This window comes from Pleurodeles waltl, chromosome 6, assembly GCF_031143425.1.
Source record: "Pleurodeles waltl isolate 20211129_DDA chromosome 6, aPleWal1.hap1.20221129, whole genome shotgun sequence".
Taxonomy (NCBI): Eukaryota; Metazoa; Chordata; class Amphibia; order Caudata; family Salamandridae; genus Pleurodeles; species Pleurodeles waltl.
This window is the reverse complement of record NC_090445.1, coordinates 823,560,624-823,704,802: the sequence shown is the minus strand read 5'-3', so window position 1 is coordinate 823,704,802 and position 144,179 is coordinate 823,560,624. Positions and strand designations below refer to the sequence as shown.

The 144,179-nt window shown below is 45.7% G+C and overlaps 1 protein-coding gene across 1 annotated transcript; it reads right to left on the bottom strand.

Moving 5' to 3' along the window:
* Positions 1 to 70,996: 70,996 nt before the first annotated feature.
* On the bottom strand, positions 70,997 to 126,589 carry LOC138300289 (calcium homeostasis modulator protein 2-like). Its single transcript, XM_069239477.1, has 3 exons — positions 126,300 to 126,589; positions 125,166 to 125,740; positions 70,997 to 72,111 (listed from the first exon to the last, which is right to left on the bottom strand). Exons 2-3 carry the CDS (start codon positions 125,706 to 125,708, stop codon positions 71,695 to 71,697), a joined length of 960 nt encoding a protein of 319 aa, XP_069095578.1. The 5' UTR covers positions 125,709 to 125,740; positions 126,300 to 126,589; the 3' UTR covers positions 70,997 to 71,694.
* Positions 126,590 to 144,179: the final 17,590 nt, after the last annotated feature.

The following is a 144,179-nucleotide window of genomic DNA, read 5'->3' as shown; positions in this document are numbered from 1 at the left end:
CATTCACCTGGCGACTCCCACCAGGGGCATTTCGTGACATGGCATTTGAGGAGGGAATCAGATCTGCTATAACTACATTTTTCTAACATTACCAGGGCTCTGTCCAATCACCCTTCAGACCCTGGGACCTGTTCAAGGTAGTAATATGTGGGGCATGTATTGCCCAGCAGTCAGGGGTCCTTAAAGCCATACTTGGTGCGCTCATCAGACTCAAAAATGTTATTTGTGTGTTGGAAACGGAATACTTCCAATCAGGGGATCCTTCCATTTTAGTCAGTATTCGAGAGAAACTGTCTGAATATCAAGAAGAGGCGACTTGGGAGACACAATATCTATCTAAAGAGGTTCAGGCTCATAGGTTCGGAAGGGCCTGCGCACTTGAGGAAGCCTAGCCGGGATGCTTTGCAAACCACAGGCCTCCACATATGTAACAGAACTCCTCGACTCAAAATCCCAACCAATGTCCTCCTCTGCGGAGCTACTGGACTTGGTGGTGGTGTTCTAGACTCAACTCTACAGACAGACTCCGAGCCTGCCTGAACTAACTGCTTATTATGACACTATACAATTTCTCTGGCTGGACCCGGCGCATCGCAAATACCTTTATGCTCCCATAACAGAAGAGATCATACAAGTGATAAGGGGCCTCCCAGGCAACAAGGTGCCAGGGCTGGATAGCTTGACCACAGCCTTTTACAAGAAGTATGATACTTTACTGGCCTCACACCTGTTAGCAATGTATCAAGACTCCTTGTCCTCAGGCTCACTACCTCCCACCTTAGGGGAAGCAGTAATTCTAACCCTCCTAAAGCGGGACAAGCCCGCTGAGCAATGAGACGCCTACAGACCCCTTTAACTCATCAACATTGACGATAAAATTGACGCCAAAATCCTTGCTAATCATTTGTTGTCTCTAGTAACATTAATTGTAAGACCAGATCAATCGGGCTTCATCCCCGGGCGTTCCTTTATCACATAATATCCACACTCTGCTGTTTCACATCATCTCACCCGAAACTTCCCTGCACTGGCCAGTCTGGTAAACACCACTAAGGCTTTGATTGCTAGCGCGACTCGGGACTAGCCCACAATTCATCAAACAAATTTGCTTTCTCTATACACTCCCCTCTGCTCCGTCCCCCTAAACGGGCTCCTGTCAGACCATTTCCCCAACGCTCGAGCCACACGTCAGAGTTGCCCATTATCACCTATATTTGCCATCACCATGGAGTCTCTGGCCGCAAGACTTCGACAACACCATACGAACAAAGGCTGTTGTCTCGATGTATGCAGATATTACACTGTATTTATGCAAGCCGCAGGAGAATCCGACCCTGCTCACACGCGAGATGGTGCGTTTTGGGGGGCTACGCCGGTAATCATAGTAACCTGTCTAAATCCATCCTATTCCGATTCACAGAACCCGCCCTACCTTTTATTAGTGAACTTCCTTTAAAATGGGCGATGGCCCCAATCATATATTTGGGAATCTGGTTTAGTAGAGACCCGGACGAGCACTGGACAGCTAATTACAGCCACATCATTCACTCGCTAGATGACAGAATACCTATATGGTCTAGACTGCTGTTGTCCCTTGCGGGCCGCATTGCAATTGCAAAAGTGATTATACTCCCTAAACTGCTCTACTTATTCATAAATGTTCTGCTTCCACTAACCACCCAATTTTTTAAGAGGTTATAATCCAACCTGATATAATTGACTTGGGCCAGGAAACAACCACAAGCTTCCTAACAAATTCTCTCCTTACCACAATCACAAAGGGGTCTCGGCCCCTAGATCTGATGTCACATACATATTGTACTCAAGCCCACTTTCTTCATTACTGGATCCACCCAACCCCATATCAGCCGCATCTGGCCATTTAGAAGGACCGGACCTTGCCCTGGCCACAGTTGACTGCAATCTTCCATCTGTATAGGGCGCCCAGGGGGGAAATAAACACAGTTGAATGTGTGTGCTGGACCTGGAAGGGTTTACAAAGCAAGCAGGGTTGTCGCTCCTATATGCTCCTACCATCCCTCTAGCCAATGACCCAGCATTCCCACCACTACAGGATAAAGGAGCTATTTCACGCACCAGGCGATGCAACATTAATGTGTATTGGAACCTCTACCCAGAGGGCCAATTCCTCCCTCCATTAGTAGCCCACTATCTACACAGCCTGTGTTCTCGGATACCCTACTATATTATTAGTTATGCACCATTTTGTGGGCTGTACACAATATATTCCCAGGCCCCACAACCCTGCACTGGAACATATGTTTAGATCCCTCTTTCTGCATAAACTGACTGCCCGGATTTATAACAATATGCAACTTGCATCACCGATCACCACTCCAAAAGCACAGGAGGCACGGCGTGCAGACCTCAATGCTCCTCTAATGGAGGCGCAGTGGTCTTACTGCTGCAATGAACTGACATTGTTATCACCAAACTATAGGCTGCGCCTTATACACTTCAAATTCCTACACCGGCTATATCGGAACCCGATGCAACTTTTTAAGATCCCAACTCTAGATGCCTATGATGCAATGCGCCACAGGCCACCTTTATCCACCTAGTATGGCACTGCCCCCAAGTGGCACACTATTGGGAAGTAGTATTTAAAATTATACATGAAATTACAGGTTCAATGCCCAAAAACATACCCACAGTTGGGCTTCTTGGTTATGTGAAAGAGACACCCATTCCATCCCATAGACGTAGCGCCATGCTACTTTTACAAGCCAAACAAAGAATTGCTAAGCATTGGGGCAGGAAGCCGGCACCCACCTCCACAACGTGGCTCAAAGACGTGGCCGACTGTCAGGAGTAGCTTGCATAGTACTGGGAGCTAACGTAACACACTCTTGCCCCACAGACACATGGGAACAATTTGCCTCCTACCTCTGCAAGTGCGACAACACTTTGCCCGCTGGAGATTACGTGCCCGTTGTGGAGGCCCATGTGGCCCAACACCCACGTCTGGATGATCCTACATGTACTGGGGCTGGGGCGCTGGAGGAGGGTCCTTGACTCCTAGTCTTTATTTATAACTAAGCTCAATAGTCTTTCTGCTACTAGGGTAAACACCTTCAATATTGCACACTGGCAGATGTTCCCATGATACCCTGAGTCCATTACTATGTAATTTCCTTATATAGCGGCATCAGAGACTATTTCTCACACAAATGCCTATTTACCTGTAATGTATATTGTGGCTGGCTACTCATTCAACTTGGTTACTGCTTGTGCTTTGATCCGGGTGTTACTGAAAATCCTAATAAAAATATTAATAAAAAAAAAAACACATTGCCTCTGAGATAAGCCTGACTGCTCGTGCCAAGCTACCAAGAGGGTGAGCTCGGGTTATCTTAGCTGTGTGGCTGCCTTACCCTGACTAGAGTGAGTGTCCCTACTTGGACAGGGTACAAACCACTGCCAACTAGAGGCCCCATTCCTAACAATACATAAGTTAAGATGGTGCTCTTCTGTACCGCTTTCCACTTCTTTACTCCAGAGAAGCCCACACTGTGCTCGCTTGTAAAATTATTGTACAAGCTTATGGCCCTCTTGGGGACAAACACGATGAAGTAATTCCTCCTCTTCGGAATGGTGAGGAGGGGCAAAGAAAAACAGTATGGTGATAGATTAACCGATGTGGAAGAGTTTGACAGCTTATAGAATAAAAGCAACATTTATCTGACAAAAAGTTAGTATACAGCTGCTGGGCAGACAAACCCTGAGATTTGCTCACACAACGAGCAAAAGTAATTGCAATAAGGAATGTTGTTTTTAGTGGCAATAATCATAGGAAACCGCTGCATTGGTTTAAATTGGCACACATAAGGAATGTGAAAACCAAGATCCCACTGTACCATTACAATAGGTGTTGGTGGGAACATGTGAATCAGTCCTTTAAAAAAATGCACCCCAACGGGTGTTCTGGAAAGAGCTGGATGTTTGGGTAGATGCAAAAAGGCTGAAAGCGCCAAAAAATAACCGTTAGCTTTTGCCACACCAGGGATTTGCTAGGCTAAAAACAAACAAAACAACAATATATCCTCTGGCTGTGCTTGGAAAGGCTTAATGTTGTGGGAAGAACACTGTACAATAAACTTTCCCAGCAGCCTGTATAGACGGTTTTACTAGAGTGATGCCTGCCAGTAAAACACTAACTATTTTGAGGGTAAGATTGAAAGCCATCAACTGTCACTGCCCAGTCTCCTAGCATGGTGGTGTAGGTTGTGCGGGCTTAGATGTAGTACCCTGCCATGCACCTGTGACAGGAGATACTCCCGAAGAGTCAGACAAATCAGACGACAGGCGCTCATGGTCCAAAGCTCGTAGTACCAGATTCCTCACACCCAGTCTTGAGCCAATCCCTCCACCACCCTCACTCTCCACCCTTGAAGATGCATGGATGCATTGGGCCCGTTTATCCCTAATCTTCAGAATTCTGGGCAGAAGAAGGAGAGGCTGGAAGGGATACAGGAGACCCGATCACCACTGCAGGCGAAAGGCATTTCTGAGCAAGAATTGCCTTTGGAATTTCAAAACACAAAAACCTGGACACTGCATGTTCTCTGTGGGGGCAAAAAGATCAAGCAAAGTTTCCCATCATTGCTGGAAGGCTCCCTGTGCCATCACCTCTTAGTGTAGTCACCATTCATGATCCACTAGACAAGGTCTTCTGCCCTGGAGTTTAAAAATCCTGCCACGTGTTGTGCGATCAAGCAGATGCTCTGGGCAAGGAATCCTGGTACCAAACTCACAACCCTACTAGTTCCTGTTTGTTGAACAACCACATGATGTTGGTGTTATCTTTGAGAACTTGTACCTGGTCCCCTTTGATAGTCAGAAACAATGCTTTCAGTGCCAAGCGAATCACCAGTAGCTTCAACAAGTTGAAGCAGGCTTCCCCCGGAAACCAAAGTACTCCGATGTCATCTCTCCCAGCTGACCTCAGAAACGCAGCGACAAGATCACCACCATCTAGAAGAACTTTGAACCCAAGCCCTCAGACTTCCTTCACTTTAACGCATTCACCGAAATCAACACGGACCACCAACTGACACCACCATCATCATCATGAACTCCATTCTGTATGGAGCCCCCTTGGACCCCTGCCTGCACCACATTTTCAACCCCTAAGTCGCAGGATCAGTAGCAAGCTCACTACCCCCTTCAACTCCTCACGTGCCGTGTCCTCATTTCCCAAAGACTGAAAAATGCAGAAGTCAAACCACTCCTCAAGAAACCTTTTGCTGACCTGAGTGAACTCAAACTACCACTTCATTTCCCTTCTCCCTTTCCCAGCCAAAGACCTCGAAAAAGCCATCAACCGGCACCTCACAAAATATCTGCAGTAGAACCTTGTCCTAGACACCTTCCAACCTGGATTCCGCGCCAACCACAGTATCAAGACTGCCTTCATCAGAGCCACTGGTGAAATCAGGGCCATCCTCAGCAGGAGCAGCTCTGATCCTTATTAACAGATCAGCAGCTTTTGACTCTGTATCTCATCACACCGTGATCAGAAGACTGCATCACATTAGTATCCAAGGAAACGCCCTCACGCAGATCACCTCCTTTCCCACCGGAAGAACGCGGATCTGCTTACCTCCATTCACCTCTGAATCCAAGGACATCATCTGTACTGTCCCTCAAGGATACCCCCTCATCCCCAACCTCTTCAAAACCTAAATGACCCATTTGGGCAACATCGTCAGATACCACTGACTAAACATCATATCCTACGCAGATGACACCAAGCTCATCCTCTCACTCTCTGAAGATCCCTCCCAACACAAGAACCAGCTTCCACAGGTGAATTATGAGCATCGCCAATTGCCTGAAGCTCAACACGTACAAAACAAAAGTGCTGATCTTCAGCAACACCGCCACCACTTGGAACGACTCCTGTTGGCCCTTGGTACTAGGACCATCATCCAAACTGACCACCATGCCAGATGCCTCAGCGTAATCCTGTACAACAAACCAAAAATGAAGTCCCAGATCAGTGCAGTCACCTCTGACTGCTTTCGCACACTCCACATGTTATGAAGTGTTCAAATGATACCATCATTCAGACCAAAACTACCAGCCGATTAAACAACACACTATGCTGGGGTCAACACACATCTTCTGCAGAGACTCCAGACCAGACAGAACTCTACTGCCAGACTCATCTTTACCCTCCTCAGATGGACAACATCATCCCCCACCTCAGTAAACTCCACTGGCTCCCCCTACAGAAGAAATGTAAATTTAAGCTGATGAACCACACCTACAAAGCAATGCCCAAGCTAGGGCCAGCCTACATCAACCATTGCCTGACATTTCACCGACCTACCAGACAACTATGTTCAACCTCCCTCTTACTAGAACCCCCCCATCCACTAAAGCAACAGCTGAGGATGCTTTATCCTATCTCATGGCAAAATCCTGGACGACCTCCCTCCTCAGCTACAGACCTCCACCTCTACTGGATTTCCGGAGAGCACTAGAGACCTGGCTGTTTACTGAGTCACCTGAACAACTATGACCCTCAAGCACCTGGATACCCTCTTGGGTGATGAGTGTGCTAGATTGATTGCATCCGTCACAACCGTTTGCTCAGGATGGGGTAGGGAGATGGATCTGCAGTCCAACTGCGGTGCAGCAACCACCGCTGCATGTCTTTCGTAATCTCTTCCAACACCTAAATGGAATCCAAAGGGTCCTCTTTGTGACTTCAGATCCCACCATAAGCTCGCATTTTGCCACTTGGCGTAGTCCACAAGTGGAATGAAGGCGGTCAAAAGGCCAAGAAGCCTCAAAGTTCATCTCCCCGAGACCCAAGTCAAGGGTTGCAACTTTGCGATTAGAGGTCAAATGTCCTGCACTCGTTGAGGCAGAGCAAAGGCTCGGAAGAGCAGTGTCAAGGATGGCTCCAATATAGGGTAGCCGTTGTGAAGGAGTCATGTGTGACTTTGGCACATCATGGGAAAAGTTCATATGTCAACAGGTTGGCTGTCGTCCAGGTATGGAAACACTGGTATTCCCAACCTCTGCAGATGGACAACAACCATCACCTTTGTGAAACCCGAGGTGCACTTGTAAGGCTGAAAGGGAGCTTGGAGAACTAATAGTGCTAGTAGCCCACCTGACACGCAGGTAGAAAAAGTCTTCATCCATTTTTTGCACACAAATAGGGTGGCAATAGGCCCGGTCTGTTGCTGGCACCCTTTCTATGGCTCCCTTGGCCAAGAAAGCTTTAACTTCTTCTCAGAGAATGGATAAGTGGCCCTCCTGATCTTAGCGTGGCGTGGGAGGCATGATGGGGGCTTGCTGCAGGAAAAGGGAGTAACCATTCTGTATCATCTAGAGCACCCTCAGGTCGGATGTGATGTTCCCCCAGCTGGGAAGGTAAAAAGTTATGCAGCCTCCCATTGGATGATTGTGTGCTGCCGAGTATGACCTAAGCGGGTTGGTGGCAGCTGAGAGGTGAGCAGTGGGGGGTTTAGTTAGATAGTAGACCCCTGGGGGCCTGGACGCTGGTGGCTGGAAACCCTGCCTCAGTCTCGAAAGGTTCACCAGGCCTGTTGCTGTTGAGGCACGTTATGATGTGGTGTCTGCTGGTAGAGGCCTCGAAAAGGGAGGAACTGCTGGGGGAAATGATGCACAGATGGCACCAGCTCAAGAGAGTGAATAGTTGTCTTGCTGTCCATCACCAGCCCTATGTCCATTAAAGCTAGGTGGTTAGCAAAAGGTTGTCATACTGAAAAGTGGGTCATGGTTCTAAAAGGTTTGTGAAGCACTGCCCTACACCCTTTCATTCTCCTTCCAGTTATCTAACCACAAACCGATCTTTCGTCCTTCCATTTCTTTATTTCGGTCTATTAATTCCACCATCTGACCATCCTTTCAGTTTTCCTTCCTCAATCCTTTCACCCATCTGCACATTTGTCCATCCATTCAATCACTATGTCAGCCTTTCATCCTTCCATTTTTTTACCTTCCATCTATCCACTCTTTGACTTTGAATCTTTGAATCAATTCATTCTTACACTGTTCATCCCCTTCACTTGTCACTAAGAGTTTTGACCTTTTCTTCTTGCCTTTCATGTTTCTTTCCTTCCACCTTTCCACTCTCCTGAAATTCTTTTCTCTCTACTTTCGAGTTACCCATGTTTTTTCCGTCATTCATACTTTTTCCTTTCTTACTTTCCTCTCTCATGCTTACATTTTCATCATTAAAATGTCTTTGCTTCTTTTTCATATCAGCCTACACCCTATTAAAGCCCTCAAAAAATCATAAAAATGTTACCAGACCCGCAGGTCTAATGAAGAGAGTAATCTATTTGACCTAACAATAATTCTCTTGATCCATGAACTGTCCTCAAATTATGTGATCCTGGGCAAATATTTTATTTCATAAAGACGATTTTTCCTTCATCATCACATATGCCTCCTGTACAAAAAAAATTGTTTGATTTAATAGACTAAACTTTTGCTCAATGTATAATACACATTTAGCCCACATATAAGGAACACATGGCCCCTGACCTTCCTCTTAATTCACTAACGGCATTGTCGTTAGGGAGGTGGGGGGAGGGACAAATGTTTCTCAGTTCAGGTTTAAAAACTCTCAATTTCAATAAATGTATTACGAAAGCATGATTTGGTAGCACACTGTAATTTACAGTCAGAACATTTTCCATTTAAATGGCCAAAAAATGTCCCACTGACATACAGTGTTACCAACAAAGCTATAGAGCATACATACACTAATGTTTGGAAGTCAAGTTTCTGCAAATACTTATGATTTGCACATCACCAATTAAAGTGTTCTGATTTGTTTTCATCTGATTAAAATCGGTTTCCATCACACTTCTGAATTACAAAAAAGTGCTTTCCTAATCGTGGACATATTTTGAAACATTTGTACTGTTGGTTTACAAGCTAAGTATTGTGTGTTAGGAAAAAAACTGTCATTCTACAGCCTTTCGTTTCACAATGATTGGCAGACAGGTCACTTTACAAAATCCTCTAACTTTGCAGTCAGAGAAAGAAGAGTAAACACCAATCTACAGAATACAATAAGCAGAAACTTGTAAAAAGATCGGAGCTGACAAGTGACCGGTCATTGCACACACAGGAAATGTGACAAGGTAAAAACATTACATATTGGCTTCTTTATTTCTTGTTCTCTTTCTGAATGTACAGAACACCTATGCCAGCTCGCACTCTCTCACCAGAATAGGAAAGTAGGCCCTAAAAATAGTTTGTCCTAATAAAATCTGACTCCATAGCAAGAGGCCCGGTAGATTTTTTTAGGCCTGCCATTGCCATCACCTTCCCCAACAGTGATATTTATGTGCATTTTGTCTCCTGACAGTAGAGGCCCAAAACAACTCCTTAACCTCTTAGTGATGTTATGTTCACTAGCCTATTGGACCCAGAGGCAGCCAGTGCTTAAGCTGCAAAAGTGACGGGTTCACTACACCACTGGGCATTGAGTCTGAAGCTGGGGCTGACCTCAGATTAAGGGCAAGTTGTACAGTCAGCATCAGGGATGGATCTCCCAGGGGTACATCGAGTGGATGCCATGTCAGCACATGTGGGTCTGAAGGCACACCAAAGGGATTCAGTCAGGTACCGAAGAATTGGTCCATAGCCTTCTTAAAATCCATTATTTGTTACATTGTCCCGCAGGGCCAGGAAGTGAGATCAAACAGGGAAGTGGGACAGAATATGTTCTGGGAGTGGGAGGCAGAGTTCACAGCCAGGAGGTTCCTGGGTGTTGCACCACTACAAATGGTGGATTGGAAGGACGTAAGGGATCTCGATTTCGATGACGAGTTCACAATATTAGTCCCTGGGGCAAGAGCCTATCCATGCCCTCGACCAAGACTTTCAGAGATTTTCTATGATGTACAACTTGGCCTCGTGGTTGACCTTTGGGTTCATCTGCCACACAATGCTCAATGGTGCTTGGAAGCCAAATACCAGAAACAGACATTATTGGGTTCCGTCACCAACATCTGTTTGTGGTGATCTTAGACAGTCTGAACTCTGTTGGTTCAGGAGGGGACATGTCCCTTGCACACTGGAATTTTTTTTTGAAAACGACAGATTTGAAGGAGCCAACTCCGGATCTATGCAGGGAGGTGTGAAAAAAAAGGAACTGACATCATTGCGCAGAGGTGACAATGATATAGAGTCCCCAATGCCACATCTGGGGTAGGATGGACCAGCCACAAGGCCACGTGCCACACATGATATGCAAGTTAGTTGCCATGAAAACTTCCTGGATCTAATCTGGCACATGAGGAAATTCACAAGATGAGGAATCTACAATTAGAAGTACCCATCAGAAAGTGCATACTTTTCAACAAACCTGTATTGGGCTGGTGTCACCCGTTGTTTACTACTATTCATGCGCCTGACAAAATGTCTCCATAGGGTAATAATGGAGTTACTCACGTTTCAAATCTGTCACCCTCCAAAAAGTTATTTAATTTCCAGTGTCTTTCACCCACTCAAGTGCCTTATTTTACCCACTTTTTTGAGGTAAGAGTTTATCAGGTATGTAATATCTAGCAAATCACTCTTATACTAAGGGGGTGAGGAAGCAACTAAATTAAGATTTGGCATAGCAGAGGTATGAAGGCTTTAGTTGACATGCGCCGAGAAGGCTACAATGTCCTTGAATGCAGATCTGCCATCCTACAAGCGGAGAAAACGGAGATGTGGTGCTAGTTTGGGTCCTGCATACTGTGGCGGCATTTATCTAATATTATATCTCACTGGGGGAGCCAAAAAAAGACACTAAGGTGGGGACAGGAGGGCTTCCACCATACACATGTTGCCACCAGCAGCAGTAGAGGCCCCATGAAGACAGTGACTAAGAACTTAAAAGAAATGGAGTCCTCAGTGAAGGAAGCAGGTTCTTGATGTCATCATATAAAAAGAGGATGCTGGGCCCTTTGGGAGGAAGATCAGTGGGCTCAGATTAACTTCTGAGGGAGAGTGAGGGGGTGAAAGGGCATTTATGGTGATTAGTAGCTAAACTGAATCTCTGGAAAGTCAAAGGTGCATGGCACATCTGGGTATTGGCTTTTTTGTGACCGAGCGATGGAAACTTTTTTTTGTCTCCCACCCCAAGTCCTGTGGAGCTTTGTTATGAAAATAAGTATCACTCACAGCAGCTTTTTCATGAAGACCAGGATGGGAAGGAGGCCAGGCAGACAATATTTGCTTGGTGTTATTCCACTTATTTTCTGGACAATGTGATCTGCTGTGGCTCCTGTTCCGTTCAGCTGTCGCACCGGCACCACCAGTGCTAACGTTGCCCTCGGTTGCAAAACTAGTGCAGCCAGTAAACATGCATTTAATGTTTATCATCGTTTTACGCTGCGACTACATCACACCACCTGACCCCCATTCCCGAGGGAATCTCCTGTGACTCCGCACCCCCGCCCACACCATTGGATGAAGTACAACCGGCTCAGCTCCAGCAGGCCAGCACCCATGGGCGTAGGAAGTGTGAGGAACGCGGGGATATGTCCCCCCCCCAGATTTTGGAGTGGGGGGGACATGGGGGACAAGGTTGTGGGGGACGAGGGGACACAAGAATTTTCCCTTCTCTTCTGTAATTCGCAGAGCCATTAGCGCATGAAATCGCTACCTATACTGGCCCTGCACTTGACCTCTAACCTGCCTCCAGGACACTTGCCCTCTGCCCTCTGGCCTTTTGTTCTGCTGCAGCACGCAAGGGATTCCTTCTCTGGGAGTCCTTCTCATCTTGCCGCCACAGCTGCCTGCAGTCTGCACTTCTGAGAACAAAGGGAGACGAGAGGCCCTTTGTTGATTGGTGTCTGCATCCCGTCCCTTCTGAGCCCTACCCTTCCCTTCCCTTGAAAATCGAACCCTGAAGACAACAGCAAGATTTGAGAAGGTAAGGAGGTTTGGGTAATTAAATAAACTATTGCAGAGCAACTCCCTTTCTTTTTAAATACAGTGCTGTGTTGCAGAGTATCTCCCTTTCTAAAAACAATATTGTTGAGTTACTGTGAGATATGAGCAGGGCAGGCTTTAGCGCACTACTGGCACCCTGTGCGACAAGGTTTGTTAGGGCCCCCGTTTCTGTTGCTTCTCTCTCACTCTCTTATCTCCTCTGTCTCCAGCTTGCCTGCCCCAGTGCTAATTATTATCCCCTAAGTTGACATCCTGCCCCACCCAACATTTCGGTCCCCTGTTTCTCCCTCAGCCTTCCTGGTATTTGTGAAAGCCCGCTCTGAAGGCCAAGGGCTGTCTGTAAATCTCATTTCCTGCCAACGGCCTGTGGATGTGAAGCCAGCACTGTGGCAGCTCACACGCTTTACAGGACTTCACAGGCTGTGATGGAACAGAGCCTGACACTGCTGGATAGACAGTGGAGAGACTAGCACACAGCATGGGTCCCAGGAAGAATCAGATGGCCTGAGAGATAGACAGGGCTAGGTAAGGCAGCAGGGCCTGCTCTAGTACGATGCAACCGGTGCCGCTGCACTGGGTGCTGACTTAGGATGGGGGTGCTGTGTTTGCAAGTATATTGTGGCTTTAAAAGCACTTGCTGGGTGTTCCTTGCCACCAACAGTTTTCAGGCAACAATAACAATCTCAAGATAATTCTGGTGATTAATGGTCTTCCTGGAGGGAGATTGAAGTTTTGTCTAGTGGAAATTTTGACTCATCATGACATACAGGGTTACTATGCCTGTTGCAAGAATCTCTACATGCAGATCACAAAGTGCATATAATGTGAATAGGTCAGTGGGTTACTGCTTTTGTCAGATGCAGGAAAGTACCCTCTGTTTGGCATGGTTACCCCCCTTTTTGCCTGTTGTCAGTATGTTTTGACTGTGTTCACTGGGACCCTGCTAACCAGGACCATGGTGCTCTCTCCCATTAAATTTGGTTGCTTAGACCACACACACCCCACATTTGGCATCCTGGTGCCCCTTATAAGTCCCTAGTATATGGTACCCAGGTATCCAGGGCATTGGGGGATCAGGGGTTCCCCATGGGCTGCAGCATGTATTGTGCCACCCATGGTAGCCCATGTAAAATGTGTCTGCATGCCTGCCATTGCAGTCTGCGTGAACCGGGTGCATGCACCCTTTCACTGCTGGTCACTGCACCAGGTCACTGTAAGTCACCCCTATGGCGGGCCCTCATAGCCCAAAGGGTAGGGTGCAAGTACCTGTGTCAAGTACCAGGAGCAGAGGTGCCCCCACGAACTCCAGCTCCATTTTCCTGGACTTTGTGAGTGCGGGGACGCCATTTTACACGTGTACTGGACATAGGTCACTACCTATGTCCAGCTACATAATGGTAACTCCGAACCTGGGCATGTTTGGTATCAAACATGTCCGAATCATACCCCAATACTATTGTCAGTATTGATTGTATGATTCCATGCACTTTGGGGGCTTCTTAGAGGATCGCAGCATTGCTCCTACCAGCTTTCTGGGGTTTTCTGGGCAGCCCACACTGCTGCCTCCCCTCAGACAGATTTCTGCCCTCCTTCTACTGCTTGAGCAGCTCATGCCCAGGAAGGCAGAACAAAGGATTTCCTTTGGAAGAGGAAGGCAACACCCTCTCCCTTTGGAAATAGGTGTTACAAGGCTTGGGAGGGGTAGCCTCCCCAAGCTACTGGTATGCTCTGGGCGTAACCACTCCCCTGTCCATCACCACCCCAGGGGTGGTGCCAGGATCTCCTCGAGGTGGCTACTTGATTCTGCCATCTTGAATCCAAGGTGGGCAGAGGCCTCTGTGAGCATCTGAGTGGCCAGGTCAGGCAAGTGACATCACAGCCCCCTCCTAGGTGGTCACCCTGCTAGGTGACCAATCCCCCTTTCTGGGCTACTTAGGGTTTCCCTCTTGGGTGGGTTCTCAGATTCGACATCAAAGATTCCAGCAGGACTCCTATGCAATGTTTACTTTGACTTCTGGCCACTGGAACCGCAACTGGACTTCATATGAACCTACAATCTGCAGCTCCAGGGACGACTTCGCCCTGCAACATTGTTTCTCCGTCTCCTTCCAACAACTGCAACATTTACCCGGCTGTGCTTCCTCTGAGGGCAGCAAGTCTTCAGTCTGCATGGAGTGAAGGAGTCACTTACCTGCATTTGCAGGCACCAACTGCAACAACGTCCGGCTGTGTGGATCTCCTCTCCTCCTGAGCTGTGTGGATCCTGCATCAGGGCTGGTAGTCTGGAGTGGTCTCCTTGGTCCTCTCTACCAGCTGTCCAACTTTGAAGTAGGTAGGTCCTTGCCTTCCCATTCAGGACAGTACCCCCATGACTGCGTCTCTTGCAGCTAACAAGGCTTGTTGTTATCTCCTCCAAGGGATCTTCAGGCTCCGTGTAGCCCCACCCCCCAGCACTCTTCTCTGTGAAGCACAGCCCTCAATGTGCTTCACCTGCGACGTGGGCCTCTCTGCAGCTCCTGGGCTCCTTGCCTGTAGGTCTTCTGTGGGGGCTGTCTCTCCTTCTCCAGACTCTCTGCCTTACTGAGGGTCACTTGGGACTCCCCTCCATGGGTTGAGTCCCCCTGGACCTTGCTGGTCTCCGGCAGCTCCACTTTTCTCCTGCTGTGACATTTGCCTTTGCCAAGGCTTGTTGGTGGGTTTTCCACACCACAGACTGACTGCAATTCTTCATCCGGCGTGGGACCTCGACTGCATCACCTAGGAACTCTTCATCTGCTCCAGTGCTGCATTGCTGACCATCTTCGTCTCTCTGTCGACCAACTCCTGCATCCACAGATGGGTGGGTAGTGGCTCCTGCCACGATCGGACACTCCAACGTAAACTGGACCTGGTCCCCTTCTTTTCCAGGTCTTCCTCTTCCAGGATCCACCTCTAGTTTCTTGCAGTCTTGTCTGCATTTTGCAATATCCTTCTCTGAGTCCTTTTGGTGGGTTGGGGAAAAAACAGTAACTTACCTCTTTTCTCCTGGTCGCTGGGGGGCACTCTGGTACTTACCTTTGAGGTTTCCTAGTTCCTCCAGCTCCCCTCTACCGATTCCACTTCCTTGGGTGGGGAGCCGGCTTTCGCATTCCACTTTTTTAGTATATGGTCTGGTCCCCTCTAGGCCTTCAGTATTGCCTATTGCTTTTCACTGTTTTCTATTTCTTTTTATGCTAATTTCTGAACATATAATAGTGTGTTACTTACATCCTAATGGAGTATTGCCTATCTAGTGTTTTAGTGTTTGTGTTACTGTAATAAGGAACCTTTATTTTCGTAACACGTGTTTCTTTCATGTGTGTAAGTGCTGTGTGACTACAGTGGTATTGCATGATCTCTGCATGTGTCCTAGATAAGTCTTGGTTGCTCATCCACAGCTATCTCTAGAGAGCCTGGCTTCTAGACACTGCCTACACTTCACTAATAAGGGGATACCCGGACCTGGTATAAGGTGATAATACCATAGGTACCCACCACACACCAGGCCAGCTTCCTACATCAGAGAGCTCCTTTTTAGTCCCCTGCAATTTATAAATTAAAAATGAATATAGAACAGTGAGCAATTAACTCATCAAAGAGCTGCATGCAAACATCAAGGTATAGATTAGAGCATTATGATTTCCCCCCTCTTTTTCATTAACCACTTCGCTGCCAGGCCTTTTCCCCCTCCTGTGCCAGGCCTTTTTTTGCCTATTTGGGGCAGTTCGCGCTTAGGCCCGCATAACTTTTTGTCCACATAAGCTAACCAAGCCAAATTTGCGTCCTTTTTTTCCAACATCCTAGGGATTCTGGAGGTACCCAGACTTTGTGGGTTCCCCTGAAAGAGGCCAAGAAATTGGCCAAAATACAGGGAAAATTTTGTTTTTTTCAAAAAAATTGGAAAAAGTGGCTGCAGAAGAAGGCTTGTGGTTTTTCCCCTAAAAATGGCATCAACAAAGGGTTTGCGGTGCTAAACTCAGCAGCTTCCCAGCTTTCAGGAACAGGCAGACTTGAATCCGAAAACCCAATTTTTCAACACAATTTTGGCATTTTACTGGGGCATACCCCATTTGTGCAATTTTTTGTGCTTTCAGCCTCCTTCCAGTCAGTGACAGGAATGGTCATGAAACCAATGCTGGATCCCAGAAACCTAAACATTTCTGAAAAGTAGACAAAATTCTGAATTCAGCAAGGGGTCATTTGTGTAGATCCTACAAGGGTTTCCTACAGAAAATAACAGCTGAAAAAGAAAAATATTGAAATTGAGGTGAAAAAAACATCAATTTTTCTCTACTTTTTACTCTGTAACTTTTCCCTGCAATGTCAGATTATCGAAAGCAATATACCGTTACGTCTGCTGGACTCCTCTGGTTGCGGGGATATATAGGGTTTGTAGGTTCATCAAGAACCCGAGGAACCCAGAGCCAATAAATGAGCTGCACCCTGCAGTGCGTTTTCATTCTATACCGGGTATACAGTAATTCATTTGCTGAAATATAAGGAGTAAAAAATAGCTATCAAGAAAACCTTTGCATTTCCAAAAAGGGCACAAGATAAGGTGTTGAGGAGCAGTGGTTATTTGCACATCTCTGAATTCCGGGGTGACCATAGTAGCACGTGAATTACATGGAATTTCTCAAATAGATGTCTTTTTTACACACACCCCTATATTTGGAAGGAATAAATGTAGAGAAAGACAAGGGGCAATAACACTTGTTTTGCCATTCTATGTTCCCCCAAGTCTCCCGATAAAAATGATACCTCACTTGTTTGGGTAGGCCTAGCGCCCGCGACAGGATATGCCCCAAAACACAACGTGGACACATCACAGAAAACAGAGCTGTTTTTAGCAAAGTGACTACCTGTAGATTTTGGCCTCTAGCTCAGCCGCCACCTAGGGAAACCTACCAATCCTGTGCATTTCTGAAAACTAGAGACCTAGGGGAATCCAAGGAGGGGTGACTTGTGTGGCTCGGACCAGGTTCTGTTACCCAGAATCCTTTGCAAACCTCAAAATTTGGCTAAAAAAACACATGTTCCTCACATTTCTGTGGCAGAAAGTTCTGGAATCTGAGAGGAGCCACAAATTTCCTTCCACCCAGCATTCCCCCACGTCTCCCGATAAAAATGATACCTCACTTGTGTGGGTAGGCCTAGCGCCCGCGACAGGATATGCCCCAAAACACAACCTGGACACATCACAGAAAACAGAGCTGTTTTTAGCAAAGTGACTACCTGTAGATTTTGGCCTCTAGCTCAGCCGCCACCTAGGGAAACCTACCAAACCTGTGCATTTCTGAAAACTAGAGACCTAGGGGAATCCAAGGAGGGGTGACTTGTGTGGCTCGGACCAGGTTCGGTTACCCAGAATCCTTTGCAAACCTCAAAATTTGGCTAAAAAAACACATGTTCCTCACATTTCTGTGGCAGAAAGTTCTGGAATCTGAGAGGAGCCACAAATTTCCTTCCACCTAGCGTTCCCCCACGTCTCCCGATAAAAATGATACCTCACTTGTGTGGGTAGGCCTAGCGCCCGCGACAGGATATGCCCCAAAACACAACGTGGACATATCACAGAAAACAGAGCTGTTTTTAGCAAAGTGACTACCTGTAGATTTTGGCCTCTAGCTCAGCCGCCACCTAGGGAAACCTACCAAACCTGTGCATTTCTGAAAACTAGAGACCTAGGGGGATCCAAGGAGGGGTGACTTGCGGGGCTCGGACCAGGTTCTGTTACCCAGAATCCTTTGCAAACCTCAAAATTTGGCTAAAAAAACACATGTTCCTCAAATTTCTCTGGCAGAAAGTTCTGGAATCTGAGAGGAGCCACAAATTTCCTTCCACCCAGCGTTCCCCCACGTCTCCCGATAAAAATGATACCTCACTTGTGTGGGTAGGCCTAGCGCCCGCGACAGGATATGCCCCAAAACACAACGTGGACATATCACAGAAAACAGAGCTGTTTTTAGCAAAGTGACTACCTGTAGATTTTGGCCTCTAGCTCAGCCGCCACCTAGGGAAACCTACCAAACCTATGCATTTCTGAAAACTAGAGACCTAGGGGAATCCAAGGAGGGGTGACTTGTGTGGCTCGGACCAGGTTCTGTTACCCAGAATCCTTTGCAAACCTCAAAATTTGGCTAAAAATACACATGTTACTCACATTTCTGTGGCAGAAAGTTCTGGAATCTGAGAGGAGCTACAAATTTCCTTCCACCCAGCGTTCCCCCAAGTCTCCCGATAAAAATGATACCTCACTTGCGTGGGTAGGCCTAGCGCCGGCGACAGGAAACACCCCAAAGCGCAACGTGGACACATCCTAAATTTTGGAAAAAAACAGAGGTGTTTTTTGCGAAGTGCCTACCTGTAGATTTTGGCCTCTAGCTCAGCCGGCACCTAGGGAAACCTACCAAACCTGTGCATTTCTGAAAACTAGAGACCTAGGGGAATCCAAGGAGGGGTGACTTGCGGGGCTCGGACCAGGTTCTGTTACCCAGAATCCTTTGCAAACCTCAAAATTTGGCTAAAAATACACATGTTACTCACATTTCTGTGGCAGAAAGTTCTGGAATCTGAGAGGAGCCACAAATTTCCTTCTACCCAGCGTTCCCCCAAGTCTCCCGATAAAAATGATACATCACTTGTGTGGGTAGGACTAGCGCCCACGAAAGGAAAGGGCCCAAAACACAACGTGGACACATCACATTTTTTTATAAAAAGCAGTGCCTACCTGTGGATTTTGGCCTGTAGCTCAGCCGACACCTGAGGAAACCTAGCAAACCAGTGCATTTTTGAAAACTAGAAACCCAGGGGAATCCAAGATGGGGTGACTTGCGGGGCTCAGACCAGGTTATGTTACCCAGAATCCTTTGCAAACATCAAAATTTGGCCCAAAAAACACTTTTTCCTCTCATTTCGGTGACAGAAAGTTCTGGAATCTGAGAGGAGCCACAAATTTCCTTCCACCCAGCGTTCCCCTAAGTCTCTCGATAAAAATGGTACATCACTTCTGTGGGTAGGCCTAGCGCCCACAAAAGGAAATGGCCTAAAACACAACGTGGACACAACATATTTTTTCACAGAAAACAGAGGTGTTTTTTGCAAGGTGCCTACCTGTGGTGTTTGGCCTGTAGCTCAGCCGGCCCCAGGGGGGGGGGGCAGAAATGGCCTAAAATAAATTTGCCCCCCCAACCCCCACCCTCCCCCGCCGGGAGCGACCCTTGCCTACGGGGTCGCTCCCCCTGCGTGACATTGGCGCCAAAAAACAAATCCCCGGTGCCTAGTGGTTTCTGCCCCCTTGGGGGCAGATTGACCTAAAATTGGCCAATCTGCCCCCAGGGGGGCAGAAATGGTCTAAATACAATTTGCCCCCCCAGGGGAGCGACCCTTGCCTGATGGGTCACTCCCCATCTCTAAAAAAAGAAACAACAAAAAAAAAAACACACAAAAAAAAATTTGCCCTGGCACCTAGAGTGTTCTGCCCCGCCCCCGGGGGCAGTTCGGCCTAATAATAGGCCGATCTGTCCCCCGGGGGGGCAGAAATTGCCTAAAATAAATTTGCCCCCCCAACCCCCACCCCCCCCCGGGAGCGACCCTTGCCTACGGGGTCGCTCCCCCTGCGTGACATTGGCGCCAAAAAACAAATCCCCGGTGCCTAGTGGTTTCTGCCCCCTTGGGGGCAGATTGACCTAAAATTGGCCAATCTGCCCCCAGGGGGGCAGAAATGGTCTAAATACAATTTGCCCCCCCAGGGGAGCGACCCTTGCCTGATGGGTCACTCCCCATCTCTAAAAAAAGAAACAACAAAAAAAAAAACACACAAAAAAAAATTTGCCCTGGCACCTAGAGTGTTCTGCCCCGCCCCCGGGGGCAGTTCGGCCTAATAATAGGCCGATCTGTCCCCCGGGGGGGCAGAAATTGCCTAAAATAAATTTGCCCCCCCAACCCCCACCCCCCCCCGGGAGCGACCCTTGCCTACGGGGTCGCTCCCCCTGCGTGACATTGGCGCCAAAAAACAAATCCCCGGTGCCTAGTGGTTTCTGCCCCCTTGGGGGCAGATTGACCTAAAATTGGCCAATCTGCCCCCAGGGGGGCAGAAATGGTCTAAATACAATTTGCCCCCCCAGGGGAGCGACCCTTGCCTGATGGGTCACTCCCCATCTCTAAAAAAAGAAACAACAAAAAAAAAACCACACAAAAAAAAAATTGCCCTGGCGCCTAGAGTGTTCTGCCCCCCCCCCCCCCCGGGGGCAGTTCAGCCTAATAATAGGCCGATCTGTCCCCCGGGGGGGGCAGAAATGGCCTAAAATAAATTTGCCCCCCCAACCCCCACCCCCCCCCCCCGGGAGCGACCCTTGCCTACGGGGTCGCTCCCCCTGCGTGACATTGGCGCCAAAAAACAAATCCCCGGTGCCTAGTGGTTTCTGCCCCCTTGGGGGCAGATTGACCTAAAATTGGCCAATCTGCCCCCAGGGGGGCAGAAATGGTCTAAATACAATTTGCCCCCCCCAGGGGAGCGACCCTTGCCTGATGGGTCACTCCCCATCTCTAAAAAAAGAAACAACAAAAAAAAAAACACACAAAAAAAAAATTGCCCTGGCGCCTAGAGTGTTCTGCCCCCCCCCCCGGGGGCAGTTCAGCCTAATAATAGGCCGATCTGTCCCCCGGGGGGGGCAGAAATGGCCTAAAATAAATTTGCCCCCCCAACCCCCCCCCCCCCCCCGGGAGCGACCCTTGCCTACGGGGTCGCTCCCCCTGCGTGACATTGGCGCCAAAAAACAAATCCCCGGTGCCTAGTGGTTTCTGCCCCCTTGGGGGCAGATTGACCTAAAATCGGCCAATCTGCCCCCAGGGGGGCAGAAATGGTCTAAATACAATTTGCCCCCCAGGGGAGCGACCCTTGCCTGATGGGTCGCTCCCCATCTCTAAAAAAAAGAAAGAACAAAAAAAAAAAACACAAAAAAAAAAATTGCCCTGGCGCCTAGAGGTTTCTTCCCCCCCTGGGGGCAGATCGGCCTAATAATAGGCCGATCTGCCCCCAGGGGGGGCAGAAATGGCCTAAAATAAATTGCCCTCCCCCCCAGGGAGCGACCCTTGCCTAAGGGGTCACTCCCTTTGCGTGAAATTCACGCAAAGAAAAAACTCCCTGGTGTCTAGTGGTTTCTACCCCCCTTGGGGGCAGATTGGCCTCATCAAAATAGGCCAATCTGCCCCCAAGGGAGGCAGAAATGGCCAAAATATAATTTTCCCCCAAGGGGAGCGACCCTTGCCTAAGGGGTCGCTCCCCACCAAAAAAAAAAAAAATGAAAAAAAAAAAAAAAAATGGTCCCTGGTGCCTAGAGGTTTCTGCCCCCCCTGGGGGCAGATCGGCCTAGTAAGGCCGATCTGCCCCCAGGGGGGGCAGAAAAGGCCTTTTCAAAAAAATGCCCCCCCTGGGAGCGACCCTTGCCCAAGTCAATTTCAATGAAAAAAAAAAAAATCCCTGGTGTCTAGTGGGGTTTCAAAAGCCGGATTGCAAGCAATCCGGCTTTTGAAACCCTCGGAGGGACTTCAAAGGGAAGGAAATACTTTTCCTTCCCTTTGAAGCCCCTCCGGGCCTCCCAAGTGATTGAAAAAGAAATGCTTTTGCATTTCTTTTTCAATCGCGCTGGAAGCAGAGCTTCCAGCGCGACTAGGGAGGCCCCTGTGACAAATCAGCGCGCGCTTGCGCGCTGACGTCACAGGGGGGGGTGGGGGGGGTCGGGGGTGGAAGGGGAAGGGATTCCCCGGTCAGCCCTGACCTGGGGGGGCGTCCCTCGGGAGGAGCGCTAGCGCTTCTCCCGAGGGAAGCATTCAGGACGTAATGGTTACGTCCATGGCGCCACACGGGCGCTGCCATGGACGTAACCATTACGTCCGTGGCGGGGAAGGGGTTAAATGTTGCAAAACAAGTTAATTTGAGCGCAAATCAATTCTTATTATTAAAGAGAGCCCCTCAACCACGGTGTTATGTTTTAAATTCTGAGTTTGTGCCTCTCCAGATAAAGCACTCTCAAACCATAACTGCTACCAGTATGGATGACCTGTGACACCTACACCTTGTAGTCCTCTGTCATTTGTAACATTTCATATACACTGATTTACACACATATGATGATTGTCTCTGTGTAATGTCTGTGTGATGTAAAGTGCTTTGACACCCTAGACTGGTATGAGGGATGAATGATGGAACAACACATGCATATATCGTGCATGCCTTAACATCGCGGTCTCAACAACGCCTGTGTCTTTACTACACCTGCCTTTAAAATGAATTTCGTTGTAAAAGCATGTTTGGTAAAGGAACATGCGTGGTAAATTCTCCCCGTCCTGCCCCCTTACACCTGATACCATACTCCACCCCGTCCATGCACTTAAAACTGCCCCTGCTCTGAGCCCTAAACCCCCCTCTCTGAGCCCTAAAAGTAACCCTGCCCTGTCCTAAAAACTACCCCGACCCAGACTCTGAACCCTAAAACCTACCCTGAACTTCTCTAAATAGTACCTTACGCCCCTGCCCCCACCCTGTACCCTAAAACCTACCCCACACTGTCCTAAAAGCTACTTGACCCCACACCCTCGTCCTGAACCCTAAAACCTACCCCATCCTGTCCTAAATACGACACCCACCCTACCCTGTCCTAAACATGACCCCAACCTCCCACCCTAAACCTGGCCACAGCCCTACTTACCTCTCTCTCCTCTGCTTCTTCCTGTTCAACCCAGACAGCTAGACCGCTCTCTATGCTGTAACCACGCATATGCGTGGTAAAGAAATGTGTGGTAAAGGCATGCGTGCTAGGCCCATATGTGTGGTAATGGCAGCGTGGTCAATGCATTGCATTGTATTGATTGCGTTGTAAGGGATATTACCCGGTATGAGTGGTGGTATAAAACTAATGAAATGCATCTGAGTGGTGATGGATAGTAGTGAGGAAATCCGCGGCGGAGATGGTGACTGGGGGGGGCGCCAACAAACAATGTTGCACAGGGCGCCACCAGTACTAAGGCCGGCCCTGTCAGACAGCACAGCAGTTCACAGGAAGGCGGCAGCACAGAGTCTGCCACTTGACAGTCAGACAAGGACCTAGCAGCAATCGTAGCCCTTACTGGCCTTCATAGGCAGGCGGGGCCCAGAGACTGACGCAGCCTGACTAGAAAGAAAGCTCCCAACAAGCAACAGAGTGCATGGCAGGCAGCACAGGAATTGACAGGAAGCACTGCGCCCAGCAGGCAGTACAGGCCTCTTAGAACTTCACACAGGCGAACAGCATCACAGAGCCTGTCGCTGCCTAACAGGCAGCAAAGGGCCCAGCAGACAGGGAAATGCAGGATGCACAGGACTCGACTGGAAGCGACCGCCTCCCCCCATCTATCCCCCCTCCCACAGCAACCCTTCTGGGTGCAAACTTTGTGCAACCTCAAGGTTGTCCCTGTCCCCCCCAGAACTTTAGTGTCTCCTACGCCCCTGCCAGCACCTACACTTATGCTGCGGCTGTGCCCTGTTCAGCGCCACAGACCCGGTCGGCTCAAATGCCCCACGGGAAACCATGGGGAGTAGATAGATGCACTGTACATGGTCCAGTGCAACAGATTTGGCTCAGCACCTGCTCCCGGGTACTCAGTGAGTTGAACAGCTGATGCAGTTGTTTTCGGGTGAGGGGCTCAAATCCCAGCTAGGAGAATCATTCTTCCCGAGTACAGTCTTCAATGGATACTCACTGCCTATACTAGGATGTGAAAATGTTACATTTCATCCCTCACGTATTGCAAAGTTGAAAAGCTTTGGACTTTGGGAAGTTTCTGAAGTTTGCCAAGTTGACCAAATTCCGGCTTCAGGTGGATGATAAATGGGTCAAAAGGAAGTTTTTGCAAGAGAATTTTCCTATTAAATGCAAGATTTGCATGAACGTTACCTGGAGAATAAAATTCAACCATCAAAAACGTAACGAACATTTAGCATCTGCCTAGATGGTGTGATTTACCGTTGGATGTCATACCTGCCATACACCTTGGCCTGCGAAGCCGATCAGCTGGGACTCGACGTGTTAATGCGGACGTGCACACGTGAACTTCTTTCCACCATTAAGGGAGAAGAGAACGGACCTTGGATGGGAGAAGCCTGAAGAGGGGGCCTTTCTCCCGATCAGTGCCGAAGGAGCCACGCAGAGGCAAGGAAGGGACCGGGGCCTTGCTGCCAGTGTTGCATCTCTCGAGGCTCACATCCGGTCAACGTCCCACCGTCGCCGGTGCGCACCTCGCATCCAGGTTTCAGAGGAATGAATGGATTTATTGTTCAGTTAATTAAAACCATAACATTTGTACTTTAAGAAAGAAAAAAGTTGAAGAAATAAATACAAATAATGAGTGGCTAGACCGGTTCGCTCCGACTTATGAGTAAAACAATTAAAATGATTAGACAAGTGTTAGTGCCCCCCAGGGGTGTGAAAGAAATCTGAACTCATCAAATGTAATCCTTACAAGGGGGTTTAAATGGAATTGAACACAGGAGATGACAAAGAAAACCACTTCGCCTGCTAGCATATCGAGCTTAACCGGGGGCATCCTTGGCAGCCTGGACCTAGTCCTGGCGTTGTCCCTGAACTAGTCCGGTATTAGTTTTTTGAGAAAAAGTATTGATTGGAAGGAGGCTTTGATCTGTGGGCAGAAATCGATCTTCAAGCAATCTAACGTATTTGCTCCATCTCGATACAAATCTCATTTCTGTGCAGAAAAACAAAGCGAGGAAGCCTCCCGGCAAGAACGAATTCCTATTAGTAGATATATCGGTTTCAGGAGGGATCTCCTGGGGATGTCAAACTCAGGACAGCAGCACAGAAGGTGTAGCCAGGATTTATTCTTATAGTTGCAAACTTTGCAGGCCTTCTCCTCGTCTAGTCGAACCCCTACATTAAAATCTGCCACTTGAAGGCTCAAAAGTCGCATGAATAGGATGTTTCTACAAGCTCATCTATTCATGGCTTCTAGAAGATATGGTTGTGACTTCCCCTTAAGATAAGAATTGTTCAAGGGGGGGATACAGGTTTGAAGACTTTAAAATGAAAAGGTCCAGAAGAAGATTGAGATCAGCTACCTGTTTATAGCCCTTTTCGAGAGTAAGTAGGGAATAGCTTCAGAGTTCATTGTAAGGCATTCTATTTGGAGAGATGCTAACGCCCTTTGCACTTGCCGGTACCAGGGGTTCCCTGGTGTCTCAAATGTCCTTTTAGACAGGCTTTTAGCATGTTTGGGAGAGCATTAAGGACCCTTATGTAAAATTTTAAGGTATCATCCTCACATGCAAGAGATTGTCTTGGGAGGGCAAATTCCAAGCATAGCCTGATCATCCTTATATATCTGGGCAGTTCGAATTCCCTCTTATAAGCCGCGCACTGGATATTTTCTAAAGTTGTGGCACAAAGCTCCAGGAAAGCCAGTTGATAGTAGTGTACTCCAGGGAGATGAGTGGCCATCATGACCTTCAACAGAGGTGTAGAAGAGGCACTGTGTAAGGTCTTATTGAAGCGAGTCAGGCTGTATTTGATATCTCCAGCTTCATTTTTCAAGGTGGCTAGATGGGCCTTTGTGCTGGAGGACTCTAGGAACCCAACCCCCAAATAGCTGAAATTTAGTGGTACTTTTGATGGTCGCCAGATAAGCCAGATTTGAGGATTCTTTTTTGTAGTGGCCAAAAATAAGGATTTTGGTTTTGTCCGGATTGATGGTAAGGAAATTCACATCGTTGTATTCCTGGCGTTTCTTTAGGGCACGGTGAAGACCTGCTTTGAGTGGTCCATGATGACAATATCGTCAGCATATTGTAAGTTATGAAGTTTTGAGTGGCCAAGCAATGGTGATATCAGGCAGCTGCACTCCAGAAATTTGTGAGGTCGGCGGTGTATAGGTTTAAGAGTAGATGGGTAATGACACACCCCTGCTTCAGGCTGTCCCCAGTTGTTATTTTCGAGGTTACTGTGTTAGGACCTGTTCTCACGCAAACCGAGGTATTAGATTACAGAGAAATAATGGCACCAAGCAGTTGCCGGGGTAACCCCTGTGTGCTTAGTTTCCTCCATAACACATTCTGATCCACCTTGTCGAATACAGCGCTGTAGTCGATAAAACAGCTGAACAGAGCCGGTCGACTTTTTTGGGCTGCTCGGTGGCTCAGAATAGTAAGAGTTGTAATATTGTCAGTTGTGGCTGCAGCACGAAACCTGGTTTGGAGGAAAGGCAGGATGTGATTTGCGGCAGCACACCCCTCTAGCTGTTTACGAGGAATGCAAGGATAGGCCGTGGCCTCTAGGTCCAAGAGGCCTTTAAACAATAGTTGGACGGCATTGTCAGGTCTCCTTTTTGAAAATCGGTCATAAATGGAACCCCTCCAGGAATCCAGTGTTTGAGGCGCTGTAGGCTTGCTTGAAGAGGGGAGTTAATGCCTTTGCCCAGTCCCCCGGAGCCATTTGAATATGCTGGCTGGAAGGCCAGTGGGGCCTGGGGCTCCTTTGTTTTTCATAGCTTTTATCATTTTGCAGACATAAGGATCCGTGGCCAGGGCTTGACGGTCTACAGGCATTTGATCTTCGGTCCCACAAACCTGCACATAACTTGGGCCTTTTGCCTAGCTGTTATATAATGCTTTAACATGTTGTTACCTAGAGAACTTCTGAAACTGCATTATGCACGTTACACAAAAGGGATCTAAGGTTGCTAACGTATTTCCAAAAGTGAACAAGGCCTTTTCCTTGTAACATCTGATGAATTTCTAGCCATTTGTTTTGCTCAGAGATTTTCTTTTCAAATTCTTTCTTTCCAAATTGTTTTTTTTGTATGTTTTACATGTGTTAACGATGAACTTCGCCGAATTTACGGTCTGGTTTAGCTTATGCGCATGGGGTGCCCTTCTTAGAACTCTTCAGGCAGAAGTAATGGCTCTGTTATAAAGTTGGAAGGTGCTATATCACAACAGCTGGGCCCTTAGCTTGTTAATTTGTCCATCCCATCTGTGATAAAGGTTTCCCTGAATGTAGGAAAGTACCATCTTGCCTGGCATGTTACCCCCATATTTCACAGTATCTATGTTGTTTTAGTCTATGTGTCACTGCGACCCTGCCAGGCAGGGCCCCAGTGCTCATAAGTATGTTCCCTGTATGTGTTCCCTTTGTGATGCCTAACTGTCTCACTGAGGCTCTGCTAACCAGAACCTCAGTGGTTATGCTCTCTCTGCTTTCCAAATTTGTCACTATCAGGCTAGTGACTAAATTTACCAATTCACATTGGCATACTGGTACACCCATATAATTCCCTTGTATATGGTACTGAGGTACCCAGGGTGTTGGGGTTCCAGGACATCCCTATGGGCTGCAGCATTTCTTTTGCCACCCATAGGGAGCTCTGACAATTCTTACACAGGCCTGCCACTGCAGCCTGCGTGAAATAACATCCACGTTATTTCACAGCTATTTACCACTGCACATAAGTAACTTATAAGTCACCTATATATCTAACCTTCACCTGGTGAAGGTTGGGTGCAAAGTTACTTAGTGTGTGGGCACCCTGGTACTAGCCAAGGTGCCCCCCACATCGTTCAGGGCAAATTCCCCGGACTTTGTGAGTGCGGGGACACCATTACATGCTTGCCCTATACATAGGTCACTACCTATGTATAGCGTCACAATGGTAACTCCGAACATGGCCATGTAACATGTCTAAGATCATGGAATTGTCACCCCCAATACCATTCTGGTATTGGGGGTGACAATTTCATGATCCCCCGGGTCTCTAGCACAGAACCCGGGTACTGCCAAACTGCCTTTCCGGGGTCTCCACTGCAGCTGCTGCCAACCCCTCAGACAGGTTTCTGCCCTCCTGGGGTCCAGGCAGCCCTGGCCCAGGAAGGCAGAACAAACTATTTCCTCTGAGACAGGGTGTTACACCCTCTCCCTTTGGAAATAGGTGTTAAGGGCTGGGGAGGAGTAGCCTCCCCCAGCCTCTGGAAATGCTTTGATGGGCACAGATGGTGCCCATCTCTGCATAAGCCAGTCTACACCGGTTCAGGGATCCCCCAGCCCTGCTCTGGCGCAAAACTGGACAAATGAAAGAGGAGTGACCACTCCCCTGACCAGTACCTCTCAGGGGAGGTGCTCAGAGCTCCTCCAGTGTGTCCCAGACCTCTGCCATCTGGGAAACAGAGGTGTTGGGGGCACACTGGACTGGTCTGAGTGGCCAGTGCCAGCAGGTGACATCAGAGGCTCCTTCTGATAGGCTCTTACCTCTCTTGGTAGCCAATCCTCCTTCCTTGGTAGCCAAACCTCCTTTTCTGGCTATTTAGGGTCTCTGCTTTGGGGAATTCTTTAGATAACGAATGCAAGAGCTCACCAGAGTTTCTCTGCATCTCCCTCTTCACCTTCTACCAAAGGATCGACCGCTGACTGCTCCAGGAAGCCTGCAAAACCGCAACAAAGTAGCAAGACGACTACCAGCAACATTGTAGCGCCTAATCCTGCCGGCTTTCTCTACTGTTTCCAGGTGGTGCATGCTCTGGGGGTAGCCTGCCTTCACCCTGCACCAGAAGCTCAGAAGAAATCTCCAGTGGGTCTACGGAATCTTCCCCCTGCTAACGCAGGCACCAAAAGACTGCAACACTGGTCCTCTGGGTCCCCTCTCATCCTGACGAGCGTGGTCCCTGGAACACAGCAACTCTGTCCAAGTGACTCCCACAGTCCAGTGACTCTTCAGTCCAAGTTTGGTGGAGGTCAGTCCTTGCCTCCCCACGCTAGACTGCAAAGCTGTGTACTGCGTGATTTGCAGCTGCTCTGGCTTCTGTGCACTCTTCCAGGATTTCCTTCGTGCACAGCCTAGCCTGGGTCCGCAGCACTCCGTCCTGCAGTGCACAACCTTCTGAGTTGTCCTCTGGCGTCGTGGGACTCCCTTTTGTGACTTCGCATGAACTCCGTTTCACTTTTCTTCTAAGTGCCTGTTGGGGTACTTCTGTGGGGGCTGCCTGCTTCTGTGAGGGCTCTCTAGAGTTGCTGAGCACCCCCTCTGTCTCCTCCTCCAAAAGGTGACATCCGGGTCCTTCCTGGTCCTCAGCAGCACCCAAAAACCTCTACCGCGACCCTTGCAGCTAGCAAGGCTTGTTTCCGGTCTTTCTGCGTGGAAACACCTCTGCAAGCTTCATTGCGACATGGGACATCCGTCTTCCAAAGGAGAAGTACCTAGTCCTCTTCTTTCTTGCAGAACTCCAAGCTTCTTCCAACCGGTGGCAGGTTCCCTGCATCTTCAGCTGGGGTTTCAGGGGCCCCGGACACTGTTGCGACTATTGGACTTGGTCCCCTTGTCTTACAGGTACTCAGGTCCAGAAATCCGTTGTCAGTGCACTGCTGGTGTTTGTTTTCCTGCAGAATTCCCCTATCATGACCATTCTGCTCTCTGGGGGTAGTAGGTGTACTTTACTCCTACTTTTCAGTGTCTTGGGGTGGGGTATTCTTCTAATCCTCACTGTTTTCTTACAGTCCCAGCGACCCTCTACAAGCTCACATAGGTCTGGGGTCCATTCGTGGTTCGCATTCCACTTTTGGAGTACATGGTTTGTGTTGCCCCTATACCTATGTGTTCCTATTGCAACCTATTGTAATACTACACTGTTTGCATTACTTTTCTTGCTATTTCTTACCTAATTTTGGTTTGTGTACATATAACTTGTGTATAGTACTTACCTTCTTACTGAGGGTACTCAGTGAGATACTTTTGGCATATTGTCATAAAAATAAAGTACCTTTATTTTTAGTAACTCTGTGTATTGTGTTTTCTTATGATATTGTGCATATGAAATAAGTGGTATAGGTGGTGCTTTACATGTCTCCTAGTTCAGCCTAAGCTGCTTTGCCATAGCTACCTTCTGTCAGCCTAAGCTGCTAGAAACACCTCTTCTACACTAATAAGGGATAACTGGACCTGGCACAAGGTGTAAGTACCTCTGGTTCCCACTACAAGCCAGGCCAGCCTCCTACACTGAAGGTTGGGGTTGAGTCATGAGGTTACCTTTTTTTTTTTTTAGCAACTTGCCCACCTTGGTAGTGTCCGATGGTCACCATTTTATTATCCTAACTAACTTAACTGTTTCTGCCTGCCTGGATCGACCCACTTCTTGAAGGTTGGCAGCCTTGTTTAGATGAAGCATTACGTCCACAGGATTATAGTCGCTTTCTGGATAGTCAAAAATCTCCGGATGTCCTGGTGGGAGGCTAAAGTGGCTGAAAGGAAGATGGAGTCGATAGCTGAAATCCCTCTAGATGTAGCAGGGAAATGCACATGGGGGCCTTGTACATGAGAAACGTGTTCAGCGAAAAGTAGATTATAGTTGGACAAAAGCTTGTTCATTGTATTCTGTTCTTTGGTTTTCCATAAGGAGGTGATAGCACTCCAGAGTGACCTAATATTGAAGTCTCCAACTAACAGAATCTCATATGAGGCAAACTCCAGAAAAAGATACTCTAGGCTGTTGTGTAGAGCTTTAATGGCAAGCAGTTTAGAGGTTTTGAATGCATTGTGGTAATAGTTTATTAAAAGAACGGTGTCTTTATTGCTGCATGATGTGCCAAAGATTAGCACTGCCTGCCAAGCTGGAAAGTTTCGATTTAGGGGCACGGCCTTGATCTTGAAGGAGTGTTTAACAAACATTAAAAGTCCCCCAGAGAGGCGGCCAAAGAAACTAGTCTGTTTTGCAGGTTTAAAGACTTCGTAGTAGCCATATAAAACTGATGGAGTGAGAGCCCATGTCTCCTGCAGGCAGAGGATGTCACTTCTATCCAGATAAGACAGTGCAGATTTGCTTGTCAAAACTGACCTAAGGCATGCCACATTCCAGGTTGTAATTGTAAATGTAGACATTGACTGTATGTTCCTTCCTTTTGAGCAGCTAAGGCGGTAAAAGCTAGGAGTAGGACCCTGCTACTCCGCTTTGGAGAGGGCCCAGATGGCACCCCCCAGCGTAGTAATTATTGGTGCTGAACATACATCTTACATTTCTGTGGTGCTTGGTACATGAGACTTAACTTCTATTTTCAGTTTTTGATGTGCCTCTAAGCCAATTGTGGGTAGCACCCCATTCGCCTATCAGCACGTTCTTACGGGGGTGCAGGATGTCTGTTGTAGCAGCGCTTGAGGATATTTTAATGGTTGTGACTTCAGGAGCTCAATACCCTTGTCCTCAAAAGTACTTGCTTCACCCACGATGAGGTCACTTGGGCTTCCACCGGACCATGTAGTAATGGTGGCCTCGAAGTTCCTTTGTTGGGAATTCAAGTGAACTTTACTGATGTTAAGTCAGCAGAGGTCAACGCACTGAAGCCTGGAATGTGCTTAAATAGGCGTAGCAGGTTGCCCTGTTAAGTACGTCATGTGAGCCCTTAAAGGAGTAGTGTGGAATGAAAACCAACTTGTGCAGTTCCAGGGAGCTTTGGGGCTTGTCAGGACCCAGGAGTAGAAACTGTAAAGGATTTAAGGGATTGGGGGCCTTTGTTCTCCAGAGAGATAAGTCATCAGGTCAGATGAGGGTATACAAGAAACCCCAGACAAACTTGAAACGTTGGCTGTCTGCACAAAGTTGTGGCTCGAGGAGGGTGGTTGAAACTCTTCCGGCTTTTCAGATCAGAGTGAGATCCTCCCTGAATCCATTTGGCAGACAGTGAAGGGTGATGGCAAGAAGGTACTTGTTCGTAACTGCCATGGTTGGTGTGGTTTTTGTCTAACAATGAGTTGATCAAATCTGTGTGAAAAGGTTCTGTGTTAGTGCTTATATCAATTTTATTGTCTTTTGTGGGCCGCTCTAAGGGAAATCTCTGGGCACAAGCCCACCTGGGTGACACCTAAGGAGAAAGGATCAGGCTCTGCCCCCTGCTTCCCACCTGATGTAATTAACCAGGCCTGACATTCCTTGTAAGCTATGCATGTTGCCGAGACAGATCATGGGGACTTAGTGACCTCTGATTCCAGGGTGATCAGCTTAGGCGACACTTGTGCTGCAACAGTTGAATCATTTGGTGCAAGGATTGTGCTGCTGTGGTCTTCCTCGTGGTCGAAAGTCTCTGTTCTTGGTTTCAGGATTAGGTGAAATACGGTAAAGGGTTTTCTGGGGCCTTGTTCTGGGTCTGCCTTGTTGGTGGCTCCAAGGATCTCCTTTTATTGAGGCTTTGTGCCCTTCTAGAAGAGGTAAGGTTGCATGAAATAGGAACTGGAGTTAGAGGTTTCCTTTGTGTCGCTAACGTGTCTTCTTTGATCATACGCGATAAGGAGGGGGCCTCGGTACAGCAGTTGTGAGCGAGAGCCCACTCTTCTGTCAACCTGGGTGATGGGGCTTCTATAATAAGACCCAGGTCACATACTGACTGGTTTGTTACGGGGTAGTGTTCGCTTTTAAGGGAAGGCAAAGGTTCCAGTTTTCGTGTTGCTGTACCACTTTGGTTGTCAAAGGTTTAAGATGAGGCTGTTTCTCCCAGGTGTAGGTTTTATGTAATTTTGTTAATTTCGTTTACACTGCAGACTTTGCTCTTGACAGTCTTTACTAGTAAGCATAATCTTTCCGGAAGTAAATGTAGTTTCTTTATCAGAGGAGCGCAGAAGCTGGTTTTCTCCCCTTCTGGTAGACCCATAAACTTCTCCAAAGAGGATAATCTTGAGCCCAGATCTGCTATGGTTGAGACAAGTGATTGAATCTCATCTGCAGTTCCATCTTCTGGGATTGCCAGAGGAGAGCACTGGCGATTGGATCCTGCTTGATGTGTAAAAACGCCAGGGAGACTGAGGAAGAACATGAAAGGACAAAGTGGGGGAAGAGGGTGCGGAGGGGGGGGGGGGGGGGGGGAATAGAGCTTCAGCCCCTGCCTGTAGAGAACTACTAAGGCTATTTCGAGGCTCCCTACTTAGAGCCAGAGTTAGTGCCAATGAGGCTTCAAACTGAGCTTCCAGTGTAGCTAGGAAGCGATCATATAAGTTGCCTAGCTCTTGGTGTGATATGCTTTCCTTTCTTGACCTTTTCGTAGGCGTCTGCGGCAGATCTACCTCATTTTTGTTGCTGACCGGCTGTAGGCCCGGTGTGGATCCCCAGGAGCTTGACAGGGAGGAAAGCTCAATCATGGTCGTATGCACCTCAGCAGTTGTAATTAATGCCGTGTGTGGGAGGACTATAGGCCTCCGATGGCACTGGAGATTCCCGCTCAAGGGGGTTGGATAACTTCCTCCGTTTCCAATATTTCTAAGGCACATCCCTTGGATGGTGTGGCTCTATCAGAGGAACGAGAAGCCCTGGGTTATCTCCGTCAACTCATACTTGTTTTAGACAGAAATGAAAACTACCCAGATTTGACTCGACTGTTGACCCTACTGGTAGGAAGTTGCTGTTTGTGATACGTTTGCTACTCGCAGTGTTTGATTCCAGAGAGTTCAATGGGGACTGTTGGAACAGTGTTTGACTTTCCTGTACTGGGCTTCGCTGAAGTATTCACTGATCAACCCCTGTGAGGATTGCGGCATGTGATCTCCTGGCTTGTCAGAGAGAGGAACTGTGGACACATGGATCGGGCACATGGATAGTTCCGGTGAAAGGGAGTCGACAGGGAGTATTGTCCTTTTAGACATGAGGGCGCACTCAGCTGCTCTGACTCCCTCCGGCAGGGTGCTTCTGTGCGCTCTGCCTCTTGGTCCCCCCTCACCTCAAGACCCTCACTGGGTAGATACTAAATGGATTGCGCAGTGCCCTTTAGTCTGCCTCTACAGAGGCTACTTTCACATGGGAGCACAAGAGCACTACAATGTTGCTGCTCCACAACACAGGAGGAACTGAGCAGGGCACAGCAGCCTACCCCGCAATCTGTGGGGCTGACTGTAGCCTCACTCTCAGTTAAAAAAAAAAAACCTCTAGCTGTGCTGGAGCAGAGCTAGAGCAGCAGGGGCGGAGCCAAGCGCCGCGGAAGATGGCGGCTTACTTCTAAAGCCAGACAGAACGATAACAAAGAAGGGGACCAAACATGCTTTTTTCCCCGTCAAATAACAAAGCAAAAAATATTTAGTCGGAACCCCACTGGAAGCTATTGAAGCTGGAAACTTTGAATAAGACTCGCCTTATCGTCTACTTCGATCGAAGTCGGGATGCACAGCTTTTACTGCTGCGGAGTTTATTGACACTACCTTGAAAACAAAGTTAACAAAGTCGGAGCACCAAGACAAAACGGTATTTCTTTCTCTAAATTCTTCACTAACAAATACTGTTTGCCATCTGGATATCATCGGTTATACATTCCACGTTTACCCCATAATGCAAATAATCTTAAAATATAATGTGCACAGTTTACAATAGGGGGAAATGTGGATTTGAACGACGCTCCCTTCAAATCGAAAGTTACGAAAGGAAACTCAGATATGCAATGTAACTTTCCGATTCATGGCTTTTGGATAATGCGACCACGATGCACCAGAAATCGTCAGCTAATTAAGAAACACACACTCTGAACTTTGATTGTTTGGCAACACTACTTCCTGTTTTTTAAAGGGGATAGAAACGGAGGAACAAGGGGAAAAGATATAATTCAAAGCTTATAAAAACGAAACAAATAACTTGGACTTATGGGTTTAAGATTGTACTGCAGACTTTCTCTCTCACCCTGGAAGATTGCAAAAATACTCGGACATTGAATACAAGTGCTCTTCTTAATATTAACTTCTGCAGACGACATCTACATGGGTGATTATGTAAAGACTTCAGTTTTTAGATTTTTTTCCCCCATTTTTCTTTTCTTTTTCTTCATTGGTTTCTCCTCCTGAGAAAAGGTGCACTGAGACTCCATTAATAATCAACAAAGTTGCTTGTTCAGTTTCTACAACTTAAATAATACTACTGTAATGTAGTAAATCATAAAACCTACACGACGATTAAACTTTGCCAAATAAAATCCACTCCAGACTCGTTATCAACAAATGATATGTCAGCTCTTTATTCACACGTGACACAAGGCGTTGCTCAAGCAACTTCGTATTTTACTTCACAGTAGTAATGCTCCATCACATGCGTGGGTCTACACATCAAAAGTACAACTCATATTGAATTTACAAACTAAATCTGGAAAAATCTTGCTCTCTTTTCACATTGTAGGCACTGGGCTTTACCTTATCAAGGCAACTTTGATACCAATCATAAATAAGTTTCTGGAACGTAATAGATACCATACATGTCAGATCCAAAAGTTGTGCGTCAACTATCGTATAGTGCAGCCTTACAATCCGTACCAGAAATTGCAAACTTACAACATATAATGGCTAAATCTGTTGCATCATCTACAACGAAGATGGATACTATCTTGAAAGAACTTCTAGCCATAAAATCATCCGTTTCCTCTTTAGAACACACAGTGTCCACTAATACCACGGAAGTCCAAGGACTGAGGAATGAAGTTGTAAAATTCCAGATTAGTATGCAATCAACGGATACTCGTCTCTCGGCTGTTGAAAACCTCATCGACAAGATACCTGATAATAGTCAAGATATTGGATACCTGCAACAAAAAGTGATCAAGTTAGAAGACCGAAGCAGAAGGAATAATCTACGTATCATTGGCCTTCCGGAACAAATAGAAAAGGACAATATTTTTGACTTTTTGACCACTTTTCTTCCGACCTTAACGAAAATTACCTTTTCACAGCCACTGGATTTTCAAAGAGTCCACCGTGTACGTTCACGTGGAATCACATCATCTGCGAGACCTAGACATGTTTTGGCATGCTGTTTACATCATCAACAGCCCCGTCAAATAATGGCTGCCAAAAAACATGGACCTTGTGAATATGACTCATCTCAGATAATAATCACAGCAGATTTTTCTGCACCTACAAATTCCAAAAGGAAACAATTTCTAAATTTACGCACTAGGTTAAAAAAAAAAGAGGGATCAAATATGGCCTTTTAGAACCTGCCACCATGACTGTGACTTTACAAGGGAAAACCAAAGAATATTTTGATCCCCACGATCTAGAATCCTTTTTGAATGACCTTGATGACAAAGACACTGAAAAAGAACATAAATCTACCTCAAATACAGACATTATAGAATCCACATCTTCTATCTCTCCAGAGGATACAGACCAAGGTGAATGGATATCTGTGCAGCGACAATGGACACATTGTGGTAAATTTAAGGCATGGAAAAAAAATAAAAAATCACCAAAGAGACAAATCCAGACCTCCCATCAAACCATGAGTAAAGTTCAGTATATTAATCCTGTAGGGGTGGTTTGTTCTATTTATGACGTAGGAAACTATATTCTATGTCCTAACAATGGTGTTCCCTCTCTTTTCCTCTTCTCTATCTTCCTTTCACAGCTTTCAGGCTTCTATCCCCGGATTAAAGTTTAATTGCTCAGTGTACATACTGTCTTATCTATTAAGTTGGACAGTCCAGTAATAATCAATTCTTCTGATAAGTGATACTTTCCTGTCACTATACTTTCAATGAGTCCATACTGATTTAAATATTCAAATCTCATATAGTTACATAATTATAATCTTGATATTCTAATTTCCTTTTTCTTCTCTCCTCATTCTTTTCTCTCAACTCTTCTATTTCTTTTATCTATTTTCAAAGATTGGTATTATATACTTCTATTTTTTGATATAATTATAATATGTCTTATAACAAGTTAAAACCTCTGAATGTTGTATCTTTAAATGTTAATGTTCTGATGGATACAACTACCTGTGGATTCCTCACCTCATGATTCCTCACCTCATGAATACTCCCATGGCGCCAGCATTCGACGGAAATCTTCTTACTAGTCTCTGCACGTCGACGAGGACGTCACTGTCTCGCACGCGACGCCGTCTGACGTCATACAGGCAATAAGAGGTCCTCGACGACGTGCGGACGTCAGTTCCCTTTTTTCCGTGCATTCGAAACGGTTATCTTCGAGGGAGCAACTGTTACTCTTGCGGTTACAGTGTATATCTTGCTGCGTACTCTTTCTCTGTGGAAATAATGTCGCAGAGAAAGTCTGGATTTAAGCCTTGTCTTGAGTGTGGAGGCAAGATGTCGGTGACGGATCCTCATTCCGATTGCCTTTGGTGTTTGAGCTCCGACCACGACGTCTCGACTTGTGATTCATGTCAGCACATGAATCCGAAGGCCCTTAAAGAACGTGAGGCGAAGCTGTTTATGGCCAAGTCAAAGGAGAAGCATCACAAGAAGTCTTCTCCAAGACATCGGCGTCATCGAGACTCCCGGCGCCGTAGAGAATCTCGGCGTCATTCAAGGGAGGCTCGTTCCAGGTCTCCGGATCGGCGCCGAAAGACATGGGAGGTCAGCCCCACGGTGACGCCGCATCCTTCGACGCCGATGCCCTCTCCGGCGTCACCAACTTCGCCTGGACAGGCGTCTGTGATTGAGGTATTGGAGCCTCAAGTGTTTTCTCCGGCGCAGACGCCGAGGCCGGCGTCGGGGTCGCCTCCGAGACAGGCACCCCAGTATCCGGCTTTTCCCACCCCTGGAGCCGATAGTTCCGCATTCTTGAATGCGATGTATGCCATCTTCCAACAGATGGCTCCAGGGGGTGCTCCGGCTGGGCCTTTGGCCTTTTCTTTGGGTGATCCTGCGCCTCTTCGGCCGGCACCCTTTATGCCCTTTCTCCCGTTTGGGAACGTGGGCTCGGCGCCAGTGTCGGCGCCGGTGGCCGCTCCGGTGGCTTCGGAGGGATTGGCCCCAGGGATTTCCATCCCGTCGACGTCGAGATTTCGGCCTGTGACTCCGGTGGGTCCATCTGTTTCAGCTGCTCTTCAGTCGGCGCCGAAGTTACCCGTGGCGCCGGATGCGGCGTCGGTGGCTTCGGAAGATCGGCGCCGATCTCCGACTTCGGCGGAGGCATTGTCGACTCCGCGGATTGAGCAACGACTGCATTCAAGGAGGCGTGCTCTCCGGGTACTAGAAGAGCAGGAGTACCAACGAGCCCTAGAGGAAGGAGAGCTAGAGGACTCGGGTGATGGGCTGCGTGGACTGGAGTCGGCCAGTGGGCTGGACACTTCCCCTGAGTGGGACCTTTCTTCCCCGGGGGAATATAATGGGGAAGCTGCTTCCTTTCATACAGTGGTACGGAAGGCAGCTAGTTTTTTGGACCTGCCTTTGCCGGTGGTGGAGGCAAAACAAAACCTTTTGACGGAGGTGTTGCATCCGGCCTCAGCCGCGGCGGAGCCTCTGTTACCTTTTAATGACGCTCTGCTGGATCCGGTTTTAGAGGTGTGGAAGAGGCCGGCATCTTCCCCAGCAGTTCACAGAGCCGTGGCCAGGAGGTATGGGACGGCTCCAACTGATCCTGGTTTCCTATCTAGGCACCCTATGCCGGAGAGCTTGGTAGTGCAGGCCTCCTGTTCGTCCAAGTCAGCGCCTGGTTCTTTCCCGACGTCCCGACGGTGCCTGGGGACAGAGACTCAAAAAAGCTAGAGGCGCAGTCGAAGAAGATTTTTTCGTCCTGCAGTCTGGCGTTAAAAGCCACTAATGCGACCTGTATCCTGGGGAGGTATATTCATGCTCTGATGGATGACATCTCCTCTTCGTTTACAGAGCTTCCCCAGGGTCTTTTGGATCTTGTCTCTGATGCCCAGGCTGCTGCGACCCAAATTATCCAGACGGGACTGGATACCACCGACTCGGTAGCCAGAGCAATGGGCACAACTGTGGTGGAAAGGAGACAGGCCTGGCTCCGTAACTCGGGCTTTTCGGCAGATGTACAGTCCACATTGTTGGATCTCCCGTTTGATGGGGACAAACTGTTTGGGGCTAAGGGTGATTCGGCCTTGGAACGTTTTAAGGAGAGCAGGGCCACGGCTAAGTCGTTGGGACTCCAAGCTCCTTCTTCCACGGCCTCTTCCAGATTCTTCAGGAGGTTTCGTGGATTTGGGCGTGGCTCTTCCTCCTCTTCCTTTCGGGGAAGATATCAGCAACCTGCCTCTTCCCATCCCTATAGATCTTTTAGGGGGAGGGGTAGGGTCCGCACCAGGGGAGCCTCTCAGCAGCACTCTGCCTCTTCCTCATCCTCTGGCGGGGTGCAGCAGGGGAAGCAGCCTTAGGCTTCCACCATTTCCCACTCACTCCTCTCCTGTAGGGGGAAGATTACAGCATTTTCTCACCAAATGGGAGACTGTTACGTCGGACACTTGGGTTCTCAGTGTTGTGGGAAAAGGCTACACCCTTCCCTTTCGGGAGTTTCCGCCCCTCATCCCGCCCCGCCCTTCGTATTGTTCACAAGAACACCTCCTGTTGCTAGAACAGGAGGTAGAAGTCCTCCTTTTAAAGGGCGCGGTGGAGTTGGTCCCGGAGCAGGAAAGGGGTCAAGGAGTTTACTCAAGGTATTTCCTGATTCCCAAGAAGGATGGTCGTTTGAGACCAATTCTGGACCTGAGGATCTTGAATTGGTTCCTCAAGCAGGAAAAGTTCAAGATGCTGACCCTAGCACAGGTGCTTTTGGCGTTGAACATGGAAGACTGGATGGTGTCTGTCGACTTGCAGGATGCTTACTTTCATATCCCGATACTCAAGTCACACAGGAAGTATCTCCGGTTTGTGGTGGGATCGCAACACTACCAGTTTGCGGTCCTTCCGTTTGGTCTTACTTCAGCACCTCGAGTCTTCACGAAGGTGATGTCGGTGGTTGCGGCAGAGCTCAGAAGGAAGGGGATAGCAGTATTCCCTTACTTGGACGATTGGTTGATCAAAGCCAAGTCCCCGGAGCTTGTGTTGCGTCATCTGCAGTCAACAACCCAGTTGTTGTTCGACCTGGGCTTTTCGGTGAACGAGCCCAAATCTCACCTGGAGCCCTCTCAGCGCCTCCTGTTCATAGGGGCAGTACTGGATACGACATTGGGTCGGGCCTTTCCTCCGCCTCAGCGGATTCAAGATATTCAGGATTTGGTTCCAATGTTTCGAAATGGAGCGGTAGTTCCAGTCCTCAAGGTCCTTCGTCTGCTCGGTCTTTTTGCCTCCTGCATTCTGTTGGTCACGCATGCTCGCTGGCACATGAGGGCTCTTCAGTGGTGCCTCCGAAGGCAGTGGTCTCAACACAGAGGGGATCTAGAGGGTACTGTCAAGATCTCCAGAGATGCTGCTGTGGATTTGAAGTGGTGGATTGCAAGCAACAATCTTTCACAAGGAAAGCCGTTCCAGCAGTCGCCACCAGTGGCCACAGTCATAACGGATACTTCCACTCTAGGGTGGGGAGCTCATCTGGGGGATCTGGAGATCAAAGGTCTTTGGTCTCCAGAGGAACAGATTTTTCACATCAATCTGTTAGAGTTACGGGCTGTACGTCTGGCTCTCAAGGCCTTCCTCCCTTCCCTTCGTGGTCAGTCGGTACAGGTCCTAACGGACAATACTACCACGATGTGGTACATAAACAAGCAGGGAGGAGTGGGGTCGTACCTTCTCTGCAGAGAAGCTCTTCGACTATGGTCCTGGGCAAAGGACCATCGGATTTGCTTGATAGCAAACCATCTGGCCGGAGTCTTGAATGTGCGTGCGGACAGTCTCAGTCGCCACTTCTCGGCAGACCACGAGTGGCGTCTCCATCCAGATCAAGTCCGTTTAATCTTCCAGAAGTGGGGGTTTCCTCGGGTAGATCTGTTCGCCACTCGAGAGAACGCGCATTGTCCGTTGTTCTGCAGCCTTCAGTATCCGATGCAGGAAGCGTTGGGGGACGCGTTTCAAATGACCTGGTGCGGCCAGTTGCTTTACGCGTTTCCTCCCATACCCTTGATTCCTCGAGTATTGAGGAAGATTCGCCAAGACCGGGCTCTAGTAATCTTAATAGCTCCGGATTGGCCAAGGAGGGTGTGGTACTCCGACCTTCTCCAACTCTCAACGTGCCCGCCGCTCCGTCTCCCTTTCAGGGCAGACCTCCTCTCACAGTCGCAGGGGCAGGTTCTACACCCCAACCTCCAGAGTCTGCACCTACATGCCTGGAGATTGAACGGGGCAACCTGAGTTCCTTCTCTCTCCCGCCTGAGGTAGTGGATGTTATATTAGCGGCCAGGCGACACTCCACTAAATCTATCTACGCTAATAGGTGGTCTAAATTTGTTGCGTGGTGTGGAGAGAGGCAGATTGATCCTTTACATGCTCATCTATCGGACGTTTTGTCTTTTGCTCTATCTCTGGCGCAGAAAGGTTGTGCAGTGGCTACCATTAAAGGTTATTTATCGGCCTTGTCAGCCTTCATATGTCTTCCAGACCAACCATCTTTATTTAAATCCCCTATTGTTATCAGATTCTTGAAAGGTCTTCTAAATCAATATCCTCCAAAGCCATTCGTTATGCCGCAATGGGATTTGTCCTTAGTCCTGACTTTCCTTATGGGGTCCCCTTTTGAACCTATGCATTCTTGCCCCTTGAGGTATTTGGTTTTAAAAACAGTCTTCCTGATAGCTATAACATCAGCAAGGAGAGTGAGTGAGTTGCAGGCCTTATCAGTAAAACCCCCTTATACAACTGGGATAAGGTGGTGTTGAGGACCAAGGCTGCTTTCCTCCCGAAGGTTGTTTCACCCTTCCATTTGGCTCAGGCAATTACTTTGTCCACGTTCTATCCTCCGTCTCATCCTTCCAAAGAGGAAGAAAGACTGCACCGTCTGGACCCAAAGAGAGCGTTGAGCTTCTTTATCGATAGAACAAAGGATTTCAGGCTGGAGGATCAGCTGTTTATTGGATACGTGGGCAAGAGGAGAGGAAAGGCAGTCCACAAGAGAACACTATCCAGGTGGGTTGTTCTTTGCATTAAAATATGTTACTCTTTGGCAAAGAAGGATCCTCCGGAGGGCATTAGAGCTCATTCCACCAGAGCTAAGTCGGCCACTTCGGCCTTAGCCAGAGGTGTTCCTGTGGTCGACATCTGCAAGGCCGCAACTTGGTCGTCCCTTCACACTTTTGCAAAACATTACCATTTTGCACGGTCAGTGCTGCAGGATTTCTTGGTTTGACCATTTAGGCACCCACCGCCGGGCGTGGTACTGCTTTGGGACTCTATTCATGAGGTGAGGAATCCACAGGTAGTTGTATCCATCAGAAGAACGAGTTACTTACCTTCGGTAACGACTTTTCTGGTGGATACATTAGCTACCTGTGGATTCCTCACGGTCCCACCCGCCTCCCCGTTGCCTTTATGGTCTTGCCAAGTAATCCTTGAGTGCGCTCCTCTTGATCTTTGAGGGTGCAATAGATGTATATATATAATATATTTATATATATATAGGTATATGTGTATATATCTTTATGTATATACTTGGTGTGTGTATATATTTTAAAAGAGAGAGTTATATATATATATATATATATATATATATATATGTACATAAAAAGATTTACAGTTATTCATACAATGTGGTGTATTTTTACAATATAATGGATGTTGCTTTGTTCTTTCATTGCATTGCCTGGTTGTTCTCATGCACGTAAAAAATGATTGGTACTGACGTCCGCACGTCGTCGAGGACCTCTTATTGCCTGTATGACGTCAGACGGCGTCGCGTGCGAGACAGTGACGTCCTCGTCGACGTGCAGAGACTAGTAAGAAGATTTCCGTCGAATGCTGGCGCCATGGGAGTATTCATGAGGTGAGGAATCATGAGGTGAGGAATCCACAGGTAGCTAATGTATCCACCAGAAAAGTCGTTACCGAAGGTAAGTAACTCGTTCGTTTGGCGCATTTTATCAAGAGAAAAAAGATAATTAGTTAGCTCGGTCAACAAAAACCAGATATTGCTTTATTACAAGAAACACATCTTACTGAATCAGAAAGTGAGAAACTGCAGAGAGACTGGATAGGTCAAGTAATACACGCCAATATAACTCATAAAAATCCTATGGATACTGTCGCACCCATCCGGAAATGTGGAGTGGCTATCCTTTTTAATAAAAACTTACCATATAAAATCTTACAAACTTGGACAGATGATGAAGGCAGATATGCATTTGTTAAAATACGTCTCAGAAACTGCCATATGATTATAGGGTCAATATATGCACCTACTGATTCCAAAACGATATTTATTTCAAAAATTATTAGACTACTTTCATCTTTTGGACCCACCAAAGTACTGATTGGCGGAGATTGGAATGTTACAATAGACCCATTTATTGACAAATCTGGTAAACCAGATACCCATCATTCCACCGATAGATATATCCTGAAAGATCTTATGGATTACTTTGCTTTACAAGAACCTTGGCGTTTACTACATCCGCATGACAGGGACTATACTTTTTACATCCTGTGCACACTCCATTTGTTCTAGAATAGATTATTTTTTAACATCACCAACAATGATACAGTCAATATCACATGCCGGAATTATTCCTTGTAGTATATCTGATCATGATTTAATAGACTTGCATATTAATATCGGACTTACTCAACCTCCTAGAACTCATTGGAGATTTAATACTTCAATGTATAAAACACCACAAGCTAAACTAAATCTATGCCAACATGTGGATCAGTTTCTAGCTGAGAACAAAGATTCTGTCACAGATGCTAGCGTATTATGGGGAGCAGGCAAGGCTGTCCTTAGAGGACTGATTATGAGGGAATTCTTATCTACTTAAAAAAAAAACTGAATGCAGAGAGGATCTCATTGGAACAAGAAGCTCAATCGCTTATGAAAGATTATAATAAATCTGAATCACCTATCCTTCTAAAAAAATTACTATCAGTTAAGTTTAGACTTAATAATTTATATACCTCTCAAGCTGACAAATGCTTATTCTTAATACGACAACGTCACTATGAAAGGGGGGAGAAAGCAGGACGTCTCTTAGCTTATCAACTACACCAACAAGAATAGTCTAGAGCGATTTCTGCTATTAGGAATTCTTCAAATGACTTACTTACCCTACCTACGGATATAATAACCCAATTTCAACAATACTATGAAACACTTTATACCTCCTTGAACTGTGAAGATACTTTAGTAGAAGATGAATTCTTTAAAAAATTAAAAATTCCAAGATTGACTCAAGAACAGAAACAACGATTAGAAGGACCTATATCAGCAGAAGAGATAGCTACAGCTATTGATTGTCTAGCTACAAATAAAGCCCAGGGAGAAGATGGTTTCCCCATAGAATTCTATAAAATCACAAAAATTCAAATTATTCCAATCCTACATTCTTTCTTTAATGAATCTCTAATCAAAGGCCACTTCCCACCTGAATTTTTAAGAGCGCGCATTACTGTGCTTCTTAAACCTGATAAAGATCCTTTGGAATGTTCCAGCTATAGACCCATATCTTTGATAAATTCTGATATAAAAATTTTGGCCAAAATACTGGCGACAAGGTTAAATTCAGTCATCACGTCTCTCATACATCCCTCGCAAGTGGGATTTGTTCCATCTCGTTCCTCCTCTAACCATCTACGAACCATTCTGCACTTGTTATGGCAACAACTTAATAAACTGGATACAAATATCCTTTTATCCCTAGATGCTGAAAAGGCATTTGATAGAGTAGAATGGGGATATTTATTCCGTACCATGGATAGAATGGGTATAGGTCCAGATTTTATTACGCTTGCTAAAAGAATGTATAACTCTCCTACAGCTGCGATTACTGCAATGGCTTAACTTCCCCATACTTTCATTTTTCGTGGAACTCCTCAAGGATGTCCTCTTTCTCCTTTGTTATTCCTCATAGCATTTGAACCCTTGGCTATTGCAATCAGGCAAAATATCGATATACAGGGTATTGCTACCTCATCCGGTGAGATTAAAGCTTTTTATTATGCTGACGACATTCTACTCACATTATCCAACCCAAATTCCTCAATTAACACCCTGATTAATTTATTAACTCACTTCTCGGCATTCTCTGGATATAAGATCAACTGATCTAAATGTGAAGCTTTGCCAATGAATACCTGTACCACTTCAACAACTTTAGGGGATCTCCCTTTCAATTGGAAAACATCTCATTTGAGATATCTTGGGATCCTTCTCAATGCGGGACTGAAGAATATTGCAATGGATAATTTAAACCCCATTATAGACAAACTTAAAAGAGACTTTGTTAGATGGTCTCAACTGAATCTCTCATTATGGGGAAGAGTGCAGATTATTCAAATGAACACAATTCCAAAATGTAATTATGTTTTTAACATGCTATCACTCCCCCTTACTTCAATTTTTTTTAAGAATACAACTTCTCTAATAAATCGCTTCATTTGGGGAGGAAAAAACCCCTGTATAAGTGGTTCGAAATTATATTCATCTTCCTTAAAAGGTAGCCTCAGACTCCCACACCTGGAGACATACTGGATAGCACACCAATTATTTCATTCGATCTCTATGATATCCGAGAAAGACAAGGTACCTATATGGGTCAAAATGGAACAATATCTATTGAAAACTACCACTCCTTTGGCGATTTATTATACTAAATGTCCTAAATTCTCCCCATCCTCCAACCCAATCATTTACTCATCCCAATTAGCATGGCAAAAAGCACATAAAATTATAAACTGCAACGTCCATATACATTTAAATGCTCCGTTATGGAGAACTCAGCGATTATACATAGAGGAAAAGAGCTAAATTGGTTTGTCTGGAAAAATTGTAAAGTCAACAACATATCAGACTTATATAATCGAGATAACTCCTTGAAATCATTTACACAGCTACAAGAAACACATCGACTCCCGACCTCACCACTTCATAACTATATACTACTGACATCGATTCTGAACCCTATAACATCCTTGAACTCAGACTCTTTGATTCACTCATCCATTGCACGCCATATCTATATATGGAGAAATTTTAAAGGTACGGTATCTGGCCTTTATTCTTTACTAATTGACAAATCTTTTTCAGATAATACATCCAAAGATCTACAATCTTGGTGGTCTACACGACTTAATATTACCTATACAGATAAAGATTGGGCTAAACGTTTAGAGAATTATAATAAAGGGCTCTGTGATGTAAGGTTGAAATTTAATTACTTCAAAATTTAGATGGCATTGGTCACCTTCGAAACTCTACTCTGCTAAACTTAGCAATCACTCCAACTGTTGGAGATGTGACCAGACCAATTGTGATATTGTTCATATCCTATGGGACTGTATTGCACTCCAACCATTCTGGATACAAATATCACAATATTTAAGGAAAGTGTTTCCCAATATCTCCCCACACTCACCTCGCCTATTTTTACTACACAATACCCATGGTCTAGGCATGCTTTCTTCACACTTATTCAGATGGCTCTCTACTGCAATTAGTGTAGCCAAAGTTAATATATTACGTTTTTGGAAATCTAATGTTTTACCATCTTCCCAAATGTGGTTAAAGGATATGTTTGATATTGCCCAGTTTGAAAGAATGCTATATAAACTAAATGATAATTTACAACAGTTTGATCAAATATGGAATGTATTCTTGACTAGCTGATAACTTCATATTTCTTGTTTATTTCTTTATATGTTCAATGATTCATAAATAATACCTCATGCTGTCATTATAGTTTCAATATTATTGATAATTATCTTCTTTTCCAGATAGGTTTTAGACAGGTATAACTTTGTAATATTATATTTTATCATTTTGACATAATGTATATTTGTTTATTGCATCTCTGTCAGGAATCTCAGATATAATATAATTAACAAGGTTTTATTTATGGATAGTATTTAACCATTCCACTGTACACTGGAATCTCTTTAATGTGAATTTTCTTTTTTTTTTTTAATGGACAATCTATAACTATTTGTTCACTTATAAAAGTTTAATAAAGAATTGAAAAACAAAAAGAGCTGGAGCAGCAGGTGGACTAGTGGCAGGTTAGCGGACACGTGAGCAGGAGATTGGAACGGAGCCGGTAAGCAGGGGAGAGGGGTGATCAAGGGTGCACGGCAAGGCCATGCCTGAGCACGCAGAAACAGTTGTGAAGGCTGCAGCCTGAGCCTCCCACACAGTTAGCCACCTGCAGAGCCTATACTTGACCCCTGTGTTAAAGGGCGTGCTGCTTGGCAGTTGTAATAGGAAGCAACCAGCCCAATGCAGCTTCCCTCATCTGAGCTGACTAGGTCCCTCGCCCCCCTGGCACCTGACTCCGACTCTGCTGGGGCCACCCGGCGGGCCGGCCAACGCTCTGTCTGCGCAGCTTTGCTCTCCTTTGCCGAGCCCTGCGCTGCCGTCCTGCTCCTGCAGCACTACGATGCACTCCTGCTATCTCAGTATGACTCAATACGTCACTCATCCACTAGCCTTTCGCATTCCACATTGCTCCAGCTCTGCTCGCCAGCTTCCACTCCTGCTGATGGTTTCAGAGGAAGCATGGAGGTACATACATTTCAGAGTGGCCTGGACAGACAGACGAGCCTTGAGGGTTAGAACACCGGCACTGCCTGCCAGGCACTACCATCATCCCCCGATATAAAAGGGTTTCTTGTCTGACGACCTAGGAAGGTTAATAAACCAGTAATGGATCTCAACTGTGCAGAGGCTCCACGCACAAACCGGAAACCTACTCTCCGCAGGGGTTTCACGCTCACCTTGGGTTCAAGGCGTGATATCAGCTTTTCACCAGGAGAGGGCGTGAAGAGTTCCAATACCATGCGACACGCTGTGGCACTCTGTGTGCATCAAGGACCATTTAAAGTGTTACGAGTAAGGATAACGTCAAAGTGTCGACTGGGCAAAGCTTTACACAGACAGGACACTAAAATAGTGAACCATGAAAAGAAAGGACAGCTAGCTTCTGCACCAGGGTAGACCTAACTGCTGCTCAGTAGACCAGTAACACATCAATGAAATCAGAAGCCTACAGGTCACGAGGGGCATCAAAGTGCCTGACCTTCATTTATTCTACAAGTGTCACTCTTTCCAATACATTTCATATCGATTTCAACATAGGTCATATTCTTTCTACAATGTTGTTTTCAATAGGAATATCTCATCACATTCCATTTATGTTTAACAGTGTCATACTCAATGCACGGGTGAGGCAGAAATAGTTGCAAACCACTAAAATTAATCAAGTCTATACAAAAAAATCAAAAGTGTAAACAGATTAAAAGGATTGTAAGTTCCATAAACTCTTAAGTATAAGCCTGATGAAACACATGCACTTCACTTATCTTTTAAACACTGGTGCTCGTCAGAACCGGTTATGCCCTGGTCACTTCTTGGTTGTCCACAGGGACACTTCAGCTAGGCGGGCCGTGCAGCACTCCCCTCTGGTGCGAGGCTTCCAGATACTTCCTCAAGATTCTTGCCAGGTGCCCACGATCTGGAATATCATGAATACTCACCTATCTTGGGAAAGACTGGGACTCTCTCCTTTAGAAGCGGAGTACTTGTGTAACACAGAAAAGCTTTGAGTCACTTTCAACAGGAAGTTAAACTTCGTCGCAGTCTTCTACTTATGGAAAGGATAATGTACCCATCATGTGCTCCAGCTACAGAATCTGGAAGTCTCACTTTCATATCACAAGAAGAAGGTTTACAAATCGGAGTCAGTGCCATGAACCCACTTACCAGATTCTGTTGACCAGAGTCTGTAGAGAAGTTTTGTATGTTTATATTTTTGTCCATTACTAACAATATAAAGAATACAGTTTCACTCTCAATTGCAAATGCATACAGTGATATAGTACGATTATCTTGGAGATTAGTTTCCTATGATGTGTAGAAATGTGTTTTCCTAGTTCTTGTTCACTAGATTTGGGTCTAGCAGCCCTATTTTCCAAAATGGATGTCACCATTGTCCTGATCCTGCTCATCTCACTGTCATTTCTATAGCATTTCTACAACACAGTCAAGTAGAATATTGTTTATTTATTTTCATGGTCACTGTTCACTTGTTTTTGATGCCCTTTCCCTGGCTCTGTCACGAAACTATAACTACTTCTTCAAAAGACTTTACTCTAGATCACTTTACCCTATTCATTCCTATAACACGTTATCTGTTCTACCGTCACCAGGTGGCATTAGCATAGAGTGGGCAGAATAATTATTCCTGTAGAGGAACAGTGTTTATGTGCTAAGGCAATATGGTGTTTTATGAAACTGTGCTCTGATGTGCTGTGAATGTAACATGTTCGCTCATACCACAAAGATTCTGCAGCTCTATTATTTTCATACACGAAAATAATGTATAAAATCTCTTGATGAGCCAGAGACTTTCCTGTTCTACTGCGTTGCTGTCTCTTCGTCACTGGATTTTGCTGTCCACTTGCACAAAGAATATTTCAGATTTCCATTCCCTCTAGTGCTCTATTTGCCGAGAACCTTCATGGAAATTAACCTGTACTGTACTTCGAATGACTGACTGTATTTATGATGTTCTACGAGGTGCCTTGCATTGGGGACACATTGCCTCAATAAACTGAGTTTTTTCCCAAAGTTAAGTGAGCTTACCTCATGCTCCCCGGCTAACGCCGAAGCAACAGAGGCACCGACACAGCCCTGGGGCTATTATCTAGCTCACAAAGCCCATGAAGGCTTTCTCTCCACCGCCCCCCCCGCAGCTGGAGTTGCAGATCATTTGAACAAAAGGAAAGTGACTAAAACCACGGAAGGCAGGAGAAACAGCAGTATGGACCCAGTCACGGCCTCGGAGACCTGGGGTGAGTGAAGAAAAAAAATATATATAGATAGATAGATAGATAGATAGATAGATAGATAGATAGATAGATAGATAAACGGTTGCTCGTCCTCTTCAACTTGCTGGTGTCTGGGCTATCAACCAATGAAATTGGACAAATTAATATAAAATGGTTTCTATAGACTGTTTGGGATTCCAGTTTGGACTGCATTAAGGCACTTGAAATAATTTTCTCTGCATTTTGATAACATTTGGCAAATCAGCTTCCTCCAGTAGATGCACAACCTACTCAACAACTTTACTGTTATTACTTGCGAGTGTTCTGTGCTCTACCGAGTGTTCTTCCTCATATTCTCAGTGTCTACTGCTATTACTTCTACCTATGGAGTATCACCTTCTGTTTGGGAGACAGAGAGGGGGAGGCATTAGGGAATGCAATTCAAAGGTTCTAGTGCAGACAAGCACATTGGTACAGTGCATCAGGGCACATAACGGAAAGAGGAACAACAGTATAGAGGAGAGGGGGGGCCAAGGGATGTTAAAAGGTGCATAAATCCCCCCACCCCCGCCCAGAGAGAGTGTGCTAGGCCCTCTTTATAGGGGCGCCACCAGACTGGTGCGCTGCGGAAATGGCTCAAGTAGGCATGGGTGCAGTTTGTAGCAACCAAGATGGTGCAGAAAAGTAAAAGGGGGGGGGAGGGGTACCCGCTATATCTCAAAAGATACAAATATCTAACATTATGAAAAGGATTATTCGAGATCTCCAGCCCAAGGCACAACCATCTGGTAAAACCATGAAGGTGGCGAGAACTGTAAAGACTAAACATCCTGCTTCATGGGAGAAAACCTTTAGCCCAGGTGCAACCTCCCTCTCAAGCATCATTTCCCTCCTTTGACTCACAGACCCTTTTCTAAAGCAAAAGGTGCAATCATGGAAACTGGGGACAAGGAACAGGCAATTAGTAGCTGGATAGAGGGCAACCTGCAGAACACCAGCGACAACCAGAATTGGACGCAAGATCTCCGCCCTTTCGAACAAACATAGCAAGGTCAGATTTCCACCAAACAAAATAGCAACGGGCAACTACAGACGTATCCGTTATTTACCGTGGCAGGACCTCAAAGAACCACGTAAACTAGCCTTTCATGCAGAACATTTAAGGAGGGGGGCATGCCAGACGTAACTCAGTAGCTATTCGCCGGTCTCCATCCCCCTATAATTTATTCAATACTCTGCGATACTCAGACCCTTACATCTCTCCCGGGTTAATAACTTATTCGCTGACGCCAGACTCAATTCAGATGTGAGTCACAGCAGGGCACCATGGCAAAATAGTAGAAAATCTGAGCTCTTCGCCTTATTCAGGTTCTGGGCATGCTGGGTGGACTTCTCACACTCAATCAGAAGGGGGACAAGCCGGTGAAGGCTCTTCAGCTACGGAGACTATGGGGGTGATTCTAACTTCGGCCGAAGTTCCCCCACCAAAATACCGCTCCGCGGTCGAAAGACCGCTGAGGGTATTTTGGGATTTGCCCTGGGCTGGCGGGCGGCCGCCAAAAGGCCACCCGCCAGCCCAGGGCAAATCAACCTTCCCACTAAGATGCCGGCTCAGAATTGAGCCGGCGGAGTGGGAAGGTGCGACGGGTGCAGTTGCACCCGTCGTGTATTTCAGTTCTGCTAGGCAGACACTGAAATACTTTGTGGGGCCCTCTTACGGGGGCCCCTGCCGTGCCCATGCCATTGGCATGGGCACGGCAGGGGCCCCGCTGCACCCCCTACCGCCATCCTGTTCCTGGCGGGCGAACCGCCAGGAACAGGATGGCGGTAGGGGGTGTCAGAATCCCCCATGGGGATTCTAAGGGCAGCGGTAAACCGGCGGGAGACCGCCGGTTTACCCTTTCTGACCGCGGCCAAACCGCCGCGGTCAGAATGCCCTGCGGGACACCGCCGGTCTGTTGGCGGTGCTCCCGCCGACCCTGGCCCCCGCGGTCTGAGACCGCCGGGTTTAGAATGAGGGCCTATGATTCTTACTGAACTTAAGGCTTTAAAACTGTCACAAGAGGAGGCAAATCATAAGATGGAAACTCAACTCAGCCTCATAAACAATAAAATACAGCAATTGAGCACTTGTGTTAAATAAGATGAGCAACTAGTATCAGACCTGGAGGACGGCGGCTCACAGATGGAAGCATCAGTTGCCAGATACCAAGCTGAATTAACCGACCGGCCAAACCAAAATCCTGCACCATCAACCCTCCACACTCCCAAGACCTCTGCAACTCCCTCTCCACCGCAAGATCGCAGACATACACGACAGCTTCACATCGTCAGCACCTACCATCACCACCACCGATACAACCAACTCCACAACACCCTGCCGCACCAACCTACTGAACACCTGGACCCCCACCAACGATGAAGAAATCAGCAAAACCATGAGCTCCATCCACTCAGGCTCCCCAACAGACCCTTGCCCCCACCACATCTTCAACTAGGCCAGCCAAATCATTGCTCCCCAGCTCCGGGCTGTCATCAACAGTTCCTTAGAGACCGCAACCTTCCCAGATATTTGGAAACACGCCAAAGTCAACGCTCTTCTCAAAAAACCCATAGCAGACCCTGAAGGCCTCTCAAACTACCGACCCATCTCTCTTCTCCCATTCCCCGCAAAGGTCATGGAGAAGATCGTAAACGTACAACTGTCTCGCTTCCTAGAAGACAACATGCTCAAAGTCTCCCAGTCTGGATTCTGCAAAAACCAGAGCACAGAGACCGCTCCCATCACCTGTACAGACGACATCAGGACCAGATTGGACAAGGGCGAAACCGTCGCCCTTATCCTCCTAGACCTCTCTGCAGCTTTTGACACCGTATGCCACCAAACTCTCCGCACATGCCTTTTCGACGCCGGAATTTGGCACAAAGCCCTGGACTGGCTCACCTCCTTCCTCTCCGAAAGAAGCCAAAGAGTTCACCTCCCACCTTTCCTGGCTACAGCCACCAAAACCATCAGTGGGGTCCCTCAAGGATCCTCCCTCAGCCCCACCCTTTTCAACATCTACATGGCTCTCCTCTCACCAACATCCACCGCCCCACGGCCTCACCATCATTTCATACGCTGACGACACGCAGCTCATCATCTCCCTCACTAGGGACCCAGCTACCGCCAAGCATAACCTACATGCCGGACTCCTCGACATCGCCAACTGGATGACAGCATGCCACCTCAAATTGAACTCAGAAAAAACAGAGATCATCATCTCCGGTCCCAACAATACAGCATGGAACGACTCTTGGTGGCTAACCATCCTTGGACCAGCCCCAACACCCACGCACACAATCTTGGCATCATACTGAACTCATCTCTCGCCATGACTCAGCAGATCAACGCCATTTCATCCTCCTGCTTCAACACCCTTCGCATGCTACGCAAGGCTTTCAAATGGATTCCTTTAGAAAGAGGAAGAACAGTCACCCACGCCCTCATAAGCAGCAGACTGGACTACGGCAACGCCCTCTACGCAGGGACTGCAGCCAAGCTTCAGAGAAAACTCCAGCAAATCCAGAACGCAGCCGCACATCTCATCCTCATCCTCCCTCGCCACAAATACATCTCCACCCACCTCAGATCCCTACACTGGCTGCCCATCAACAAAAGGATAATTTGCAAAATCCTTGTCCACGCTCACAAAGCCCTCCACGACACTGGACCGGCCTACCTCAACGAACGAATCAACTTCCACAAGCCAACTCGACAGCTCCACTCACCTCGCCCTCACTACAGTCCCCCACATCCAACGCACCACCTCCGGCGGCAGATCCTTCTCCCACCTCGCCGCCAAAACCTGGAACTCCCTCCCCACCAACCTACACAAGACCCAGGACCTCCTAACTTTCAGAAAGCACCTCAAAACATGGCTTTTCGAGCAGAAAAGCCCTCCCTCCCCCCAGTGCCTCGAGAACCTACAGTGTGAGCAGTGCGCTTAAAAAATGTATTTGATTGACTGACCTTCAGATCCGAGTTGACGATGCGGAGAATCGCTCCTGCCCCTCTAATTTATGGTTCACATGGATACCAGAAGGGAGGGTGTCGGGCCAGACAGTTATTAAATTAGTCACAGATCTGAATAAACAGTATGTTCTAATGGAGCCAGCCAACAGTGCAATGGATCTTACAATTACACATGCTCATCGAGTCCCAGCAGTACAGACCAAAGGTGCGAAATACCCAGGGATGATAGTGGTCAACTTTGGTGACTATCGCATTAAAGAAAAAAATCTTTCACTAGCCATTAAAGCAAGGACATTTGTAACTCCAGGAGATTATTCATTTAACATTTTCGGACATGTCTGCACTTGCGACGCGCAGATGCAGAAAGTTGAAAGAGTTGATCCCATCTTTTCGGAAAATGGGGGCACCAGCTGGTCTGGTCTAGCTATCAAAACTGAAAGTTTTATATAAAGGACATGCCAATATATTTCATATGGTGGAAGCGGCAAAAACTTTTCTGAACTACATACAGAGTTCAGAGGGGAGGGGATTGTAAAAACATTGCACTGTAGTTTAAGAGTTGATAGCCCCCTGCCTGTTAGCATGGGACTGTGAGGCCAAGGGAAATCAGTCGAAAAAATGTTTGTACCTTATTAAGCATCCGAAAGGGAAAAGACTAAGATGCCTCCAGGCTGATTCAGCATCAACGGTGCTTTGTCAAGGCACCATAACAAGAGTAAAGGGATGGGGGAAGTACAACAGACTAGTAGAGTTAAGGCAAGATCACTGGGTGGGATCAAGGGAAGGGAGTCCTCAAGTTCAGTGCACGCAAGGAGGGGGGTGAGGAATGGGGTGGATTGAAGGGTCAAGAAAATTCAGGTCTCTCCATAAAGTAGCAGCCACTAGGTATGGCAGGAAGAAGACTGTCAAATTAATTAAAAGATATGGTCAAATTTAAGATTATTTCCTGTAATGCAAATGGGATTTCAAATAGGCAGAAATACAAGGCAATGCTAGAATGGCTGACATCATTCAAACCTGAAGTCATTTATTTCCAGGAAACCAATCTAAAAATTAATAACCCTAAAGTTTACACCCCAAAACAGTACTCAGCAGCTCTATTCGCATCATCTGGGCTGGTGGTAAGAGGGGTGACAATATATTTAAGTAGCAGAGTCGATTGGATCATAAAAGAGGTGGAGATGGCTCTGGTTAAAGGTCATAATATCAGGGATTTAAATCGATCTGGACAATTATTATGGGCCACTCATGGATGAAGAAGAATCATTAGCATAGCTCTACAATATAGCAATGCATGCCACAGGCCCCTTTATTATTGGGGTGGGATTTTAACTATAGTCAAGATATTAGATACGTCTAATCGGTGGAAAAGACAACTGAAACCCAGAACAAAGTGAATTTTGGACACAACAAAAAACGATTTTCAGATAATGGACCATTGGCGGGAATAATTCCCAACGGCTGCTCAATATACTTGTTTTTCACATCATTATAAAACAGCTTTGCGGATGGATTTTTTTCTAGTTTCTCGTACACGCAAGGAGGTCCACTCTTGCATATGGGCAAACGCTTTCTCGGACCACTCAGTGGTTATGGTGTCAACAGATTTAGAGGCAGCTAGCAAGGAGAGGCCCAGATGGCAGTTGGATAGATCTCAACTTAGTAACCAAGAGTGGGTCACAGATGTGGGAACATTAAAACAGGAGTTCTTTCAGAGTAATCAGAATTCTGCCTCCTCGTTCAACATATGAGAGGCATTTAAAGTTAGTCAGGGGGCAGATTATTTCCTCCAAAGCATCACAGACTTGACCGATAGAGCCTGGAATAAAAAAAGAAAACTCCAGATGGCTATAGATGATTATATGAAAGCAGGGTAAAAGGAAGCAGCAAGAGGTCATCTCAATCAAACAAAAGCAACATTTTAAGATTTCTTTATTTTTGAAGTAGTAGCTAGCTTAAGGGCCTACCAACCTCGCTTGGACCACCCGTATATAACATGAAAGGCAGATAATACATCAAATTCAGGATCCAGAGACAAGTGCAATTGGTAATCATGAGAAGGATATTGCCCGGGTTTTTGCTGCATTACTCAAGAATTTATAAGAACTATTATGTAGTTTCGCCTGCACAGATAGACGAGTATTATAAGCCAATCACGTTACCAAAAATGCCGTTAAATATTCAGAACAACATAGCACAGAAGATTACGCCCTCTGAGATTAAAGGGAGCTATTCAGAAAATGCCAAGGTCAAAAGCTTGTGGTAAAGTCTGCTTCCCAATAGAATTCCATAAAACCTTCTGTGAGGAATTAGTACAATTCCTAACTGAGTTATGCAATGCAATATTCAAGGGCATAGAAATACCTTTAACATTTAAAGAATCAACAATAGTGTAAGGAAATGCCTCCTTGGCATGGTTACCCCCTGACTTTTTGCCTTTGCTGATGCCAAGTTATGATTTGAAAGTGTGCTGAGGCCTGCTAACCAGGCCCCAGCACCAGTGTTCTTTCCCTAACCTGTACCTTTGTTTCCACAACTGGCACACCCTGGCATCCAGGTAAGTCCCTTGTAACTGGTACCCCTGGTACCAAGGGCCCTAATGCCAGGGGAAGGTCTCTAAGGGCTGCAGCATGTCTTTTGCTACCCTGGGGACCCCTCACTCAGCACAGACACACTGCTTGCCAGCTTGTGTGTGCTGGTGGGGAGAAAATGACTAAGTCGACATAGCACTCCCCTCAGGGTGCCATGCCAACCTCATACTGCCTATGGCATAGATCAGTCACCCCTCTAGCAGGCCTTACAGCCCTAAGGCAGGGTGCACTATACCATAGGTGAGGGCATAGGTGCATGAGCACTATGCCCCTACAGTGTCTAAGCAAAACCTTAGACATTGTAAGTGCAGGGTAGCCATACGAGTATATGGTCTGGGAGTCTGTCATACACGTACTCCACAGCACCATAATGGCTACACTGAAAACTGGGAAGTATGGTATCAAACTTCTCAGCACAATAAATGCACACTGATGCCAGTGTACATTTTATTGTGAAATACACCCCAGAGGGCATCTTAGAGATACCCCCTGAAAACATACTCAACTTCCAGTGTGGGCTGACTAGTTACCAGCCTGCCACACACCAGAGATGTTGCTGGCCACATGGGGAGAGTACCTTTGTCACTCTGTGGCTAGTAACAAAGCCTGTACTGGGTGGAGGGGCTTCTCACCTCCCCCTGCAGGAATTGTGACACCTGGCAGTGAGCCTCAAAGGCTCACCCCCTTTGTTACAGCGCCCCAAGGCACTCCAGCTAGTGGAGATGCCCGCCCCCTCCGGCCACGGCCCCACTTGTGGCGGCAAGGCCGGAGGAGATAATGAGAAAAACAAGGAGGAGTCACTGGCCAGTCAGGAGAGCCCCTAAGGTGTCCTGAGCTGAGGTGACTGACTTTTAGAAATCCTCCATCTTCCAGATGGAGGATTCCCCCAATAGGATTAGGGATGTGCCCCCCCTACCCTCAGGGAGGAGGCACAAAGAGGGTGTAGCCACCCTCAGGGCTAGTAGCCATTGGCTACTAACCCCACAGACCTAAACACACCCCTAAATTGAGTATTTAGGGGCTCCCAGAACCTAGCAAGATAGATTCCTGCAACCTGAAGACGAAGAAGGACTGCTGACCTGAAGCCCTGCTGAGAAGACGGAGACACCAACTGCTTTGGCCCCAGCCCTACCGGCCTGTCTCCCCACTTCAAGAAAAACTGCCCCCCTTACCTGCCTGCTTTCCTGAAGAGACCCCTGGGTCTCCCATTGAAACCTATTGCAAATCGGATGCCTGTTTGCACTCTGCACCGGGCCGCCCCCGTGCCACTGAGGGTGTACTTTTTGTGGTGACTTATGTCCCCCCCCCCGGTGCCCTACAAAACCCCCCTGGTCTGCCCTCCGAAGACACGGGTACTTACCTGCTGGCAGACTGGAACCGGGGCACCCCCTTCTCCATTGAAGCCTATGCGTTTTGGGCACCACTTGGACCTCTGCACCTGACCGGCCCTGAGCTGCTGGTGTGGTAACTTTGGGGTTGCCCTGAACCCCCAACGGTGGGATACCTTGGACCCAACTTTGAACCCTGTAGGAGGTTTACTTACCTGCAAAACTAACAAACACTTACCTCCCCCAGGAACTGTTGAAATTTGCACTGTCTAGTTTTAAATTAGCTTACTGCCTTTTTTGTGAAAACTGTACATGCTATTTTGCTGATTCAAAGTTCCTAAGTTACCTAAGTGAAATACCTTTAATTTGAAGTATTGATAGTTTATTTTAAGAACCACAGGTTCAAGATTTACAAAGAAAATATATTTTTCTATACAAAAACATAATGGCCTGGAATTGTCTTTGAGTGTGTGTTCCTCATTTATTGCCTGTATGTGTACAACAAATGCTTAACACTACCCTCTGATAAGCCTACTGCTCGACCACACTACCACAAAATAGAGCATTAGAATTATCTTTTTTTGCCACTATCTTACCTCTAAGGGGAACCCTTGGACTCTGTGCATGCTATTTCTCACTTTGAAATAGTGCATACAGAGCCAACTTCCTACAAATAAAAGTCAGTTTAAAAAAAAAAGGCAAAAATCCACTGAAACCAGATGCATATCACCCAATCAGCCTGCTTTATGTAGATTACAGAATTTTAACAAAGGTCTGTGCAATTAGGATCGCACCAGTTGCACAACAATTAATATACAAAGACCAAAATGGTTTTTGTAGCCAGCAGACTGATGGCATATAATACAATGTTTTTTTTTAATACAGGCAGTTGAGTTTCTCGGTGAATGCAATTCCTGCGGTAAAGATAATGCTAGATGCAGAGAAAGCCTTTGAACTGGGAAGCCTTGCTATACACCCTGACCAAATCCGGTTTTACCTCGCAATTTACATCAATGATAAGGCAACTGTATCACAACACTCATGCTAGAATGGTTTTCAACTCAAAGGTCAGAGGTACAATCCAGATTAAAAGAGGTACTACTAGACAGGGCTGTCCTCTTTCCCCCTATATTGTTTGCCTTCTTTATCAAACCTTTGGCTCATATAATACGCAGCTCAAACGATATTGTGTCACCAACAGCAGCTATACCAAAAATTAAGCCTTTTAAAGACTAAATTATTTTTATATTTAAAACCAGAGAACGACAACGTACAAAGGGTCCTGGATAGAATTAATGAGTTTACTCAAATAAGGGGATATAAAAATCTATGAAAGTAAAACAGAGGTTCTCGTATTTAATGCAGGAACAGGGCATCTTCCCTCTGGCTTGCAATAGCAGGCTAATTCATCCAAACCCATTAGGTATTTGGGAATATATGTCACAAGGAACTATGGCCACTTATTTAACCTAAATTACGCTAGGATGCTTGAAAAAGCACAAGCACTAATGGACAGATGGATGGTTCTCCCGTTGACTCTGGTAGGGACAGTCTCTTTAATTAAGATGTCAATTCTTCAACTTTTTTTGTTATTCCATAATGTGCCAAAAAGAATAAATAGCTCCCATTTTCGTGAACTGGACTCCATGATACGAGCTTTCATAGGGAGGAAAAAAGCCCCAAAAGGTGAGGCTCTCAGCTCAACACAAGCCAGGGGTGTTTGGCACTTGCAAATGCAGGAGTGTAAATACTTTGGCCTGCAACTTCCAGAAACGGTGATAGCCCAATTGTATAGTAAAAGGTTTAACCCCTTAGCTGCTCCCCGAGCCCTTTTTTGGCTATTTGGAGTAGTTCGCACTTAGGCTTCATAACTTCTTCTCCACATAAGCTACCCACGCAAAATTTGTGTCCTTTGTTTCTCCCCCCCCCCAACATCCTAGGGATTCCAAAGGTACCCAGAGTTTGTGGGTTCCCCTGGAGGTGACCAAGAAATTAGCCAAAATTCAGAGAAAATTTCGTTTTTTTCAACAACAACAAAAATGGGGGAAAAGGGCTGCAGAAGAAAGCAGGTGTTTTTTCCCTTGAAAATGGCATCAACAAAGGGTTTTTAGCACTACAATCACCATCTTCCCAACTTTCAGGAACAGGCAGACTTGAATCAGAAAACCACATTTGTCAACACAATTTTGGCATTTTACTGGGACACACCCCATTTTTATTATTTTTTGTGCTTTCAGCCTCCTTCCAGTTAGCGACAGAACTGGGTGTGAAACCAATGCTGGATCCCAGACAGCTAAACATTTCCGAAAAGTAGACAAAATTCTGAATTCAGCAAGGTGTCATTTGTGTAGATCCTTCAAGGTTTTCCTACAGAAAGTAACAGCTAAAATAAAAAATATATTGAAATTGAGCTGAAAAAAAAAAAAAAAACAGCCATTTTTCTCCATGTTTTACTCTAACTTTTTCCTGCGATATTAAATTTTCAGAAGCAATATGCTGTTGAGTCTGCTGGACTCTTCTGGTTGCGGGGATATATAGGGCTTGTAGATTTATCAAGAACTGTATGTACCCAGAGCCAATAAATGAGCTGTCCCTTGATATGGCTTTTCATTGTATGCCGGGTATAAAGCAATTCATTTGGTGAAATCTAAAGACTGAAAAATAGGTATCAAGGAAACCTTTGTATTTCCAAAATGGTCACAAGATAAGGTGTTGAGAAGCAGTGGTTATTTGCACATCTCTGAATTCTGGTGTCCCCATACTAGCATGTGAATAACAGGGCATTTCTCAAATAGATGTCTTTTGTACACACTGTCTTACATTTGGAAGGAAAAAATGTAGAGAAAGACAAGGGGCAAAATCACTTGTTGGGCTATTCTGTGTTCCCTCACGTCTCCAGATAAAAACTGAATCTCACTTGTGTGGGTAGGCCTAAAGCCCGCGACAGGAAACGCAACATGGAGACATCACCTTTTTACATTGAAATCTGACGTATTTTTTGGAAAGTGCCTAGCCGTTGTCTTTGGCCTCTAGAACATCCGGAATCTAGGGAAAACTACCAAACCTGTGCATTTTTTAAAACTAAACACCCAGGGGAATCCAGGATAGGGTGACTTGTGGGTGCTCTCACCAGGTTTTGTTACCCAGAATTCTTTGCAAACCTAACAATTTGCCAAATAAAACACTTTTCCCTCACATTTCAGTGCTGCAGAGTTCTGGAATCTGAGAGGAGCCACAAACTTCCTTCCACCCAGCATTCCCCCAAGTCTCCCAATAAAAATGGAACACCACTTGTGTTGGTAAGCCTAGTTCCCGCAACAGGAAATGCCCCCAAAACACAATGTGGACACATCACATTTTTCCAATGAAAAAGGACAAGTTTTTGTGGAAAGTGTCTAGCTGTGGATTTTGGCCCGTAGCTCAGTCGGTACCGAGGGAAACCTAGCAAAACTATATATTTTTGTAAACTAGACACCTAGGGGAATTCAGAATGGGGTGACTTATGGGGCTCTCACCAGGTTCTGTTACCCAAAATACTTTGCAAACCTCAAACATTGGCAAAAAAAACCCTTTTCCTCCCATATCGGTAACAGAAAGTTCTGGAATTTGAGAGGAGCCACAAATTTCCTTCCACCCAGAATTCCCCCAAGTCTCCCGATAAAAATGGTATCTTACTTGTGGTGGTAGACCTAGTGCCCGCGACAGGAAACGTCCCAAAACGCAACATGGAAACATCAAATTTTTCCATTCAAAACGGAGGTGTTTTTTGGAAAGTGCCTAGCTGTGGATTTTGGTCTCTAGCTCAGCCGGTACCTAGGAAAACCTACCAAACCTGTGCATTTTTAAAAACTAGACTCCTAGGGGAACCTAGGTGCCATAGTGGCCCCCAGGGAAACCATACAGCTGTTAAAAATAATTATTGCCTCCACAGAGGGTCACCCTGTTCACGCAACACCCTGTCAAGTTTTTTTTAATTTTTTATTAATTTTTACACCCCTGGGGGGAGAGGGTGTGCGATCACAGCCCCTCTCCATTCCCCCCCCCCCCACACCCCACGGGTAAACCTACCTTTAAGAAAAAAAATACGCTCCGTTTTCCGAGGGGGCTAACCCCCCCCTCCCTGGTGTCGGCAGGGAGGGGGGTCAGGGAGGTAGTGTGGGCGTTGGCCAGTGGCCGACACCCGCACCAATGAGGTTAAGGAAATGAGGGACTTTCTTCTAAGAGGCAGATATATTACATGGGAGGAGGTCGTAATAAGGCTGGAGAGTTTGGCAACTAGACGTCTTCCTGATATCCTATTTTCTTAGTATTGATATACCCATGGCAAATACCTACAAGCACCCGATAGGGAGGGCTCTAATTAAGAGTAAAGTAGCTGGGACAGGAAGTTAGTACAGAATATTGAACGATCAATCCACCTCTGAATGAACTACAGAATTCAGGAATAACATTTTCAGAACTACACAATGTGTAATTTCCAGCGAAGATTGGATAGCTATTTTGAAAGTTGGCTACAAATCTTTAAGGGCAGCTAATTATAAAAGAATGTCTGTGCTCTCTTGATGGATGGCTTACTACACCCCTGAGATGATACATAAAATGTTTCCAGCTATTTCTGATCAATGTTTTCGGTGCCATAAGGAGGGGCAGGTGAACTGGCTACATATCTTTTTAGACTGCCCCAAATTAACTCTTTTGGTTGGAGATAAACAAAGTAATACATCGCAACTCTAACTTAAGGATTCAGCTAGTTCTGTTTGGAGTATCTGAGAAAACACGCTAGCTGGCTAAATATCAACAATATTTTTTTGGGATTGTTTTTGAAGTAGCTAGATCATTGATACTGCAACTCTGGTGTACTGAAAAAATTCCTACATTTCAGAGCTGGTGAGATAAGATGAAAAGAACCAAGAACTATGAGGAAGTCTATTCAAAACGTGTCGGGAACACAAAAAGGTTTATAGCTATATGGCAGATTTTAGGGGAATAGCAAGCCAACGTAAGCGCAGTATATATGAAAAGACTGAAACCAGGATGTGTTTATATGTATGGAAGTAATTTAAAGGGATGTTCTGAGTGTTTTGTTGGTTCTGCAGCTTAGGCAAAAATAGGAAATACAAATTTTCACGAATACATCTGACCGACCAATATGAAGGGGCTGGAAGGTGATTATAAGTGATGTGAACAGCCGAAGAAAACAAAGTATTATTATTGAATGCTACTTACGTATAGTTTCAGTTTTATTTTTGTAACCGTTATACCTGAAATGAAAATTAAATTGGGGGGGGAGGGGCGAGAGAAAAACTGAGTTTTAACACTGCCTTACCAAAACTTTGGGCATTCTGTAGAGGTAACTTTTGTGTCAGAACTGTGCGGTTCCCGAACCCCTACAAGTCAATACTCTGAATTAGTCCAATAACCCTGGAATCCTAATTTTCCCCTGTTCACAAAAGGTAGGTCTCGAGTGTGTGGGCTCAATAAAGTAGGCCTTTTCTTAAGCATGGAATACATGACTAATATATGTTTAATTCATGGACAAGGCAATCAATGGTCTGACACACCTACAGATGAACACTGAAGTCCAGCCAGTAATGGTTTTATTGTATGCTTTACAGCAGTCACAACATCTTAAAGAGGTGTGTGACTGGCTACAGGTCTTTAACGTTAATGCCATGGTTACTTAATGGTAATCCTCACTACCCCTGATTCTGCACATTCTAGTCACAGTCATTACTTTTGAGATGGCTCCACCTCACAAAGGAGAAGGAAACAGTAACTTATGTCATAACTCTACCCACCCTATGGCTGCTGTAACTACTAGCTTACCCAAGTAACTTCCTATAAATCTCAAGCCTAATGAAGGCAAGCTTTCAGGAAGGGTGGGTAGGTACCTTAATAACTGTAAGGAACAAGGGTAGGACTAACAATAATAAACATTACTGGTAATTAACTGGGCATCGCCCCTAGACCTAGTCTTTACTTTTGAAGTAATCCAAAGCTAGACTGGCTTTCAATCAAGCACTACAGCATCCAAGAAAAACAGAATACACAAAATTTGCAATTTTGTTTAATTAGGGATTCAAAAAAAGAAGAAAAAAAATACAGAATAAAGTGGACAACACCGCAGTCGAAACCCTTTCACCAAAGGAATGTCCTTCCAAACCAATTTGTTCAAATATGTAATACATGACAAAAATGTGAACCGAAGACGGTACTAAAAAATCTCCGATAAAGGAACTCGATAACTTCTGCCCAGGATGCTGCAACTCCTTCAGTGGATCTGCCCTGTACACCTTCTGGTATGCAAATATCAGATAAAGTGTAAGTCACTGAAATAGTAGCACATATCCATAGGCAAAGTAATATAGATCCCTTCTTTCCTCACACTAACAACGTTTACAAACAAGTGCTCAGACCTCCTGTAACTTCACACCTTTAGAGAAAGGAATGAGCATCTCACTGAACATCTAACAAATGATAAAAAGTTCATCCTCCTTAGAACCTGGTTCCAGGAAGAATATCTGTAACACAATCTCTTGCTCCCTATGCATTCTAGATTCTGTTTCTATAAAGAAAGCAGGATAAGGTTTCAACAATATGCCCATCATTAAACATAAGAAATGGCGACGTACATAACAAAGCTCTATAACTCTTCAATGTTTCTGGCAGATATTATAGCTACCAGAAATAGTACCTTAATTGAGATATTTTAAAACAGAAGGCAAAGGTTAAGATTCAAAAAGGTTAACTCCAGAAGGGCCCTTAGCACTAAAAGAAGGCCCGAAGGAGGAATGGGTCTGGAAACTGGTCTTGAAGAAGAAACTCTTCAGCAATGTCACTACAAGATTCTCATCTTTACCAAACCTTCCCAGAGGATCTCTGAAAGCTCCGACTGCTGACCACTGTGTTCTCAAAGTAGTTTCTGCCAGCGGCTTGGAAAACTGTCAGGTAAGAATTGTAGGACAGAAGTAAATGTCACATTCTACATGAGAAAGTGTTCAGAGAACACCAATGATGAAACATTTTACCCCCCCCCCCCGAGACAGAATACATATCAGATAAAGTCCTGGCATTCTCTTCTCTGGTAGAAAGGCAATCACTATGTATGTTCTGAAGCAGACTTGTCATATGCAGCGTTGAAGTGTCTTAATCATCCCGACTGCCAATCAAGGCCATCTCCAGGATAGTCAGCAGCATTGATTCCTGGAAGAAAATTTGTCTGTGTTTACCAAGATTCTCACTTCATTTTTGCCCCATCTACATGAAAAAGAAAATTGCTGCTGCTGTGATTTCGAGAGGGTTGTCAACAGAAAGCTCCCAAGGTAGACTAGAAACCAGAGCCAGAAGGCCTAGCGTCTAAAGAAAAGAAGCCTTCTTTATTTCATCAAAGAGTTTATGTAATTTCTCCAGAAAATGTGGTTAAAAAAAAACCTCACCCCTTCAAAAAGGCATCTATAAAGGAGCAGATTTATGAGCAGGATCAGTGTGCCATTCCGTTAGGAATACATTTCTCCTGGCTGCAAATGTTGCACCATCAGTCAAAGCAGATGTCCTCAGTGTTTCTCCTTTTATTCAATAGAAGCAGGCCATTCAGACCCAACCTGAATAGCTTAAAACAGATGTTTAAAGTCAGAAATGTATTGCGTAGTGTAGGTTCCATAAATCCCAGCCCTCATGCCAAGATAACCACCCACATACACTTTCTTCAAAGCTGTACATATCTTCCTTGAGGATACTTTTTCTGCCACTGAGGTATTACCAACCAGATGGGCCTCAACAGAGTCCACAGCAAAATATTCAGGGTTAGATGCATCCATATTCTCCAGAGCTGTGGTTCCCAACCAGTGGTCCGGGGACTCCTGGGGTCCGTGAAACATCCTCAGGGGGGTCCGCGACTGCTTAGAAAATTAAATAATATGAACAGATTAGGTCCCCAGCTTTCAGTAATGACTTAGTGGGGGGATCCCCGGACTCCAATAATGATTCAGTGTGGGTCCCTGGGTTCTAGTGATCATAAAGTGGGGGGGGTCCAGAGAAGTCAAAAGGTTGGGAACCACTGCTCCAGAAGATATAATCCACAGGAACCTGGGCACACTGAGCGTATCAAAGTCTTCCCCCTCTCTATAAACCACACCTGAGACAAGCTTGTGAAAATGAACAACCAAAGACAGGGCTTGTTAAAACAGTCTAATTATGGGCCCTGATCAAGTGCTGGGCAATTCCTCCACAAGAAAACCAATGTTCAGCCTCACTCTTCTGAGGATTTCAGGTAATAATTCATCATCAATATGTTAGAAATGGGGTCTCTAGTTGGCAGTCTGTTTGCACCCTGCCCAAGTAAGGACCCTCACTCTAGTCAGGATAAGGGAGATACCTGCTCAGATAACCCCTGCTCACCCGCTTGGTAGCTTGGCACGAGCAGTCAGGCTTATCTCAGAAGCAATGTGTAAAGCATTTGCACATAACACACTGTAATACAATGAAAACACTACAAAAGGACACCGCAGCAGTTTTAGAAAAACAGCCAATATTAATCTGTATAAAACAAGACCAAATACATGTCTGGAGTGTTCTCATTTGAAGAGACCTTCTTGGGCTGCTTGCCACACAGCCTTTTTTTGTGGATTGATGCTTTTCACAGAAACTATCACTGGGGCGGTCTCCAAACTGGAGTACCCCAAAGATGGGCACAATGAAGTGACCTGGCTGTCATCACCCTCTCTGAAGCAGTAATCGGTGAACAAAAGGACAGGTCTGGTCTGGAAACTTCTTCACCTTGGACAACATAAACCACATTCCTACCCCCTCACCACTACAGTCAACCAAATTACAAAGTTCCAGCAAAACCAGTTGGCAACTCTTTACTAAATTTTGCAAAAATTACTTAAAAAGACAGTTCCTTTAAGTCAATAGTTCCGTCGGGGGCTATCATGGCATTGTGAACAACAAATCCAAAAGTCGGGAAGAACTTCACACAGTACCTGGGAAGTGCAGGGCGTCATGATCCACGCAATGCGGTCCGGAGAGTGGAGTCACTGGTGTCTTTGTTGGTTCCAGAGGTCGAAGCAGGGATCGTCGGGCCCTTGAAGGCACACGCATTGCAGATCGAAGTCCGGGCTGATGAAGTCATGAGCGCTGGCGTGGATGGAGTTGGAGCTGCGGTGCAAAGCAGGATGATGCGACGTGCGGTGCCCACGGGTCACGGTGCAGGCAATGGCTCGGGGACGGCATCCAGCAGCGTTGGTGAGACCAGGGCTACAGTGTGAAAAGGCGCGGTTTGACGTGCGATGTCACCAGGTCACGTTGCAGGTGGCGTTGTTGCTGAAGCGCTGTCATCCGTAGGCCCAAGTCATCGATGCAGCGCGGGACGTGCTCAGTGTCCGTCCACAGATTGCGGTGCAGACAGGGACGCCTGGGGAGGACACTGGAGTCGATTGTGCTGGTGTCTGTGGACTGGGGCTGCGGTGCAGGACAGTGCTTTGTGTACCTCCTGAGCCGTGTCCACAGGTCACGGTGCAGGCAGCGGCACCAGTGTCAGCAGGAGCAGAGTCATCAGGGATGCTCAGGCTGCGGTGTGAACAAGGCAATGCCGGAGTGCGGAGCCCACAGGTCACGGTGCAAGCAGCGGCTCAGTGGCAGTGGCGGTGAGACCAGTGTTGCGGAGTGATGCGGTGGGCCTCCGTGCATCGTCCGGTCATGGTGCAGGCCAGCGGAGTCGCTGTGGTTTTTCTTGAACAGCACAGAACACACAGTTCCCATTGCTGCAGGCAGATGAAATTGAAGTCTTTAATATACCCGAGACTTCCAACAGGAGGCAAACTCTACTCCAAGACCTTGGATAACGCTCAAGCAGGATACACAGCAAAGTTCACCCTGTGCTCTCTTTTAAAGGCAGAAGCAGCAACTGCAGGCCAACCCAGCAAATCAATGAGTGGGTTTCAATCTTGAGATATCCAGTGACGAGGGCACACCTTAGTCTTCTTCGTGGCCAGGGGAGACAGGTGCAAAGGTGTGCTGAGGCATTGGGTTTTCTCCAAAGGGGCACTTGTGGTTGAAGCTGCAGGTGACGTCAGAGGGTCCATAGTGAGCAAGAGCAAGGTGGGCTTTCTCACTGGAGGGCCAGGGGACCACACTGACACCGTTGGTCCACTTGAACTTGGGCTGTGCAGCACAGGTGCAGCGGTGCTTCCAGGTGTCGGGTCTTCGGTGGCTCGGAGTCCTTGCAGGTTGTCTTGGGGTGCCTGCAGATGCAGGGCAGCAGCTTGGCTATTCCACAGGAGTTCCTGGGTCTCTGTAGAAGGCAGGCAATCCTCCCAGGCTTTGGAGACACAACTGCTGCAGGATGAGCTGACTTTGGCACAATTCGGTGGGAACAGCAGACAGGCCGGCAGGGATGGGGCCAAGTCAGGGGCTTCTTGCTCAGGCTTTGTTTTTGCAGCTGTTGAGTATCCTTCTTCGTAGGTCAGCAGGAATCTCTTTTCCTAGTGCCAGGGGCTCCCCTAAATACTGAATTTAGGGGTATTTCGGAGACTTAGGTTAGTAACCAATGGGCTACTGAACCATATACACCCCCTATATGACCACTTCCTGTGGGAAGTGGGCATCACTCTGTCCCAGAGGGCCTAAATCCACCAACACTAAGATGGCAGATTTCTCAATTTTGTGTCCACATCTGGCAACTCATCTAAGGGGTGACCTGAGGGGTGGACCCGCCTCCCTGAATACTAATTTTACCACCTATTTAGTCGTAGTGACTAGTTTCCAGCACATGTACTTAAAATGGCATCCCTGTTCACTCACTATGTCGAAGTTTCAACCAATATATAGCAGGGACATATCTTCACATGCACCCTGTCTTAGGGCTGTAAGGCCTGCTGTAGGGGAGACATATATATTGCATGAACTGTTTCGGGGACATGGCACACAGGGTGTTTGCCATGATGTACTATCACTTTTAGCTGCACCAAGCCACGCAGCCTGTGATGGCAGTCTGCATGTGCTAGATGAGGGGTTCCTAAGGATGACAATACATGCTGCAGCTCTTGGGAACCCTCTTTGGTACCAATGCCCTAGCTGCCAGGGGTACCATTTACTAGGGACTTACGTGGGCAAAGGTATTGCCAATTGTAGAACAATTGTACAGTTTTAGGGAAAGAGATCTGGCACTGGGTACCTGGTTAGCAGGAACCCAGTGCACGTTCAGTCAAAATTGCATAAATTACCTGGCAAAAAGTGTGAGTGACCATGTAAAAAAGGGGGACTTTCTTATAAATAGCACCTGTCCTCCTTGAGATAAGGAAGCCAGGTAACTAGGGCTACTTCCACTTCCCATTTTTTCACTTTCTGCCTGGCAAAAAGTGCAACTGGGCACAGTGATGCAGACAAACGCAGCAGAGGGCCTACTTCTTGTTCTATCCCAGTCATGACAGGAGAAAGAAAACCGGTTGCTTGGGTAAGTTAGTAATTATAGCATCCAGAAGGTGGGTGGAGTTATGGAATAACTTCCGGTTTCTTGCTCCTGTGTGAGGTGGAGCCACCTCAAAAGTAATCACTGGGATGAGGGTGAAGGATGTAGGGTTAATGACTAAAATCTTTAGGATCTGATTGATGAATTTCAAAATAGGATTTCCATGCAGGAAGAAACAACGCAGTGCTTCTATGATCAGAGATTTTAGTGGTTTTCTTGAGCATGTTGGCGAGTGGAGTTTGGTAATGGTGACTAAGTGGCATTAATATTTAGGCCATTTTAACAAAGCAAATAGGTCTGGTTATATAACATGCACAGGCCAACATAAAGAAGATGCACATGGGCAGAAATATGGACTAAATAAATATAAAACATGCACATACAAGTGGCACAAATCTGCCTAGAAGGGGGTAGCTAGCATTTGGGGCACTTGAGGTTTGAGAGTGCTTGTCAGAGACAGAGTTTGGTGTCTTTTGCAAGAACAGGGGCGTCTATCATACAGGCCAATGGAGTAGAAATGTTCTGGGGTGCAAGTGCATGCGTTTTGGCAGTTGGACTTTGCATCAAAGAGAATTCAGATTTAGCACATACATTAAGCCCCATATCTAGGGCTTTCAATGAGGATATCTGGAAAGTATAGACTAATACAGCTCAAGATATTCCATGAACAAAATTATAGAAGCCCACGTGTTCAAAATTACGACCTCTGCTAATTTAAGGAACGTATACTGCGCATGTACAAACACTGACCAACTGAACAGATCTGGCCCTTTTGCGGTTGAAGCACTTGTGTGTTGACCACAGACAGGTTTTCTATGTATAGTTTTGAGGAAGCCGCAGTTCGTTGCTTTGGGGAATTTGTGTCAATCTATGGCAGGGTCAAGGAGGGAGAGGGAAGGTGCAGGCGGTGCAACGGTAGAAAGTAAATAGTACTGAAATAGAGGATAAGCACTATGAAAATGTGAACCTCCACCCCACAATCCTCCTGGGTGCAGTATAGCTCGCAGCAAAAGTGGTCTGTTGAAATGGGATAGTGCCCCTATCGGATTCTGTCTGAGGGTCCCTGATGTGGTGGGTAACTACCACAAATCGAGAGGTGGTCTTGCAGAGAGGCAGTGGAGGCTAGTGGAAAGACTACTTGGAAAATATATATATATTTAGTAATGGCAGAATATTCAGAAAGTGCATAAAAATGCCTGAGCATGTATCCAGTGAGACACTATGCCTTCAACTTCTCCGACAGGGTATGCAAGTTTCTCTAATCCAAAATTATTTTCTGTCCTGTAAGGACCATGTTGATATGACAAGAACACCCGACCCCAAAGGCCAATGTGGGTCAGGCATCCTGTCCTGTACACGCATGGCCTCCCTTTCTGAGGACTAGTTAGCCATGAGTCTCCATAAAGCCAGGCACTCAAGTTAAACTATTCTTCCCCAGGAAGTGACTGCAAGCTAAGGTGCTGCTGGTTCACAAGATTAGGAGCTGCACTGAAGCGCATGTTGAATTCACTGGGATCCTTTGTGGCACAGCAGAGAAAGAAAGATGCCAAGAGAGTGATTTTGAGGGCACCCCAACCCCTAACGGTCTGTCCTATGTCAGGGGCACATGACAAGTCCATTCTGGGGAAGTATTCTACTACAGGCCTGATTACCCACAAGGGGCAACCATTACAATGCAGTTGTGTTGTAGTGAAAATTAGTCAATTAGAGCCACACTGCCATTTTTGCTGGATACCAATTCAGGACCCAGACTGGAGCTGAATTAAGAAACATGATCAGTATGCTTACTCACGGAAGTGTTTTACAGATACCGTTTACCTTAATTTAATTTACTGGATTATCAAATATATATTGAATTACTTCTTCCTAGCCTTTTTCAATCATTAACTATGCTATTTTAATTCACACATCTGGGTCAGAGAATCACAGCAGTATTGTGTTACACAATATATTAATAACACCTGCGGTGCTTAGATGTAAATGATTTATTTACAATAAACAGCAAAAGGCAACAGATATTTACAGGTAAGTAAGCAAAAGGAATGGATATGTACAACAGGGCTAAGAAATAGCCTGCTTTTCAAGTACACAAATGGCTAGAATGACAATACATAACAATTCTTTCATCAGGAGCACCAGTAGACAGAGGTTTATTTGGATGAACCCCCTGGGTACAAAGCATCCATGTCACATTATAAGCCCTCCTCTACTTTTGAGTCCTAGAGCAAACCTCCAGTAAGAGCAACGAGTCAGGAACATAGTTTTGTTACTGATCACAATAGAAAAAAGTTGACAACGTTCCAACGAATTAAATTTATTCTGGAGATCTAAAAATGTATTCTTATTTAAAAAAAAAAAAAAAAAAAAAAAAACTTTTTAAAAAACAATCTGTTAAAAATGTATATAAAAACCGTAATACCTTCCTAGCAACAGTCACATAGATTAGACATACTAGCAACAGTCACATAGATGAATTTGAATTTAGTGCAAAACATTTGGACATTTTACATTCTTTAATGAAGACGCATGCTCTGGCACCCTGTGGTATGCACAATACAGAAAAAGAATGGGTTAAAAGAAAAACCGACCTTATGTATATTTATACCTGGAAGGAAAAGTGTCCCAATAAAAACATGCTCTACTACTACGTATACCTCCTCACAATATCTCAGACAGTCAAAAGTTCCATTTCCTTGCCATTAGCATCAGTCGTCTCACCAACAGCCATCTTTGCCCACTTGTGGAGCCGGCTGTAAACTGGAAACCCATTGATCTCCTTGTATGTGTAGACCCCAGTAATGTCGTTCCACTGGAAAGTTGATTGCACACTCTCTACTGGAAATTCCTTGATCATCTCCTTCTCATCTTTGTCCAGAGCCACCATTCCAAAGAACTGCTTCACGTTGGCAGCAGCCAGAATCTTGGCATGGACTTCCGATGTACGATTGAAGAGTGTATTTTCAGCAGAGGAATACTGGGACCAGTAATCCTCTTGTAGAAAGCTAATTTTGGAACAGCAATGCTTAAAACACTTCATGAGGAAAATGCTAACTGCAACACCTCCAATCAAAAGCCATCCAATGAGCTGAAAGACAACAAGAAAGTCAATGTAAGATGATAGCTGAAGAGCAATTCTCTTCCACAGAATTTAAATGACAAAACTCCTTCATTTGAGGTTGAGGGGAGTGGATTAGGTATAGAAGGCAACATTACAAAGCATTTATGTAGGCAAGTGGTCAGTGAGCAGCATGTGTACATGTTTCCGAGATCCCAAAATGAAGCAGTAATTAAACCCTAGCATGTCAAGAGGAATGACACTAGTCAGCGTGTATTTTCCTTGTAAAGGAACATCCTACCACTGACTGAATTAAAGCATTCAGATGGACTTTACATCAGTCACGAAATGCGTTCATCTGATTCCATGTATATAGTCCAATTAAAGAAAGGGTTTAGAAGTTCTCACCTAGCGGAAGTGCTGGAAAATTAGTGGGAAAAAAATGTTAATTTATACACATTTGTAGAAAACAAATGACCATACGTGCATGTACCTGTCTGCATAATGTGCAAAGGATGCATATTGATCAATCATATATGTTGACAAGTCAGAAAGGGTCATGTCAAGTAAGTCAAACAAACAAGTCAGGACCTTCCATAAGTTGTAAGGTTGAACTATGGCAAACACCAACACAAGGACAAAAGTGACCTTTGACAATTGAGCACGTAAAAAGATGAAAAGTCCAGGTAAAACATAAACAGTCCTAAAAGCAAAGTCCCAGAGATGTCAGACAAAGGGCACACCCATTGGAAGACATTACCAAACAGAAAATCCATATATCTTGCATCGTAACTGATGTGTAGACATGACAACTACTGCCAAGAAACAGAAACAAACCACAAACTAGTTAGAAATGCAAAAATGAAACTTGCCTGCACCAACAAAGGTGCAAGGCGCCCTTCAGATGCAATAGCAACAAGAATTTGTAATGCAATGGGTCTCCCATTTACTTCAGTTAGAGCTATTGGCAATGTAAATTCATAACTGAATTTCTCTTGCCATATAAATTGGTCAATCTTGCCTCATAATTTTGTCTTTTCCTGCCATATAATTAAAGTGGCCCTCCATTTAGTTAAAGCACTTACATTTACCTTCTTCCTTTATCTGCAGCAAAAAATTTAAATGTCATTTAGCATCCTAATTTAAATCTCCCATGCTAATTCCAATAGAATACCACTTTGCCGCTCCACCATCAGTGTAGCTGGCCGGCTAACACAATTCCCCAAAAAAGACACAGGACCGCCACAGAAGAGAAAAACTTGAGGGAGCACCCAAAATATTAAGAGTGTTCAAACATTCATAGTGTAATAAGGAAGTTACGTTGGCCTGAATTATGGTAATAATTGTAATAAGGAAGTATTATTAAAACAAATACAAGTATCATTATAACCGTTATCAGAAATAAACGTTTGGCATTAGACTGTAAGAACACAAGAAAGTTATGCAGCGTACCCATATACTTGACCCATAGAGGGTGTAGGCATACTGCATTGATATTACAAACAAGGCCTTTAAAACAAAATTTCTCCTAGCTGTAAAATAAAAGTTCTAGCCATGCGAAGGCTTAAAAGAATGGTGGGAGGGTTTATTATTTTGGAATGCCCACTGGCAGTGGTGATGTAGACAGAAAGATCACATGGTCAATGTTTTGAAGATGATCCCATTGTCCTATGAACACCACAGGCAGAAAAATAAAATGGCAATAAATAGTGTTACATATTTTCAGGAGTAGCAGGCCTAAGGCAATGATATTACAAACAAGGCCCTTCACACACAAGCTATTCCCACCTAGAAAACAAAAGTTCCAGCCATGAGAATGCTTAAAAAGGCACTGAATGATGGGAGAGGTTATTATTTTGCTGTCCCCACTAACCTAGTGTGGGGACCCAAAGATAACCTAGACAGAAAGAGCTCAGCATGCTGAACATTTGGATGGTGGTCCCATTGTCCTAGGGCCACCACAGGCTGAGTTACAGATAAACATGTTGTGAAGAGGAATGCTTGCAAAGCATTATGGGTCGAGTTTTTCCAAGTGCAGTGAATATTGTAGTATCGTCTCTCCAGCTGTGCCTGGAGAGTCCTTACGCTTTGAGGATTTCAGTTTTAAGTGAAGCATTTACCAATTTCAAGTGTTTTAAGGGGAAAGCCACAAGAAATGACTGATTAGGTAACTGAACAATATGACCAGCGCTTCAATACCGCCGATCGAGTTCACGCTGTAGTGCCTGTTCACACTGAGCGGCATTGGCCACCATGCAGCACGAAGTGGAGAGACAAAAACAGTAGTTTGCCCACACTGAAGTATATTGGCAATTGTGCAATAATCCATGTAATGGGCAGTCTGCAAGGTGTGAAAAAAACTGCCTCAAGGTGGGACAAATGTAAAGCAATTACTAATTACATCAAGTGATTTTTGAAGGGCAAGCCTATGAACGAGTGAAAGTGATAGGTGGGAGTGGTTAAAAAGCCCACAATGCTTACAGCAGGTCAAAGCACTTGTCCTAAAAACAATATCTACACGCAAGCCCTGGCCATCCTCACCACCTCTCTCATGACAACTAAACAATGAAACCGGAAATAAGTAGAGAGAGGCAGCCAGCACATGGATGAACATATAGACATACAGCGACTGGTAAATTATATAATAGTAGAAAGATCCACAAAACAAATAAATCCAAGGTCACAACGCAATACATGCACTCTCAAACCCGCTCATCTCCCAAGCTGAACCTAGACCCAGATCCCCAGATACACATTCAGTTGTACGTCATGGAAATACACATAAAACCAATCATACAGATAACAGTCACCTAAATGCCCACACCCACATTACTCACAATGCACAATACAATCTTTTCAAGATCTTCCACAGAAGTGCAGGTCAAAAACAGTGAGTCTACTGGGCACAGATCAGGCATGTGGATAGTGAAAAAGCCTGGCAACAACGCCCACCAACTAAAATCTCTCTGTGTATGCTTCATACGAAAATATGACACCAAAGGAAAGTATGAGACCCGCAAAATGAAGTAAGGCACATCTGACCCAAACTAAACAGGATTTTCTTTTTCGAAAGGTAAGCAACATTTCCAGAGAAGACGCATGCTGCCTCTCAAGTTATATCCACCTATCAGGACGTGAGCTCCGTCTGCAAACAGAAGCATTCTCACCAGTAATGTCTACTGCACACACTAGTAACACCAAGTACTGAAATCTCTGGCAGCAGCAAAGGCCCAACAGTGAACTGGACTCAGACTGCCAAGAGCAACACATACTAACCCCTGAACTGGAACATTCCAAGACACCTTAATGGATCCTACTGGAACCAGTAATCCTTGGATTTTCACTCCAAAATACACGTGGAAGCAAATTCAACTCCACACAACCCTAGAAGATAGCACTAGTAACACCAGCACCACAAACAAGGATGAGCAAATGACTGCATCCACTTAAAACACCCGACAGGCCAGGCAGAAACAACCAATTAGCCTGACGTACATAGTGATGACTAGCTCATACTAGGATGAAGTCCACCTGGATGTAAAGTTGCTCAGTGATTCTAGAAAAAAAAAAAGAAGCAATCCCTCCAAAAAGCTTTATGGCTTGACCTTGTGATTCTGTGTACTCACTCAGCATCCTACAACTATGGCACATCTAAAATTCAAACAATACCAGTTGAGACTTTCAGCAAAGAAATGACTCTTGCAGACCGGTCCAGATGACAGGCTTTGGGACTGCATCACAAACATCCAGCAACATGAGAGAATAGAAAAAGCCCAAAGTCAGACTCAAATGTGAACAAAGTGATGGAATCCCTGAGCTGCAGCAGATCAATAAACTAAGGTGACACAGATTTGTGGACTAAACCCCAATGGAAGAATGGCAAGGTCTCTGGTGGGCATCAATGCCACAGTCTAACAGTGACAGCCAACTCCAAGACAGTATACAACATAGCTGATGCGCACATGTGCACCTTAAAGGGATTTACTCAAACGCCTCTTGCTTAGTGACCGCACATTCATGATCACAGCAAAGTTCTTAGAAGGGAAATCCCCAGATATAAATCCACTTGACAGGTGTATTGTCTAGACACTCGGGAGCAGATTTATCAAAAAGTCACACAGAGCAACGCAGCAAGACAACTTGCAGTGCTGCACTGTGTGACAGGGAGAGAGCAGAAATGTACTGTACCTACTAAGATCTGACGCATGCCTGCTCTCTCCCTACACTAGTTCACGGAGTGCTGCCTAGCACTAATAGAGGCACCCTTCCACCAGGCAGGATTGAGTAAAACAGTACTTTGAGGCATGGTCTGATTTATCACTGAATGACGACTGCAAGGCATCCTCTTTGTACGGGTGCTGCAAAATGCAGCACATTTAGTGGAAATAACGGGGAGAAATGAAGATATTTCTCCTTGGTATGCCTCTGTTAGGAAGGTGTACTACTTTGATGCAATTCTAGGATTACTAACCTTAGTAAATCTGAGATTGTGTCAAAATCCATGGGTAGATACATTTGAGCGCCCACGCTGCACCCTTGGAATGCCTTCCTAATGTAGAGTAATAATGCAAGGCAGCGATTTGCTCTACCATGCATTATTCTGGATTTACTAAGCCACGCAGAGCTACACAAGGTGGCTTTGTGTGGCTTAATAAATCCCACTAAAGGGCATGCTTTGCCTAGTGCCACCTTGCATGACAGAAGGCAACGTAAGCCCTTTGTAAAGATGGGCCTCAGTGACACTGTTGCGTACAGAGGAACCCTGGTCGCAATCGCTCTTCAGTGTATTCGAGGATACAATATCAGGCAACACTGCTGCAGCATGGATTACTTTTAAACACTGAGGCACTCTCCACCTCTTTCCAGGAACAACCTTCAGCTTTTTTTAGAACAGCACTCGACCATCTACACCAGAGTACGGTGGCTTAGTTGGGATAAGGATTTCTCTGTTGCAAGGATACATCCATCTGCAAACTATCTAAAAAAGGGAACTGAGCAGTAACTGGCCATAGTACATGGTATTTATCTGAATCCACCTGCTCGATTGCCAAGGTGTATATTCAACTTACCCCTAAACATTCAGTAGCAGTGTCTCACATGCTTTTATCGTTCATCGCATACTCAATGAAGTGTGTGGAGTCAAACTTACTGTCCCCAGAACGAGCGACTGCAGCATTCCCAAATACCATGACAGATGAGACGAGAAGAGGGACATTCATGACCACGGGCACATCTCTTGCTGGGACCTTGACTGAGTGGTTTAGGGACGCAAAGGCAATAGGAGGGGCTGAGCAGGATGTCCTGCATGAGCTCAACACCGCCAATGTAACTGTACCACCTCACTGAGCACAGAGTCTGAGTGTGGGGTAGAGGATGCGTTTGAAATAGGCACCATTCACAATTCTGACAGAAGCAGAGCTCTAGGGGAACAAGGGATTCAGGTGCATTTAGAGAGGGGAGCAGGCATGAGGATACTAGAGGTCTCTAGAGGACAACCAACAGCATTAGTGTGAGATATTCGATATAAACATGATACTGATTGACTCAATGAAACATCCATGAGAGATAAATGGCCCACAAAACATGACAGTGCAATATCTCCATAGGCAAATGGTCAGCTGTACTTGTGACAAGCATGCCATATGGTGGAAGGCTTGCAAGGCCAAAGCGCCCGGCACCCTTCCCCACCCCACACCCCCCAACACACACACACACAATGTTGGAATTGCAACAGTAATAATTAATGAAATGTGTGATGCTAGGTAGGTAACAATTCCACACACCATGTGAAATAGGTAAAGACAGGCCTCGCCAGCAGGTGGATATGGATAGGGAGATGACTAGGAATGATCAATCTGTCTGTAAGAGGTCTCCTTATGTGTCATTACAGATTACAATTCTGCGACATTGTGAATTTCCAGCATGAAAAAATGTTGGGATTACTTTTGTCTCTTGTGTAATGATTGCATCAGCTGCAGGCACCACCACTCACCCCTTCCCACACAGCTGGACCTGGCCCTCTCTGCAGGGTCACCCCCAAACTTTTTGCTAAATTTGCTTTTGTTGGTCTTATGACTGTGCTCTTTACCACTGCTAAAGTGCTTGTGCTCTTCTCTAAACATGGTAGAATTGGCTTACACCCAATTGGCATATTTAATGTACTTATAAGTCCCTAGTTAAACGGTACTACATGTACCCAGGGGCTGTGAATTAAATGCTACTAGTAGGCCTGCAGCACGGCTTGTGCCACCCACTAAATGCAATGCATTTAAGGGTAGGGTGATGAACAGAAGCAAGATGAGCAGAACAAAAGGCATCCATTTTAATAAAATGATGTCTCAGTAAAAATCTGGCATAACTAAACAAGTTAATAAACACTTCTAATATCTAAACAAAATTGTTTTAAGTGCAACATTATTAGTTCAGCAGTTACAAATACATTCATCATAAAATCGTTAGTATTCAAAAATAATTTCCCAGCCAAACGTGCACATTTAGAAAAAGTGTCAACAACCTCATCCTTCTGGATTTGACACTAAAGATCAAGACGAATTTAAGGTTTGCAAACATCCCCATTAAAGGAACTCCTTTTTATACAGTTTTAACTTTCTCAACAGCCTCATGTTTTCGAAAACGTAAAATATCTATTTTTTATATCTATTGAGCAAGTGATACACATATAGAAGTACTTAAATGGGATTTGTATCGGCCTTCTTCATCCATTGGTTTGTTCAAGAGTAATTCAAATTGGATTTCTGTCTACCACAACGTACAGCAGGGCACAATGGTCAGTCCACTTCAGCAGTTCTCTTCTTCACTGTCACGGACAGCATTTGTTTTTTTTATCGTGATTGCATGTGCACATTCATCTGAAAGAAGTGGGTGCACTTCAGAGTCAGGGGTGGTGGGGCTATTATTTACTTTCCCAATGCGTGTTTTTTCTTTTCCATTCTTTACCTTTTTTTTTAAATGTTAATCATTCTTGTTAGTTTAAAGTATGCCTTTAGGTAGTAACTAAAAAAAACCTTTATTTTGAGTCCATGAAACTAATTTCCCGGTGATGTGCATTAAAACTAAAATGGTTTCTACACCTGTTCTTAGTCCACCTGTGTAGGAAAGTACCATCTTGCCTGGCATGTTACCCCCATTTTTCACTGTATATATGTTGTTTGAGTCTATGTGTCACTGGGACCCTGCCAGGCAGGGCCCCAGTGCTCATAAGTATATGCCCTGTATGTGTTCCCTGTGTGATGATTAACTGTCTCACTGAGGCTCTGCTAACCAGAACCTCAGTGGTTATGCTCTCTCTGCTTTCTAAATTGTCACTAACAGGCTAGTGATCGATTTCACCAATTCAGATTGGCATACTGGAACACCCTTATAATTCCCTAGTATATGGTACTGAGGTACCCAGGGTATTGGGGTTCCAGGAGATCCCTAAGGGCTGCAGCATTTCTTTTGCCACCCCTAGGGAGATCTGACAATTCTTACACAGGCCTGCCAGTGCAGCCTGAGTGAAATAACGTCCACGTTATTTCACAGCCATTTACCACTGCACATAAGTAACTTATAAGTCACCTATATGTCAAACCTTCACCTAGTGAAGGTTGGGTGCAAAGTTACTTAGTGTGAGGGCACCCTGGCACTAGCCAAGGTGCCCCCACATCGTCCAGGGCAAATTCCCCGGACTTTGTGAGTGTGGGGACACCATCACACGCGTGCACTGTACGTAAGTCACTACCTATGTACAGCGTCACAATGGTAACTCTGAACATGGCCATGTAATATGTCTAGGATCATGGAATTGTCACCCCCAATACCATTCTGGTATTGGGGGTGACAATTTCATGATCCCCCGGGTCTCTAGCACAGAACCTGGGTACTGCCAAACTGCCTTTCTGGGGTCTCCACTGCAGCTGCTGCCAACCCCTCAGACAGGTTTCTGCCCTCCTGGGGTCCAGGCAGCCCTGGCCCAGGAAGGCAGAACAAACGATTTGCCCATCTCTGCATAAGCCAGCCTACACCGGTTAAGGGATCCCCCAGCCCTGCTCTGGTGCGAAACTGGACAAAGGAAAGGGGAGTGACCACTCCCCTGACCTGCACCTCCCAGGGGAGGTGCCCAGAGCTCCTCCAGCGTGCCCGAGACCTCTGCCATCTTGGATTCAGGGGTGTGCTGGCACACTGGACTGCTGAGTGGCCAGGGCCAGCAGGTGATGTCAGAGACTCCTTCTGATAGGCTCTTACCTCTCTTAGTAGCCAATCCTCCTTCCTACGTAGCCAAACCTCCTTTTCTGGCTATTTAGGGTCTCTGCTTTGGGGAATTCTTCAGATAACGAATGCAAGAGCTCACCAGAGTTCCTCTGCATCTCCCTCTTCACCTTCTGCCAAAGGATTGACCGCTGACTGCTCAGGACGCCTGCAAAACCGCAACAAAGTAGCCAGACGACTACTAGCAACCTTGTATTGCTTCATCCTGACGGCTTTCGCGAATGTTTCCAGGTGGTGCATGCTCTGGGGGTAGCCTGCCTCCTCTCTGCACCAGGACCTCTGAAGAAATCTCCCGTGGGTCGACGGAATCTTCCCCCTGCAACCGCAGGCAACAAAAGACTGCATCACCGGTCCTCTGAGTCCCCTCTCAGCACGACGAGCGTGGTCCCTGGAACTCAGCAACTCTGTCCAAGTGACTCCCACAGTCCAGTGTCTCTTCAGTCCAAGTTTGGTGGAGGTAAGTCCTTGCCTCCCCACGCTAGACTGCATTGCTGGGTACCGCGTGATTTGCAGCTGCTCCGGCTCCTGTGCACTCTTCCAGGATTTCCTTCGTGCACAGCCAAGCCTGGGTCCCGACACTCTAACCTGCAGTGCACAACCTTCTGAGTTGTCCTCCGGCGTTGTGGGACTCCCTTTTCTGGCTTCGGGTGGACTCCGGTTCACTCCTCTTCTAAGTGCCTGTTCCGGTACTCCTGCGGGTGCTGCCTGCTTCTGTGAGGGCTCCCGGACTTGCTGCCCCCCCCTCTGTCTCCTCATCCAAGTGGCGATATCCTGGTCCCTCCTGGGCCACAGCAGCATCCAAAAACCCTAACCGCGACCCTTGCAGTTAGCAAGGCTTGTTTGCAGTCTTTCTGCGTGGGAACACCTCTGCAAGCTTCTTCACGACGTGGGACATCCATCCTCCAAAGGGGAAGTTCCTAGTCCTCTTCGTTCTTGCAGAACACAAAGCTTCTTCCATCCGGTGGCAGCTTCCTTGCACCCTCAGCTGGCATTTCCTGGGCTCCTGCCCACTCTCGACACTGTTGCGACTCTTGGACTTGGTCCCCTTGTCTTACAGGTACTCAGGTCCGGAAATCCACTGTTGTTGCATTGCTGGTGTTGGTCTTCCTTGCAGAATCCCCCTATCCCGCCTTCTGTGCTCTCTGGGGGTTGTAGGTGCAATTTACACCTACCTTACAGGGTCTTGGGGTGGGCTATTTTTCTAACCCTCACTGTTTTCTTACAGTCCAAGCGACCCTCTACAAGCTCACATAGGTTTGGGGTCCATTCGTGGTTCGCATTCCACTTTTGGAGTATATGGTTTGTGTTGCCCCTATACCTATGTGCTCCTATTGCAATCTTTTGTAACTTTACACTGCTTGCATTACTTCCTTTTGCTATTACTGCATATTTTTGGTATTGTGTACATATATCTTGTGTATATTTGTCATCCTCATACTGAGGGTACTCACTGAGATACTTTTGGCATACTGTCATAAAAATAAAGTACCTTTATTTTTAGTATATCAGTGTATTGTGTTTTCTTATGATATTGTGCATATGACACCAGTGGTATAGTAGGAGCTTTGCATGTCTCCTAGTTGAGCCTAAGCTGCTCTGCTATAGCTACCTTCTATCAGCCTAAACTGCTAGAAACACCTCTTCTACACTAATAAGGGATAACTGGACCTGGCAAAAGGTGTAAGTACCTCTGGTACCCACTACAAGCCAGGCACCCACAGGCAAGCCTCCTACAACCTGAATGACTAGATGCACTGAACAGTTATGTTAAAATTATGCCCAATTGTTATTTTAATTCAACATTTGTATTGCAAGCACGTGACTGATGTGATTTTTATTTTTTGGGCATGCTTGAAAAACACATTAGACACTTGATCAACATCAGAACTACTTGCGTTGACAATGCCTATTACATTTAAAATATGGAACATGTCTAAAGCTGCCGCACCGCCGAGTAGTATTACCCCTGATCACTTTACACACAAACTCTTGAGTTTGGGCACGCATCAAAAGGTGTTGCACACTGCTTCTTCAATAAACATCATAAAAGGAATACTACAAGTATGAGTTGAGAATAAACAATGTATTTAGCGTTTTGATGAGTAAATGGTATCAAAAGATCAGCCGCGGCTGAAGTAGCCAGGTCTATAGCCAGACCTATAAAGAAGTTATCAGTTAAGTAACGTTGTCAACAACAATCTAAAAACCTGCACCTCAGAATGCGACTAGCGCTCGATAGTTTGTTGAAATTTGGAAACTAGTATCGAACCAACTAAAATTTAGGGTTATCAATGAATTTGAAATTGCTTTTCATGGCCATATGGGAGACACCTCTGCACCAAGGCTTTTGTACTCCCACACACTGAAACACGACTTGGAAGTAAAGCCAGCAATTAAGAATGAGCGTCCCTTTCCTCACAATCAATCACTTCCTGAGACTAAAACAATTAAGCGAGAGCCATTATTATAATAAAGAACAAGAGGCTGTGAACTGAATGATGTCGTGTACCAGCCTAACTCCTTCCTCAATATGTATCGGGCGAAAGGGGGTACAAACCACAACTCACCACTTTAAGGGGAAAAAGGCCGTTTTAATAGCACAGATCTGGTATAAAAACATTAACTTTGGCATTCAAGCCTTACAAAACTAAAAGTCCTCACTAATACATGTGTTTTCCTAGACCCTGCCCCACCCTCTAAAAAAACGTACCCCTCATCAATACCCCTTTTCCATCTCCACCCTGACCCGACCAATCTATTAGCTTTCTGTCCTGCTGTCCACCTCCCTTCTGTTCCTTGTCAAAACTCCCTGACCTCATTGTTTTGTATCCCTACCATCCCCCCCAAAGCCTGTCTGTGAAAAATCCACCTAAAACCAGACCTGTCTACCAGCAGCATGTTAACAAACATTATGCAAAACAATTAAAATAAAAACCTGTCCTATTAAAGCTTAATAAAACAGTTATAATGCAGTCCCGTAAACTAATAATATATAGGCCCATGGACTTCGAAAACACTGTCAATAACACAAACCAAATAAAAATTTAACAAAACCGTAGCTAAATAATATTCAACCTAAAGGATTAAAAAAAGACCTGAAGCTTGACCCAAAAAATTGGGAGGGCGGGTGGGCCCAAATTCAACAAGATGCCTACTGGGTGTGACAAAAACGGCCAAAGAGGCTGCCCACACCTTGCCCCTTATATATAAACCCCCCCTTACACCCACCCTTTAGGTAACCTAACCAATCCCTGCTAACCCTGTGGTGGATTCTACCACCAACGCCCGATTAGCCCGGGCAAGCCCTCGCTACCCCCAAACTCCCATTCTAGCAGAAGGCATGTTTCTGTTATTTAATTCATTTAAAAACGTGCTCTGTGACCCATGTACAGTATTGGCATAGGAAAACAAATGGCACCAGTGGTATGACCCAGTTTAAGATAATTAACAACGAATTCAAACATTTGAAAAGAAACATCTAAAACATTGAGGATTTTCTAGTTGAGGCAGCCAATTAAATATTAAAAAGTGTGAATGATTCTCTGTGGGTACGCTAATGTTATAACTACCTTCCATTTTTTCTTTTTTGCAAGACTTAAGGGTTATATGATGCATTCTATTTCCAACGGATTCAACTGCAGAAAAAAAAAAAAAAAAAAAAAAACACCACAAGAACACACACACACACACACTTACTTCCCATGAACCTTAGGGAACGAATCTAATCGGTAGGGACTGACTCCAGAAGCCATTAGTTTCTTCTGCAAATGTGTCAATCATTTTGTCCTTGTTAGAAATGGGGTCTCTCGTTGGCAGTCGGTTTGCACCCTGTCCAAGTAGGGACCCTCATTCTAGTCAGGACAGGGGAGATACCCGCTCAGATAACCCCTGCTCACCCCCTTGGTAACTTGGCATGAGCAGTCAGGCTTATCTCAGAAGCAATGCGTAAAGCATTTGCACATAACACACAGTAATAGGTGAAAACACTACAAAAAGGACACCACACCAGTTTTAGAAAAATAGCCAATATTTATCTATATAAAACAAGACCAAATACGATAAAAATCCAACATACAGTAAGAAAAATATGAATTCTACAAGATTTACTCAAAACTACGGTTCCTTGAGGTCGATAACTCCACCTGGGGCTATCACGGCGTCATGATCAACAAAACCAACAGTTCAGGCCGGCCGCGGCGTTGCAGGCCAGCTACGGTGTCAAGAAGACCCGCAAACAGTACCTTGGAGTTGCAGGGCGTCGTGATCCTTGCGGTGAGCTCCGGAGAGCGGCATCACTGACGTCGCGGTGTCGGTTTGAGTCGTTGCAGGTCGAACTCCAAGATGATGAAGTCAGATGCGCCGGCATGGATGGCGTTGGGGCTGCTGTGCGAAGCGGTACGATGCGACGTGCGGTGTCCACAGGTTACAGTGCAGGCATCACCTCGTGATGGAGTCCAGCGGCGTGGGTGAGACCAGGGCTGCGGTGTGAAGAGGGCGGTGTGATGTGCGGTGTCCACAGGTCACGGTGCAGGCAGCTGCGTCATCGGTAGGCCCAAGCCAGCGGTACAGAACGGTGCTTTGTGACCCTCACAAGTGGTGTCCACAGGCCGCGGTGCAGGCAGGATGCCTGCTGACGACACAGGAGTTGATGGTGCTGGCGTCAGTGGACCGGGGCTGCGGTGCGGGATGGGACGGTGCTTCGTGTACCTCACGAGCGGTATCCACAGGCCACGGTGCAGGCAGCAGCGCTGGTGTCAGCAGGAGCGGCGTCGTTGTGGATGCCCAGGCTGCGGTGTGAGGAGGCGATGCCGGAGTGCGGGGCCCGCAGGTCGCAGTGCGAGCAGCGGCTCGGTGAAGTCATCTGATGACGCCGTCGGTGAGACCAGGGTCGCGGTGCAAAGCGGGGCAATGCGACGCCGTGTGGCGTTGGCAGGTCACGGTGCAGGCCAGCGGCACCGTCGCAGTGGTTTCTCCTCTTGAACAGCACAAAACACACAGTTCCCAGTGCTGCAGGACGAGGAAACTGAAGTCTTTGGTGTTCCTGAGACTTCCAACAGGAGGCAAGCTCTACTCCAAACCCTTGGAAAATTTTCTCAAGCAGGACACACAGCAAAGTTCACCCTTTGCACTCTTTTCAGGCAGAAGCAGCATCTGCATGCCAGTCCAGCAATGCAACACAGCAAAGGGACAGTACTCCTCCTTCAACTCTTCAGCTCTTTTCCTGGGTAGAGGTTCCTCTTGATTCCAGAAAGATTCTAAAAGTCTAGGGTTTTGGGTCTTTTTCGTATACCCAGTTCTGCCTTTGAAGTTGGCAAACTTCAAAGCAAAGTCTCAGGTTTTTGCAAGATCCTTCCTTGTCCAGGCCAGGCCCCAGACACTCACCAGGGGTTCGGAGACGGCATTGTGTGAGGGCAGACACAGTCCTTTCAGGTGCGAGTGACCACTCCTCTCCTTTAGCACAGATGGCTAATAAAGATATGCAGGCTACACCCAGGCCCCTTTGTGTCACTGTCTAGAGGAGAGGTGTCGAAAGCCCAACTGTCAAACTGACCCAGACAGACAATCCACAAACAGGCAGAGTCACAGAATGGTATAAGCAAGAAAATGCCTACTTTCTAAAAGTGGTATTTTCAAACAGACAATATAAAAACCAACTTCACTAAAAGATGTACTTTTAAATTGTGAGTTCAGAGACCCTAAACTCCACATTTTTATCTGTTCTCAAAGGGAATCTGCGCTTTAAAGATATTTAAAGGCAGCCCCCATGTTAACCTATGAGAGGGATAGGCCTTGCACAGTGAAAACCGAATTTGGCAGTATTTCACTGTTAGGACATATGCAACACTAGTATATGTCCTACCTTAAACATACACTGCACCTTGCCCATGGGGCTACCTAGGGCCTAACTTAGAGGTGCCTTACATGTAGTAAAAGGGAAGGTTGAAGCCTGGCAAGTGGGTACATTTGCCAAGTCGAATTTGCAGTTTAAAACTGCACACACAGACACTGCAGTGGCAGGTCTGAGCCATGTTTACAGGGCTACTAATGTGGGTGGCATAACCAGTGCTGCAGGCCCACTAGTAGCATTTGATTTACAGGCCCTGGGCACCTCTAGTGGACTTTACTAGTAAATCAAATCTGCCAATCATGGATAAACCAATCAACATTACAATTTCTATAGGGAGCACTTGCACTTTAGCACTGATCAGCAGTGGTAATGTGCGTGGAGACAATAAACCAGCATAAACAGACCTAAATAAAATAGGAGGAAGAAGGCAAAAAGTTTGTGGATAAAGGTGCAAAAAGGGCCATTTCCAACAGTCCTGTTGTGCGGTTTATTACATGTAATGTATTTTAATATGTTCACTTGTTGAAAACGCTATCCGTATGTCGTATGCTGGCTGAGAATATTCTGTGCGCCAGGTGCGCTCAGGCACGAGCAGTTGGGCTGCAGCATGTCGTACTAAGTTCAAGTACAGGGAGTGCAGAATTATTAGGCAAATGAGTATTTTGACCACATCATCCTCTTTATGCATGTTGTCTTACTCCAAGCTGTATAGGCTCGAAAGCCTACTACCAATTAAGCATATTAGGTGATGTGCATCTCTGTAATGAGAAGGGGTGTGGTCTAATGACATCAACACCCTATATCAGGTGTGCATAATTATTAGGCAACTTCCTTTCCTTTGGCAAAATGGGTCAAAAGAAGGACTCGACAGGCTCAAAAAAGTCAAAAATAGTGAGATATCTTGCAGAGGGATGCAGCACTCTTAAAATTGCAAAGCTTCTGAAGCGTGATCATCGAACAATCAAGCGTTTCATTCAAAATAGTCAACAGGGTCGCAAGAAGCGTGTGGAAAAACCAAGGCGCAAAATAACTGCCCATGAACTGAGAAAAGTCAAGCGTGCAGCTGCCACGATGCCACTTGCCACCAGTTTGGCCATATTTCAGAGCTGCAACATCACTGGAGTGCCCAAAAGCACAAGGTGTGCAATACTCAGAGACATGGTCAAGGTAAGAAAGGCTGAAAGACGACCACCACTGAACAAGACACACAAGCTGAAACGTCAAGACTGGGCCGATAAATATCTCAAGACTGATTTTTCTAAGGTTTTATGGACTGATGAAATGAGAGTGAGTCTTGATGGGCCAGATGGATGGGCCCGTGGCTGGATTGGTAAAGGGCAGAGAGCTCCAGTCCGACTCAGACGCCAGCAAGGTGGAGGTGGAGTACTGGTTTGGGCTGGTATCATCAAAGATGAGCTTGTGGGGCCTTTTCGGGTTGAGGATGGAGTCAAGCTCAACTCCCAGTCCTACTGCCAGTTCCTGGAAGACACCTTCTTCAAGCAGTGGTACAGGAAGAAGTCTGCATCCTTCAAGAAAAACATGATTTTCATGCAGGACAATGCTCCATCACACGCGTCCAAGTACTCCACAGCGTGGCTGGCAAGAAAGGGTATAAAAGAAGGAAATCTAATGACATGGCCTCCTTGTTCACCTGATCTGAACCCCATTGAGAACCTGTGGTCCATCATCAAATGTGAGATTTACAAGGAGGGAAAATAGTACACCTCTCTGAACAGTGTCTGGGAGGCTGTGGTTGCTGCTGCACGCAATGTTGATGGTGAACAGATCAAAACACTGACAGAATCCATGGATGGCAGGCTTTTGAGTGTCCTTGCAAAGAAAGGTGGCTATATTGGTCACTGATTTGTTTTTGTTTTGTTTTTGAATGTCAGAAATGTATATTTGTGAATGTTGAGATGTTATATTGGTTTCACTGGTAATAATAAATAATTGAAATGGGTATATGTTTTTTTTTGTTAAGTTGCCTAATAATTATGCACAGTAATAGTCACCTGCACACACAGATATCCCCCTAACATAGCTAAAACTAAAAACAAACTAAAAACTACTTCCAAAAATATTCAGCTTTGATATTAATGAGTTTTTTGGGTTCATTGAGAACATGGTTGTTGTTCAATAATAAAATTAATCCTCAAAAATACAACTTGCCTAATAATTCTGCACTCCCTGTATGGTGGGCTTCAGTCTAGCTGTGCTTTGACAGTTCGTGTGTATTTGTAAAACGCACTATCAAGGGGGTCCTTGGTGCTAAATAACAGGGGTTTATTATTAAACAGGTTAATGGTACTTATTTTACTGACCCAGGACGGATGGAAAGTTGAATTGAAGATTCAAACCTGTGACCAACAATGGTCAAGCACAGATTCAGCACTGGAAGAAGAAGTCCAGTGAGCCATCAGATCTGGCTGTGTTCGTGCCATGGTTTTGGGACTAAAAAGATCTTATGCTTCTCATCCATTCAATATCTTGTGGTGTCTCATAAGATCACACCAGTACCATGCAATCATGGAAAAAAAAACAAGTAAACAGGGAATAACTCTGTGGGGCTTTTTTTTCCATATGTAAAACCACTCATAATTCACCATTCCATGGGGTTTAACCACATACATTTCACACTTGATCGAAGCAGGTGGTAAATGTATGTATAGGCCTGTGGGTGGAGGCTATCACGGGGGTGGCGGTGCAGAATGTCCTGGCAGAAAGACCATAAAATGCTCCCCATTAGGACAAAAAAAAAAAAAAAAAGAGAACGAAACTTGGCAGATGCAATACGATTTTCGATTGCGGACAGAATATTGTTATATCATTTGAACAGAATATTGTGGCAAAAATATGGACAACCAAAACACCAAGAAGGTAGGTGCAAATAGGCAAGTACTGATTTACGATTCTTAATGCCACACCTACATAATATATTTTACCTAGTGGTGGTCACCATTAGGTAGTTATAATTAGATCCTAGTTTCTGTAGAAAAAAGTTTGTTTTGCTTGCCGAGATCATTGGCGCCAGCTGATGAAGATTTACAAAATTGTCTCAAAATTTTGACACTCACGTGAGCTACTATTTAGAAAGTTTCAGGGTGATCCGTCAAGCAGGGGGTGACAAACCGATTTTACCCCCATTCATTTTTCCGCAGGGATTTTGAACAGCGATGGCACCTGAACCACTGGACAGAATTGCACCAAATTTGGCAGAAAGGTAGCTCTTGGTCAAGAATGTGAATTTTTTGGTGCTAATCCGTTCAGTAGTTTTTTTTAGTAATTAAAGAAAAAAACTAATTTGTGTTTATATAGGGACACAAAGCTCTGCAAACGCTCATGATCTTGTGTTGAGATCCGATTGGCTAGCAACAAGGAAGTGTTGAAGACATGTTGGGACACAATGTAAAAAAAGGGGCCATGGTAGCGTCACTCTGAGCCCTTAGCTCTGGTGCTGGGCCCCCCGCAGCCCTGGGGGCTTTCAACTAACCTAACACCGGGGGACCACTACCTTCCAGGGGCTTTAAATAAAACTAACAAGAGGGCACCTCCCACCCCCTAGCAGCCCCAGAGACTGCTGTGGGTTCATTTTAGTTCCCTGCCCGGGCACAGGAGATAGCTTAGCTTTTAGCTTGCTGAATTGTTGCCCTCCTTACCAAGTCCTCTTTGACCCATTTATCATGCTCTACTTTATTCTATTTAATTATTTATTTTCTTTTAGTTCTGCTTGCAAATGTGTGCATTTTAGAGAAAGGTTTTCTTTCCCTAATCAGGGTCATTCCGAGAAAGCATCAATATCAGTGATGTACGTGTATTAGATCATCATGCTCCTTTTGTTTTACGGTGACAAGAACAGAATGCAAACATGTCAGGCTTTGGTTATGTAATTGCTGACCCAAGTTTGCGCACACAATCTGATGTTTAGGTACATACTCGCGTAAGGATTCTTGCACAAACACTAATATGTGCCTTTTAAAAACACTTCAACGACCAAAGTTGTTAGAGGAGGTTCCACCAGGATACACAATCTAGACTACACGCTGCTTTGCAGCGAATCTCAGCCTTGCGTCTCTACGATTCCTGATATGGAGACTAAGGGGACGATCTCATCCCAAGGTAACAGTGTTGGGGCTTTTCTCATGAACACTGTACTGGCAGATTAGGCTTATCAAGCCCCGGTCTTGCTTTAGTGTAGGGTCTAGGCCGTATCACTAGAAATTGCATATTTCATGTTATTGAAAAGTTGGGGGGTTTCATATTTGCCACTTTTATCCGCACCATTCTGCTTCTCTTATTTCTCATTGTCATAATCATTGCAGCACTTGCATTTTATCGTAGATTGCAGACTTTCCAATAAAGAACTGTCTGTATCTTCTTCATTCCCTGTGTGTGTAAGAGACATTTCAAATGAGAGAAAAGAGGTAAGATTTGTTGCACCATTTCCCTGAGAGGTCTCTAGAGTCCATGAGCTAGGTTGCCAGAAATCACCATTACTAATTAGGGTTTGGGTGAGGTACTGCTAGAGAACCTGGAAATGTGGGCCGATAGCTTCTAACTGGCATAGGGGTGACTCAGTCACCTATGAACAAAAGGGTTGGTGCCCCCTAATAAAGCAGTCTAGCTGAAACGCTACAGTCATTCACAACAGAACCACCAACCTCCCTGGGGCTTTTAACAATTCTAATGCGGGGCCCTCTGGCCCCGGGGACCCCCACCTCTCTGGGGCTTTAAATAAATTCAACATGGTGGGCTGCCTAGCTCCCCCTGGTCCTAAGGGCCGCCACCTCCCCAGGGCTTTAATGATTCTAATGGGGGGGGGGCAGCCCCCCTCCCCCACAACCCCGGGGACCGCCACCTCCCTGCGGCTAATTTTAAAACAAATAAGGGGTCCATTTCGGACCTCCAAACCCTAGGGACCACCAGCTCCCTAGGGCTGATGTTTGAGGTGAGATCGGCCTGGGGAGGGACGGGCTGTGTGGTTCCCCCTCCCACTAAAAAATAAAAATAAAAAATAAATAAATAAATTAGGTCAGGCTCCAGGGGCAGAGATTGGTGTGGGGATGGCCATGCAGCCCCCTACCTCCAAAAAATAAATATTTAGGCTGGGCTCTGGGGGATGGGGTCCCCAGGGCAGAGGTCAGCAAGGGTGAGTGGGGTGCCGGGGGGGGGGGGGGGGAACCACGTTTCCCCACCCAAAAAAACAAACATTTTAGATGTCCAGGCCCCTGGGGATGTTGTCCCTGGGGCCAAAACTGGCCAGGAGAGGGGGGCATGCAGACCTGCTGCCAATTATCGCTGCGCAGGGCCTTCAGCTGTGTGCAGCATGGGGTTGGGTGGTTACAGGGGTTGCCTGCAGGCCAAGCCTGCAGCCAACCCCTGCTGCACACAGCCGCAGGCCATGAGCAGCGCGGTGTTGAGTGGTTATAGGGGTTGACTACAGGCAGTGCTTAATTTGTGCTAGTTTCTGGAGCAGGGCACCAGCACTTATTTTTGAAGGCCGGCACTTATTTTTCTGCCTCAAGCATTTACTGCGAGCAAAAGACACATATGGGAAGGATGGATGAAGAGAAAAACGAAAAAGCGTCACAATGGGAGAAAGCAAAAAGCTACAATAGTGAGCTGAAGGGGTAGGGAGTGGCTGTAAATGGATGTCCGAGATGGCTTCAGGTTCAGGTTGCCTCATTCCGTGTTTGTACATTTAATTGCAGCAGGCGCGTGTTTAAGAGGAGGGTTTTGGGCACTGGCACGATTTTATTTACAAATTAAGCACTGGCTACAGCCATGCTGTGTGGCCAATCTCTGCAGCGCTCGACGCCAAAGGCAGTGCACAGCACAGGGTTGGGTGGTCAGAGGTTAGTTGCAAGCCCTGTGACAAACCTCCGCTGCTCAGGGTCAAAGGCCGTGCGCAGCGTTGGGAGGTTATAGGGGTTGGCTGCAGGCTGATCCTGCTACCAACTATCAGTGCGCACTGCCAGAGGCTGTGCACGGTGGTGGTTGGGTTAACGTATAGTAATGAAAATTACTTTTTTTTTTTTTAAACTGAGAAATTCTCGAAAAAAATCCAAAAAGTTTCTAGGATGTTATAGTTAGAAATACATTTTTTTTTAAAACCCATACCAATTCAAGTAAAAAAAAAGTTATAGGGACATTAGGCTCACATTTTAAATATAACATACCACAGAACTTCACCTGGCATTGATAGTTAGGTGCTGGCAATGTAAATGCTTTTGTGCATGGCTCTGGGGCTGTTTTATTAAAATACATAAATGCATGAACATTGCAAACGCCTATAGCTCTCAGATTGCTGAGACCGCTTGGCTTTGCCAATGTTTTTTTTCTTTTACCATCCCAAGTGAATATGGCAGGAGTATTTGGTATTCACACACACTTCTGAAATACTTTGCAGCAGCAGGACGTTCACTTGCTTTCATCTTTTGAAGAAAGGCAAGCCCAAAGTCAACATCTTAGTTTGCCTAGGTATGTAGCAAGAATTGCAAATCCAAGGCCCACAATTACTGTTCATTACTGCTACTACTGGCAATGGAGAGCTAGGCTTAATATTTAAGGCTGACATGTGTAGCATTTGAAAAACTCAATAGCAGTAGATCTTGAGAATACAGTTGGAAAACATTATTAACTCCTAATTTCTTGTGACATTTTTCAAGAATAAGATGTAGAGCAAGCTATTTTGATTGTGTTAGGTTTCTCAGGGCATTCTTGTAGCATAGCTTACCATCATTTTGTTCAGACAATCTACATAGTCAGCAGAAGGTAGCAAAAGTGTTTTACTTTTTTAAATTAGCCTAACAGCCAGGCCCCTATCCAGTGTCAGATGTCCTTAGTAGTCAGTAGGTGCTTTGGAGTTTTCGTAAACCAGTTGGAGGCTTCCCCGACCATAAATTTCACATTGTTAGGAACATTCCCCTATTGCTTGTTAAACTAGAACATCAAGTCAGTAGTAGATAATTACACAAACTGCAAAGAAGGCTGCTTCTCCCTCAACAAAGTACAGGTTCAATGATGCTTTCCACCAAGCACATCTCATCAGTGCTGTTAGAAATTGTGTTTCTGGTTGGTAGAGGTATGGACTCTGTCCAAGCACAAAACACAATCCTAATCAAGGTAAGTCATCAGACACCTTACATTAACCTGTGCTCACCCACTGGTAGCTTGGCACACAGCAGTCGGGCCATAAGAGGCAATGTGTAAAGTATTTGTGCAACACTTCAAACAGTAAACTGTGAAAACACCATGTAAAGATATCACACCTGGTTAGAAAGACAGAGCATAATTTAATGAACAAAATGAGAACAAAGGACAAAAATCCAATAAGGAGAACTCAAGATAATTGTTTTTAAAGAATAAGTTGAAACGTAGTGCTAAAATGCATAAAGCACCAACGAGGGCTATGTGGTTGAGCTTAACTTGAACGTCCAGGACAACTGGGATGGAGCACTGGTTGGAAACAGGAAACGGGCTTGGCCCACTGCAAAAGTACCTTGCTTGAGTAGATGTCGAAGGAGATGCGAGGAGCAGAGGAGATGTGCTGCAGTCGATCCCTAGGATATAAGCGATGCATTGACTCAGAGACGTACAAAGTCAGAGATGTGTCAGAAATGGAGGTGATGCACTGTGCCATTAGCGATGTGATGTACTCGCAGCAGTGGCGATGCGTTGGAGATAGCCGATTCCGAGCAGTGCAATGGTGTCAATTTTGACTGGAGCAGCATTTTATACCCTCTTCCAAGGGCCCAGGACTGGATTAGCACCACTTGGCAGGGCAAGACTCACAGTTGGCAGAGTCCAGGTGGTGTAGTATTTGAGTTGGAAGTCTTTTATGTCCCTGAGCCTTCAGAAAACAGGAAGCAAACCCACAAGCCCTTGGAGTCACTTTGGTTATGGATGGAGAGTTGTAGATCCAGTCCTTCTCACTCCAAGGCAAGGAGGGCAGCCGGCAATGCAGCAGAGCCAGAGTCCAGCAGAATAGCAGCCCAGTAGTGTGGCAGTGCTTTCGGCAGCACAGCTGTCCTTTTTCCTGGCTGGGTATCCAACGGTCCAGTACTGGGGGAGACTTCAAAGAGAAAACTCTGAAGTGCACAGAGCTGCCCTACCTGCCCTGGCTCCAGGCTCATTATAGAGGGGTATGCAGCCCTTTGTGTGGGGACAGAGGCAGCCTATTCAGGTGTATGTGTCAACTCCTCCCTCTCATCCTGCCCAGGATGGCCCACCAGTAAGTGGACAAACCATCAGTCACACCTAAGCGTCCTTTGTGTGTGGCTGTCTAGAGGGAATTCGCAAAGTGCAGCTGTCACCCACCCCAGACGTGTATTCAGAAACAATCAGAGGCATCAAATGGTTAAAGTAAGAAAATGGCAACCTTCTAAAAGTGGTATTTTTAGAATTACAATTTAAAATCAGACTTCACCAAAAGTGTGTAGATCATCTAGTCAGGTTTCGGCTTTGTGTTCGCAGCTTATATCATGTTATAAAAATAAAACAACAAGTCCCAGAATGCAAAGCTGAAACAAACTAAATAAGCGAATCAATAGAGAGCTGGACAACTCTACAAATACTACTCCAAGGGCTGGTTTCTAGCTTGTAAGATGTTATAAATATAAAACTATAAGTCCCAGAATGAATATGTGTGCTTCAGAGAACATGTACAAAGCGGATCAGAGTGCACATAATGTAAAAGTGTCAAAGTAACTCTGGCGATTAATGTTATTTTTGGAGAGGGAATGCACTTTTCTCTAGTGGAAGTTCAGACTCATTATAAGATAGTGCAGAGGGTTGATGTGCCTGCTGCAAAGAATGTGTGCTAGGCAAATCACAAAGTGTATATAATGTATGAATGTCAAAATAATTCTGGCGATTTATGTTCTCTCTGGAGACAGAACATACGTTTTTCTAGTGGAAGCATGGAGTCATCATAAGGTAGCCCACAGGGTTAATATGCCTGCTGCAAAGAATGTGCACTAAGCAGATCTGAGTGCATATAATGTAAAAATAAATTACCACCAATTGAGTTTGTGCTCGGAGCGCTGTAAGCACCATGGCAGCCAAGAGAACGCACTTTTGTCTAGTGGAAGCTGTGCCTGCTGCAAAGAACGCGTACTAGGCAAATCACAAAGTGCATGGAATGTAAGAATGTCAAAATAACTTATGTTCTTTCTGAAGAGAGAACATACTTGTGTCTAGTGGAAGCTTAGAGTCATAATAAAAGGCAGCGCACAGGATTAATACGCCTGCTGCAAAGAACATGTACTAAGCAGATCAGAGTGCATATAATGTAAAAACGATACAGCTAACCAAGTTTGTGCTCTATGAGGGCAATGGCAGCCATGAGGCGCAGACAAAAGACAAAAGAAAAAAGTAGTTCACCCACGCCGAAGTATATAGATAATCGTGCAATTATCCCTGTAAAAGGGTCTGTGTCCAAGGCAGTAACCAAACTGCCCTAGGCAGGACAAACGTAAAGCATTTACCAATGACAGCAAGTGATTTTTTAAAGGCAAGCCTATGAACGCATGAAAATGATGGGCGTGGTTAAAAGCCCACAATACTTAGAACAGGTCAAAGCGCTTGCACGCGATCTAAAAAGGACGGTTTGGGACTGGCTAGAGGGTTAACTTGCCAGGAAGACATGGCAGTTTACAACTACACACACATGCTCTGAAGTGGCAGGCCTGAGACATGTTGAAGGGCTACTTAAGTGTGTGCCACAATCAATGCTGCAGGCCCACTAGTAGCATTTGATTTACAGCTTCTGGGCACAAGTAGGGCACTCTACTAAGGACTAGTATCTAAATTAAATATGCCAATTGTGGATAAGCCAGACAGCACAAGCACTCTAGTATTGGTAAGCAGTGGTAAAGTTCCCAGAGTCCGAAAAACCAGGAGAAACAAATTCAGTACAAAAAGGGAGGAAGAAGGCCAAAAGTCTGGGGAGGAACCTGCAGAAAGGGCCATTTCTAACAAGTACCTATTTGAATTAGATTACAATGTTAAACACTACAGCCTTACCAAAAAAAATAAAAAAATAAAAATAATATTAATAATGTAGTTGCTTCATCTTCTGCATGGGTTTTGTGATAGCCATGCCTAGGTTATCGCTCACAAATTTGTTATGCTTTTAGCTAACATACTCAATATAAATATATAGCAGTTTCAGTCACTGAAATATCAGAGGATTGGTTAACTAATGAACTAGGAGGATGAAGATGAGCTTGTGTCCTGTAGTAACTCTGAAAAATGGGTCCAAATGGAAAATTAATGCTGTACATTTTTCGTGGTGCATCGTGAAAGCAGAAAATTCATCACTTAAGAGGTCTCCATGACTCATTACTTATTGATATACAGCAGGTATTTTGTATTGTATTTCTAATTTCTATCCTTCTGGGGCCATTAATCAATATTAGCGATTTTGGTGCAAACGATGCTACTGAAAACGCTAGGCATACTACAGAAAGATCGGTGTGTTTTGTTAGTTCTGTATGTTTCAAACCACAACACGAATGAAGGGCTGCACAACAGGGCTTGTAAATTGCATTTGTGTCATCTGCTTGGGCAGGGGCAATCCATCTTTTAAAACCAGATCAGGTGCTCATTCTTTCCTATACACTTCATACTGTTCCCAACTAGTCATTTTGCAAATTAGTCAACTGACAGCAGCTCGGGACCTGGTGATTTAAGTCTTTCTGGTGCGAGGCTGGGGGGGGGGGGGGGGGGGGGGGGGGTGGCGGGTGGTCTGCAATAAAAAGTGACAGAGGGACAGATTTACTAAAATTTGACGCAATGCAACACAGTAAGATATCTTACTGTGCTGTGTCAAATGGAGAGCGCAGGAATGCAGCATATTTACTAATATATGGTGCATTTGCATATTTACACTCTCTCTCTCTCTCGCGCGCTCTCTCTCTCTCTCGCGCCCTCTCTCTCCTTAGCACCAATGCAGGAACACATGCGCCGTGGTACAAGGGTGTCTGTTTTACAGAAAGGATTGTTTTTGTGCTGGAAGGAACACCTTACTGCACAAAAACAATCCTCAGATGTATTTTCTACTTTCTACACGAGCTGTGGAATGCAGCACACATATAAAGAGGAAATCAGAAGAAAAACATTTCTCCTGGTTATGCCTATGTTTGGATGGAGTAACAGTTTGATGCATTCCCAGGTTTACTACCCTTAGTGAATCTGGGACTGTGCCAAAAATCCATGGGTTAATGCATGGGAATGCCCACAATTCACTCATGGAACACTTTCTCAACTCAGTGTAACCTAAAGCAACGCTGTGCCATGCAAGGTGGCTTTGCACGGCTTACCATATAGCACTTAAGTCCTTGCGTTGCCTTGTGTGATGCAATGGCAACGCAAGGGCATAGAAATTCTGGGCCAGAATGACTATCATTGTTCCTCATCCATTTCAATTTTTGTATCTGCCTAATAAGAAAAAAATAGCATATAGATTTTACAACTGCCTATGATAACTCCAGCATACCTCAAGCTTTCAAGTCTCCCAAGAAGGACGGGATCAATTGTCTTTGGAGGGTAAGGAATTCAACAGAGAGGGGGTCAACTGAGATGGAAAATGTTGGAGGGTGATGAAGGTTTTTAGGATAGATGCGTTGAGAGGTATGCTCCAGTTCTCAAATGACCTTGTATTTAAGGCACAATAAGCTTATATGTTCTTCTACATCTAAACACTAATGCCTAAATGCATTTCTATCACACATCTTTATTGAGCCACCACCATGTATTTCACGTTTTTCCGTGGCTGTGCTCGACAAATTTTACCCAGTTCATTTTTTCCCACTGCATTCTAGCCTTGACCTGTTTATCACAATATACATTTAGTGTCAGAATGTAACATTTGTTTCTGCATTAGCTAATTTCAGAGGGGCCTTGAACATGTGAAAGAATGAAATTGCAGATCTGTGTCTAAACCATGCTTAAGAAAAAGCACAACCATTGCATGTTATTGAGGTAAATACCAGCGCAGACACTGATCAGCTTGTGTGGCATCATGACAACCACAAATGTTGTAAGAAATGGCTTCAAATCATATGTGACTGCAACAGTTCTAAGCCATTTCACATTTGTCACTGCGTTTTCACGTGACGTAACGTATGCCAATCGGTTTATGCCTAGCATCCTTTAGAAAAAAAATATTCGATTTAACTTTTTTGATACGGGCGTTTTTACCTTCCCCCGGGAGACACGGAAGCTTCCGTGTCTCCCCTCCACCCCCACTTTGTGACGTCAGTGCGCTGACGTTTCAAAGGTGTTTTCCCCATCAAAGCAGGAAGCAGCCTTGCGGCTGCTTCCTGCTTCGATGGGGGAAAACGGCCTTTCCCACGTTCGGGAAGGCCTCGTAAGAAAGGGGAGAGTCCCCCCTTTCTTACGAGGCCTTCCTGAAAGTGTTTCCTGGCCCCCGATCGCAGCTGGGGGGCAGCCCCCTCAGAAAACGGGCCGCCCCCCCCCCCCGGGCATATTTTTTATTTTTAAAAAAAAAAAAGGTAGACCCCCCCCCCAGGGGAATTTTTTCCCAAAAAATAAAATAAAAAAAATAAAAAATTAAAATAAAATGACAGGGGGTCGCCCGTGGGCAGGGTGACCCCCTGTGGGGGCAATATGTTTTTTTTTAGATGTTGTAGGGTTTCCCTGGGGGCCATTTTGGCCCCCAAGGAAACCATACAACTAAAAAAAAAAATAGATGTATATATATATATTTATGTAGATAGATATATCTATGTACATTGATTTCACTTTGGGGGGGCGGCCCACTCGGAAAACGGACCGCCCCCCCGGGGCATATTTTTTATTTTAAAAAAAGGTAGGTGAGCCCCCCACACCCCCCCTCCCCCCCCCCCCCCCCCCCCAGGGGCATTTTTTTTTTCCCCCCCAAAAAATAAAATGACAGGGGGTCGCCCGTGGGCAGGGTGACCCCCTGTGGGGGCAATATTTTTTTTTTTTAGATGTTGTAGGGTTTCCCTGGGGGCCATTTTGGCCCCCAAGGAAACCATACAACAACTAAAAAAATATAGATGTATATATAGATCTATATATATATATATATATATATATATATATATATATATATATATATCTATGTAGATAGATATATCTATGTACATTGAGATATATATATATATATATATATATATATATATATATGTAGATCTATACATTTCAATCAAAGATATATAAAGCGCGCTACTCACCCGTGAGGGTCTCAAGGCACTGGAGGCGGAGGCGGGGACGGGGACGGGGGGGGGGGGGGGGTTCGGGGAAGGGAAAGGGGCTGGGAGGTTCACTGTTCGAAAAGCCAGGTTTTGAGGCCCTTCCTGAAAAGAAGTAGGTTTTGGGTCTTGTGAAGGTGGGTTGTGAGGGCGTTCCAGGTTTTGGGTGCAAGGTAGGAGAAGGATCTGCCCCCGGTGGTGGTGTGTTTGATGCGGGGGACAGAGAGAGAGGTCAGCTGAGCGGACGTTTCGTGTGGGGGTGTGGAAGGTGACTCTCGTTGAGGTAGGCAGGGCCTGTGTTGTGGAGTGATTTGTGTGCGAGGATGAGGATCTTGAAGGTGATCCTTTTGTCAGTGGGGAGCCAGTGGAGGGATTTGAGGTGTGGAGAGATGTGTTCGTGTCGGGAGAGGTCAAGGATGAGTCGTGCTGCTGAGTTCTGGATGCGCGTAGTTTGCGCTGGAGTTTTAGAGTGGTGCCGGCATAGAGGGCGTTTCCGTAATCAAGCCTGCTGCTGATGAGTGCGTGAGTGACAGTTTTTCTGGTCTCTGTGGGGATCCATTTAAATGTTTTTCAGTATACGGAGTGTGTTGAAGCATGAGGAGGTGAGAGCGTTGATTTGTTGGGTCATCGAGAGGGAGGAGTCTAGGATGATGCTGAGGTTGCATGCGTGGTTGGCGGGGTGGGTGCAGGGCCTAGCGTGGTGGGCCACCATGAGGGGTCCCAGGTGTTTTTGTGTGAGCCAAAGAGGATTATTTCGGTTTTGCTTGAGTTGAGTTTCAGGTGGTTGGCTGTCATATATATATCACTTTTGTCAATATGTGTGTGGTTTCCCTGGGGGGAAAAGGGTTCGACTTATCTAGTGGCAGTTTTAGTGCCATAAAGAAGCGCAGAAGGTTTATATGCCTACTGCAAAGAGCAAATCTGTATTTTATGTAAATAGCTGAGTACATTAGTAAATTCAGCCATTATCTGCGCTATAATACCAATGAAATGTATGTGCGGGGTGGAGGGCGGCTATGGAGAGATGAAGGGCACTTTTGCTGGGTGGTAATGAGGGAATCCGAGGAGGAGGGAGACTGGGCGCAGGAGGTGCTAAAGACTGTGACGAATGGTATGTGACAAGGTGTTTTTTGAGTGTCTTGAAAGTACGTGCTGATTGAGGGAAGAAGCGCAGGTAAGGTGGCCTCTACTGTTGCACGTATCTCACACACACCATCGATTTTGTGACTGTCTACGTAGGCTAGTGTTTTAGAGCAACAGTTTAGCCAATAGTAGAGATGGCATCTTGATGGATGACTGCTGCCTGCACTTGGGTTATAGAGGACCGCTCTGACATAGGATCAGAGAGAGAGAGATATATATATATATATATATATATATATATATCTTGGGAGCTCCCCAATTTAGTTCAGCCCCAAATTCCACCACCCAAATCATATTGTGGAGACATCAAAATTATCTATGGCAAAACAAACTGGTTTTGTAAGGCAGGCACCTGTGTTTTTGGTCCTGGATTCGGCGGCCATATAGAGAAACACACTAAACCCAAACATTTCTGGAAACTAGACATTCGGGGGAGTCCACAGAGGTGTGACTTGTGGGGATTCCCCAATGTTTTCTTACCCAGAATACCCTGCAAAGCTGAAATGTTGGAAAAAAAACTCAATTTTTCTTGCATTTCTGTCACACAAACTACAGGAATATGCTGGGATCCACAACATTCCTACCACCCAGTGACTCCTCACCTGTCCTGATAAAAACACTACCCCACTTGAGTGCCTACACCTAGTGCCTGTGTCAGGAATGGATCACCCCAGGGTCAACAGCTGCCTCACGTAAGGACCAACATTGACCGTTGTGTGATCTATTCCTGTCACGGGCACCAGGCCTAACCACACAAGTGAGGTATCATATTTATCGGGAGACTTGGGGGAACGCTGGGTGGAAGGAAATTTGTGGCTCCTCTCAGATTCCAGAACTTTCTGTCACGAAATGTGAGGAAAACATGTTATTTTAGCCACTTTTTGAGGTTTGCAAAGGATTCTGGGTAATAGAACCTGGTCAGAGCCCCACGAGTCACCCCATCTTGGATTCCCCTAGGTCTCTAGTTTTCAAAAATGCACAGGTTTGGTAGGTTTCCCTATGTGCCGGCTGAGATAGAGGCCAAAATCTACAGGTAGGCACTTTGCAAAAAACAGCTCTGTATTTTGTCAAAAAATGGGGCATTTCCTGTCGCGGGCGCTAGGCCTACCCACACAAGTGAGGTATCATTTTTATCGGGAGACTTGGGGGAACATAGAATAGCAAAACAAGTGTTATTGCCCCTTATCTTTCTCTACATTTTGTTCATTCCAAATATAAGAGAGTGTGTAAAAAAAGACGTCTATTTGAGAAATGCCCTGCAATTCACATGCTAGTATGGGCACCTCGGAATTCAGAGATGTGCAAATAACCACTGCTCCTCAAAACCTTATCTTGATCCCATTTTGGAAATGCAAAGGTTTTCTTGATACCTCTTTTTCCCTCTTCATATTTCAGCAAATGAATTGCTGTATACCCAGTATAGAATGAAAACCAACTGCAGGGTGCAGCTCATTTATTGGCTCTGGGTACCTAGGGTTCTTGATGAACCTACAAGCCCTTTATATCCCCGCAACCAGAAGAGTCCAGCAGACAAAACGGTATATTGCTTTCAGAAATCTGACAACACAGGAAAAAGTTACAGAGTAAAACATAAAGAAAAATGGCTGTTGTTTTCAGCTCAATTTCAATATTTTTTTATTTCAGCTGTTATTTTCTGTAGGAAAACCTTGTAGGATCTACACAAATGACCCCTTGCTGAATTCAGAATTTTGTCTAGTTTTCAGAAATGTTTAGCTTTCCGGGATCCAGCATTGGTTTCACACCCATTCCTGTCACTAACTGGAAGGAGGTTGAAAGCACCAAAAATAGTAAAAATGGGGTATGTCCCAGTAAAATGCCAAATTTGTGTTGGAAAATGTGGTTTTCTGATTCAAGTCTGCCCGTTCCTGAAAGGTGGGAAGATAGTGATTTCAGCACCAGAAACCCTTTGTTGATGGCATTTTCAGGGAAAAAACCACAAGCCTTCTTCGCCAGCCCTTTTTTCCCATTTTTTTGGAAAAAACAAAATTTTCACTGTATTTTGGCTATTTTCTTGGTCTCCTCCAGGGGAAACCACAAACTCTGGGTACCATTAGAATCCCTAGGATGTTGGAAAAAAAGGACGCAAATTTGGCGTGGTTAGCTTATGTGGACAAAAGTTATGAAGCCCTAAGCGCGAACTACCCCAAATAGCCAAAAAAGGGCTCAGCACTGGGGGGAAAAGGCCCAGCAGCTAAGGGGTTAAATACTTTTTCTGGTTTGTATGTCTTTTTAAAGAAAAATATAAGCCATTATGCTTACAGATTGTCTAAGTGCCATGAGTTGATACTTGACACAATTGTGGGTTTTTAAAAGTTCTGCCTCTGTTTGCTTTAAATAAACGGGTAGTTTCGATTGATCATCTAAAGTGACCGCTTATATTTTAAAGAGGGAAAAATCTGCGGATTTACAGGCCTGCATACACAAAATGCTGGGCATGTTTGAAAAATACATGCCAGGTCATGGCAATCCAACTTTGTAGACACCAAGGCAGGCTGGCATTCCTGGGCTCGTCCTTGTGTTTAGAAAGGCAGGGATAGACTTGCAAGGGCATTGCTCAAGATGGGTTAAGGGTCTGGCAGCAAGATGGACCAATGACGCGATGCCATGGGCTGTGCAGCAGGTGGAAACGAGAGGGTGTTAAGGGATCTTGGTCACTGGTCTGGGCCAGGCAGAAAAAAATAGCATTATTATCCCACTTCCTCTGTCCTTGCAGAGCAGATGAGCAGCGCACGTCATGAAAAATCTGGAGTTACATAGGGATGGAGGCAAAAATAAAAGGACAGTGAGGTCAGTGTGGGGGTAGCCTTCATGATGTAATACTACCACGAGAGAATCTTCAAAAGTATTTAGTAGTAAAAGGTTTCTTCTTGCATGTTTACTATTGGTGCATATCCTAAGAACCACGTACCCGTCTAGATGTATGAAAGTCTTTGTTTAAAATTAAAGCCCGACGCCCGGGACATCTTGTTTGGGGTCAAGGGCAACAAGTTTTTATGTTTGTTTTGTCCTTGGGACAAGTAGGCCCAACCCCCTGCAGCACAAACCCTTTGGCTGCCTGTTTACAGAGCATGGAACTCTCTGCAGTTGAGGTAATGTGTTTCCTAAAGATAATGCTGTTCGAACTTGTATTTATGGTTCATTATTTGAAAGTCTTCATTATTAGAGTGAGTGCTGTAAATAAATGTTTTAAGGTCACACTTCACTACTGACGTTGGTTCCAGTACAAAAAAGAATACGTGTACATACATGTTTGAAAAGTTTAGGCTAAGAGGCTAAGTATAATGCTCCCAGAATGCTCTCTGATTATATGCAAATGAAGTGTCATTTAGTAAAATGTGTTGATGCATGCTAGTATTTCCCAAAAATATTTCTAATGGAAAATCAGAGTAACCATTTTCAACACGATTATAGGAAGCATGAAAATAAACAAACACTGACAAAGCCAACTGATCTGACATATTTTTATAAGTCTTTTAGTTTCATCAATGCGTGTCTTGTTTTGACATGGCTTTTGTAACACTTTATTGTTGTGGGAGCTACCAGGCCCTCAACATTGTAACAAACACTGGCAAAACCCCCCAAAATGTTTTTGAACTCTAAAAGCACACGTTGCCACCAGCGGCATAACAAAGGCCCGCAGCCGCCCTCCAGGGGGCCCCTTCAGGACAGCACCTGCCCTGAGTGAGTCTGGAGAGGGGGCTCCTCCATGTTCTTTGCAAAGGGGCACCCTCCAGTTTCGTTACGTCACTGATTGCCACTGTAGTTCCTGACACTGAACAAAACTACTTTGTGTGGCAATATGCTCCTTGTGGAAGAGCAGAATGCGATCACTCACAGTAAAGCCAGCCGAAAGAGAGAGAAATAGAAGTTTAATAAAAACAAAATGTCTTTGTTCACACCAGACCTAATTAGGGACCAAGACCCACATGTAGGTAGCTTTTTGCATGTCGCAAACAGCGACTTTCGCTGTTTGCGACATGCGAAAAGAACATTGCGATGCACAAACCCAGTTTTGCGATTCAGTAACCTGGTTACCGAATCACAAAACGGGTTTGCGACTCGCAATTAGTAAGGGGTGTTCCCTTCCTAATTGCGACTCGCAGTGCAATGTAGGATTGTTTTGTGACCACGAACGCGGGCGCAAACCAATCGCAGTTTGCACCCATTTCAAATGGGTGCTAACACTTTCGCAAAAGGGAAGGGGTCCCATTGTGAATGTCACTGTAAACATTTTTTCAGAGCAGGCAGTGGTCCTGCGGACCACTGCCTGCTCTGAAAAAATTAAACGAAAACATTTCATTTTTGTTATGCGTCTTGTTTTCCTTTAAGGAAAACGGGCTGCATTACAAAAAATAACTGCTTTATTTTTTCATGATTATTCATGAGGTGGGCATTTGCGAAGCCCTTGCGAATCACAGATGGTGTCAAGGACACCATCCTACATTCGGATTTGCGACTCGCAATTTGCAGGTCACAAATCTGAACCTACCTACATGTGGACCCAAATTTTTAAAGAAAGTCACAAAAGTGCACCCAGGGTATATGTCGTACCCCTGTAAAATATTTGTGAACTGTATTTTAGCATGGGTAAATACGATGTGTAGATTTGCTCATGTGAAAATCTATTGAGCATTTGCAAGTTCATTTTCCCTCCAGCCACTTTCTTCCCAACTCTGGAAGAAGTTCTAATTCTGCTATTGTCCGGAGTAAATGTCCAACCTTTCTTATTATGGGAAAATATTCGAGAGAAGCTGGTAAAAATCTTTAAAACATGCAGGTTAGTAGGCTTGCAGACTCAAAGGCATTCCAGCCCTGGAACTATTGCTTACTGCTTCCTCCAGCCCCAGTATGCAGATCTGCAGAAAGGTGGCAAAATAATGAAATTGCTACAGTAGGAATTGAAACTTCAAGTATTCAAGCCCTACTATGGTAGTAGCCCTGGCATAATCAGAGAGGCTATTAATTGCTGCCATAATTTGTCGCCACACTAAATGGCACCAAAGGGACAAGTAGATCTTTTTACAGGACAAGTAGATTTGAGAAGCAACCTGTCCCCTGGACAAGTAGATATTTTAATAAATTCCACACCCCTGTTTATAAAAGAACATGTAATTGTCTTTACAGGAGGTGCCCCTTATTGCCCACGTTTGGGAGGAGAATCTATGCCATGTTTCATATAGCGTAAATATGATCTGTAAACTTTTGCTACTAAATTGTTGGGGGCATATTTCATGTAATTGCCTATTAATCATTTATATAAAATGTCAAATGACAACCTTAGTCTGTCATTCTTATGAGAATGTTTCAGCATGGATTACTTGACTTGAATAGCACGACGGATGCAATAGGGAGCACCAAAGTCCTTATCGGGATTACTCAGCCCCCGGTCCTAGCCGATGGCGGGTCTTTCTAGTTTGATCATTTAAGACGAGGTTTGCACCCAACACCCCCATTCAAATCACTCCCTGCCCAGGGTAATACAATTCAGTGTGTTATGAGAACAGCCGCATAAAAGCCAACAATCCAACCTTTGAGGATTCACCGTTCAATGGCCGTTTCCAAGCTCTGCAGGTAAATCAACAAAAGGACAAAACAGAGAGGAGTGCCTATGTATGTGTGACCCTAAACCAGGGGTCTCTAACCTTTTCAATAGCAAGAGCTACTTCTGATCAGTGAAAAGCATTGTGAGTTACTGAACTCAAGCAGTATTTCCAGTCACCCACATGACAAACTTCCTTGACTTTAAGCCTAATGTTCATAAAGCCAGATGCTATGTTTTTAACAAAATACTTTGTCTAGGGGTCAGTGAGAGCGTGGTATTTGGGGGATGTATGAACATGTGTGCATATGAATGGGATATATGTGTATGGGTAACTGCGAGCTGGTGTTGTATGTACTTGTGGCACAGGGCATACCTTTCGCCACATGTGGCACAATTACAAGTATAACACAAGCATACAACCATGAATTTAAATGGGAGAAATTTAAAGTGCAAAAATGTTCATAATGTGGAACATTTTCTGCACTTTAAATTTCTCCCATTTAAAAAAATGATTGTATTTTTCAGTTATAAATATTCCACAGTGTTCTAATGGCCATTGGGAGCAAGAGGCCTGCAGTTGGTAAATGCAACACTTTGAAAAATAATTTTAGAAAATTAAAATAAAAAGTTATTTTAATTATAAGGTAACTTCATTTTCATGTTCTCCTATTTAACAGCACTGAAGAATATCATTTTGTTCTCACATTTAATACTGAGTTCAGATGGACTTTTATTTAAGAGTTAAATACTATAGTGCTTCAATGTTTCACCTCTGTGACCTGGGTCATAAATCAGACTCCAGCTCTGCTCCTTATCAGGCCCTGCTATATGGTGGTATGAATATAAAATAAACACAGCTTTCCCTTAACTTTAAAAGGGAAAATGTGACCCTGTGTTTATTTAAACATGAACTCCAGGCTGTGAGCTACTCTGAAGGGGTCAGGGAGCTACTGGTAGCTCCCAATCCACTGGTTGGAGACACCTGCCCTAAAGGAACAATGTCAGACTGGAACTACTTGCAATACATCATGTCAACACTTTACAGTACTGTTAAGCTTTCCACAGACAAGGTTCAGTACAGCACTAGCAGACAAAGAGCTTAGGCAGGACTGATGGCGTCTTCATGAAGATGGACATTCCAGCCTAGCGGAAGGGCAGAGTATGTCTACAGACCTGCATCCTTCTGTTTTAGCATGCTCCAGCATTAAACTGCCTTAAACAAAAGACTGCGTGACTATAACTTTATATGTGCAAACTATGTACTCATTAAACCACATTTCAAAAGAATTAAGTCAATCTGTAAAGGTAAAATAAAGACAATTCAGTGCACAGAGCTGGAAATACACAGTATACATGCATTACCTTGCATTGTGTGGGCCTTGTTTTACACATCGTAGGAAGATTAACATCAGTGACAAGCATGAGGGCATTGCACATTGGGGGGGGGGGGGAGGGGGGGTTCTCACCAAGAACAAAGAGCGGTTGGAAAAAACACCTGTGCTAAGGAGCGATACATATCCCATATGCTTTGGTAGGAGAGGCACTGCACTGACCACTGACGTTCTTTGTGTGAAAAAGGCTGCTTTTATTGAAACAGGTACACATCACACAAATTTCTAGGCATTTCACTTTACATAACAAAGTTTCACTATACAAACATGTCACTGATATATTTTCCTACCTCCCACACCTAAATGCATCCCCCCCCCCACATAACCTAAACTGGACAACTGTGTACCTCTTACTGTAATTCACTTCTGCAATTGTGACCTTTAACTTTTCCTACAGCTTATCACTGCATCAATTAACATCTAACTAACTTAGCGTCCTATAGCTTAACCTTTATCTTACTGCCTCGTCCAGGTGTGAGCTTGTTCAGCCCCTGCCTTTCAGCCTGGTTCGCCGAAGACAACATTAAAATTAGCTAAACCCATGCAAACATCCCAGCCACCCGCCACTGCACCTGTCCCAAAGGGACAACAATACATCTGTTTCCCCCTACGCACCTGTTCCACCCAAAAGCAACCAGCGGGAGCTGCATCTCCTACATAAGGATTGCATCCTGCACCTGAGAAAAATACCCTATCAGTCGCCATTAGGTTACCTACCACAAAACGGTGGCAATGTAACCCAACTTGGCAGGCTATAAACCTTGGGCTACATCATGTAATGGAAAGTAGAAAGAACCTATTGGCAGTCACCTGGACTGCACCAACCCACCAATAACCCCAGGGGGCATACCTCCCTCTGGGGGGCTGCCCCCAAAACATCTACTGGGTGAAAGAGGTGCAGCACAGACCACCGACATGTTCTTTATGTGAAAAAGGCCACTTTTATTGAAACAGGTGCACATCACACAAGTTCCTGGGCATTCTGGCATACAAAATTAAAACCTTGTGGTACCTGAATTTGGATTAGGTTTTGGGGATACCATCCCCCAAGGCAATTTTTTTTATTAAAAGGAGTGGGGGGCCGCATGCACCCCTCCCTGATCCTTGGTGGGGCCACTTCGTCAAAGAAAAGTGAGTGGGGTCATCCTGCCCCCTCCTGAGACTCTTTAGGCCCTAGGGACCCTATTACCAAGGGCCGTACTTATAATTTTATTTTTATTTTTTAAATGGAAGGAGGGTCGCACTGCGCCCCTCCCTGAGCGCCCCACCACCCAATTCTTTAAAAATAGAAAAAAATAAAACACAAGAAGGGGGAGGAGGTCCTTGTTAGTCCCTGTGGACCCCATCCCCCAGGGCCATTTCTGAAAATAAAGGAAAGATGAGAAGTGCCTCCCCCCCCCCCTTCCTGAGCCATTACCAGCCCTTGGGACTCAATCTACTGTGGCAACTCATTTAAATAAAGGGCAGGGGGTCCTTGCAGTCTCATTCGTCATGCAGACGTTGGCTCCAGAACCCCATCACCCAGGGTCCAGAACTCCTAAAGGTAGGTGCCTTTGTGCTCACCCAGGCCCCCCCCCCCTGCGGCTCTAGCAAGCTCCCCGCATGCAGTGGGAGCCTGCACTGCTCTCATCTGGGAGGGAGAAGTTGCTAATGCTGTTCCCTCTGAGCAGGAGAAATATTTTGATCCGTTTCCCTGCCCACTTCAGTGTGGGCAGAGAAACAGATCAAAAGTCTGCTCCCAGCGGTCAAGAGCATTTTTCGGTCTTGCCTAGACAGCATATGCGCGGTATCTTCAAGACATGTTTACTCTTAGTGGGCTTTGGTGCCGCCCATTACTTACCATTGGTGGGCTTCAAAGCCACTCAATTGCTTACTTTTTTGCTGGTCAGCTCTGCCATTAGCAACTTTGCTCTTCTTGCATGTGACCCTCCCCTAGAGGATTGTCCAAGTACTTGTGTCCTTACACTGCTCATGATTTTCAGACCTATTTTTTTATTTTTGTTGAGCCCCTCTACAGAGAGCAGGTTTTGTAGCTGGCTCTGCCACTGGCTTCCTCTGACCATCTGTCTGCTTCTTCCTACTGTGTTACCCCTCCCGCCCAGCACAATAAAAGATCCAGAGGCCAGATGCCTTTGTCGCATCATCCTTCACAGAAGTCTGACTTTTGTTTTTATTGTTAGTCAGCATGAACTGCAGTGCTTTACCCTACAGGGCTCTCTCAAACGCTCTGGGACACAGAACATCCCTGGGAGCGTTCGTTATTTAGTACAAGCCGTCTCTGCCCACGCTCATTTTGACATGGACTATAGTTTTTATTTTGTGCAGTGAAGCTATATTTTTTTAAGCTTGGAAGTCACTTGCCTAGCAGACAATGCACATTTCCAGCAAGCAACTTTGACCCAAATGGTATCATGTATGAAAATGCATTCCATAGTGAAAGTGCAGTGTTTGCTGTCAATTATAAAAATGACACTCATACACTTCTTTTAAGTCGGTGATTATTTACTTGCTGAAAATATAGACTAGAAAATGTAACAATTAAATAATCAACTTCATACTAAAATGCATAATATTTCCTACCATATTTTGAAAATGATCAGAAGTATAACCAGGGAGGACTTCAGGGACTCAGTGCTGCCAAGCAACTCAGTGTTTTGTTGTAGTCACCCTTTTGTTCCAATGAACATTGTGAGGTGTGAATTTTAGGTCCCTGCATGAAAAAAGGATAATTAAAAACTACAAATCCCCACCCCTCCTGCCCTAATCTACCGACCCAATGGCACGGGCCATGGCCCCCTTGCCCTAGCCATTATAAACCCCAGGGAGCCCATTCCCTGGGCTGTTTTTTTTTTGTTTTGTTTTTTAATTAAAGGGAGGGGTGCACGGACTCCCCTCCCCGAGCCATTATGGGCCTCATGGAACCCATCCCCATGGCTAAAATATGCTGGGAGGGGTGTGGGGGACACTTTGAGCCTTAAAAAAAGCTCGGGGACCCCATCCCCCTGGGGCTATCATTTTAATCTGAGGGGGGGGGGGGGGGTGTCAGGCAGCCCTTCTCTTGAGCCTTTAATGGCCCCAAAGACCCCAACCCCCATATCTTTCCCACTTACTATGTCCTGGGGAGCCCACTCCCAGGACACAGTTGTTTCCCTGCCTGGACCGGAACGGATGGGGAAAGGTGTGTTTTTTCCTGCCTGGTGGGAGCATGTTTAAATCTCCGCCAAATGGGAGCAAATACTAGTTCTGCTCCCAGCCATCCAGACCTTTAAACATACTTCCGCTGGCTGGGAGCAGACTTGTTCTCTTGCACTGATGCAGGCAGGGAAACAGAACATCATATATTGCTACACTCTTGAGGGAGCATGCAAAGACAGCTGCTCCCTCCAGGCGAGAGCAATACCCGCTCCTGCACCATGCAGGAAACAATCTGGGTCCATGGGGGCCCCTCAGGCTCCTCCTTCAATTCACAACGTGTTGATTCATGGGTGCCCTGAAACCCACTGATAACTGATGCGAGACCCAGGGAATGGGGACCCTGGGGACCTAATTAGGCTCAGGGAGGGGGGCTGCCCTCTCCCATCCATTTATTAATTACTCCCTCCCAGGGGATGGTGTCTAGAGGGCCTAATAAGGCTGGGGGAAGGGGGGGAGCTCCCCAGTGCACAAGGCTCTATACCAATACTATAGATCCCTGCAACCGGAAGAGTCTGATGAATGCAATGGTATATTAACTTTGTAGATCAGCCATTAGGGCAACAAAATTACACATTAAACACTGCCACCTACTTCTATTTTTTCCTTGTTAATTTCATTAGTTTTTGATTTAAACAATAAGTTTATTTTATACAATAGAGTTATTAACAAATGACACCTTACTGAATTCAGAATTATGTCTACTTTTCTGAAATTTTCAGCTTTCCAAATTCACCTATTAGTTCCAAACCTCTTTTCCCCACAATCTGCAAGTAGGTGAAAACTGCAAATACACAGGATATTGACAATAACTTAGAGAAATAAAGTAAAAGTAACCTTTTTATACCACTTGTTCCTGAAGGCTGGGAAGAGGGCTATCTTTGCACACCAAACCTTTTGTTGATGCATTTAAAATCATGTTTTTCAGACCCAGGAGATGAGGTTCAGTACCAATATGGGCTTGGGGAGGAGGGCCACACACATCTACTTCTCTTTGTAAAAGCAAACGTCCTCAGGGTCCTCCAGGCCAATAGTTGCTTGGAACCATTCTCCCCTGGCAGGACTTTACTGCAGGTAGGAGGAGGGCTGCTTGAGTGAGGGTTTGACTGCAGAGCCTGACTGCAGACCAGGCCCTTTGGCAAATTCCCCCAGCTGCACACAGCCTTTGCTTGGCTTTACATGTGGTAATAAAGTATTACTTTACGTTAAATAAACTCAGGGGTCTCCAACGAGTAGCTCATGAGATACTAGTGGCTCTCAAGGGACTCATAAGTAATCTCTCCTGTGTGCAGTCCAGCCTACAAAAACCTGAAAACTTTATGTTTAACCCCTTCTGTGCCTTGGACGAGATGATCTCGTCCAAGGCTACAGTTCCCCTGTGCCTTGGACGAGATCATCTCGTCCTAGGCACAGGGGAACTTGGGGGCGCGCTAGCGCGCCCCCCCCCCGTGCACTCCCCTTCCCCCCCCAGGCGGGGATGGAAGGGGAAGACCTTCCCCTTCCACCCCCGCCCCCCCCCACGGCAATCCGATGACGTCAGTGCGCGCGCAGCGCGCTGACGTCATCTAGTGTTGCCGGCGCGCTGGAAGCCATTTGCTTCCAGCGCGTCTTCGGAGCAGGAGCTCACAGGTGAGTCCTCTCTGTTTTTGGGGGGCGGGGGGGTTGAGAAAACAGACATGGGGGGAAAGGAAAGGGTTTTTCCTTTCCCCCTGTGTCTGTTTTCTCAAGATTCCTGCTCCACGATCGCGGGCAGGGCCCGCGATCGTGGAGCAGGAATCTCCACTAGCCACCAGGGATTTTCTTTGTGCCTAAATTTGGGGGCGACCCCTTGGGCATTTGGATTTCGCCACCCCCTGGGGGCAGATCCGCCGATTTTTCGGCGGATCTGCCCCCAGGGGGGGGGGGCGAAAACCACTAGACACCAGGGATATATTTTTTTATGTTTGTTTTTGGGGGCGACCCTTGGGCAGGGGTCGCCCCCCCCGGGGGCAATTTTTATTAGTATTTTGCCCCCCCCCCCTGGGGGCAGATCCGCAGTTTTTTCGGTGGATCTGCCCCCAGGGGGGGCGAAAACCACTAGACCCCAGGGATATCTTTGTTTATGTGTGTTTTTGGGGGCGACCCCTTGGGCAAGGGTCGCCCCCCCCGGGGGCAATTTTTATTTGTATTTCGCCCCCCCCTGGGGGCAGATCTGCTGATTTTTTGGCGGATCTGCCCCCGGGGGGGGGGGGCGAAAACCACTAGACACCAGGGATTTTGTTTTTATTGTTTATTTTGGGGGCAACTCCTGTGGCAAGGGTCGCTCCCCTGGGGAGCTTTTTTTTTCTGTTTCGCCCCCCCGATGGCAGACCAGCCATTTTTTGGACGATCTGGCCCCGGGGGGGGTGGAAGCACACTAGGTGCCAGGGATTGTGTTTGGTGTGTGTTTGGGGGCACCCCTTGGGCAACGGTAGCCCCCCTAAGGTGGGGAAAATTTGTATTGCCCATCTCTGCCCGTAATTTTGTAGGGCCATCTGCCCCCAAGGAGGGCAGAGACCACCAATACGGCAGGGATTTTTTTGTTTTGTGTTGTGCTGGGGGTGCCCCCTTGGGGAAGGGTCGCCCCCTGAAAGGGGGCACAGAGGTGTTGCCCATTTCTGCCCCCCTTGGGGTCAGATTGGCCAATTCTTTTACGCCCATCTACCCCGAGGGGGGCAGGATCCACTTAGGTACCAGGGACAACTTCTAAGTTCTTGGTGGTGGGGTGTTTGTCAACTGGCAAAGTATTTGTATTTGTGATTATAACAATTTATTTCTTCTTTTTCTTCTAGTTCAACGCTTTTGCTTCCTTTGCTGTGGATCTTTGCGGTTTTGGCAGTAGTTGTCCTGTGGTTTGCATAGTTGCATGTTTTAGGTAAGTGAACGCAATTTACTCCAAAGGAGTATTGTTGACATGTTTGTAGGTGGTGTACTAAATGCAGTATTGTGTGTTTGACATTGTCCTTAGATTTGAGCACAGTGGTGTTTGTGTTGTCATATGTCTAAATTGCTTTTTTCTTTTTAGTGGGATATCATTGGTGATTGCAGAGTAGTTGCTTGGTGAGTAGCTATTTCAGGCAACTGTGTGGTATAGTTTTTTGTAGTACATAACTCTTTGTGATAAAGCTACACTTTGTTTATTACTTATTTTAGTGCTAGTTGTTGTTGGCAATCCATTTGTTGTTAGGATCATGGCTAGCCGCAAAGTGACCGCTCAGCAGGTTGTTCGCATGCTCTTTGAGTCGTCTTCAGACCATGATTACGACACTGACTCTGCATCTGAGGCAGAGGAGGAAGCAGGAGATTCTGGAAGTGAGTTTTCTGTCCAAGAGTATTCTTCTGATGAGGAAGCTACTCTCAGTGCAGATGAAGGGCCTGTGTTAGAGGAGGACATTGATGTGCCAAGAGTGCAGCAGCCTGGGGCTGCAGGGTTTCCCATTGGAAGACCTGACACCTGGATTGCCCCAAACATGGAGCAGCCAGTTACCTGCATTTACTGGTCTCCCAGGGTGTAGAGTTAATACGGAAAACTTTCTGCCTGTCCATTTCTTTCACTTGTTTATGGACGATGTATTTTTGGAAGAGATTATGGAGCAGACAAATGTGTATGCAGAGCAATATTTGCGGGACAACGCTGCCAGACTTAAGCCTCAGTCTAGAGCTACTCATTGTGTTCCCACATATCTGGAAGAGATTAAAAGGTTTTTAGGTTTGTCTTTTTTGATGGGGTTGATCAGGAAGCCGTCACTGGCTTCTTATTGGTCTACTAGTCCCTTGATGGCAACTGCTATATTTCCTGCAACTATGACACGTAATCGGTATTTGCTTGTTCTTCGTATGCTGCATTTTGTAGACAATGCTTTAGCCTTGCCACGAGATCACCCCGATTGTGACCGCCTTTTTAAGATTAGGCCTGTCCTTGATCATTTTGTGGATCGGTTTTCAGAGGTCTATGTCCCAGGCAAAGAGATAAGTGTGGACGAGTCTTTGGTCCTTTTCAAGGGGCGTTTAGTTTTTAAGCAGTACATTCCTAGTAAGAGGACACGGTATGGGATTAAATTGTATCTGCTGTCAGAAAGCAGTACAGGATATGTGTATAATTTCCGGGTCTACACTGGTAGGGATTCCAGTATTGACCCTCCTGGTTGTCCGGCCACTTTTGGAGTTAGCGAAAAAATTGTGTGGGAACTTGATAGACGGCTGTTTAACAAAGGTCACCATTTGTACGTAGATAATTTCTACACTGGAGTGCAGTTGTTCAAGGAGTTGTTCAGGGTGGACACTGTTGCTTGTGGCACAATCCATTCTAACCGGAAAGGCTATCCAAGGGAGCTTGTCTGTAAAAAACTTGAGAGGGGACAGTGCAGTGCCTTGCGGAATAATGAGCTGCTAGCTCTGAAATTTTCAGACAGGAGGGATGTGTACATGCTATCGACCATCCATGATGAGAGTACTTCCCCTGTGGCTGTTTGGGGTCAGGTTGCGGAAGTGCGCAAACCTGCGTGCATTTTGGACTACAATAGGCACATGGGTGGTGTTGATAGAGTAGATCAGAGGTTAGAACCTTACACTGCTCTTCGTAAGTCATATGTGTGGTATAAAAAGTTGGCCCTACATTTATTTCATTTGGCAACTTTTAATGCCTTTATTGTATACAAGGATTGTTCACCCGAGTCAAGGATGACATTTGTTAAATTTCAGGAGTCGGTGATAGAAAGCCTTATTGTGGTGGAACCGGCAAGAGTTCCTAGAGTAGAAGTGGTGGAGGATGTGGCTAGATTGAAAGATCAGCACTTTCCAGATCACATTCCTCCCACTCCCAAAAAAGACATGCCCACAAAGAAATGTAGAGTATGTGCCCGGAGATTAATCCGGAGGGAGAGCCGGATGTACTGCCCCGAATGCCCTTCAAAGCCTGGCCTGTGTGTTCCCGGCTGTTACAGAAGTTACCATACCCAAAAAAAATTCTGGGAAATACCTTGAGCGTAAGCTGTCTGTTTTATATTTTCATATGTTTCACGGTTGGCATCTGTTGTGTATTTAGTTAGAGCTTTTGTGTTTGTAGTTTTGTGCTTATTTTATAATTAGTAGTTTCTTTGTTGTTTATAAATAAAAAAAAGTGATTGCGGTGTTCGTGGGGTGGCGCTTGGCTGGCGGTGTGCGTGGGGTGGCGCTTGGCTGGTGGTATGCGTGGGGTGGCGCTTGGCTGGCGGTGTGCGTGGGGTGGCGCTTGGCTGGCGGTGTGCGTGGGGTGGCGCTTGGCTGGCAGTGTGCTTGGGGTGGCGCTTGGCTGGCGGTGCCAGCCGAACGGCAGTCCACACTCCCATCAGCTGGTGTGATTCTTGTATCAGGCATGTGGGCGTATGTAAGTGATGGGCCCTTGAGTGGCGCGGTCTGTCGATGTGAGTGTTGTAATGTGCTGGGCCCGTGGCTGGCGGTGTGAATGGTCTTGTGCGTGTCATGTATGAAAGGTGTGTGAATGGCCTGTAAAGCGGTTGGTGCCTTGTCGCGGCTTTACAGCTCACGAGCTGCGAGTCATTGGTTCACTTTTTTGCCTTTCAGTTATTAGCAGTGCATTTCATTTTTGTGAAATCTCTTGTTAATAAAATTTGATCCACTGAACCATCACTCACCCTTGTGCCAAATCCAACCAGTATGTGTTGTAAAAAAAGACAAAACCTGCTCCGCTGTAATCAGGCGTCGCAGCACACATGTGACACACTAGGTGCCTCGGGTGGGACCCTGATGATGAAGCATGACACCAACTTGGTTGGTGGGTGAGGGGTCTTCTTCACATAACCTAAGTGTGTTTCTTTTCACAATTTTAGTGTTTGGCACATCACGGACGTATGTGCACACATCAAAGTGATATATTTCAAAAATGCCTGTGTTTTGGGGGGGAGGGCCCACCTATGTTTTTGGTCCAGGGCGCGGCTGTCATGTAGGGAAACCTACAAAACCCAGAAATTTTTTAAAAATAGGCACCCCAAGGAGTCCAGGGAGGTGTGGCTTGCGTGGCTCCCCCAACTATCCCTTCTATCCCTTCAGGTTTTGGGCCTTATTCTGTTGCAGGCACCTGGCCCACCCACACAAGTGAGGTATCATTTTTATCGGGAGACTTGGGGGAACGCTGGGTGGAAGGAAATTTGTGGCTCCTCTCAGATTCCAGAACTTTCTGCCACAGAAATGTGAGTAACGTGTATTTTTAGCCAAATTTTGAGGTTTGCAAAGGATTCTGGGTAACAGAACCTGGTCCGAGCCCCGCAAGTCACCCCTCCTTGGATTCCCCTAGGTCTCTAGTTTTCAGAAATGCACAGGTTTGGTAGGTTTCCCTAGGTGCCGGCTGAGCTAGAGGCCAAAATCTACAGGTAGGCACTTCGCAAAAAACACCTCTGTTTTTTCCCAAAATTTAGGATGTGTCCACGTTGCGCTTTGGGGTGTTTCCTGTCGCCGGCGCTAGGCCTACCCACGCAAGTGAGGTATCATTTTTATCGGGAGACTTGGGGGAACGCTGGGTGGAAGGAAATTTGTAGCTCCTCTCAGATTCCAGAACTTTTTGCCACAGAAATGTGAGGAAAACTTGTTTTTTTAGCCAAATTTTGAGGTTTGCAAAGGATTCTGGGTAACAGAACCTGGTCCGAGCCCCGCAAGTCACCCCTCCTTGGATTCCCCTAGGTCTCTAGTTTTCAGAAATGCACAGGTTTGGTAGGTTTCCCTAGGTGCCGGCTGAGCAAAAGGCCAAAATCTACAGGTAGGCACTTCGCAAAAAACACCTCTGTTTTTTTCCAAAATTTAGGATGTGTCCACGTTGCGCTTTGGGCTGTTTCCTGTCGCCGGCGCTAGGCCTACCCACGCAAGTGAGGTATCATTTTTATCAGGAGACTTGGGGGAACGCTGGGTGGAAGGAAATTTGTAGCTCCTCTCAGATTCCAGAACTTTCTGCAACAGAAATGTGAGGAACATGTGTTTTTTTAGCCAAATTTTGAGGTTTGCAAAGGATTCTGGGTAACAGAACCTGGTCCGAGCCCCGCAAGTCACCCCTCCTTGGATTCCCCTAGGTCTCTAGTTTTCAGAAATGCACAGGTTTGGTCGGTTTCCCTAGGTGCCGGCTGAGCTAGAGGCCAAAATCTACAGGTAGGCACTTCGCAAAAAAACACCTCTGTTTTCTCCCAAAATTTTGGATGTGTCCACGTTGCGCTTTGGGGCGTTTCCTGTCGCGGGCGCTAGGCCTACCCACACAAGTGAGGTATCATTTTTATCGGGAGACTTGGGGGAACATAGATTAGCAAAACAAGTGCTATTGCCCCTTGTCTTTCTCTACATTTTGTCCTTCCAAATATAGGAGAGTGTGTAAAAAAGACATCTATTTGAGAAATTCCCTATAATTCACATGCTTGTATGGTCACCCCGGAATTCAGAGATGTGCAAATAACCACTGCTCCTCAGCACCTTATCTTGTGCCCTTTTTGGAAATGCAAAGGTTTTCTTGATAGCAATTTTTTACTCTTTATATTTCAGCAAATGAATTGCTGTATACCCGGTATAGAATGAAAACGCACTGCAGGGTGCAGCTCATTTATTGGCTCTGGGTTCCTCGGGTTCTTGATGAACCTACAAGCCCTATATATCTCCGCAACCGGAGGAGTCCAGCAGACGTAACGGTATATTGCTTTCCATAATCTGACATTGCAGGGAAAAGTTACAGAGTAAAAAGTCGAGAAAAATTGATGTTTTTTTCACCTCAATTTCAATATTTTTCTTTTTCAGCTGTTATTTTCTGTAGGAAACCCTTGTAGGATCTACACAAATGACCCCTTGCTGAATTCAGAATTTTGTCTACTTTTCAGAAATGGTTAGGTTTCTGGGATCCAGCATTGGTTTCATGCCCATTCCTGTCACTGACTGGAAGGAGGCTGAAAGCACAAAAAATTGCAAAAATGGGGTATGCCCCAGTAAAATGCCAAAATTGTGTTGAAAAATTGGGTTTTCTGATTCAAGTCTGCCTGTTCCTGAAAGCTAGGAAGCTGCTGAGTTTAGCACTACAAACCCTTTGTTGATGCCATGTTCAGGGGGAAATCCACAAGCCGTCTTCTGCAGCCACTTTTTCCATTTTTAAAAAAAAAAACGAAATTTTCACTGTATTTTGGCCAATTTCTTGGCCTCCTTCAAGGGAACCCACAAAGTCTGGGTACCTCTAGAATCCCTAGGATGTTGGGAAAAAAGGACGCAAATTTGGCTTGGTTAGCTTATGTGGACAAAAAGTTATGAGGGCCTAAGCGCGAACTGCCCCAAATAGGCAAAAAAAGGCCTGGCACAGGAGGGGGAAAAGGCCTGGCAGCGAACATGTAAACTTGTCTGAGGATGTCAGTATTAAAATTCTAGTATATCTAACTCTGGATGATTTTCACCAACTAACTAGCTTTTACTACAAAACCCCTTCTTCTAGAATTAACTGAAAAAAAAAACAAAGATTAACCCCTTCGCTGCCAGGCCTTTTCCCCCTCCTGTGCCAGGCCTTTTTTTGCCTATTTGGGGCAGTTCGCGCTTAGGCCCTCATAACTTTTTGTCCACATAAGCTAACCAAGCCAAATTTGCGTCCTTTTTTTCCAACATCCTAGGGATTCTAGAGGTACCCAGACTTTGTGGGTTCCCTTGAAGGAGGCCAAGAAATTGGCCAAAATACAGTGAAAATTTCCTTTTTTTAAAAAAAAATTGAAAAAGTGGCTGCAGAAGAAGGCTTGTGGTTTTTCCCCTGAAAATGGCATCAACAAAGGGTTTGCGGTGCTAAACTCAGCAGCTTCCTAGCTTTCAGGAACAGGCAGACTTGAATCAGAAAACCCAATTAATTTTTCAACACAATTTTGGCATTTTACTGGGACATACCCCATTTTTGCAGTTTTTTGTGCTTTCAGCCTCCTTCCAGTCAGTGACAGAAATGGGCATGACACCAATGCTGGATCCCAGAAACCTAAACATTTCTGAAAAGTAGACAAAATTCTGAATTCAGCAAGGGGTCATTTGTGTAGATCCTACAAGGGTTTCCTACAGAAAATAACAACTGAAAAAGAAAAATATTGAAATTGAGGTGAAAAAAACATAAATGTTTCTCTACGTTTTACTCTGTAACTTTTCCCTGCAATGTCAGATTATCGAAAGCAATATACCGTTACGTCTGCTGGACTCCTCTGGTTGCGGGGATATATAGGGCTTGTAGTTTCATCAAGAACCCAAGGAACCCAGAGCCAATAAATGAGCTGCACCCTGACGTGCGTTTTCAGTCTATACCGGGTATACAGCAATTCATTTGCTGAAATATAAAGAGTAAAAAATTGCTATCAAGAAAACCTTTGTATTTCCAAAAAGGGCACAAGATAAGGTGTTGAGGAGCAGTGGTTATTTGCACATATCTGAATTCCGGGGTGACCAAACTAGCATGTGAATTACAGGGCATTTCTCAAATAGATGTCTTTTTTACACACTCTCCTATATTTGGAAGGAAAAAATGTAGAGAAAGACAAGGGGCAATAACACTTGTTTTGCTAATCTATGTTCCCCCAAGTCTCCCGATAAAAATGATACCTCACTTGTGTGGGTAGGCCTAGCGCCCGCGACAGGAAACGCCCCAAAGCGCAACGTGGACACATCCAAATTTTTGGAAGAAAACAGAGGTTTTTTTTGCGAAGTGCCTACCTGTAGATTTTGGCCTCTAGCTCAGCCGGCACCTAGGGAAACCTACCAAACCTGTGCATTTCTGAAAACTAGAGACCTAGGGGAATCCAAGATGGGGTGACTTGCGGGGCTCGGACCAGGTTCTGTTACCCAGAATCCTTTGCAAACCTCAAAATTTGGCTAAAAATACACATGTTCCTCACATTTCTGTGGCAGAAAGTTCTGGAATCTGAGAGGAGCCACAAATTTCCTTCCACCCAGCGTTCCCCTAAGTCTCTGGATAAAAATGGTACCTCACTTCTGTGGGTAGGCCTAGCGCCCACAAAAGGAAATGCCCCAAAACACAACGTGGACACAACATATTTTTTCACAGAAAACAGAGGTGTTTTTTGCAAGGTGCCTACCTGTGGTGTTTGGCCTGTAGCTCAGCCGGCCCCAGGGGGGGGCAGAAATGTCCTAAAATAAATTTCTCCCCCCAACCCCCACCCCCCGGGAGCGACCCTTGCCTACGGGGTCGCTCCCCCTGCGTGACATTGGCGCCAAAAAACAAATCCCCGGTGCCTAGTGCTTTCTGCCCCCTTGGGGGTAGATTGACCTAAAATCAGCCAATCTGCCCCCAAGGGGGGCAGAAATGGCCTAAATACAATTTGTCCCCCAGGGGAGCGACTCTTGCCTGATGGGTCGCTCCCCATCTCTAAAAAAAACAAACAAAGAAAAACAAAAACAAAAAAACAAAAAAAATTCCATTGGCGCCTATAGGTTTCTGCCCCCCCGGGGGCAGATCGGCCTAACAATAGGCCGATCTGCCCCCGGGGGGGGCAGAAATGGCCGAAAATAAATTTGCCCCCCAAACGGGAGCGACCGTTGCCTACGGGGCCGCTCCCTCTGCGTGACATTGGCGCCAAAAAACAAATCCCCGGTGCCTAGTGGTTTCTGCCCCCTTGGGGGCAGATTGACCTAAACTCTGCCAATCTGCAAGCAATCCGGCTTTTGAAACCCTCGGAGAGACTTCAAAGGGAAGGAAATACTTTTCCTTCCCTTTGAAGCCCCTCCGGGCCTCCCAAGTGATTGAAAGAGAAATGCTTTTGCATTTCTTTTTCAATCGCGCTGGAAGCAGAGCTTCCAGCACGACGAGGGAGGCCCCTGTGACTAATTAGCGCGCGCGCGCTGATGTCACAGGGGGGGGTCGGGGTGGAAGGGGAAGGTCATCCCCGACTTGGGGGGGGGGGAGAGGGGGTGCACGGGGGCGCGCTAGCGCGCCCCCAAGTTCCCCTGTGCCATGGACGAGATGATCTCGTCCAAGGCACATGTTACAGTTAGAAGAAAATGTCATTGCAACGTAACATTTTAAAGTCAACAAATCATTTAAAATCATCAGTTATAGTTATCTCTGGCAATATTCATTTAAATGTATGTACAGTCAAGGGCAGCATCACATATAAGTTACAGAAGTGCTCAATGTGCAACGTGAACACAATGCTCGTGAGAATCAAGTGAATGGCGCAAGGTGAAGCACATTAAAAACAAAATAACAGCTGAAAGACTAAAAGAATCAAATATTGTGCATGAATATAAATATAGTCCAAAATTTCAATAACATCTCATTGCACAAAAAGACAATCTTTTTCAGCCAGGTAAGTCCTGACATCGTATACCTTCCAAAGTTAAACAAGTCATCATCAGGAAAGAAGGCACACCAACAATATGATTGTTGCCTACAGTACAAGGGAAATGAAAAATAATTTCAGGCCTTGAAAAATCATAAAAATGTTACTAGACTTGCAGGTCAAGTAGCTTGAATAATCTACTCCTCCTAACTGTAATGTACTCGACCCAGAAGCGGGTCTCAAATTGTGTGATCCTAGGCAAATATTGTATTTTATAGCCACCTTTTTCTTCATTGTCATATGAGTGCACCTTCAAATATGTGATTTCAGCATTTCTGCTGTAAAAACAAAAATCCTATTTTTTTTTGTTTAATTAAATACACTAAACGTTTGCTCCATGTATAATAAATCTAATCCACATAGGGTACACATGAACCATGCATGACTTGCCTCTTAGTTTACTAATAGCTTTGCCACCAGGGCAGGAGTGTTTCTCAGTTTATGTTTAAACACTCACTTTTAATAAATATGTTACTAAAGCATGATGTGGTAGCGCACTGTCATTTACAGGTAGTAAATTTCCAAGAAATGACCAAAAGCCTTCCCACTAACTTGCAGCTTTACTGATAAAACTATATAGTGTACTAACAATCTGTGAAAATTGGGTTTCAGAAAACATTTATTATTTGCACATCACCAAGTAAGGTGTTCTGACTTTTTTTTTTTTTTTTTTTTTTTTTAAAAATCGTATGAAAATATTTTTTTTCATCACACAGAAGTACAAACAAGCATTTGCAATGCAACGGGTCTCGCGTTTGCTCGTGTTAGAGCTGATAGCGTTGTAAACTCCTAACCTGACTTTTCACTGGTAATGAAACCTATCGGCAAAAGTGCATTTATGTACATAACCCGAAAAAGTGCAATTAACTGTGTAACGGGGCGAGATTATGTAAAGCGCTCGACTTTTGCCAAGCGAGATCGCACTGGGAAAATAAGAGAAAAAGTAGTCCACGAGCCAGACAGAAAACAGCGAGCCTCGCATGTTTTCTGCACTTGGTCGATGTGCTCGATGAGGTCTATCCCCCGGAAAAGGCATGACATGTGCATGCCTTCCACTAATGAAATCAAGCACATTCTAACAGGCAAGCCCAAAAGCCAATGACAGACACTGATGTGACGTGGACAGGGCTCCGAGCCCATTTTAATTACTAAAGCGTCTCGCTTAGCGAAACACATGCGCAAGCGCATGCAACGCAGGCTCGACCCTAAAAATGGTCTTTCACAGCTACTGAAATATATTTTGAAATGTTTGTAAACCTAGTTATATAAATGTTGTATGTTAGGAAAACCCTGATATCAAAAGCCTTTCATTTCACATGGCTCACACACTTCACCTTACAAAATCCTGGAACTCTGCAGTCACAAGGAAAAGTGTTCACATTGGAAGAAAACACACTGATTTTTGACCTCTGTCTCTGAACACAGAGCAAATGTGACAAGAATAAGATTTAAAGGCATCTTAATTGCTAATTCAGTTTCTGACTGAACAGAACACCTATTCTTTGTCCACTTGCCAGAAGGGGCGAGTAGGATCTAAAAATAGCGCGACATCATAAAATAAAACAGGATTTTTCAAGGCTTGATAATGAACTGGACAATATCTCAAGCCACCGATGAAAGGGGCTCACCAAAGCAAGCCAATTGTCTGAAGGGGACTGATTCGCATTCTGTCTACTGAACACAAAAGAATAACTTTGCCATAACTAAAAACGAATACCTCTAGAAACACCCAACGTGACCTCCACCTCAGCCTGGTAATATACTGTACTCCGGATTTCAAATTTCATCTAACAATAACCTTTAAAGTGACCAATGCTCCATGGAGAGCCACAGTCCCCTAGAAATACAAACACTCTTGTTTGCTGCCATCGCAAACAAGCAGCAAACACTGTCACCAACAGAGGCCTGGCTCTTTAACATCAGAAATTTCCGCTGTAACATATAACTTCCTATTGCAATGAAAGGTATTCTAGGCTCTCAAATTTTTCATATATTGAGACACTGTCAAAGTTTCTGAATAAAGGCATCATAGATAAGGAAAGTCACTCTTTCATGATCAAAATCAAGAAAACACAAGGGCAAAGTAATAACTTTACACAGTAGCATACAAATAAAGTAGTCACCTTGGGCTTTCTGTAGTATAGTGATTTTAGATATGTTGTGACGCCAGAGGCCTGCTACAATAGCGCCTTATAGAGAAACAAAGCAATCCCACTGGATGCAAGGACATGCATAGTTTCAACAGGATGGGTCTTAGTGCCATAAATTACTAATGGATCAGAAGAAGCAACCACCATCAAGTCAGCATATTAGGTTATCATGGAATGCTGTGAAGCTATTTGCATCAAATGGGGGGTGGTATGGGGTGGGCAGAATGCTCTACTTCCACCCCTGGAATCTTCAGGCAAGTGGGAGGGTGCAGGAACGAGGGGCAGCCCCAACTGGTAGGAGGAGCACGTGGGCAGAGAATTAAAGTAGTTATAGGGCTAGGTAGACAGTTGCCGGTGCCATTTTAGTTTATAGTGAACCATAGCTGACAGGGACAGTTCTGTTGAAGTTTTTTCCCCTCCCTCTGAGCCCGTTTTAAATTTAGTGCGACAGGTGCACAAGGAGAACTGTTGTTACGGTTTCATTGTCACTATTGATGGACAGGTGCCTTGGCGGGTGTAGATAAATTTAAAAGGTTATTGCAACAAAAGGTTGGTCAGGTTGAGACCCAGTTATTTTTTTTCTTGGGGGTGGGGGGTTGCAGGAATGTAACAAGATGACAACAGTGGTGTAGGCACAAGGTTGGGATGCAGAAGTTTGAATGACTATAGTGGTGAATGGATTTTGGTTGGTTCAGTTTGTGAAGGGTTGTTTATGGGAGGAGGAGGTAGGTTTTGGATAGTTACAGGATGACAGATTGATTTAGTATGCAAGGCGTCTAGAGCCAAGGTTTGTTATAACTCTGTGCACCGGTTTCATTAAAGCAGCCTTTTACACCCTATTAAGTGGTCAGTCATTCTTGGATGCGCCATCCCGCACCAGGTCCTTTACACCAAGCAGACTTTTAAAAAAAATGAAGGTAAATTGAAAATATATTACCTGAGATTCAAATTTTAATCTCCGAATTACTTCCTCCTTAAAATGTACGACTTCAGCAGGGACATCCTTACAAGGAAACTTCGCCATTGTCTCCGGGCCATACCCAGATGGAAAATTTTGCAAAGTGGAAGGGTTGACAAATTCGCTCAGGGCGCAGACGTACGCATCCCCTTGGAGCAGTGATATGACGGACCAAGTGACTGGGGCCACAATGGACTGCCCTATAATGGACCCGAACAATAGTAAATTCCTGGGAGCGGTGCAGTTTTTGAAGCATCTCCGTCGACATTCCGCCACCAGGTTCCAGGTGTGGTTGTTCAGAATCACCCCTGCAAGAAACAGAGCCAGGACAGGAACTCCAATGGCTGCCAGTCCATAGAGGTAGTTTCTTTCTTTTGCGCAGGGGCAGTTGAAGGCAAGGAACGAGTACAGTTGTTGGCTGCCCAGGGTACCAAGAGCCACCAGACTATTGAATATTACCACATCTTTGTTCTTAAAAATCAAAGCAAGGAATTTTAGATTTTCTGAAATCAGAGAAGACATGTCTCAGAATCCAGGTATAAAAAGAGAGATCTCTGAAACAAAGAAAAAAAAAATCAAAATTCAAAACAGCTTGGGACGCTGAGAATACAATGAACTGGCACATTCATTGCAAGCGTATCATGCATTTTGCATATTATTTTGTAACATCGGTTTATTTTCTGCAAACGAGTAAATACACGCACTGCACAGAAGCTCAAAATACCACCAACTGGATTTTTTTAACTGGTCCAGCAAGTATAAATCAGATAAAAGGGGCAGTAGTATAAAATCTTGAACCAAATCAACATTAATTCATTTATAGATGCATACATAATCAATTGACACTCGTAGGACTATAGGTTAACTCAACCCAGAAAAATATAGACATCGGAATTGAAAAGGGACACTCCCATATAAAGGAAACGTCGTGTACGTTTCTAGGAAGATGCATGCCACTGCTCGCTACACGGTAGTCCCTTGGTGCCGTTTTTGTTTATCAAAATATTATAATTGAGAGCTGGACTAAGCATTCAGTAAATTCATAAGCATTCTCTACTTAAAACATTTCCTCTCCAGAAAACATAAGAGACCGGATCTGAACAGGGACCTTACCAGGCTCGTATCACAAGTCCGTTATCTTCAGTTAAATATCGCAGCCAAAAAGACCGCCCTTATAGCTGGCCGAACAACTCAAGGGAGACACCAATAATCTGGAAAAAAACACCCCATCACGTGAGGACAATGCTCTATTCTTTGACTCGCGAAAAGCTCACACCCGCCAATCTGAAGAAACGCATACTTCTATTGCCTCTGGGGCGGGCGCGCTCTTTCTCTGGCCTGTCTCCTTCCAGCCCCTCCCCCATCGCTGAACGCAGCCTTGCATGCACTCAGGCTCGCGTGTGTTGATGGGGGGCCTGGAGATGCGGGCCTGGCGGCTAGAAGCAGGAAGTCTGGGCAACGCCCCTTCAAACCAGTTTAAAACACCCCAGTTTCCCACAATCTGAACCTTACAGACTTTGACTGCTGTCGTGAAATTACTTTTTTGCCTTAGGCATCGATTGTTTAATATTCATTTGTATTGTTTAGGCACGGTTGCATTGTGCCGCCGAAGGCCTGACGTTAAATGGGAAGCATACAGCTACAAGTTTCCCAATTCAAAGTGCTAAGAGCAGAGTAATCATCACTCACCTCATAACAGGGGCTGTCAGTCTCCCGGACCTCGAGAGAGTCTTCCTGTCGGAAATGGAAAACAAATACTCGAGTCCCGAGGTGCAGAGCCATGAGGTGAGTAGAGATGCTCAACGTATGCCTTTGTTTTAGAAAAACTCCAACCCATGGAATTTGGCAACAAGGAAAAATCAGATACAGAGCCCTACCAAGTTTCTCAGGCCCAAGCGTGACTAGCTGAGCCAGTACTCTTTTTTTGGGTTGAATTCTGGGACTTGTAGTTTTGTTATACCATTTTAAAACCAGTCCACCTTTTTGTTGAATTCTGGGACTTGTAGTTTAGTTATACCGTTTTAAAACCTGGACTGCATGTCCCAGATTTCAAAGAAAAAAACCTGGACTGGAGCAGCTCTTCACACATACAGACCTACCAACTCACACGGTGTCACCGTATGACACAATATTGGTTCCCCTCTCAGGGTCTCCCAGTGAGGAGCCAATATTATCCAGTGGCAGGGAAAACGAGCTGAAAACCACTGTAAACAGTGGTTTTCACCTTATTCTCTGAGGCTTTTAACTTCCAATGTCCATTAATGGGCGTGAAAACAGCCGGGACATGGACAGCAGCCTCAGAAAGCTTTTGTGTTTTTGGTTAGAGGAAGGGGGCTGGGGTGGGGACAAAAGTGCCTCTTAAGTGCTTCTCGGCTCAAGACCATGCGCTCTCCAAGGCCCGCCCCCCTCCACACACTAAGATTTTTGGTGAAGTTGGCAGGTCTGCATGAACCTAGAAAACTTGGCAGCTATGGGGGCGTAGTGCAGCTCAAGAGGCCCACCAACCTTCCAGGGCACCTTAACCCTCAAAGGTAGGCCCATTCAGCCCATGGTCAATGAATAACTGTGAGATATGAGAGACTCAGGGGCCCCTACTCACAGCCTGCATGCAGGACCCAACATTTTACATAATGCCACTATGGTGGAATATCAGAGCAAATTTGTTATGGCTAACCTACCTGGTCGCAAACAGACTACAAATAAAGCTGTCTTCAAAGGTTGAGGCACTTGCTGCAGAGACCATGGTGTCTCCAGCTGGCTCAAGGGTATAGTAATGGTTAAATAACTCGGTGGTTAATGCTCTTACCGGAGATGTTTGTGTGCAGTGTAGTTACAGGTTTGACACCTCATTAGGACGACCAGATGACTCCATGCCACTGGGACACCAGGCAATTAATATAATAAATTGGTGCATTCTGGATAGAGATGTGATTTGACTTAATTGAGTCAAATGCACTAACACACCTGAAAGTAATTACTGGTTAAGGGCAAACCCATGACTGGAAAACTGGTGTCCCAGTGACATATGGAGACATCTGGTCACCCTACTCATCATAAAATAACACAGAGCGTTAATGTGCTTGCTGCAAACCACACTGTGTAACAATTAGGCCATAACATATATGTGTATTTTATGTTGGCATCTCAGTTGGTTACTGATTTTGTTGCAGAAATTCGTACATCACCTGCAGGTTACATGTTACTCAGCCTTGTGATATAGTTGAGTGAGATTTTAACTGGCATGCATGAACTGCATAGAAACTTTAAGGCATAAGTAAAGAATTGTTTAGCTGGAAAAGCCCCTCTGGTAGTAGTACACATGAACCCCTGAGTGCCCCAGTAACGGTGATATCTGTATCCTGGGTAACAGATTTCTGGTCATGGGGGAACATGGATCATGCATGTGCACCATGACCTGTTTCACAGATTAACGTTTGGTTATACCAGGAGTGGCACACCATGCTCTTACCTCATAGTGGTGGAGGGCAAACCACCCTAACCGGGAGCTGAGTAGCAGAAGTGCTGTGGTGACAGCATACTGGTTTTATAGTAAGTAATTAAGTTATATGGCCAGGCCGTCTGACCGGTGTCATGGGAGTGGGGCCTACTGTGCCACTCATAGGACAGTCTCCTACTGTGTGCTGTGTGCTTCTAGCAGGACAGATGTGTAGAGATAACACATACATGTTGAAGTGCACCGAGCTGGTATGTACGTGAGCAGTGTGCACTACATTACATGTAGACAGCACGTACATGTTGGAGTGTACCGCGTTGGTATTATGTGAGCCACTGTATGCTATGGTACATGGAGACAGCACATGCATGTTGGACTGCACCACATTGGTCTGTATGTGTGCCAGTGAAATGGTACAGTACGTGAAGGACTACCCATGGGTTAGTGTGCAGTGCTCAGGATGCATAAGGGCATGTGAGTCCCATATTGGGCACCCCAAGGATTTCTGGAGGAACATGTGGAGGTAGAGGTGTCCCCCCTAGACAGATTTGTGGATTTCTGAAATCCTGTGCTGGGTGGGACACAGACTGTTGGAAGGGAAAGCCGGGCTCGTAAGTACATCTCAAAAGATGCTCTTTGATTTAGAGAGAGGTCATGGGCAACGGAGAGGGGGCTGATAAAGGAATCATAAAAACTGGACCTGGGGCCCTTGTAACTTTTCAATACACATATGAGGCTGACATCCAGGTGTCATCCTCAGCTCCCCTGGCCCATGTTTCAAGCTCTTAGATTTGGAGACAATCCTGCTGTGATAGAGTGGAGGAAGAGCAAGATAAAAGAATGGGCACTTCAAAGTGGGAAAACCCCTAAAAAACACAAGCTTCAAAGACAGAGACATTAAATCATAAATGTGCCTGAAAATTGATTATAAAAAGGGGAGCAAACTAGTTTCAATGTCTTGAGAACTAGGACCCTGCTGCCTAACATATGGTGTGCTGTGTAAAAGCAGTCCAGCGAAGTGCACACAGAAGTGGGTAGAAAAGGTAAACAGGTAGTTAAATGTAATGCAGCCTTTCGTAAGTTATGTCTAGCCTGGTCACATTAAATGAGCTGTGCACCATGGTGACATCATACATGAAAATAACTGCCAGTAAGCTCAGAGTCTTTCTGGCTGTTCAAAGCTACAGCACATGTTGTTTCTTACCAGGGCATGGAGCCCGAATGCCAAGGAGTGCTCATCTGAAAAAATATGCTGTTACCTGACCTGCTCAGCTGATTTGCATGGTAAACGTCAGACCCTCTGGTAATGAGGATATTTATTAAAATGTGTTAGCTTATCTTGAGGTGCGTTATACTTGGCAGGGTTGGATGCTGGTGCAGGCCCGGTCGCAGCATCACTCCTCCAGGACGGGGGGGAAAAGGTGAGTAGCAATAGTTCTAGCCTGCTCTGACTCCATAGTGGAGGCAGGTTGGGGTAGCAGAGGAAAGAGTCATAAGCTTGTCCTGGGTAAGGATCACTTGGAGGTTTGAATGAGGGCCTCCACATCTGTGCATCCGGGGCACGTGGGAGCTGTTTCAGGTGCAGACGAGCAAGGGTAGCCTCTTGAGGCAAAAGACGTTAAAGTGTTGGGTGGATGGTGGCAGGCTACTACTAGTGTTGAGCCAGCCCTGGACAATCACAAGGCTAGGTGGAGTGCATGGCAGACATTCTGGGTGGTTAGGGAGTGTGGCTGTCAGCGGCCCAGTAGTGTGTGATGAGGGAGGAATCATGCCGGGAAAGTAAGGGATACGCAAAGAGTTGAGGAGCGGGGGCTTGGTCAGTGAAGCAACCGTTCTGTGGGGGATCAAAGTAGTTCTTGCCAGCACGGGGGTTCTGGTGCTTTTCTGTAAGGGCAGTGTTCTGATAGGACTGAGCCACAAGGCTTGCCCCAGAGTATTTGGCTCTAGGTGGGTGTGGGTGGGGATTATGGAAGAGTGGGTAGGTGGTAAGAGATGGGGTTTGGGGGTACTTTTAGATGTGTCCAGAGAGAACAACATGATAGGACAGGAGGGCATAGGAAAACTAAGAAATTTCCCAAGAGGGTAGATTTGGTTGGAAAATATTTTAATTGCTGTGGTGGGAGGGCAATCTAGAGACCAGAAGGAGGGCATGGAGACCTGCCAGGCTTTGGCAGACTCACAGGAGGTAGCCAGTGCTCACCTGCAAAAAGCTACAGCAAATGCTTCTTGCACCCATGCAGCCCCTGCAGGTGGTTAGAGTGTAGGATAAGCAGTGTGAGGTGTAGAACATGGAAAACAGAGTACTGGTGAGTATGTGTTTCTTAAAAACTGGGTCTTTAGTTGACAGGGATATGCACCCTTTCCAAGTAGGGACCACAATCCTACACAGGGTAAGCTAGATAAACACTTTGAAATCACCTGTGCTCACCCTCTGATAGCTTGATACAATGCAGGTAGGCTTATCTAAAAATGCAATGCATAAAGTATTTGTGCAACACACATACAGTAACACAATGAAAACACCACAAAAAGATCCCACAGAGGTTCAGAAAAACAGTGAATATTTATCTGAGTAAAACAAGACCAAAATTACAAAAATCCAATTGGTGGAAGTTGAGATATTTATTTATAAAGATGAAACTTAAAATAGTGCCTAGAAGTCACTAGTGGTCAAAAGGTTACTTGAGGTTGTGAGGAACCAGTGCAAATCCAAAAGTTCAGGCCGACCGCGATGGAGGGTAGGCAAATGCAGGCCCCAGATAGGTCCAGCTGGAAGGGTACATTGTATGGAGCAAGTGACGATGTCGAAGACTCAATGCAAGGAGCCCAGGAGGTGTTGCTTTGTCGTCGATCCCGTATATGGAGGTGAAGCATCAGCACCGGTCCACGCAGTCAGTGAAGGCTTTGGCGTCTAACCCTATTATGAGGCAGGCGCTGCGTCGATGTCGAGCTGCCCTGTCCTTTGGCATCAAAAGGGAATGCGTTGGCTCCGGTTCCTGAAGCATCAATGCCAAGTTAGTAAAAGCTGCAGAAACCCACTTCTGAGGCCTAGGACTGGAGGGGGCATCTCAGGCAAGATGTTCTTGAGACTGCATGAGAATAGGGGGCAAGCCCTTGGAATCACTCTGGGTTCAAGGGAGATGGGTCCAGTCCTTGCCTTGGCAGGGCAGAGATCAACAGGCAGCAGGGCAGCTCAGCAAAGCAGAGAAGAAGTTCCTCAGAACAGACAGTCCAGGCAAAGTGGCAAACCTCACAGCACAGCAGTGTTTACTCCACCAGAGCTCTTCCCAGTTCCAGTAGTGTAGTGATTTGGTGGGGTCAAAAACCCAGTACTTATACCAAAATGTGCCTTTGAAGTGGGGGCAGCTTCAAAGAAGGGTCTTCAAAGTGCATAGATATCCTTTCTTCCTAGCCCTGGCTCCAGACTACCAGTAGGGGATAATCAGCCCTTTGTGTGGGGTCAGGCACTTCGCTATTGAAGTGTGTCAGCTCCCCTCCACCCTTCCTGCCCAGGAAGGCCCATCAGAATGCAGATGAATGCAGAAGAGCTCTTTATCATACCCACTCGTCTTGTGTTTGCAGCTGTCTAGAAGGATGCACAAAGTGTAGCTGTTCCCTACCCCCAGAAGTTTAATCAATCAATCAATCAAGAATTTGTAAAGCGCGCTACTCACCCGGAGGGTCTCAAGGCGCTGGGGGTGAGGGGGGACCGCTACTGCTCGAACAGCCAGGTCTTGAGTTGCTTCCTGAAGGAGAGGTGGTCTTGGGTCAGACGGAGGTGGATGGGGAGGGAGTTCCAAGTCTTGGCTGCCAGGTAGGAGAAGGATCTTCCTCCCATGGTGGCTTTTCTAATGCGTGGAACGGCGGCGAGGGCGTGGCTGGTCGATCGTAGCTGGCGGGTGGGAGTGTAGAAGGTCAGGCGGTTGTTAAGGTACCTGGGGCCCAGGTCGTGGAGGGCCTTGTGTGCGTGGGTGAGGAGGCGGAACGTGATTCTCTTGCTGACGGGGAGCCAGTGCAGGTCTCTCAGGTGTCCGGAGATGTGGCTGTGTCGGGGGATGTCTAGGATGAGGCGTGCGGAGACGTTCTGGATGCGTTGGAGTCTTTTCTGTAGTTTGGTCGTGGTTCCGGTGTAGAGGGTGTTTCCGTAGTCCAGTCGGCTGGTGACGAGTGCCTGGGTGACTGTTTTCCTGGTTTCGGTGGGGATCCATCGGAAGATCTTTCGGAGCATGCGTAGGATGTTGAAGCACGATGAAGAGACGGCGTTGACTTGTCTGGTCATCGAGAGGGAGGAGTCCAGGATGAAGCCCAGGTTGCGTGGGTGGTCTGTTGGTTTGGGTGCGCAGCCCAGGACAGGGGGCCACCAGGAGTCGTCCCAGGCGGAGGGTGATGATCCAAGGATGAGGACTTCCGTCTTGTCTGAGTTCAGTTTCAGGCGGCTGTTCAACATCCACTCGGCTACGTCTTTCATCCCTTCGTGCAGGTTGGTTCTGGCGGTGGCTGGGTCGTTGGTGAGGGAGAGGATCAGCTGGGTGTCATCGGCGTAGGAGATGATGTTGAGGTTGTGTTGGCGTGCGATGGCTGCGAGGGGGCTCATGTAGACGTTGAAGAGGGTGGGGCTGAGTGACGATCCTTGTGGTACGCCGCAGATGACTTCGGTGGCCTCGGATCTGAACGGGGGGAGGCGGACTCTCTGGGTTCTTCTGGCGAGGAACCAGGTGATCCACTCTAGTGCCTTCTCTTGGATTCCGATGTTGCTGAGGCGCTGCACTAGGGTGTGGTGGCAGACAGTATCGAACGCTGCAGAGAGGTCCAGGAGGATGAGTGCCGCTGTTTCCCCGTTGTCGAGCAGGGCTCGGATGTCGTCAGTGGCTGCGATGAGGGCGGTCTCGGTGCTGTGGTTGGCTCGGAAGCCGGACTGCGAGTGGTCGAGGGATCCGTTGGTCTCGAGGAAGGTGGCAAGCTGTCTGTTGACGGTCTTCTCAATGACTTTGGCAGGAAACGGGAGGAGCGAGATGGGGCGGTAGTTCTTGAGGTCGGTGGGGTCTGCTGAGGGTTTCTTCAGGAGGGTGCTGAGTTCGGCATGCTTCCAGCTCTCCGGGAAGGTGGCGGTGTTGAAGGAGCAGTTGATGATGTCCCGGAGGTGGGGTGCGATGACGGAGTCGGCCTTGTTGAAGACGTGGTGGGGGCATGGGTCGGTTGGTGATCCGGAGTGGATGGTGTTCATCGTGTGGATAGTGTCTTCGGTGCTGACCGGGGTCCAGGCGCGGAGGGTGGTGTTGGGGGGAGTAGGTTTGGGGGTTGGGTGCGTGGTCTGTGCGCCGAAGCTGTTGTGTATGTCGGCTATCTTGCGGTGAAAGAACGAGGCGAGTGAGTCGCAGAGGTCTTGTGAGGGAGTGATGTCGTTGTTTCCGGCGCTGGGGTTGGAGAGCTCTTTAACGATGTTGAAGAGTTCCTTGCTGTTGTGTGCGTTGTTGTCTAGTCGTTCTTTAAATGCTGTCTTCTTGGTGGTGTGGATCAGCTGGTGGTGTTTGCGGGAGGCGTGCTTGAGGGCGGTCATGTTGTCTGTAGTCGGGTTTTTTCGCCAGGCTTTCTCGAGGGTGCGGCAGTTCTTCTTGGAGTTCTTGAGGTCGATGTTGAACCAGGAGGCTTTCTTGCTGTTGGGCTTGATGGGATGGGTTTTTAGCGGTGCGAGGTTGTTGGCGCAGTTGGTGATCCATTGTGTGAGGTTGTTGGCTGCTTGGTTGGGGTCCGCTGAGCTGGCGGGAGGGTTCTGGTTCAGTGATGTGGAGAGCTGGTCGGTGGTTAATGGAGACAGGCTGCAAAGCACACGGAGCAGTAAGAGCAGAGAAATGCCCACTTTCTAAAAATGGCATTTCTAAAATGGTAATGTTAAATCCAGCTTAACCAGTAAAGAGGAGTTGCCATTACCATTCCAACATGAAACATGACAACGCTACTCCTTTCTGATCAGGAATTACAACTTAAAAGTATGTTATGGAATTCCCAGTGCTAGCCTGGGAGAGGAGTAGGCCAGTAGTGAAAAACAACTTTAGGAGTTTTTCAGTACTATGACATGTAAAACTTAAAAGTACATGTCCTACCTGTTATTTACATACCTCAGTGCCCTATGGGCTACCTAGGTCCCACCTTAGGGGTGACATATATGTATTAATAGGGGAGGTCAAGGCTTGGCAAGGGGTTTTAAATGCAAAATCGAAGTAACAGTGAAACTGCACTCACAGGCTCAGCATTGGCAGGCCTGAGACATGTTTAAAGGCTGCTGAAGTGTGTGGCTTAATAAGTGCTGTAGGCCCACAAGTAGCATTTAATGTGCAGGCCCTGGGTAAATTATATACCACTTTACAAGAGACTAGGGCAAATCCAAATTTACAAGTAAATTAAATATGCCAAACAGTTGTAAACCAGTGTTACAATGTTTAGAGACGAGAGCACATGCACTTTAGCACTGGTTAGCAGTGTTAAAGTGTTCAGAGTCTTTGTATTGCTACATGCACTAAACTGTGGTGCAGTGTAAGGGCAATGAAATAATGCATAGTAATATACAATGGACCATTGACCTCTGCTTCCATTTTACATTGGCTCACGACTCCATCTTCTTGAGTCTGGTTCTGTGCGTGAAGCACTGTTCTGCAAGCTGCAGGGTGGGGTGTTTTTCTGCTCAACTTCGCTCCATCTGCCTGGTACAGAGAGCGCTATTTACATTCCACAAGCTATCAGTTAGGACAGGGGGATGCGCCTGTACTCAAGGAGGAATGCAAGCTTCACCTTGGAGCCCTCTTCTAAGAACCTGGCCCATTCCGAGGAGACGTCTTGAAGGGTGAACAAGGCACTGCCGATTGCACAATTTGTAAAGGAGGGGGTCTTTCTCTCGAAAAGACTCCTGGGCGTTAGTAAATACAGTAAAGGTCAGGAGCCCTTATGAACTAGCTCAGGAACTCTCTTCTGGGCTGGATACAATGCCAGGAGGACTGATTGTCCCAAACGAGACTCCCTGCGCAAGTCGATTTGGGTTCCCCGGCTTGGTGTACGGCGGAGGGATGCAGAATTTCTTGTCGGTGAAGCCTTTCATTTTATAGTAATTTGAGCATATTGTGTGTGTATGTGTAGTATGCATTTATTCTTGCAGCTACTATCAGGTTATTTTTCATGATATCACAGAGTGCTTATATTCTTGCAGTTATTCTCATGTTATTTTTTCATGATATTTTAGTGTGGTCAGTTTTGCTATATGAGAACTTGTCCCATAAATAAACTTGATTATTCTACTTATTAAGGTGTTTGAGAGTGATTGTTTCACGTTGTGCCCTAAATTGTCCTGAAGTGCATAGTTCTGTTATTCTGAGGTGTAAAGCAACACAGTTTGGCGTAGTCTGCAGGATTCGAAGGGGAAAAATGTTTAACAAGTTAAAGGCAAGCTCAAAAGCAAGTTCATATATCAAATCCTGACATAGAAATACCGGGGTGGGAAACTGCCCCGTATAAACTTTTAGCTCAGGAATGTTCACGTTGTGCTGGTTTGTGTGAAAATTGGAGTGCGTGTATGTTAAATTCAGAACCTGAAAATGTTTTAACATGTTTACAAAAAGTGTTGATTGACAAGGGGAAAGAGATTTGTACGTTAGGGAGGCGAGGCTGGATTTTGCTCTCCGCGTACAGAAAGTTGCATGAAGAATGTTTACAGTTACAGAGAGACCACGGGCAGATGGAAAAAGATTTAGTAGAAGCCTGAAATTCCTCTACCATGTTAGCTTGTCTGAATAAATTGTTAAGTGATAAGCTTGAAATAAACCAGCTGGTTGCAGAGAGGGCGGCAGTTAGCGTCGCTCAATATAAGCACAAAAGACGAAGAGGGAGAGTTAATAAAAAGTAGGCACATTTAGCCATCTCTCAGGCAGGGTTAGCCTTTGACCCTGAATTTTGGGACGGAAACATGTGGGACACGTATGGTTTTTCAGATGAGTCCGGGGGTGATAATTATCAAGATGTTAGTCAGGAAAAGACAGAGCGCAGGAATGTTGTCCATGCACAGCCAATATATCGGCAAAAGTTTCAGCATAGCCAAGATAACCCTGGAGGGGTAATGCTGGATTCCCTGGAGGTTTACACACAGCAAGAACTAAGTGATGTGGTAGACCGATTTCGACACAGGTCAGGGGAAACCTTGCTTACGTGGATGGTGCGATTGCATGACATGGGGGTCCAATTAGATCATGGCGACGCCCCAAGGCTTTGTATCCTAAGTACAGACACAGTTATCCAAAATGAATTTAGAACTTATCCAGGGAATGGTCCCATGACCAATCTGTTGGAGCTAGCAGCACAAGGGTGTGGTCTGAAGTATCCGACAGAGTCAGACTGGCCGCCGAATGATAAACCCTGGTGTACTTTAAGAGATGCAGAGAGTGGGAGCGGGAGCTGGCAAGTTCAAAGAGGTTACGAGGCAGAGACCGGGAGGAGGAGTTCTATGAGAATTACAGTAGACTGTATCCAGATCTGACTTGGGCAGATTCCAATGTGCGCAGAGTGAAAATAGACTAGGAAATAGGTCAAACTCCAATCAGGGATGGGCTCGCAAAGATAACAGACCACATGTTAAAGTATAATTTTTTGGGAAATGTGGAAATGTTCAGAGAGTTCGAGTGCTTGTTGACACCGGAGCAGAGGCCTCTTTATTTCATGGAAACCCAAGAAAATTCAAGGGACAGTACTTCACCATTACGGGATTGGGTGGGAAAGAAACCCCAGCAGTGCAGATAGTGGTCCCCATGATAGGGGCACTCCCAAAGAGATAATTCACTGTCTTGATCGTGCCCATTCCTGAGTTCATTATTGGGATTGACATTTTGAAAGGGATGACCCTACATTTCGAAGATGGATGTTATCAGTTTGGTTCCAAGAGATTTATATCAATAGCCGCTGCGAGGGTGGTGCGTTGAAGATTCCTCCGGTAACGCTTCCTCAGGCCACTAAGGTAATTCAAATGAAGCAGTACAGACTACTGGGAGGGCATGAAGAGATCAGCCAGACTATACACGACTTACTGGAGGCTGGGGTGGTAATTCCCATCACTACCACATGGAATAATGCCCTCTGGCCTGTTCGCAAAAGTGATAACAGTTGGAGGATTTGCATTGATTATCACCAGTTGAATAAATATACCCCTCCTCTGACTGCTGCGGTCCCAGATACCATTACTTTGATTGAAAACAATCAGAAACATAGTGGGACCTGGTATGCGATAATTGAAATTGCCAGTGCTTTTTTCACGATACCAATAGCCTCTGAGAGCCAGCCCCAGCTGGCATTCCAGTGGGTGGGGCGCCAGTATACATTTTGTAGATTGCCAAGGGGGTATTTACATAGCCCCATCATCTGTCACCGGCTGGTGGCAGAGCATTTGGATGAAGTACCAGTTGTTCCCGGGGTGCAAATTTCCAACTACGTAGTTGACGTGATGATGCAGGGAGAGACACAAGAACAGGTGCAGGTTCAGCTAGACAGGGTGGTGGAACATTTGCACAGTAAAGGGTGGGAGATTACCCCGAGAAAGTACAAGGACCATCTCAGAGTGTGACATTTCTGGGCATTCAGTGGAATCAGGGACACAGAGAAGTGTTGCCAAAAGTGAAACAAAAGATTAAGGAATTTGCAGTGCCGCGAAATTGGAAAGAAGCCCAATGTTTTATTGGATTATTTGGGTATTGGCAACAACACATACCCCATTTGTCTCAGATTTTGTCCCCATTGTACAAAGTTACACGAAAGAAGAATGCGTTTGAATGGGGAGAGCAGGAGCAGCGCATGTTTGTATTAGCGAAATACGCCATTCAGCGTGCTTTGGATTTGTGGCCAATTCGGGTGGGAGACATCGAGCTGAACGTGACAGTCCAGGGGCAGCATGCTAATTGGAGTTTGTGGCAGAAACAAGGAAGAAAGAGGGTGCCCCTTGGGTTCTGGACAAAGAAGTTACCAGATGCCGGGGAACAGTACACTCCCTTTGAGAAGCAGCTGCTGGCTTGCTATTGGGCTCTGGTTGATACTAAGCAAATTACATTGGGACATAATGTGATTTTAAGACCTGAAATCCCCATCATGCAGTGGGTGATGAGTTCTCCTAAGACTCTCAAAATTGGGCATGCGCAAGAAGCTAGCATTATAAAATGGAAATGGTATGTCCAGGACAGGGCACGAGTGGGTCCAAAAGGAACTGCTGTTTTACATAAACAGGTAGCGCAGGCTCCCGCTGAGGATTCAGAAATATTGCACGATGTACCTCCGGTATGTGAATCTCCAGTAGAATGGGGCCAGCCATTCGCAGAGTTATCTGCAGATGATAAAAAACGTGTGGTTCACTGATGGCTCAGCAAAATATGTGGGTGCGAAAAGGCATTGGAAAGCAGTGTCTTACAATCCTGTTACCAAGAAGCTTTTAACAACTACAGGACAGGGAAAAAGTAGCCAGTTTGCAGAGCTTTACGCTGTGTCTCAAGCTTTGAAACAAGAGCTACCTGGAAAATGTTACATTTATACAGATTCCTGGTCTACTGCCAATGGGTTAGCTACTTGGCTTCCCACGTGGCATGCACACCAGTACAAAATCAATAATAAAGAGGCATGGGGGAAGGAGTTACCCCAAAGCACGGTTACTGTATACCATGTGGACGCTCACTGTCCGACTGATTCATTAGACCGATGGTTCAATTGTCTTGCAGACGATCGAGCCAAGATTCAAGAGGCTGAAGTGAAGGCACAGAATTCTGATTTGGTGGGAATGGCTAAATGGGCACACCAGAAATGCGGACATCTTGGAGAAAAAGCTACTCACAGGTGGGCAGAGATTAGAGGGATGCATCTTCCCCTAGATTTGATTAAAATAGCAATCATTGAATGTCCCATTTGTCAGCATACACAGCATAGACCGGTTTCACAGGTGGTGAGAGGCCAGCTAGGCAGAGGTAAATTGCCAGGACAGATATGGCAGATTGATTACATTGGACCAATGTCAGTGAGCAGAGGGTGTCAGTACGCCTGCACAGTGGTGGATACTTACTCTGGTTATCTCATAGCCTTTCCCTGCAAGCGATCAACTCAGCAGAGCACCTAGAAACATTAGATCTGTTGATTCTGTACTATGGAGTGCCACTCCAAATTCAGAGTGATAACACCAGCCACTTCAAGGGCAGACTAGTGCAGGACTATTGTGCACAACATAACATTGAATGGATTTTTCACATACCTTATTACCCGCAAGCAGCGGGACTGATTGAGAGAATGAATGGATTGTTGGAAGAACAATTGCGCAAACTACAACCAACCCCTTACGAATGCCGAGACACCTCTCATGAGAATGCTCACGCCTGCTTTACAGATTAATCCATTTACAGCAAGCAATACCATTGTGTATTGGGAAACAGCTCCAGGAGCTTTGGCCCCATATCGGGCTACATCAGAATCTGCAGGGCTTGACCTGCATGCTTTACAAATGCATTGATTGAAGCCTAGAGACATCACTATGATTGAAACAGGGGTTGGAATTCAGATTCCCCCTGAGCTTTATGGTCTGAACGCCCCTCGATCTGGGCTTGCCCTGAGAGGCAGCCAAATTTTAGGAGGAGTGATAGATGCCGACTACCAGGGTGAGTTGAAAGTCATTCTTTTGAACAGTGGAGATACGGACCTAGTGGTGCAACCCAGTGATCGCGTTGCCCAGATTGTCATTATGCCAGTTTACGGAGGTGTTGTCAAAAAGGGGACTGCCCCAGCCCTTCTCACTGTAAGAGGCAAAGGAGGTTCGGATCTACTGAAAAGAACCCAGGGGCCAAAGTGTGGATTGAATCCTCAAGTACCCTCCTCAACCCGCTGATGTCGTTGCCACTGGACCAGACAATGTCCTGGTAGTCATGCGACCTGGTCCAAACAAATGGGAACATGTTCCCGCTGACAAATGTTAGTTGTGAGAATGATAATACGTGTTTTGTCTTCTGTTCTTTTCAGATCATCCTATGGGGTGCCTGTGCGATGAGTGTGGTGTATGGAGCCCTTTCGGTAGGCTGCACCGGGGAGCGGAAGGGGCTCATAGCCCAAAGATTCAATCGTCAGCCGCAGATGCCGATGCTTCTGCATCAATCGAACAATGTTTGGATTCATCTGGTGCAGGAAGTGCTGAATGTATCTCACTTCTGTATGAGTAACATGTGAAGCGTTCAAGATCTGATTACCACTTATCCTGCTGCAGTATTATTGCACATCTTTATTGGTACAAACCAGGATGAAATGGTGGATGTGAGTGACATTCGCTCCCATCAGTCACTCTATGAGTACTGCCGTCATTGCCCTGAGGTGGGCAGGCGGTTGTGGAGTAACATGACATCAATACTCCGGTTTAACATCTCAGATGGAGATGTGTGCTATTCATTGACCTGTGATCCTATTAAAATAGGTAAATGTGTTCAGCTTAAACTAGAGAACTCAAACAAAAACTTGACTGCTGCACAACGGACATTGTGCCACTCACGAAATGACATGACCTGTTTGAATGTAAATAATTCAATGTTCTGCCAGAATGTGGTGCCTGCTGTCAGCCACACTCAAAACGTTAAGTTGCCTAAAGGTTGTCTCTTTTCATGAGGTAACATCTCTTTTACCTATATCCCAGCCAATCTAACCGGAGGGCCTTGTGCCTGGACACGCTTAGGCTTTCTCATGTTTCCTATGGATACTGCTCTACACCCTCGCTATGTCAGAGACACTATTCCATTGCCTGCAGACTGTGATTCCGAAATATAATTGCTTTCCAAAACAGAATATGTCAGTTTAGCTGTTTCTATCGTAGGGGTGCCAGGGCTCGCAGTGTATAATAGCAGAGTCATTAATAAACTTGCGTGTTTAGTAGTTTAGAATATTAATCATACATCAGCTGCTTTAGCTGAACTGTTGTTAGATGTACAAGGAACTAGAAAAGCTGCTTTGCAGAATCGTGCTGCTATTGATTATTTGCTGCTCAAGCACAACCATGGCTGCAGCGATTTTGAAGGGTTGTGTTGTTTTAATTTATCCGATCACTCCATATCAATCAACTCCCACACAGAGGCCCTGCATAAGTTAGTGAAGGGAGTGAAACAAGATGTTGACAAGGGATGGTGGGACTGGTTGTTTGGATGGTTGCCTGATTTAGGTCAACTGTGTTATATCTTTGGTGTAATCATTACCGACCACAAACATCAGCACATCAAAGCAACACAAACTTACATTACACTCATCATCATACCCACTCCCACCCCCAGGACTACACAAAGGATACAAATTCCATCCTATCTCCACCCATGACAGAAGAAAAGCATCAGCACCAACCCCTTTACTAAAATACCCTTTAAGAATAAACCATCCCAACCTCTACAGTCTTTCAAAAAAATATCCCAGGATGAATTTATGGATTTGGTCAAAGCAAGCAGACCTTCTGGTTGCCCTTCTGACCCTTGCCCACCACAAATCTTCAAGAACATCCTGCTATCTACTTCTGCTGCCACACCTGTAAGAAGAATCATCAACAACTCTTTAACTTCAGTAACTTTTCCTACAGACCTGAAAAAGGCATACATACGACCATTATTAAAGAAAACAAACCTAGACCCGCAAGACCCCAACAACTACAGACCTATCACAAATGGACCTTTCCTGGGCAAATTGATAGAAAGAGCAGCATTCGCCCAGATGTCACAATTCATTGAAGACAATTCTATACTTTCAGACTTCCAAACTGGATTCCGCCCTGGAAGAAGCACTGAATCGGCACTCATGGCAATCTGGGACGATCTTAAAAACACAGTCGACCGAAATGGAGTTGCTGCACTACTTCTCTTGGACCTCTCAGCTGCCTTTGATACGGTTGACCATGACACTCTAACTCAAAGACTCCACGAAGCCGGCATACAAGGGATTGCTCTCAACTGGATTACTTCCTATCTCCAAAAAAGAGCGAATATCATCCACTCGCCCCCCTTCTCGTCCGAACCCTACCTCACAAAAACAGGGGTCCCCCAAGGGTCAATCATCTCACCTTTGCTTTTTAACATCTACATGATATCTTTACCAGAACTGATCAATGAGTTCCATCTCACATGCTACAACTATGCAGATGACACACAAATACTACTTCAATTAGAAGACCCCAAAAACATTGAAAAGTCACAAATCTTCAGTTGCCTCAGAGCCGTTGATCAGTGGATGACCTGGAGCCATCTCAAACTAAATACCTCCAAAACAGAAATACTCATATGTGGTGACTGGAAAAATTATGACCCTCTGTGCATCTGGCCTGAAGATCTCGGACCACCTCCTCAATTATCGAAGGAAGTGAAAAACCTAGGAATCACCATGGATTCCAAGCTAACTATGAATACCCAAGTAGACAAATTAGCATGCACAAGCTTCATCACCTTAAAGACTTTACGACGCATCTTCCCCCACCTCGGATTTCCACACAAGGTGCAAGCTACTATCACTTGTATTATCCAAACTGGATTATGCCAATAGCCTCTACCATGGATCATCTCTATCTGTTATGAAAAAACTACAACGTATCCAGAATTCCGCAGCCAGGCTACTACTACATATAAAGCCGCAAGACCACATCTCCCCTGCCTTGAGAGCACTACACTGGTTACCCGTTGCCAGAAGATGCACTTTCAAACTGCTTTGTATCACCCACAAAGCTATACATGGAACAGGACCGCTTTTTATCAGAAAGAAAATTACCAAATACATCCAACAAAGAACCCTCCGCTCAAGACTGGCACCCCGCCTTAGAACACCACCATACAAGAAAAAGACTGTAGGTGGTACATCCTTCTCCGTCCAAGCAGCAAAACTATGGAATTCATTACCCCCAACTATAACACACCAGCCACAGATAACTTTCTTGTTTTCAGAAAACTACTCAAGAGTTGTCTCTTTCCTTCATAACCACCTTTTTCAAACAACTATGAACTGCATATGCCTATGTGGATAAATATTTTTTCAGATTATATGTATATTTCTATTTATTTATAGTTTCTTTGGAAAATATGTATTGCTACTGTCATAACAATAAAATACACACACACTCTTTTAAACCTGTCTGACTAAGTATTTTTTACCCATGATTCTAATTATGTATTGTATGTGCATATGTGTGTATTCGTGTGTGTATAAATATATATATATATATATATATATATATATATATATATGTGTATATGTTGTTTCTGTGCTTGGCATGTTGGATCATTGCATGGCTCCTGTTTTTTTTTGGGTTGTTATACTAGATATCTATGAATTTCTGCTCTCATTTTTCATCACTCTTATGTCATGTCTCTATCAAACTATCCTCCATTTTCACTCTGACTCATCCCAAATCCCTTCGACCACTTTCATCTCCTAAATATCTCTGCCTAAGCTCTTCCCTCCACCTCCACATCTAACTCACCAAACCTCACTCTACCTCTGTGACCTCCCACACAACCCTACTAAATTCTCCTGCA

What these genes read in the sequence shown, in the direction of transcription:
- LOC138300289 (XM_069239477.1), bottom strand. Translation starts at nt 125,708, where the DNA reads ATGTCTTCTCTGATTTCAGAAAATCTAAAATTCCTTGCTTTGATTTTT. An exon ending in GATTAAAATTTGAATCTCAG is followed by an intron (nt 72,112 to 125,165) that starts GTAATATATTTT and finishes GTTGTCTTTCAG; the next exon opens with CTCATTGGATGGCTTTTGAT.